Source organism: Planococcus citri, chromosome 1, assembly GCF_950023065.1.
Source record: "Planococcus citri chromosome 1, ihPlaCitr1.1, whole genome shotgun sequence".
Lineage (NCBI taxonomy): Eukaryota > Metazoa > Arthropoda > Insecta > Hemiptera > Pseudococcidae > Planococcus > Planococcus citri.
In genome coordinates this window covers 83584888-83715171 of record NC_088677.1, presented here as the reverse complement: position 1 = coordinate 83715171, position 130284 = coordinate 83584888, and the positions used below count along the sequence as shown (strand labels likewise).

Sequence of the window (130284 nt, the reverse complement as noted above, 5' to 3'; positions counted from 1 at the left end):
TTTATTTTGGGGGGCTAAAATTGATTTTTTCGTTTCTGATATGATTGATCATAAATGGAGAACAGAAATCGCAAATTGATCGATTTTCGGAATTTCCATATCGAAAATCGCAAACGAATCGATTTTTGGAATTCGATAAATCGATTTTAGATCCTGAAGTTTATTTTAGGAGCTAAAATTGTTTCTTCATTTCTGATATGATTGATCACATGGAGAACAAAAATCGCAAATTAATCGATTTTCGGGATTCAATCAATCGATTTTTCATCATGATCGATTTTTGAAGTCACGATGGGAAGGTATATCTTTGAATTTTGAGGCTGAAATTAATTCATAATTATTTTGAACATGTTTGATCATGTGAGATCGAAAATCGCAAACGAATCGATTTCTGGAATTCGATAAATCGATTTTTGATCCTAACGTTTGTTTTGGGGGGTTAAAATTTATTTTTTCGTTTCTAATATCATGATTGATCACACATGGGGGTCAAAAATTGCAAATGAACCGATTTTCGGGGTTCAGCCAATCAATTTTTTCAGTGATTTTTTTTCAATGATTCGATTGGTAAAATGGAAATTTATTCATGGTAAAATTTTTCTATTTTTAACAAAAACGGGAGATTTTAAAGATTGACTGGAAAAAATTGAAAAAATCAGCATTTTTTGCAATTTTGCTTTTAGAAAAAACAAGGCTTTTTTGAAACTTTGAAAAAATACAACTTTTGAGCAATTTTTGAAAAACAGCGAAACTTTTTTCGCAATATTCTATTGGCAAAAAAGACAGTTTAATTCGGATCAAATTCATCAACGTTCATAATTTTAAATAATCCTACAATCAAAAATGAAATTCAAATTAATTTTGAAAAAAAATCAGCTTTCTATACCGTCTCATTTCAAATCTCAAGAGTCTTCCACGAGTCCCATTTCAGAGCAGTTTCAATAATCTAAGCATAGAAAAAAAAAATTAGTGAAAGTTTGCATCAAACTTACAACTCTTTCAACTCATTCGTTCTAATTGATCCGAGAAAAGCTCCCAGTTCAAACACTCGTCTCATAAATTGGTAATAATAATTACCGGTAACAAAAAACCATTTACCACAAAATCTATGTACAACCAACCATCCAGCTGATACTCTCGATGGAACCCATATAACCAGTAACAAACAAAAATGAAACTTACAAAATGACATCTTAATAGTCTCCCGCTGGTGTTAATTACTTAAAACACAACACGTTATCACTCTCTTTATACTCTGTGTACTTATCCATTATCCAAATAATAATTAAAACTCATTCAACCATTCGTTGGATCATTTAGCAAACTTGGTAGGTAAGTACCTATGTAGGAAAACACCAATCTTTCGAACCGATTGTAGACCTCTATATAGTTATACTCGTATTTTAAACCATCTTTAATACCGCAATTACCAGCTTATATTTAATTTTCATCTCAATTCGCAGTCTACGAATAACGGATATGAATCGTCCTTCGAGTTCGGGTGCACGTTGTTTGAGGTACTTGTATTCTTTTCATTTGAACAGTGTCCCAACTCCCAAGTATCTGTTGTGTGGTGCCTTCCTTATATACTACTTACGTTAAAGTAAATGGCAAACAGCACGTCCACGTCCGTCACACCATCGTAACCCATCAATACGACTTTATTATCGTTATTATTGTAACAGTAAATCTTGGCCATCGTAGAGATGTCTGCCATTATGTTACGCCGTATGTCATCATATTGTATAAATCGATCAACCAGACCATACAAATAGATCGTGAGAAATAGTAACCTAATTTATTATAAGAACAAAAGATCGTTATTAATTTTTAGAAATATTTTTACGACTACCTCCAAATAAAAACTCGACCTATCATCATCGATCGCAATCAAAATCCAACTATGGGTATTAATTATCCTGTGTAGGTTACAAACTCGTATACTACAGCAAATCAAATGTTTACTTCGATCGATCTCCAGTACCAGTACCTACCTAATGATGCCAATCACGTAACTCGTGATCATTAATCATTGCAACTTATTCGATTTAAAAAAAAAAAAATCACCCAAGAAAGTACAATACGAACACCTAAATACATATTAGATGCAACAATGCATCTTTGCAAAAATGCATTTATGCAATTCTGCGCACTTTTGAGTTTTTAAACGAGCATGTAATCTAATTTTTATCGTCGTCTCGTTATCGTAATACGAAAAGATGAAATGATAACACGTAGCAATAATGTGTTGAAAACACGGAAGCATAACGCGTGAAAATAATCAACACTCGAGGTGCGTTGCATTTTCTATACATTGTCCTTGCACTTGAATATTCTATCTAAAATGTAATCGCTCGAAATTTAAAGTACATAGGTACCTAATTCAAAAAGAAAAAAAATACACTCGAATCGATCGGTCTACTATTCGTAGATGGTCAGATACGATAATACGAGCGAGCTTCTATATGGTCAGAGCTCTATTAGGTTGTAAATTTAACGCTAATAGTTTACATTACTGTTTATTTTTACGGTTCACTGAATCGAATTCCCATATTTTTTGCGTAGATAACGTGAAAATTACTCGTCGATGATGTCGATTTAACGATTAACCTACGAATACGTAATCTTATTCATTCCGGACTGAAAGGTTACATCGATGTAGATTCTTTATAGTTGTTTTCAAGTATGATTTTTCGGCTGAAATTATCGTTTGAAAAAGAAAAACCGAATCCGAGTAAAATTGAAGGGATATCGACTTGTTATAGAGGCTTCAGAATGATTTGAAATACTCATCGATCCATAATGGGAGCCGGAAGGTTGAAACAGATGAAAGAAAAAGAGTGGCTTCAGGTGTCTAATAGTCCTACTTATCCGGCTCTCTCAGTTTTGTCCTGTTTTTTGCAAAAATTGCTGAGCAAGACAAGCTTCTTTTTCAAAGCATTCAAAAAGTAGGCTTATCGATTTTCGTCTTTACTTTTTTGCCAGAATTCTCTAAAAGGTCCCGTCATTTGCCCAAAATATCAAAAACATCTTTTTTTTTACTCGAGTGTCAAAAATCCTGTTTTTTGCCAAAATTCCAACAAAAAAAAACAGAATTGTGTTCAGCAAAATTGCCAAAAAAATTCAAATGGCCCTGTTTTTTGTCAGAATGACATAAACGTTTCACTTTTTGGTAAAATTGCCAAAAATTTTGAAATTGCTGAAAAATTCCCGATTTTTAGTGAAAACTTTCCCAAAGCATTGATTTTTTTCCCCTTACTTGTTTAAAAATCCTGGTTTTTTCACCAAAATTGTAAATAAGAAAGCCCTGGTTTTTTTTTTGCAAAATTGCTAAAAAGTCGTGATTTTTGGCGGAAAAAAAATGTTTCTTGTCCAAAAAAAGTACTGCTTTTTTGTCAGAATTGTCAAAAAGTCTCATTTCTAGCCAAAATTAGAAAAAAATTTTGATTTTTGCTTTAGCTGTCTGAGAAGTTTTGTTTTTTTCCCCAAAATTTTCATATAAGTCTCATTTGAATTGTCAAAATGAAAGCCCTGTTTCCAAGATTGCCAAAAAGCCTTAATTTTTAACAAAACCGTGCAATTGGTTGAACCCCAAACATGGATCAATTAGCGATTTCTGACCCCATGTGATCAATCATAATCGAACCGAAAAATCAATTTCAACCCCCAAAATAAACTTCAGCATCAAAAATCGATTAGTTTGCGATTTTCGATCTCTTGTGATCAAACATGTTCAAAATTAAGAGTAAATTTCAGCCTCAAAATTAGACCTTCCCATCATGCCTTCAAAAATCGATCATGATGAGAAATCGATTGATTGATAACCGAAAATCGATTAATTTTCGATTTTTGTTCTCCAGGTGATCAATCATATCAGGAATGAAAAAATCAATTTTAGCTTTCAAAATAAACTTCAGGATCAAAAATCGATTTATCGAATTCCAAAAATCGATTTGTTCGCGATTTTCGATATGAAAAATCGATTAGTTGAATCTCGAAAATCGATTAATTTGCGATTTTTGATCTCCAGGTGATCAATCATATCAGAAATGAAAAAATCAAATTTTAGCCCCCAAAACAAACTTCAGGATCAAAAATCGATTCATCGAAATCCAAAAATCGATTTGTTCGCAATTTTCGATATGAAAAATCGATTAGTTGAATCTCAAAAATCGATTAATTTGCGATTTTTGTTCTCCATGTGATCTGATGAGAAAAATCAAATTTTAGCCCCCAAAACAAACTTTAGGATCAAACATCGATTTATCGAATTCCAAAAATCGATTTGTTCGCGATTTTCGATATGAAAAATCGATAAGTTGAATCTCGAAAATCGATTAATTTGCGATTTTTGTTCTCCATGTGATCAATCATATCAGAAATGAAAAAATCAAATTTTAGCCCCCAAAACAAACTTTAGGATCAAACATCGATTTATCGAATTCCAGAAATCGATTTGATTGCAATTTTCGATCTCATAATATGATCAAACATGTTCAAAATTAAGAGTAAATTTCAGCCTCAAAATTCAAAATTAGACCTTCCCATTGTGCCTTTAAAAATAGATCATGTTGAAAAATCGATTGATTGATCCCCGAAAATCGATTAATTTTCGATTTTCGTTCTCCAGGTGATCAATCATGTCAGAAATGAAGAAATCAATTTCAGCTCTCGAAAGTCGAAACAAACTTTTGGATAAAAAAAAATCGATGTATCGAATTCCAAAAATCGATTTATTTTCGATTTTCGATATGAAAAATCGATTAGTTGAACCTCGAAAATCGATTAATTTGCGATTTGTGTTCTCGATGTGATCAAACATATCAGAAATGAAAAAATCAATTTTAGTCTCCATAACATACTTCATGATCAAAAATCGATTAATCGTCTTCCAAAAATCGATTCATTTACGATTTTCGATTTCGTACGATCAAAAATGTTAAAAAACGAAAAACAAATTTCAGCCTCAAAAATCGATCTCCGAATTAAAAATTGATCTCGATAAAAAAATCGATTAGTTGAATGCAGGAAATTGATCAATTTGCGATTTTTGACCCCATGAGATCGATCGTATTTGAAACGAAAAAAATCAATTATAGTCCCCAAAACAAACTTCTAGATCAAAAATCGATTAATCGAATTCCAAAAATCGATTCGTTTACGATTTTTCCATTCGTACGAGTTCAAAAATGAAGAATAAAGTATTTCAGCCTCAAAAATAAACCTCCCGATCAAAATTTGGGTAAGATGAAACATCAATTGACTGAAAGCCAAAATTCGAACCGATCTAAGCCATCGACTCATGGATTCCAAACTGACGAATGAGGCAGATAAGCCAAAAGGGGAGGGGGTGAGTCCTCAAAAACTTAGTTCAGGTTTAACCACCGAAGCATGAAATTAAAGGACCAATTTAAATGATAAAAGAAGGTGAATTTGGGCGAAGCTTCGGCTATCTCCGCCCTAAAGAGTCAAATGAAATCTCAAGTTATTGGATAGGTTTGATGAAAACACTCTCAACTCGTAATAAATCGCCAGACGAGGCCAAAGGCAACTAAAATTACACCAGTGTAAGTGATTTGCAGATCTGGTAATTGAAGGGGAACCAGCAGTAGATAGTACCTTATTTATTAGGAACCACTCACTCACACTAACCATTCACTAACCACCTACAAGTAGAAATTAATATTCAATTATTCATATTTAGAGATTTCAAAGTCGCACAATTGAGTTGAGATTAGAAAAAAAGTAGTTTGTGCATATTTTTCAAACACTGAAAACCCATCAAAACGACATGAAAAATTTCAAATTTCTCCAATGTTCAATTTTTTGATATTTTGACCTTGTATGAGGTCGCTAAAAGGAGAAAGAAGGGGGTCAGAAGGGTCCAATTGATAAAATGAGTCAACATTCGCACTCTGTTCCACTTTACATTGAATTTTGATCAAAATTGAAACCGCTGTTGTGCCTTCAAGAAAATTGTGATTTTAATTTGAAAATGATCAATTTGAAAAAAGAGCTTGAAAAAGTGATTTCGCTACAATTTTTTCATACGAGTATTTTGAAACGTTGAGTATCAACTTTTGTGGTTTTCATGAAAAAAATGAGCTTTCGTGTTGGAAATCCGAATTCGAGATCTTCGAAATTTAATGCTTCTAATTTTCAAATATTTTTTTAAAATTTGTGATTTTGATTTTAAAATGGTCAAGTTATGAAACCATCTCATACAAAAAAAAATTGTTTTCATAATCATGTAAATGTAAAAATTCAATTAAAAACTTTAAAAATGAAATCAATCTTCATAAATCAATATAAACTCGAAAATTCAAACTTATCTGCGAATTCGTAGTTGAAAAAATTCAAAGTTTATACGCAAATAAAAAAAATCATCATAAACCGATTAAAATAAAACTCAAAATCGTGTACCTTAAAACAAAAAAAATTCTAATCAACTCACAAAAAATTATTCAAAAAACACGATCAATCTTCCCACAAAAAAAAAATTCCCACCCATTAAATTATTACAAAACGTTGCAAGAAATTTACTAAAATTAAAACTCAAACACTCGCCAATAAATGAATTAATATAATATATTTGCAGCGTGTTCGCTTATTAACGTAAACATACAGGAACAAAAATAAAAAGTACACTATTGCACCTATTTATAATATTTTAAATTCGTACAAAATTCTTTTTTAAAAATAAAAAGAAGGAAAAAGAAAGAGAAAAAATCGATAAAGCGACACACGGAGATGTAAATTTCGCTAAAATACCCCCGCAATGAAAAAAAAAAAGAAACCTAATCCTACGTAAGAGAAAACAACATAAATCGCTTTGCATTCTTTAACCAATGTAATAAAAAGCGTTAATACAATAATATTCTACACGCGGAGTATAGTGTGATACTAGATAGATAGGGTTTTCATTAAACGATACTAATAAAGAAAAAAAAAAATTACTTTATAGTCACGAATAAGATACGTTGTTAGAGAATAAATTCTTTGTTACTTTTAGTATACTATAGTTCACAGTTCGCGCAGGATACAGAGACTAGAAAGATGTTCCATATCTTATTCGTAAAAAAAAAAAAGAAAATAATATCTAATTTATTTTACTCCGCAATTTAAAAAAAAAAAAAAGGCGAAACAAATTAACGATAATCATTTCAACTGTTTAAATTCGTCCATGATTCAACATAATACATATAATAAAATAAAAAACGAAAAAAAAAAAATTCAAAATTTGTGCAAAATAAACGATATTGTCCAGACTTTTATCGAGTTTAAAGAGCTAAAAATTACGTCGGTTTAAGGTAGGTATACAATACTCATATACTTAATAAATCAATGAAAACCCTCGGTTTTTGTTTTAGAAACACATACATACGTAGGCAATTGTAATACAATTACTCAGAGTCAATGTAGTTCTTCATCGTGGAATAGAAGAAAAATAATGAAGAAAAAGAAGAAAAGAGGAAAAAAAATCAATCCTACTATACAACATTTTTATAATCAAATAACATAAAATTTCCTTCGACAACTCGCAGCATTGATCGTGACGATAACCAGTGAAACCATAATGTTATTTAGGAACGTACCAAGTTATGAATTGATGGCGTAGAAACACCCCTGTTAAGTCTGCTTCGTCCTCTGCACATATATCGAATATTGTTTCAATTAGAAGTCGATTAATAGTGATAATTAAAATAATAATAAGCGAGCAGAGTATCGAAACAGATGAGTAGAGGACGAAATTCTAGAGATATAATTATTTTTACGTCTTAAGACACGATCGAAAGTACATATGTATATAATTTTCAAATCGAAATTTAATCACCATCTTCCCCTCCACCCCCACCATCAATAAGTTGGGAAGAGTCGTGGGATGATTTAGCATTCAGGGAGACACAATTTGAGCTCGAATATTTTGAGACATAGAATAATATTATCGAATCATCGTTTCAATAAATGACGAAATTCGGAAAAAAAAAATACTCGAAGAAAACCAACACGTCGAAAGAGAAGAAATCAACCCCCTCCCCCTTCAATTGGTTTGTTCGTAAATTTTCGTTTCACGTTTGAAATCACGAGATTTTCTCGATACATAAGATAAAATTGAATATCTTTTACGTTTTACTCATCGTTGAAAATTTTTTCCAACATGCTCGTAAAATAATTTATAAGCACATATTTGTGATTAAATTACACAAAATAAATTGCTTATTTCTTACCTGAACGATTCACGCGTATTATCAGCTGGAGACATACGACAACTTGCCAGTTTCGATTCTAACGCCTGAAAAAAAATAAAATTGATTAGAATTAGCTACAAACGACAGATGATTTTTAAATAATCTATCATAATAAGATCAAAAAATGTACAAGCTAAATATTGAACCTCGAATAAGTATACATCGCAGCCAATATCAAATAAAATGAAAAAAAAAATAAGCGAAAATCATAATATAAAAAACGTAAAAGCTTCAATAACTAGAGCAGCTGCGTTCAAAGTAGGTACGTCAGATACTAGTAAGAATGATGAATTTTCAATTTTTAATTTATTTATGTAACAAAATGTAAAAAATGTACATTATGGACGAGCTTAGAAGAGTCATTCCGAGCTAATTTAATAAGTTTTGGTCTCGGGTCTTTTTTTTTCACTCGAAGATGTATTTTTATAACAAGGATGTTGATCAAGAGGCCGATTGGAGCAGATGAGAGTATTCGATGTTCGACTAACGTAAGAAAGGAACTTTACAACCTGTTGACTCTGATCTACCTCAAATTTGGCTGATTACTGAAAGAGCAAGTCAACCACATCTCAGAATCAAATTTTGAGCAGCCAAAATTGAATTTTCGATTTTTGGCCAATTTTAAAAAATGTCAAAAAATAATAATCATTAAAAAAAAAATTTCCAAGTTTTTGAAAATTTGACATGAAAATTTTCAAGAACCTGAAAAAATATCAGAAAATCCTTTTCAAGTTCGATAGCCGGCCCTTCCACCTCCTAAAGAAAGTTCTGCATCATTCACCAAAAAAAAAAAAAAAAAAAAATTGCATCAAGCATGTCCTCTTCGATCTCCTCTTTTCAAAAAAATCGGGGGGGGGGGACCCTAAAAAATGGCCTATGAGTGTAAAATGTTGAAAAATGCATTAATTTCATGGGTCACTTGTCCCATACATAGTGCAAAAATAACCCAAATAGGGTAGGGAGGGAAAGGTAAAAAAAAGCAAAAATTCTCACAAAAATTAATGTGAGCCTCAATTATGGGTTTTCGAGGACGGTAATTCCAATTTTATCGAAAATTCGCCACTTAAGCTAAAAACAACCCCCACTAGGGTGTAGAGGAGAGTGTAGGAAATTAAAAAATCAGCTAGTTTTGAAGTTGTGAGGTCAGAATGGCCTTCAAACATGAATTCAACAACCTTGAAGTCCCAGATTTTGACACCGAAGTGGTAGTCCAGCATATGACAATAGGAGTAATTGCACCCCCCCCCCGCCGATCCTCCGGGACAACTTTTTTCTTAAAGGGGACATCCTAAGGAACATTTTAAAGCAAAGTTGCCAAAAAAAAAGTTGGCCTTACTTACAAAATGGCGGCCATTTTGATTTACAGGTCAGCCGAAATCGCAGATTTTTCGTTTCAACATAGGACTTGCACGAAATTTTTGAAACTTTACAAAGGTAGATCGAAAGATTGTGCAAAAATTCATCACCTGTCAAAATTTCAAGTGCTAAAGTGCGTTTTTCGATTTTTGGTGAATTTTTGAAAATCGAATTATTTAAGCCAAAAATGAGGGGAAAAATCAAAATTTTACCAAATTGACCAAGAAAGCTGAAATTTGGGAAATAGTCTATTTTCGACATGCCAAATCGATTGGAAACGGTTTCGACCCGTTTTGAGCAGTTCTGGAGCCTCCAGCAGATTTTTGAAACTCGAAATTCCCACAAAATTCCATCAAATTGGAGTTGTATAGCTGAAATTTATTCTAAAAACTAATTTCAATACGCTACGAAGTACTGCAGGTGAATTTCAAGTCGTTTTGGAGCCTCCAGCAGATTTTTGAAACTTTAAATTTTCACAAAATTTCATCAAATGGAGATGAAAAGCTGAAATTTACTCTACACTCCAATTTTAACACCCTCTGAAGACGACTTCAGGTGGGTTTAAGTCATTTTAGGGCCTCCAGCGACTTTTTTGAAAATTACTGGAGCCTCCAGTAGATTTTTGAAACTTGAAATTTCCCCAACATTAATTTATCAAATGGAGTTGCCAAGCTGAAATTAACTTCGCAGACTACATGGTGGTTTCAAATGGTTTTAAAGCTTCCAGCTACTTTTAGGAAATTACAATTTTTCAAAAAAACGTCATACAACCTTTCAAAAAGTTGCTGGAGGCTCCAAAACGACTTGAAATTCACCAGGAGTCAACTTCGTAGCGTATTAAAATAAGTTTGCAGAATGAATTTCGACTCTCCATCTTAGTTCGATGAAATTTTGTGGAGATTTCAAGTTTCAAAAATCTACTGGAGGCTCCAGTAAATTTCAAAAAAGTTGTTGGAGGCTCTAAAATGACTTGAAATCCACCAGAAGTCGTTTTCAGAGGGTGTTAAAATTAGAGTGTAGAGTAAATTTCAGCTTTCCATCTCCATTTGATGAAATTTTGTGAAAATTTAAAGTTTCAAAAATCTGCTGGAGGCTTCAGGAATTTTCAAAAAGTCTCTGGAGGCTACAAAACAACTTGAAATTCACCTGCAGTACTTTGTAGCGTACTGAAATTAGTTTTTAGAATAAATTTCAGCTTTACAACTCCAATTTAATGGAATTTTGTGGGAATTTCGAGTTTCAAAAATCTGCTGGAGGCTCCAGAACTGCTCAAAACGGGTTGAAACCGTTTCCAATCGATTTGGCATGTCGAAAATAGAGTATTTCCCAAATTTCAGCTTTCTTGGTCAATTTGGTAAAATTTTGTTTTTTCCCCTCATTTTTGGCCTAAATTCGATTTTCAAAAATTCACCAAAAATCGAAAAACGCACTTCAGCACTTGAAATTTTTGCATGATCTTTCGATCTACCTTTGTAAAGTTTGAAAAAGTTCGTGCAAGTCCTATGTTAAAATGCAAAATCTGCGATTTAGGCTGAACTGTCAATCAAAATGGCCGCCATTTTGTAGGTAAGGCCAACTTTTTTTTGGGCAAGTTTGCTTTAAAATGTTCCTTAGGATGTCCCCGTTAAGAAAAAAGTTGTCCCGGAGGATCGGCGGGGGGGGGGGTTGCAATTACTCCTATTGTCATATGCCGGACTAATAGAAAATGGTTAATTTTGAAATTTCAAAAGCCAAAAATCAAAAGATCAATCTGGGTATAGCTGAAATATTGGTCACGAGGATTTCAAATTATGAAAATTTATGGAAATTTCAAGTTTTAAAAATCTTTTGGATGCTTCAGAACTGCTCGAAACGGTTCAAAACCCAGCGGCTTTTTAGAAATATGTAACTGGAGCCATTTTTTTTTTGGCAATTTTGCTTTAAAATGTGAGAGTTAAAGAGTGGACATTGAGATTAATTTTTGTGAAAGTGAAATTCTTCGAAAATATTGACAAGGCTCGGGATCAATTTTTCCCAAACCAAAAAGTATCCAAAAAAGTCACAAAAAGTGAGCAAAAAAACCCATTTCAATGCAGAAAAAATGACTAAAAAAAAATTGCAAATTGAAATTTTTTGGTTTTTAATTTTTAAAAATTAAACTAAGTACTTGATTTGAAACTTTTTGCAAAAAAGACGAGACTTTTGAGCAATTTTTGCCAAATTTATAGCAAAAAAAAATCAGTTTTTGGCAAAAAACCAAACGTTGACAATTTTGGAAATACTTAAGTAAGTACCTACATAAGATATTTTGGAACACAGAACACTGAAAAAAAAACTAAAAAAACTTTTTTTTAGCAATTTTGTCAAAAAACAAAAATTTTTGAAAAAAAGGAAATTTTTGAAAAAAAAATCAAAAATTTGGGCACTTCTACAAAAATGAGCAATTTTTGAGAATTATTGGCAAAGAAATTACTTTTTCCGCACAGTGAGACTTTTCAATGGTGAAAAAACAAGAATTTTTGGCAATAAATTTTTGAAAAAAAAACAAGAACTTTTGGACAACTTTTGGAAAAAAGCAACATTTTGATAATTTTAGCAGAAAACAGGTTTTTTTGAAAATTATTGCGAAAAAAGTGATACATTTGGGCCATTTCTGACAAAAAGCGAGTCTTTGAGAATTTTTGGGAATATTTTGAAATAAAAAACAATACTTCGCAATTCTGTTAAAAAACGAGAATTTTTTACAATTTCTAACAGAATAACGCAAAACTTTAAAAATTTCGGCAAAAAACAAGTCTTTTTGAAAACTACTGGCAAAAAAAGATAATTCGTGAAAAAAAAGCAAAAATTTTAGCATTTCAGCAAAAACAAGCTATTTTTGAAAATAATTGACAAAGAAATTCTTTTCTTTTGCATTTTTTTTTCTTTTCAAAAAGCGAGATTATTTGCACATTTTTCTCATTTTCAGCACAATTTTGATTTTTAAAAATTCACCAAAAATCAAAAAAGACACTGCAAGAGAGCTAACATTATTGAGGAGGGGGGGGGGGGCAAACGAAAGTTACTTTCTAGAAAATGGGTTTATGAAGCTCATTTTTTTCTTGATTTTCTCAACTTTGGGAGGGAGGGAGGGAGGGAGGGAGGGGGAGTCCTCTCTAGAAGGTCAATATGGTTTGAAGGATCGGGGAAAGTTTTTTCTTAAAAGGAAGATTGTTTAGGAATTTTTAAAAAAATCTGATTTTTTTTTCAATTTGGGGAGGGGGGGCTAACGGCATGACTTTTTTTGCAGATGGGAAAAAATGAAAAATGGGGAATTATTTTCTCACCCGAGGTAACAACTTTGGAGTGATGAGAGGGGGAAAATTTCAACTTTGCAAAATAATAAAAAAAAAAATATTTCATCGAAATTGATCAACTCAGATCGAAATGACGAAGAATGGCTTTTATAGTACTTAAAAATACCAATGCCAATCGCAAAATAATCAAAGCGGACAGAAGCTATAATTCTATGACTGTTCCAAGTATAGCTATCATTTTAGTTTCATTTTAAATTACTAATCAATTATGTATACTTCTATAATTAATTAAAATACCCATACGCATGCATTCTATTCGATATACCCACAATGATATTACGACATGAAACACGAAAAAAATCCCATAAACTTGAAGATCATTCGTATACGAAACAGTAAAACCTCCAAATTAAATCAAATAGGTACCATAAACTACTATTACGAGTAGTCACGATCTTTTTAAAAATTCATACAGCCAAATGCATTATTTCAACAACCCCACGATGAAGAAAATAAAATAGAAGAATAAACAAAAGATACATTAATCGAATGCAGCGACAACAACAGCAGCAGCAGCAGCAGCAGCAACAGCAGCAGTACAACATGCACAATACAACTTTCATTTTCATTCGTCATGCATTATTTGTACTATAATGGTGTAAAAAAATGAACGTATAAACTCCTCATAGGCCTAAAAGCATTCGCCTCAACAAGGCTACCCCGTTCAAAAAAAAAAAAAAATACAAAACAAAGAGAAAGCTATCCCCGAGAAAGAGAAACAACAGTATAGGTAGTTAATTAAATAATCGATCCAGCACCGCAAATAAAAAATAAAAAAATAATAAAAAAAATAGAGAAACAAAATCATCGTAATAGTAATAAAATAAAAATAAACGGACCTTTGGTGTGTCAAAGCGTCTTCGGACAGTATTAAGCCTCCTCCCCACCACTCTCGCCGAAGGATAATACAGCAATTAAGAAGAACGGTTAAAATAAAATTACACATACTTATTAAATAGGTATACCTAATCGTACATCTCTATTCCTAATAAATGTTAACATCAATAATTGCGAGTATCGAGACTTTTGTGTGTGGTAAACAAATCACAAATGCTACAAAAATACTTTCGGATACTTCCTCTATGTTAGGCAAGTCATTAGTAGGTTTGTATACGTACAACATAATCAACATCTCCCATTCGATCAATTTATTATACTGCAAGAACTTTTAAAACTCTTTCTCTCTCTTAGAACATAATCAATCACCGGGCTCACTCCATTACATAAAATATACGTATTATTATTATTATTATTATTATTATTAAGCGATAGCATAAAAATAAGACAAAAAAATATACTCTATCGACTAGTTTAGTAAATCGTACAATTACTATAATATTATTAATTTTATCCTATATATTGTTAAAACGACAATACTACAATACTATATTATACGAACGTGTAAAATAATTAAAAATGCGTTTTAAAACATATTTCAATTTACCTTGAAAAATCATAATGCACATAAAACACGAATATTAAACATGACTAGTAGAATTTTCATTTTAAAAAAATTATAACTTTCACGCTTCGATCAGCGAGCGTTCGTTTCGACAAAAACAACCTCATTTTTCGACTTTTAAAAGTACGAGTAAAAACACATACGATAGGTTATAATAAAGCTTACACGTAAATTAGCGCTTATAAATCTAAGTTTTGATTCGCACGAGAAGATCGAAAAAATACACAAAATAAAATACACAGGTAATTGAAAATGCTAAATCGTTTATCGACAATATGTCACGATTTGTGTTTGAACCAAAGTTTCTCTTTGATGAAGAAAGATTTGTTGAAAAATGCAAAATTTCAGCCGAAAAAAAAATGCTACTCGAAGTGATCTCCTGCGTTAGCGTCGTTTTTTTGGGGGGGGGGGGGGGGGAATTGGAGGAGAGGCGAGGGGAGAGGGGAGGGTTGAGGGCTTAAATTATTTCAAAAGTAAAAAAATTACTCTGTGAGGTTCATTTTTCAGCAATAGGATTGAAAAAAATCGAAGTAGTGAAGAATATGTTCAAAAACGAAGGAAAAATATTGGCTATCAACATTTTAGATACATTCAACACCCTTCTCCACCCCCTCAGACCATTTCAACTTTTCAAAACCCTCGACCCTCGTGAGTTAGACAATGACTAAAATATTATTTCACTTCAACTCTCAGTTTATTAAAAAAAATCCTTCCATTATAGGAAGATGCATTTTACTGCTTTTGGACGGGGCGAGGAGCATATCTAGCTAGACCCCCCTCCCCCTCCCACCAAAACACCCATACGATCAAAGTTATCTTCGAAAGATGGATTTTCATGAATTTTCTCATCTTGAGGTCAATAAATTCGGCCAATGCGATGACAAAACGGTGGGAAAATGAGTAAAACATTCATTTTTCAACATTTTAGTGATATTTAACCCATTCTTATCGTCTCTCAATTTGATCCCAAGACTCAGATAAGTCATAACTTAAACACGATTGAAGAATTTGTAAATAATTTTCGTCGAAAAGATACTTCAAAAATTGGTGGACGAATTTTCACTGTTTTGAAAAAATTCTGAAAGGTTTTTCCACCCTCCCTTTCCCTCTGAAAGAGCTTCCACGAGTCCACAATTATACTCTGAGGTTCATTTATTGAGGATTTTCTCATTCTGGAGCCAAAAAAGTCAGTAAAGGTGATTGCAAAATTTAGAAAAAGAAAAATGATTGAAATACTGAATTTCAGTATTTTTGGCAAGGACGAAAGATTCAAGCCCCCCCCCCCCATTTTCTTCTCTTTTCATCTTGTATCACAATGTGATTTAATTTCAATGTTTTATCAAAAAAACAAAAAATTGAGGCACGCGAGCCTCCCTTCCCTTACAAATTGGTTTCTACGAAGTCAAAATTATTTCTCAATGTTCAACAGGAATTTTCAAGTTCTGATGTCACAGAAATCATTTGAAAAAAAATAGAACTTCCAAATGAATTACTTTTTTTCTATTTTGGTCTCAATTTCAAGGCCCTCAGCTTTCTTCTTTTTCCCCCCAAATGGACCTCTTTTGAAGTCGAAATCGTTCTTCAATCATTAATTTACACGAATTGTCCAAGATTTAGGGTGAAAAAAGTCAAAAAGACTAGAAATTATAAACAGATGATTTTTTTTCAATTTTAGTCCCAATTCGGAGGGCCCAAGGTTTTTCATTTTGATCTGAATTTTGGACCTTTTACCTTCCCCCTTCTCCCTAGATGGGCTTCTGCGTAGTCAAAATTGTTCTTCAATCATCAATTTACAGGATTTTTCAAGATTTAGGTGGAAAAAAGTCAAAAAGACCAGAATTTATACACACATGATTTTTTTTCCACTTTAGTCCCAATTTTGAAGGCCTATGCTTGCCCCTTCTCTTCACAACTGGACGACGTTTATGGCACAACATTTTTTTTCAGCGTTCACAAATTATTTTTTTTTCTATTTTGGTCTGAATTTTAGGGGTCCTAGTTCCCTCCTTTTTTTCACCAAATGGATCTCCTTGAAATGTTCCTTGATCTTCAATTCATACGATTTTTCAGTTTAGTGGTCAAAAAAGTCAACAAAACTAGAATTTACACACAAATGATTTCTTTTTCAATTTCAGTCCCAATTTTTTTTTGGGGGGGGCAAGCTTTTTCCTTAAAATTAATTGTGAATGTTCACTTCACACGAGTTCTTAAATTTTTTGAGCCCAAAAAATTCAACATAAGGTCAGAATTTATGCAAAAAAAATTTTTTCCCATTTTGATTTTTGATCTGAATTTTGGACCCTTTTACCTTCCCCCCCTTCCCCCTAGGTGAGCTTCTGCGTAGTCAAAATTGGTCATTGATGCTCATCTAACACGAGTCTCAAAGTTTTAGGATCAAAAACATCAACGAGGTCAGAGTTTATGCATAAATGATTTTTCTTTTTCATTTTGATCTCAATTTTGCAGACCTTACTTTTCCCCTTGCCTCGTCAACAGGACCAGAATTTCCTCAAAACTGATTTTCTTCCTTTTGTTTGTGATCTCAATTTTGAAACCTTCACCTTCCTCGTTCCACAAAATGGGCTCTATGGAGTCAAAATTGATCCTTGGTGGCCACCTCCCAAGAATTTTCAAATTTTATGGTCAAAAAAGTCAACCAGACCAAAATTTCTGCAAAAAATGATTTTTTTCTAGTCTCAATTTTGGAATCTTAGGCTTCTTTTTCCGTCAAAATTGCCACCAATGGAGTCAAAATTGATCCTCGATGTTCACGTCACCTCAAACCAGTTTGAAATTGGGGTCACAACAGTAAAAAAAATCACATTTCAAGTATTAATCATTTTTTAAAAACTGATTACAACCTCCCCCCCCACCAAAAAAAGAATTAGGCTTCCATGAAGTCAAAATTCATCCTTGATGTTCACTTCACACAAGTTTTCAAATTTTAGAGAAAAAAATCTTGATTTAAATTTTGAGTACCTAAACACCCCTTCCCCCCTCAAAAAATTAGGCTTTCATGAAGTCGAAATTGATCTGGAGCCAAAATTGATCCTCGATGTTCACGTCACCTCAATCCAATTTCAAATTGGGGTCAAAACCATGAAAAAAATCGCAATTTAAGTAAGTATCATTCATTTAAAAAAAATCGATTACAATTTTAGACATCTGAGTATCTCCCCCCCCCCCCTCATAAAAATTAGGCTTCTATGAAGTCAAAATTCACCCTCGACGTTCACTTCACACAAGTTTTCAAACTTTGGAGTTGAAAAAATCACAATTCATCAATAAATCAGTTTTTAAAATCTTGATTTCAATTTCCAGTACATCAGCACCCCCCCCCCCCTTCAAAAAAAATTAGGCTTCTACGAAGTCAAAATTAATCCTCGATGTTCACTGCAAACATAATTTTTCAAATTTTGGAGTCTTTTAAGAAATTTGATTTCAACTTCGAGTACCTAAGCACTCCCCCCCCCCTCTACACCCTTGCCAAAAATAGGCTTCCAAGAAGTCAAATTTGATATTCGGGGGCACCTCAGACTAGTTTCTAAGTCTCCGGGTCAAAATAATAAACAAGGCCAGAACTTCTGCAAAAGTCATTTTTTTTTTTCGTTCTTTTATGGTCTCAATTTTGGGACCCTCATATCAGCTCTCCCCCCCCCCCCCTCAAAACAGGCTTCTACGAGGTCAAAATTATTTTTCCATGTTCACCTCTCACGATTTTTCAAATTTCTTGGGGTCAAAAACGTCAAACGTCATCAAGACCAAAATTTCAGCATAACTTTTTTCTTTCTGTTGCAGTTTGAATTTTGGGACCTTCAGTTTTCTCCTCTTCTCTTCAAATAGGGCTTCTACGAGGACGGTCAAATTTTTTCCTCGATGTTCACCCAAGACGATTTTTCAAATTTTACGTCATTCTGGAAAATCCGACCCCCCCCCCCCGCAGAACCTTCAACTATTCGACTTAGCAGCTCACACAACTGACAACGCCAACGACAGGATTTCTTCGACAAAATGCACTAACTTTCTACAAAAACGCATCCGCATCTTAACGCAGCTCATCGGATCAAATTCCGCGAGTCGAAAATATAATAATACTGAACTCAAAATAATACATAATGGAAGACTCGAATTAAAGAAAAAAAAAAAACAAAAAAACGTACAACTTTCCTCAAAGTTCTACGAACAATAATTAGCCAACAACATTGGCCAATTCGCCAAACCATTAAAAACAAAAAAAAAAAAAAAGGAAAAAAATAAAAAGCTTTTACAATAAAAACAAAAGAACAAAGGAGAGAAAAAAAATACTAACATGCAATATGCATCTTAAAGCACATGAAAAAAAATACCTCGAAGTTACAAAAAGTTATTCGGTAAACGATTAATAAAAAAAAACAACAATAAACAAATAATAAACAAAAAAAAAAAAAAAAAGGAAACATGGAATGTAAACAGTACAACGAAAAATACTGGCAATCAGAATTTTCTTTTAGTTATAGGAGTAGGCAATGGAAATGGTTTTCGAGCGGTGGGGCAAATGCACTTGATTCGGGAACATTCGGAGCACAACCATTTCTCAAGCTGTGTACCAATAAAAACCATTTCGCAAGCGCGTCCGCAGCCAAAAATTGCGTATAAGAGCAAATAAAAAAAAAAAAAAAAAAACTTGATAAAATAACGAAAAAAAAAAAAAATTCAATATAAATACGCCTACAAAGGTAGTACTAGCCTATAATAAAGGTAAAAAAAATAAAGCGAAAGCTTGAAAGCTTTTTGGTATTTATACCTAATCAGTGTTGCTAATTGGAAAATCGTGAATACCGACGATAAACGATTCGAGTGCCTTGAAATGTTTTTTAATTTACTCTTAAGCTTTAAAAATATTACGAAAACCCGCAATAAATAAAAAAATTCTTTTAAAAGCTTTGTTTTCTATAATACATTGCAAAAGTGCTTCGAAATTAACTGTCGTTTACAAAGGTAGAAATTTTCAACACTAAAACATCTCGAGTAATTTTTGCTTTTACTTCTATGAATAGAATTTTTTCGAAACAGAGAGAAAGAAAAGTGAAAAAAAAAGGTGTACTGCAAAGAGGAGATGCTGTCGCTTTACAGCGATTTCTGGTGCACGAGTTTCACAAACACCAATAACGCTATAAGAAGAGTTTTCTGAAAAAGATACATCGTCATCGGTCATAAACGCCATAATAACCAAGTTTCCTACTACCTAAAACTCTAACGAAGCAACTAGCCTATTTTTTTTCATATTTTCTGCCTCCCTCCTCCTCCCACCTTCCATCCCTTTCGGCGACTTTATCATCGAATGTTTGTTAGTATAGAGGTAATAATGACAGATCGTTTTTCAACAAAAAGTAAGATGAGTAATACGATAAATTCACAACACGTTAAAAATTGCATTCCGCACCCGATTAATCCGACAAAAATAGAATAATACGTGAATTACTTACGCCAACTTTCCTCAACAAATCGCCAACGATATTCATTGCTGAAACTCGCGTTGGTGTCGTCAATACCGAGTGTCCACCAGATAAACCTATGGGCAAAATAATACGCTATGTGAGGATTTTCGTTCTCTGGAATATTATAAGAATATAAATCGAATTGAATTTTGATGCACCGAAACCTCGATTAGTAAGTATGCGATGACCCAGAGTGAAAGCTTTTATAATTATTTATTAGAAGCAATCGTGGCTTGTTTGGAGTATTCGTACAGGTTTTTTAGGTCTCAGCCACTAAAAAATTCGTAGGAGGGGAATGGTTTGTAGGTACTGCTGAGTAGTATTTCAATATTCATCTCGAATTTCCCTAAAATTCGTACATACCTTTGCTAGTTTTTAAATTAAAAAAAAAAATCACTGAAAAAATTTCACACCCTCCAACTTGAAATTTCAATTGTATTGGACCCCCCCCACTCATTTCTCAAAAAATTAGGAAAATTGATGTTTTTACACACTAATTCTTGAATTTGGTTCATTTTTATCAAAAAAACATTATTTAATAGTTATGGACCCCCCCCCCCTTCTTGATGGAAAATTGTAGAATTTGAATGAACGTCTTCAGAGAATAAGAAAAAATTGCACTTTTTCCAGTTTTACACTTTTTGGCACACTTTTATCAGGAAGCACAATCATTCGATAGTAATCATTCGGTAGTTTTCGTCCCTCCCCCTCCGCCCGTTTCCAAACTGATGGAAGAAAGGAACCTGAGCTTCCTTAAAAAATAAGAAAAATCCAAAAAAGTATACATTTTCAAGTTTTCAAAGTCTAACCCCAGAATTTGGTCCAATTTTAATGAGAACATTTTTTTTGACCCCCTCCCCCACTATAAAAAGTGTGGAACTTGGGCTTCCTCGGTTTCTTAAAAAATAAGAAAATTCAAAAAATCTGAAATTTTCATATTTCTGCGCTCTAATTATTGACATGGATACAGTTTTATCAAAAAGCACTATTCCATAGTTTTGACGCCCCCCAATCAAATCTCCTAAAATTTGATCCATTTTAGTAAGAAAAAAATCATCTAAAGCCATTCAATAGTTTTGAACCCCCCCCCCCCCACCATTGAAAAGTGTCGAACTTGGGATTCCTTAATTTTTCAAAAAAGGGGAAAAATCAAAAAACACTACTCAATCATTTTGACCATCCTCTCTCCGTCAAATTGATGAAAAAGTGACCTTGTGATTTCTCAGAAAATAAGAAAAATCAAACAGGTAGATGGTAGAAATTTTCAAGTTTTTACAGTCAAATTTTGCCCATTTTCATGAAAAAAAATCATCTAAAAACATTCAATAATTTTTACCTCTCCTCCCTTGATGAAAAAGTGTGGAATTTGGGCTTCCTCCTGCTTTCTCGATTCCTCAGAAAATGAGAAAAATCAAAAAATCAGAATTTTTATGTTTTTATCAATTTTCATTAAAAAGCATTATCAAATAGTTTAAACACTCCCCCCCACCAAAAAAAATTGTAAAAAAGTGGCATTTGAGCTTCTTTTTAAAAAAAAATAAGAAAAATCAATCAAGTTTAAATTTTCAAGTTTTCAAAGTCTAATCCTAGAATTTGATTCATTTTCATGAAAAATTCATCTCAAACCATTCCACTGTTTTGACCACTCCCCTCAGCCCAAAAATTGAAAAGTGTCAAACTTGGAATTCCTCAATTTTCATCAGAAAACACTACTCAATAATTTTGACCATCCTCTCTCCCTCAAATTGATAAAAAAGTGACCCTTGGACTTTTTCAGAAAATAAGAGGAAAAATCAAACAGGTAGAAATTTTCAAGATTTCAGCGTCATTTGGTCCATTTTCATGAAAAAAATTCATCTAAAAACATTCAATAAGTTTTACCTCCCTTCCCTTGATGAAAAAAAAATGGAATTTGGTCTTCCTCCTGCTTCCTCGGTTACTCAGAAAATGAGACAAATCAAAAAATTGAAATTTTTATGTTTTTACACTATAATAATAATTCTTTGATTTCATAAATTTTCATCAAAAAGCATTATTAAATAGTTTAGACACCCCCCTTTTAAAAAAATTGTGAAAAAGTAGAACTTGAGCCTCTTGAAAAAAATAAGAAAAATCAAAAAAGTTGAAATTTTCAAATTTTCAAAGCCTACTCCTAGAATTTGGTTAATTTTCATGAAAAAATTCATCTCAAACCATTCAACAGATGAAAAGTGTGGAACTTGGGCTTTCTCGTTACTCAAAAAAATAATAAAAACTGAAAAAGTTCAAACTTCCATCTTTTTACACTCTAATTCTTGGATTTAATCCATCCCCTCCCCCAAACGGATCAAATTGATGAAAAGTAGAACTTGTGCTTCCTTCAAAAAAAGAAAAAAAAACATCAAACAAACGTGCTCAACTTTGACCAAAAAAATTATTCAGTAGATCCCCCCCCCTCAATCTGAGGGCTTTTAACTTCAGTTCCTCAAACAATGAAAAAAATCAAATGGTTAAAATTTTCATGTTTTCACACTCTTTACTCCTTGGATTCAGGATAATCAAATTACAGAATCTAGAGTGAAGTCGGACTCACGATCAGTAGTCCTGAAACCCCAGTAAGTGATATTTCAAATTGCATTATCATTTTTTTTAAATCTTCATACTAAAAATGCCCATGGAAGGGTTTGGTGAGGTCAGATGAAAAAACCAAGTGGATATTTGAACTCGGCGTCCAAAAAACCAAACAGACGATATGTCACACGGCATCAATATTTTTTTCATCTTCAGGACTGAATTGGGGTTTTTGTGGTAAGAGAGGGGGGGGCAAATCAAAAAACTAAGTTCATTTTCGGATTCAGCACCCTCAAAACCCAAATAAACGATATGTCACACGGTATCATTATTTTTTTCATCATCGAGTCTAAATTGGGTTTCTGTGGTAGGAGGGGGAAGGGGGGGGGGTGGTCAGATCAAAAAACTAAGTTCATTTTCAGATTTAGCACCCTCAAAACCCAAATAAACGATATGCCACACGGTATCATTATTTTTTTTCATCATCAAGTCTAAATTGGGTTTCTGAGGTAGGGGGGGGGGGGGGTCAGATCAAAAAACTAAGTTCATTTTCAGATTTAGCGCCCTCAAAACCCAAATAAACGATATGTCACACGGTATCATTATTTTTTTTCATCACCAATGTCTAAATTGGGTTTCTGTGGTAGGGGGGGGGTCCAGATCAAAAAACTAACTTCATTTTCAGATTTAGCACCCTCAAAACCCAAATAAACGATATGTCACACGGTATCATTATTTTTTTCATCTTCATGACTAAATTGGGATTTCTGGGGTAGCGGGGGGGGGGGCAGATCAGAAAACTAAGTTCATTTTCAGATTAAGCACCCTCAAAACCCAAATAAACGATATGTCACACGACATAACCTGCGATTTTCATTTGTACTCAAAATTCCCTCCCCCACACCTTTTTGGGATAAAGGCCTAATCATTCCATCGACAGTGTTTGCTAATTTTTTTCGAAATACCGGACCCCCCCCCGGCATGAAGCATTGATGATAAAAAAAATATCTTCCTGAACATTTTCGTCATATTTGCTCAATTTGAAAAGTTATGGCTCAAAAACTGAAATTTAGACCCTATGGCCTATGGACTTTCCTAAAGGGCACGAGATAAGCCAGATTTTTGGGAAATTCGGGAATATTGAAATACAAAAACTCTGCTGTACATGAAAATAAAACTTCCCTCTCCTACGAATCTTCCAGAGATTTGCTTTTTAAACCTAAAAACCTTTTGCTAATGATATTTGTATTAATAATTTTATTTCAGTATACAGGGTGTCCAAAGTCAACCCTAGAGTAATTAATTTTGACTGGATGAAGAATTCCTCACAAATTCCTGAAATTTCTCCCATATTTTCATCTCCTCGCTTTCATCCAGTCAAAATTAATCACCACTGGAGACAACTTTCGAGACACACTGTATTATTCGAGTATTTACAACATTATTCGATGATACTTACAACAAGTAATACACAATCCAGAGTCGTTATAAGTAGCAAGACCTGTTATATTTGAAACAATACAAGTATTTTTTTAAAAAAAAAACCTCATATGAATTCGTATCGAACTAAATTCTATACGGAATTCTACAGCAGGAGATTCACAAAAGCTACCAGCTATTTAGCTTCTATCGATAATTATTATCGGTGAAAAATTGAAAAATGAAACCGAATCGTTTAGTTTAGTTAGTATGACGAATGATTTCAGAACTAATTTTAGAGTTATGCAGTTCGAATGTAAGTAATAAATAACAGAATACGTCCTATTATGATGTCACTATACGTAAAAGTAAACGTAAACTAATAGTCATAAAATGATACAAAATTCGTTTCTTTGAAAAATCTAAATTCCTATGAGAATATTTTTTCACGTAAATCGTACTCAGATTTTTTATTTAAAAAAAAAAAAGCTGTTTGTTTTAAAAGCGTTGTTAGTTGTGATGATTGCGATAGTTCAATTACAATAATTCGTTTAAAACGCTCCTCAAAAAAAGGAAACCAACGAGAGAAAAAAAAAAGGACCCAGATTTATCTCAACTAATTACACGAACTACCTATACGCCTACGTAGAATACTAACTACCCAATACCTACGTTAAATTACCACTACTAAAGGAGAGAAAAAAAACCTAAACCGAAAAACGCTATATTTATGAATAATACATTAATTTAAAACAAAGAGGAGACAAAAATACTCGAGGGAAAAGGGCAATACTATATAATGAAGGAACAGCTTAAGCATTCAAAAGAAGAAAAAAACACTACTAAATAAATCATTTAACGAAAAATAATAATTAAAACGTAAGACGAATGGAATGGATTGGCACATGCAAAACTACAAGTGTACTACACGATGGCATTTCGAGGAAATTCATGCATTGGGAAATTATTTTTTATGTGATCCAGATAAGCAATTAAGTGCCAGACGTTTAGTTCTCTTACTTTTGATATGAGTATGAGGCTTAGACGGATCACTACTCAGAGGCGTTCTCTTGCTTGGAATATCGTTCGAAGGAGGCGTAGAACTCGATACGCGAAAACTACTGCATCTTCGAGTGGCCGTGGCTTTATCGTTATCCGGACGGAGTTCCTTTTCTCGTACTTGAATCTCTTGTCTTAAATCTATACGAAAACAATACGGTTTTAAAATCGTTTCGAAGTAATCGAGTAAAAGGTAAAGCTAGGCGTACCTCGAGTTTCATCTTTAAGCCGCTGAACGGTAGCTTTCAAGTTCTCCTTTTCGTCTAGTTCGGATTCTAGTAAAACGTTTCTTTCGATGGCCGAATTGAGTTTCAATTCGAATTCCGCTAATGATTCGTAAGTTACTCTGAAAATAATCGAAAGCTCATTTAGATAAAAAATATTCGGTAAAGGGATCCATTTTCGATGATCTACGGTTAGGTACCTTTGGGAACGTTCTAAATCATCGTTTTTCTGTTCTAAAGAACGTATATATTTAACGTAATCTTCTTCGCGAGAATGACATCTTTTACTTTCTTCTTGTAATTCAGCGATCTGTTTAACGAGTTCTTCGCGTTCTTGATGATAATTTTTCTAACGAAAAAACGTCAACAATTAGATATACTATACCTAATTCGTAAAACTAGAAGTAAACTCTACGAGTGGAAGGCTGGAAGCTCACCTTAAGCGTTTCATTTTCTAATACTAAATGATTATTTCTAGTTTTCAACTCGCGATTAGCTTTTTCCGCTTGTTCCAACGATATTTCTAATTCTTTTTCTAACAAATGCGAGTTTTGTCGAAATTCTTCGTACTCTCGTTCCGTTTCTTCGCATCTGTCCCTCCAGTAATTAACTTCATCTTGCACGGACGCGAATTCCGACCCTGCCATACTTATCGTTTTAATATTCACCACAGAACACCTGAAACAAACCGAGCATTAGTCATAAACACATGTCATCGAATAATAAAACGTCATGCAAGAAAAAATATGTTGCTCGAATTTCTATATACGAGCTACTACGTTAATCCACGTATAATTAGCTACTTTCTCTTATTGTAATGAACCAACTTTACTACGTAATCATCGTAGTCGAATTGTAATTCGCTACCGAAGTCAAATTTGAAATCAGAGTTGCATTTTTAATCGATCGAAGAGCGTTAATTTGGCTAAACGGGGCTTTCGATGCAGATGGCAGGTTGTATTCTGTATGTGTGTTGAAACTATGTCATCGAATGCCAGAATGGGTAACGGAGTATGATCGTAGAAAGAAGTGAGATGGTTTTGAAATCAAATGATGATAATTAACGACGAAATAAACTATCGTACGGGTTTAAGATAAATAAATAATAATCGTATAAGGTCAACACGAAGATTACTTACTGAAATCAAGAACGAACATTCTAAGCCACGAATTACCAACAGTGAAGATGCTATGGCGGGTGGATTGTCTTCCTAGATAATTGAACTAATTAGAATAACGATGAAATAACGCAATGGCGACAAATTTTTAAACAATCGATAAATTCTAACGACGTATACACATTCACACAATTGGTAAATTTCTAAAAACAAATACGAAAATTGCGATTTGCAATCCTTGGTTCATGGTGAGTTCGAACTGCCTGGTGTTTTCATTTTCAATGCAAAGATAGTTACAGATTTTTACGCTAGGAGCGCTGTAAACAATCTCGAATCGCGTAATTACCGGTAAATTTCCAAACAATGGGTAAATTTGGTAAATAAACAACACCACGTGCGAATTTCAGTGATAATGGTTGAGGTTTGATAAAAATAATGCAGAAAAGTTCGAAACTTTGAACATTTTTCCTTTATTAAGTCTTCAGTATGTTCAAATTCCTTCTTTGATCGAATCACATCGTGAACATCCTTGGTAAAGTATAAAACTTACAAGAAATCTTTTTAATGCCTCATAAAGTGATGAACGAAAACACATCCGGTGAGCTTTCTTCAGGTCCGAAGGAATTGCAAAATAATGCCAAATTCAAACGTCGCTGTAAAATCTTCGACGAGAAACACCGTTTGCCAATATACGCAGTCAGAAAGAGGTAATTTTTTTCCCTAAAAGTTTGATTTTTATGTACCCTCATCTCTCACAGACATCTTTTTGTTACCCTAGTTTGATTCAGAAACTCAGAGAACACGATACAGTAATAATACTAGGTGAAACTGGCTGTGGTAAGACCACTCAACTTCCTCAATACATACTGGAGAGTAGTCTGAATAATGGCGGTGGTATTGTTGTTACACAAGTGAGTGTTTTGTACAGATGCTGATACTTTATGATTTTCATCGAAAGTTAACGAATCATTTCTGTTGTAGCCGAGAAGAATTGCTGCTATTTCTATCGCTAATCGAGTCGCCGAGGAAATAAACGAGCAATGTGGTCAACGAGTAGGTTACAAGATACGATTTTACAATAATACCGGACCGAGAACTGTTCTAACTTATGCTACCGATGGTACATTGTTACGTGAAGCTGTCAACGGTTGGTTTAAAATTATGCTCGATAATCTTTTCCTTTAAATTATCAAAGATAAAACCTTATAGTGAAATTTTTACAGATGAATTACTCGCGAAGTATAACGTTGTGATTCTGGACGAAGCTCACGAAAGAACTGTCACTACCGATATACTTTTCGGTATCGTGAAATCTGCTCAGAAGAGTCGTAAGCAAAAAAATATGAAACCTCTCAAAGTAAAAAAATTGTCGTTTGTATAGATTTAATATTGTAGAATGTGTAACTGATTTGGGTATTTTTAAACGCAGATCGTAATTATGTCAGCTGCCTTGAACGTAGATCATTTTCATTCGTATTTCGATAATGCTCCAGTTTTACATATCGAAGGTAGAAATTACCAAGTGGAAATATATTTCACTAAAGAAGATATTGATGATTATTATTTTACTTGTTTAACATCTGTGTTCAATATTCATACCGAAGCTCCTCCAAAGTAATCACGTTTTCTATTCAACGGTCAACTGGTCGAGTTTTAGATGAATTCGTAATACAACGTTAATCGTGGTGTATATTTTTTCAGTGAAGATATTTTAGTTTTTTTGACCGGTCAAGAAGAAATTGAGAAAATGGTCAAAGATATCAAATTAATTTCAAAGGTACGTGCATGAATTTTATATACGTACGATAACGATTCTCAATTAATCGATTTTTTTTTTTACCAGAATCCAGAATGTACCGGACCTCCCATCAGTGTATACTCTTTGTACGCTTCATCAGATGCTAAAAATCACACCGATGTATTCCAACCTTCTGCAAAAGGAACCAGAAAAATAATCGTTAGCACGAATATCGCTGAAACTTCGGTCACTATTCCAGGAATTAAATACGTCATCGATAGTGGTAAAGTAAAAATGAAGTAAGTGTTTCTTGGGCATCTGTGTATCTGTATAACCGACAATATGAGACATTTAATGACGATTTTCAATTATGTAGATTCCATAATCCAGTCACCGGTGTGGATATTTTAAAGGTGGTTAATATTTCTCACGAACAAGCTCTGCAAAGAACCGGTCGAGCAGGCAGAGAATCAAATGGTGTTTGTTACCGAGCATATTCTTCCGATGTAAGAATATTTTAGTTATCTCTAGGGTAGTCCACCTCAAAATTTACTTGTTCCACAGGGGTCCAAAGGTCTCAAAATTTTCATTCTTGGTCCATCCGCTAATAAAAAGTGAAAAATGTGCCTAAAACAGTAGAAATAAAAATTCCTAGGATTAGGGCTCATGAGGTATTTTGTTGGGCCCCAAATACTATTTGAAGAATTGTCCAAAAATGATTTAAAAAATGGAATTGGGCTGCAACAACTTTGAGTGTCGTATTTTCTACGCTCTAGACGAGTTTTCTATGGTCTAAGCACCATTTTGAGACTGCCCATCAAAAAAAGTAATTTTTGGGCCCAAAATTTTCAAAAATGGTTAAAAAATGCAATTAGGGAGTTGAAACTTTGTGAATTCTATTTTCTACTCGCAAATCGAGTTTCTTAGAGGTTGGGCACGATTTCGAGTTTAGGCATCTAAAGGGTATTTTTAGGGCCCAAAATTTTCAAAAAATGGCCCCAAAAATAGTCTAAAAATGTGATTGGATGGTTAAAGCCTTGGGAATTGTCTTTTCTAGAACGAAGGCGATTTTTTTCGGGTTTTTGGCGCAATTTTCAGTATGGGTACTCGAATGGGTATTTTTATGGACCCAAAATTTTCAAAAAAATCCCCCAAAACAGTGGTCGAAAAATGCGATTGGGCCGCTAAAACTTTGGCAATCGTCTTTTTTAGTCGCAAGTCTTGTTTCCTGTGGTTTGGGCGACATTTCGAGTCAGGAAATTCCAAAACGTATTTTTGGGGCCCAAAATTTCAAAAAATGGTCTCAAAAGTTGTCGAAAAATGTGACTGGGAAGCTACAACTTTGGGAATCGTCTTTTCTAGTCTGAAGTAGAATTTTTTAGAGTTTAGGCGCGATTTCGAGTATGGGCATTCGATTGGGCATTTTGAGGGCCCAAAATTTTCAAAAAATGGCCCCAAAAATAGTTGAAAAATGTGATTGGGTGGTCAAAACTTTGGGAATCGTCTTTTCTAGAACGAAGTCGATTTTTTCAGGTTTAGAGCGCAATTTTGAGTACGGGCACTTGAATGGGTATTTTTTGGACCCAAAATTTTTAGAAAAATTCCACCAAAAGTGGTCTAAAAATGTGATTGGGCCGCTACAACTTGGGCAATCGTCTTTTTAAGTCACAAGTGTTGTTTTTTATGGTTCAGGAGACATTTCAAGTCTGGGTATCCAAAAACGTATTTTTGGAGCCCAAAATTTTCAAAAAATGGTCCCAAAAATAGTCGAAAAATGTGATTGGGCAGCTACAACTTTGGGAATCGTCTTTTCTAGTCCCAAGTACAGTTTCTTAGAGTTTTGGCCGCGATTTCGATGATGGCCATTCGAATTGGCATTTTCAGGGCCCAAAATTTTCAATAAAAAATTGACCCAAAAGTGGTCGGAAAAAGGTAATTGGGCAGCTACAACTTTGGGAATCGTCTTTTCTAATCCCAAGTCGAGTCTCTTAGAGTTTTGGGTGCGATTTCGAGTATGAACATTCGAATGGGCATTTTTAGGGCCCAAAATTTTCAAAAATTCGGCCAAAAAGTGGTCGAAAAATGTGATTGGGCCGCTAAAACTTTGGTAATCGTCTTTTTTAGTCACTAGTCTTGTTTCATATGATTTGGGATGCATTTCGAGTCTGGGCATCCAAAAACGTATTTTTGGGGCCCAGATTTTTCAAAACATGGTCCCAAAAATAGTCGTAAAATGTGATTGGGCAGCTACAACTTTGGGAATAGTCTTTTCTAGTCTCAAGTAGAATTTCTTGGAGTTTAGTGCGTGATTTCGAGTATGGGCATTTGATTGGGCATTTTTAGGGCCCAAAATTGTCAAAAAATGGCCCCAAAATAGTCGAAAAATGTGATTAGGTGGTCAAAGCTTTGGGAATCGTCTTTTCTAGAACCAAGACGATGAACATTCGAATGTGCATTTTTAGGGCCTGAAATTTTCAAAAAATTGGCCCAAAAGTAGTCTCAAAAAGTGATTGGGCAGCTACAACTTTGGGAATCGTCTTTTTTAGTCACAAGGTTTGTTTCCTATGGTTTGGGAGACATTTCGAGTCTCGGCATCCAAAAACGTATTTTTGGGGCCCAAAATTTTCAAAAAATGGTCACAAAAATAGTCAAAAGATGTGATTGGGCAGCTACAACTTTGGGAATCGTCTTTTTTAGTCACAAGTCGAGTTTATTAGACTTTTGGGCCCGATTTCAAGTATGGGCCTTCAAATGAGCATTTTTAGGCCCAAAATGTTCAAAAAATTGTCCCAAGAGTGGACGAAAAATGCGATTGAGCTGCTCCATCTGCTGGAATGGTCTAAAACTCGACTTTTGACCAGAAAGGACGATTCCCCAAGTTGTAGCTGACCAATTGCATTTTTCGACCATTTTTGTATATTATTTTTCGAATATTTGAGGCCCTAAAAATACCCCATGGGTCCTATGACTTATCGACACTTTGATAAATCCCGAAAATTACTATTTTACTGTTCAGACACATTTTTTCATTATTCAATTGGTTGAATTGGCCAAAAATCAAAATTTTGAGGCCTTCGAATGGATCAAATCTGTTACTGCACATTCGTAAGGTTCCTTCGTTAGTTGAACCCTAATTTTTTGTGCATTTTGCAGCAATACGAAAAACTCAGCAAGAGTGTTATTCCAGAAATACGTCGATGTAATTTATCAGCAGTTACTCTTAATTTATTAGCCATGGGTAAAAATCCTCGAACTTTTGATTTCATCGATAAACCTGACGAAGCTGTGAGTATTTGAGTCACTTGTTTAACTCGAACATGAGTCAAAATATTGTACAAAAACTCGATTTCAACGAAAATAATTTTCATTTGTAGATTATTGTTGAAGCGATGCAAGATCTGAATGATTTAGGAGCCGTTGTAAAGCAAGAAATCCCTCGATTAACGACCTGTGGTGAAAAAATGGCCGAGTTACCTCTGGATCCGAAGTATTCCAAGATCCTGATAAGTGCTGTCGAATTCAATTGCTTGTAAGATCATTTTTTTTTTAAATACTGGTTCTTTTTTTTTACGTAGGTACCTATAGTAATATTTTATTTTTTATATTTTAGAGATGAAATATTGGATATCATAGCGATGCTGTCGACAGATAATATTTTCATTAGTTCGTCCAACGAAGACGTCTTTGAAACCAGAAAGAAATTTTATTCATCGATGGGCGATCATATCACTCTCTTCAATATTTACAAAGCTTTTAATACTACCAAATGCAAAAAAGTAAACATATATTTTCATCTTCGACAATAATTCTCAATTTTATTCCAATTCATGAAACATTCATTTTTTTTTAAAGGAATGGTGTAAAGAAAACTATTTGAATTTTCGAGCGCTGGAATTCGCTCAGAATGTCAAGAAACAGCTCACAACGTACTGCAGCATCTTTCGTTTCCAAATCACATCTTGCGGTAATGATTTGGATTCTGTGAGGAAATGTTTAATTACTGGTTTATTTAAAAATGTAGCCGTGCTTCAAAGTGATAAAACCTACGTTACAGTGAGTCAAATTGTCTCCTAATCTTACATGATGATCAATAATTTCATTAGTTGGAATTTCAATTATTATTATTCTCATGTTTGTAGGTCGTTTCCAAACAACGAGCGATTATCCATCCATCATCATCATTACATCGAACATTACCGTACTGCGTATTATTCTCAGAATTAATCGAAAGCAACGACTTGTACATGAAGAATGTTACCATGATAAATTCAGAATGGCTACCTCAATGCGTACCGAATTACGTTTCTAAAAAAGACATGTACAATATACCAGAAAATAAACACCACGATACCTGAACACACATACATTTTTATTCGAAAAATATTTTCAAAATATATAACTATAAATTTCAATTCAACAATCTAACTCAAATTTAGCGCTCGGTTTTCTAGACGGTCTAATTACATCTTCGTAATTGGCAGATTTTCGTACACCCCAAACGAACGGTGGTTTACCATATCGTTCCATGTGCTCGTTATAGTAATGCGACGCGATCGGTTCGTTTCGAGCTAATTTACGTCTAACGTTGCTCGTATACGTTGATTTAATCTGCGTATAATCGTGATAACTTTCTGCTTTGGAAAATACACTCGAGCTAGGCGACGGGCATTCGTCTTGTCTGGGTAGATCGACGAACGATTTAGAGTGAGCCATCTCCATCGCTAGTCTGCCTTTCCTCGAACGTTGGCTTTTGGCGAACGAAGTGTTTCTAGCGAAGAAACCACGGTCATCGGGTAATTTAGCGTCGAATTTCAATTCTGTCAAGTTCGGAGACGAGCCGCCAACGGGAATGGAGTTCTTTCGAGCTGATTCGATATCGATCTCGTTACTCGAATGTGCTGGAGTTTTGTCTAGAAACTGAGCGCGTAATTTTTGTATACTTATTGGAAAGTTCATTATGGTAATTTGATATTAAACGTTAGGAGGTTCGACGCGATATGAAGATATTTCTGGAATGTTTTCGAAACGAAGTTGAAATTCAATTGCTTAGTAATTTTTTAAAAACGTACGAATCGAGCAAATATTACTCGTACAAATAAATTGAAAATACACCGAAACTATAACACTTTAATTACAAATAAAACGAGACATGAAATTCTTATATATGCTTATAAACTACCGCTTTCCTATCGTTAACGGTTTGAAGTTCCAGCTTCACAGGACATTGCAACCAATAACTGAGCAATTCTTCGGAGTATCCGATCAAAAAATACATTTTACGTTGGGTTATACCTTGATAAACGATACCAGCTATTCGAATAATATTATGGTGCCTTTTAATTATAACTTCGGAAACGAATAAATTATGCCAAGTTCCTTTCATAAACCTTCTAATGAACTCGTCCTCGACCGTCGTCTCGCTAGTTCTCAATCCGTCAAGCAACGCAGCTGAAATGTAAAAACAATTTCGTCACTCGATTGATAGTAAAGTCGAGTATAAATCGAATAATAATACGTACAAGTATTCAAAGAATTCCATGATTTCTGGTGACCTATGTCTTCAGGAGGATGAGCCATTTCGTACGTTAATGGTGAAGAATGGTTCCTCGTTGGGAAGTATTTACCGGATACCTTCTTGTTTAACAAGGCACTTACGGAGAAACATCTCGTCTGCGTTGGTTGACTCAATTTCCATAAGTTTTTCAAAATCATTATCACTTTTTTGGGTCGCTGAAAACGTCAAGTTGAGATTAGAGATGAGGAAGACGAATACTAATTAGAATAGAACAATGAACGGTAATCTTACCAGTGTTGGTTTGAATTCTCCAAGGATCGATTATTTAGTAAATCATTGGAATAAATCGTTAAAAATGATGCAGCGCGAGGAATTTTGAGAAAATTTCAAAATTTTTTCAAGATGCAAAAAAAATGATAAGATTTTTTATCTATTCCGGTTGATTGGACTTTTAGCCAGGATATTGTTCGAAATTATTGTTTAAAAAAACTTCTCTAGATAGCGTTTTGACGAATTTTGAGACTATTTTGGTTATTTTGAACAGAACGAGTAATTTTTTTTCGTGGTGTGGTGAGAACGAGTAATCTTTTTTCGTGGTGTGGTGAATGAAATGAATAATTGGATTGGAATTTCGGGAATTTCCAATGGAAATGTTTGTTCTCACTTCTCCTAGGAAGTATTTCATCATCTTTTATTGTTTTGAGTAGTATTTATTCATATTGCAGTATTCAGGTAATTAGTTTTCAAATTTTCGATCTAATTAAATTAGTGCTTCGTGTTGAATTCGTCGATTAACGATCAAACTATTCTCTTTTTCGCAGCAGAATGGAACTTCTGTGTTTCGATTCGAGCGGTTCTACCTCCGGATGTACAAAATATTGGAATACGGTCGAGAAATTAGTCAAATCCAACAAATTCGATGCTTTATTATCGTGGAATAGTTATTGTACTCGCGTAAGCAATAGTCTCGGGAAGAGAGGTTCCGGTGGAACTGAACCTAGTACATTTCTGGACTACATCATAAATAATTTTAATAAAGATCACATCGAGCAGAAATTCGGCAAAGATGCCAAACTCACTTTACAGGTGACGACAGATGGTGGAATAGGTGACAGCGATATCGCTCATTGTGCGGAGTATTTATCTAAGCCCAACTTTCCTTCGTTGAAAACAGTCACCATTCATTACATAGGCTATGAAGGTGCAATGAATTTCGGACTAAACGCTATTTTCGGATCAGTTGCCGAGTTATCCTTCAGCATAAACGATACCAGTGTCACTAAAAAGGTGCCATCGGTCGCCGAATTAGAAAATTACGACGATATTTTCACACCGGAATTCGTATCGTTTCTATGCTCACGTGTTACCGATCTGAAGACATCTGATTTCGACGCTTTCGATCGTCTACGTAAGACTTTACAGGCCAAGCTGGATACAAAATACAAACAATTGGACGAAAGTAAACCAATTAATCCGAAAGAGTATTTCGACAAAGGCGATGCCAAGGGTCTCGAAAAAGCCATCAAGGCTAAAATGTTCACCGTCGAGAACACAGAATTTCAAAGCTGGAAGAATAAAATTCTAAGTTGTTTCGATAAATGCGCCTCCATCACGATATCCGATACTCGAGCCAAAGCTAACCTAAAATCCACCGTACTCAAGAAACCGAAAGTCGTCGCCGGGTATAAATTTGACGATGAGACTATCGTCGTCGAAGATAGTATCACTTTCGAGAACATCGACGAAGGTAAAATCTGCGTCTTGGTCAAATTCAACCAACCAGCTTTATTCAAACCGGATTCGAACTTCGTGAAAAATCCCTTCCTCGTGTTTCAAAATGAAAACATTCGTACGCAGATGATTAAACGATTCGAGCTACATCCAATGTCCATCAACACGGTGAAAGAACTGACCAAAGGTAGCGTCACAGAGTCACCTTTTACTCGAGACGAGTGTCGAGCTTTCATTTTGGGTCCTGCCAACATGAACGAGATCGATTTCAACTCTCAAGCTTTAGCCTCGTTCTTCGAAAGTGAAAAACGTAACACGATCTACGGTAACAAGGTGATATGGCAGTTGGTGGTGTTGTATTTGCTCAAAAAACACATCGATTCGACGGTTCAGAAAGACGAAAGCGTAACTTGGCCTCGAGACGAACTCCATCCTTTGATCAACGCCATCCTCAAAGAGTACATTCTGAATGAAACATTACGATATCATCTAACTCTGCACGTCAGAATCGCCCTGCCGGTAGATCGAGTCCCATTGTACGTTGCATTATGGTACATTATTCTGGTATCTTCGATGTACGCTCCGAATTCCACTCGTAATCTTCTACGTTATCCCTACGGTACCGTACTGCTAGATTTATTCAACGATGCCAATCTGCAAGATAAAATTCCCATCGACGACGTCATCAGAAAAAGATTATACTTCAGAATTAAATTATGGAAATTATGGAACACGATGCTGGGCCACAAAAAAGATCTCGAATTGGATCGAACCATCCGAGCCGGGTATCAAAACTACTGCATCGTACAGGATAAAATAGTCCTTCTATCCGGTCATAAACCAACCGAGTTACCAGCTCCAGATCTCGTCTCTGGTATACCTCCTTCGGTAGTCAAAGTCATGTGGGATTCGTTAACTCCCAAGTCGACTCGTTTCCAGAAAATAAATCAAGACGGTAATAATCTACCTCGACCCAAATGGGTAATCTTGAAAAACGATACAACGGAATCGAGAGAAGTCTTCCACATGCAAATCGATCCTGATACTTTACGTCCTTTCGCCAAATGCCCCGTCAGCAATAAACCAATCGCAAAATGCGTCGGTAAATTCGACATCAAATCCGAATCTTACGCCAGGATCTTCTCTCTGTATTGCGCCAAGTACAAAAAATATCCAGAAAACTCGGATCAATTGGTTTTATTGCATAATCGAAAGAGAGCCAAGAATAACGTATCCAGCGTGTTTATCGAAAAATACATGAAACACGTTTTCGATATTTACCAACCGATCGTAGGAACCATGTCTTGCGCCGAATTCGTTAAAAAGTATAATTCCTACGTTGCCGACAAATCGATCAAGAATTCCATCCAGTCAAGTTCGTCTAAAACGAAAACTAAGAAGCCGTCGCCGGCGGGTTGGGTTTCAGTGAAGGGTAAAAAAAGAGCTCCAGGTAGACGTGGAAGGAAAGCTCCACCGAGTTGTGAATCTCGTGCTCCGGTGCGTCGTAAACGGATCGGATTTTCAAGCCTATCGATTACAGACTGATTATTTTTATAAGTTGTAGTACTGATATTTTTTATTTTCCTAATTAATTAACCAGCTGTGATATATTTAATTCGAGAATATTTGCATTTAATTTCGTTATCCTTTCTCCTGTATTTTTATAATCGAGTTTTCCTTAATTTGCCTAATTGTAGCGTTATTGGATGCTATAATAATCCATACGTACGTATTTTTACTATTTATATTTTTTTAAAACTTTCTTATTACCCAATTAGTCACGTATGATAATTAATAAGTACAAATTCGTTTTCGTTTTTTTTGCAACATTTTATATTGCGTGGTTATTTTTGAAAATAAATGCTCACCTTTGTGTTTAATTCAGAAAAAAATCTACCCATAATTTTTTTAGAGTTTAAATTTGTTTCGAAATTTTCATAAATTCTAAAACATGAATCGAAATGATCATGAGTCGATACGATTATTGAATAGAATAAACGGAGCTGGAAAAGTCTGAAATCCTACAAATTTCAAGCAATCGAAAAACATCTGCGTGAAAAAATTTTAGGCATCGTCTGCGCTATTTTTCAAACAATACTTCAAAATTTTGTCTGAGTGCGAAAATGTTGGTGGGTATTGTCTTAGATCTCACTTTTGGAACCAAAACAAAATCGTTTCAAAACCACACACGAGAACCTTTTGGATTTTCAAAGGTACTGAAACTGAAAACCACTACCATTAACAACCAACTCAAATTCAAACGGTTTCAACCCAATTACGAGTACCTACATCATCAAAATTGTGAAAAATCCCTGTTCCTTTTTTCAGTCAAAATTGCTCAAAAGTTTTTTTTTCCTTTTTCTAAAATTGTAGAAAACGTTTTTTTTTTGTTGAAAATTTTCATGAAGGTTTTTTTGTCCCAAAATATCTGCTCTTTGAATTTTCCATAAAAATTGTATAGGTAGAGGTACCTATCCGAATGCAAAAATTTCTTGCAATTCTACTAGCAAAACAAAACTTTTGAACAATTTCGACGTGAAACGAATCTTACCTAAAATTATAATTGAGCTGGATTTTTTTGAAATTTTGGAAAAATATGTGTTTTTGGGATTTTAGCAAAAAAAGTTACCATTTCTAGCAAATTTGACCAAAAAAAAAACAGGCTTTTTTGCTAATTTTTACTGGAAAGTACTCGGACACGTAAGATTTAGGTGTTGGGGTTTTGTTTTAAACTTTTGGTAAAAGCCAGCCTGATGGATATTTTTTTTTTTGCAATTTTGACAAAAAATCATATTTTTTGACCATAAAAAAGCGAGACTTTTTGAAAATTTTGACTAAAAAAAAGTTTTTTTGATTTTTTCTGATTTTGTCAAATACCTACATAAAACAAGATTTTGCAATTTTGAACAAAAAAAATCAGATTTTCTGCAGTTTTGAAAAAAAAGTAGAATATTTTGCAATTTTGATTTTAAAAAAGGAAATTTTTCGCTCCAAATCTTACCAAAAATAGCAATTTTACAAAAAGAGCAGATATTCGGGATAAAAAAACCTTTATAAAAATTTACAAAAAGGAAGTTACTTCTGTAATATTTTAGCAAAACATTCTCATTTTATAAAAAATTATTTTCATTTTTTGTGCAATTTTTACATTTTTATCCTATTTTTTTTCTTTTTATTTTAAATGACAATTTTCTTCTTCCATGAAATATGAAACATTCAAGTTGGAAATATGGGAATAAGTACAAAATGTTGATCCTATTCTTGGAAATCAAATTGTACCTACTACAACTCTACAAGTAGGACTTTCACAAACTTTTTCAAACTTTACAGAGGTAGATCGAAAGATCATGCAAAAATTTATCACCTGTCAAAATTTAAAGTGCTAAAGTGCGTTTTTCAATTTTTGGTGAATTTTTGAAAATCGAATTTAGGCCAAAAATGAGAGAAAAAATCAAAATTTTACCAAATTGACCGAGAAAGCTGAAATTAGGGATATACCTTATTTTCGACATGCCAAATCGATTGGAAACGGTTTCAACCCGTTTTGAGCAGTTCTGGAGCCTCCAGCAGATTTTTGAAACTCGAAATTCCCACAACATTCCATCATAAATTGGAGTTGTAGAGCTAAAATTTATTCTAAAAATTAATTTCAATACGCTACGAAGTACTGCAGGCGAATTTCAAGTCGTTTTGGATCCTCCAGCGACTTTTTGAAAATTTCTGAAACCTCCAGCAGATTTTTGAAACTTTTAAATTTAAATTTAATTTACACAAAATTTCATCAAATGGAGATGGAAAGCTGAAATTTACTCTACACTCCAATATTTTAACACCCTCTGAAGACGACTTCAGGTAGGTTCAAGTAATTTTAGGGTCTCCAGCGACTCTTTTTGAAAATTACTAGAGTCTCCAGCAGATTTTTGGAACTTTAAATTTTCACGAAATTTCATCAAATGGAGATGGAAAGCTGAAATTTTCTCTACACTCCAATTTTAACACCCTCTGAAGACGATTTCAGGTAGGTTCAAGTCATTTTAGAGCCCCCAGCGACTTTTTTGAAAATTACTGGAGCCTACAGTAGATTTTTGAAACTTGAAATTTCATTTCCCCAACATTGATTTATCAATAATGGAGTTGGCAAACTGAAATTTACTTCGCAGACTACATGTTGGTTTCAAATGGTTTTGAAGCTTTCAGCTACTTTTAGGAAATTTCAATTTTCAAAAAAAACGTCATACAATCTTTCAAAAAGTTGCTGGAGGCTCCAAAACGACTTGAAATTCACCAGCAGTCAACTTCGTAGCGTATTGAAATTACAGTAAACTTCGCTTATTATTATAACGGTTAATGTTATAAATCGCTTTATGTTATTAAAATCGTCTGGTCCCGATCTTTTATATACCATTAAATTTCAATCGGTTTATGTTATAAGTCGCTTAATGTTATTAAAATGGGCTGGGACAAACGTTATAACATTAAGCGAAGTTTACTGTAGTTTGCAGAAGCAGAATGAATTTCGACTCTCCATCTTGGTTTGATAAAATTTTGGAAATTTCAAGTTTCAAAAATCTACTGGAGGCTCCAGTAAATTTCAAAAAAGTTGTTGGAGGCTCTAAAATGACTTGAACCCACCTGAAGTCGTCTTCAGAGGGTTTTAAAATTGGAGTGTAGAGTAAATTTCAGCTTTTCATCTCCATTTGATGAAATTTTGTGAAAATTTAAAGTTTCGAACATCTGCTGGAGGCTTCAGGTATTTTCAAAAAATCGCTGGAGGCTCCAAAACGACTTGAAATTCACCTGCAGTACTTCGTAGCGTATTGAAATTAGTTTTTAGAATTAATTCCAGCTATACAACTCCAATTTGATGGAATTTTGTGGGAATTTCGAGTTTCAAAAATTTGCTGAAGGCTCCAGAATTGCTCAAAACGGGTTGAAACCGTTTCCAATCGATTTGGCATGTCGAAAATAGGGTATATCCCAAATTTCAGGTTTCTGGGTCAATTTGGTAAAATTTTGATTTTTCCCCTCATTTGTCATTTTTGGCCTAAATTCGATTTTCAAAAATTCGCCAAAAATCGAAAAACGCACTTTAGCACTTGAAATTTTGACAGATGATGTATTTTTGCATGATCTTTCGATCTATCTTTGTAAAGTTTGAAAAAGTTTGTGCAAGTCCTGTGTTAAAACGCAAAATCTGCGATTTCGGCTGACCTGTCAATCAAAATGGCCGCCATTTTTTAAGTAAGGCCAACTTTTTTTTTGGCAAGATTGCTTTAAAATGTTCCTTAGGATGTTCCCCTTTAAGAAAACAGTTGTCCCGGAGGATCGGTGGGGGGGGGGTGCAATTACTCCTATATTCATATGCCGGACTAAAAATGAAATTGAAATTTTCAAGTTTTTGGGGCTTGGACTTGGACATTCATATCAGGATTCAAGGAGTAATTGATCAGGGCTTTTTCGGGGTTCGGTCCTGGACTCCTGGTCACCTTTCATCCAAGGTCAAAGCCCAAAGGTGTGGAAAATCGGAAATTCAAATTATAATTAATTTGGGCTTGGGCTGCTAAAGCTGCTAAAAGTAAAATAATCAACTCTGAGGCTCTCAACTCCCAAGTATTTGGGTTGATTTTCTGGGCCATTCAGGTCATAGGGTCATAGCCTCATAGGATAGGTGGACATTTGGACAACCATGAACTTACTAAACCAATGGACGAGTGTTTTTTTTTTGTAAAAAAAATTTAACAAGCTAGGTCACAGGTGACCTGGCAACGGGTTCCCCATAAACATGATAAAAAAAATGTTTATTAAAAAAACGCCTTTCTTTCTATAATTCGTCATATTAATTTTAATTACGACTACGAGTACTATTTTTGACAAACACAATGAAATGTCATTCATTTACGACTACGAGTTACTTTACCCGCTGAAAAAACGTTTGATAAAAATGAAAGAATTTTTATTGAAAACCTGCGATTTAGCGATTTAAATGTTGAGAATTTCATCCTGTTCAATTTCAGTTTTTTCCGAAAGCTCTTCTACCTTTCACTGTTCAAAAATTCTCGAAGTTCAAAGCAGCGAAAACAAAGCAAAAACTAACTGGGAATAGGAAGTATTGAACTTCGCACTAAAATTACTCAAGTTTTCAATAAACACATAATTTTATCCTCTTTAAAAATTGATTATTTACCAAAAATTCTACCTTTTATCGTTCAAAACTTTTTGAAGATCAAAGGTAATTAGGTAACTAAAGTGATCACTAATCAACACCATAGTGAAACTGACTGAAAGTGAAAACAGTGGTAACACAATTTAACTACTTTCCGCAACTTGGGCTTTCAGCAAATAATAACCATTTTAAAGAAGATAAAATTACGAACATTTTTCTGTATCAAAATTTCAAAATACATTACGTATAAGTATGTATTCAGTAACGAGATATTAAGATCATTTTTCAATTTCAAGTTCAACCAACTGCAGTAATTTTAGAAACGTCTGCACAGTGCATAATACATAGCGATGACTAATATGTGAGATTGAATTCTCAAAACGCTCATGTACTTCTCATTTTAATACTTAATACAATATTAGAGATGATGCAGGAAATTGACGAGTGCTTTCTGGTGTTATGTGTGAGTCTGTTGTTTATAATTTCTTTATCCTTATTGGCCTTTCATTCTTTTTATCTCCATCGAAATTCACGAAACCGAAAGAAGTACAAACAGCAACTGTATCGAGAGGCAAAACCAAGTAGAAAATTAACGTAAAGGAACTATGCCGTCAATATTCAAACCCATATCTCTGAATTCCTTCAACGACAATAAAACACACAATATGAGCAATTTACATTACGTCGCATTACGTACATTACATTAACAACTGGAATCAAAAAACATAGCATAGGTACGTAATACATTATATTATATCAGTCCCACTGACTTATTCAAATAATAAGAGGGCAACGTTGAGTAATGTACGTAAGAAAGCTAAACATCAATAATTATTGAAAATACAAAATAATCAAAGGTACTGTGATTTTCAAAATTATTATCAGTTATTATCACCATTGTAAAAAAAAAAAAAAACGAGCTTTATTCTTCTTCAAGTATTTCAGTATTTTCAGTCTTCATTCTGATTAAAGTGATAATTCTGATTTTCAAATTAAATTAATTATTATCACTTCAAATTCACTTGTAAATATAACAAAACTATCAAAACATGGCCGTATCTGCGTATCAGTATTATTAATTTTCCTATCTAGGGTTGAAAAGTACTACTTTTCCAACCTCGCGAGAATCGCTCGGATGTAAAAATAAGTACTTTCCACCCTCGTTCAGGAAAAATTACTTCATTAAACTCGGAGAAAAAGTGATTTTGAACTTGATAAAGGAATTTTGTGCTGACACCTTCGACTAGTAATTTAGTTCACTTGACTCGAAATAGTCCAAATAGGTCCCTATCCTATCTAAGCTCGCGAATGATACTCATGAAGACCTATTTACACGTTACCTATCTTCAGATACGCGATATAACGAATAAAAGACAACACGTTTCAGACAGAACTGTTTGTAATTGACATTTATATACGAAATAAAGCACAACAAATTAACATGAACGCGAATTCGCGGAGATAAATACCGTTAGTATATATCGAACAGATTAACATAACCTATAAATTTGGTAACATATTAACGTTCCCAGAACACCCTATACCTAACCGCAATGCTAAGCATATCTTGATGAACTAGACTTCTGGCATGGTTTTCTGGTCCAAAGACACAAATGTTACGTAACTGGTTGTCCCCTCCATGTAATAGATTTCCCTCCTCCTACCTCGGAAGATGGGCCACATTTACTGTATCAAACTCGTGTTGTGAGTTGTTCCCCTCACTTCGTTCGGGTCACAAACCTCACCCTCGTCAAAAATCACTTTTTCGGCCCTCGTTGTGTAATATACTATTTCAACATGAGAACGTCATGAGATGATGAGAAATGAAAAAAAAACATCGGCCAATAAAAACAACGAATAAAATACTTCCACCAATAAGAAAAAAAAATTACATTAAATGACGCTAGAAAGCGTTGTTGTAGAGTTCTGAAAATATCGTCGCCGATTAAAAGGTGTCTTATGCACACCAGAAACACTGTCGTAGATACGAGGCATTCGAGCCACTACGGTATCTCCACGTTGAGTGGATCGCCGCGCTAGCAGTAAGATTATCGACAGTATGATGAAATAAATAATAATAATGACGTTCGCGTAATTATTTCGTTTAATTAATGCGATTAATTAATGATTATTCGATTATATTCCATTCGCTATGGAATAGATGGTAGCAGAGACGATATACGATCCAACGAAGCTATTCGCGAGTGTCCGAAATGAAAAACGTAAGTACCATTTTGAATGTCTCGTGAATCGCGTATCCGCTCAAAAAGTCAACCTGCCGTGAGTGAAAACGTTTCGTACAACGCGTACGCGTCGCGTTTACGCTCATATGATCGCCTGTGCTCGAAAAATGAGCAAAAATCTCCGCAAATTTGTCAACTAAAAATCGCCAACGAATCTCCAATCCAACGCGGATTCAAGGGATTCGAATCCAACGACGAAAATCTGAATTCGCTGAATTCAGATGACGAAATCCTCGAGTTGAATACTAATTCAACAACAATCGCCGGAAATTCAGCTGTCGAACGCCGATCAACTGATTTCCACCCCAATTCGCTGCAAATCGCCGTAGATTCAACAATCCAACGCGGATCGCCGAACTCTACTTTGCAAAATCTAAACTCAACGCCAAGCTCTCCGAAAACGCAAATCAACGAGAGTCCGAGAAAAATAAACCAAGGTACGTCAGTGTTATTTTTCAAAAACGCCGAATCGAACTCCAACGATAAAACGATGCCTGACTCAATCGAAAAGCAGGAGTTTGAGATCTGGTTTGAGAGTCTGAATCTCAACATTTCGAAACTAGAGACGGAGTTATTAAACGAAGTTGTCGATATTGCATCGCTCACCATTATGGTAGAGGATGTAGAAGAAGATGTAACCCAAGTCGAACAGTTCCGAAACCGTCCGGCCGAAGATTACAATTACGCCATCGCTATTCCTGTCAATTTCAAAGCAAGAAATTTGATACGTCGCGCAAATCGTGTTATACGCAGCATCGATAGCGAACCAAAACCAACGCCTACGCCTACGCCATCGAATAACGGTTTTACTCGTCGTGTCCCCGAACTGGATATTGTAAAATTCGACGGTGATATAACGAAATATCGTTCATTTGTCGAGATGTTTAAGCTGAAATTCGACAATTTAACGATTCCAGACCGTGAACGCCTGCAACATCTCAAGCAGAACACAACCGGTGAACCTCACCAACTTATCGAGCAGCTCGAATTATTGGACATAAACTATCCAGCTGCATTCAAAAAACTCGACGATGCGTACCTCGACGCCGAAGACACAATCAGCGAATTGTACGCCCGATTAGAAAAACTTACGCCAGCAACCAGCAACACAGCATCGTTGAAAGATACGTTTATGCAACTCGAAAGTATTATCACCGCGCTGCGCAGTCATGGACAAACGTTAAGCGATTTTCCACCTCTGCGCGACAAAGTTTACAGTAAATACCCAACATTTATTGTACATCAGGTATGCGGCGTAACGAAACTTGGAATTTTAGAATTTCAAGCAGCGGTTGGAAAATTGATCAAAATGCGAGCAAACATCCAAGCCACTCAAGCCGCTTACGCGCCATCGACATCGCCGAAGCCAGCTACGACTTCAGCTCTAATGACTGGTTCGCCGAATGGACCATCTCAAACGCCGAAACAATCGAAAAAACATCCGACGAAAAAGCCCAACGAAGTGCCGACATCGACGGATCCGACAAAAAACAAACGTACGCCGACGTGTGTTTTCTGCGATGCGCTACATTATAGCGCTCAATGTCCGACCTACGCTACGCTTGAAGTGCGTAAAGCGCGCCTCAAGGATCGCTGTTCATTGTGCCTAAACCGAGAGCACAAGAAAGCCCAATGTGAAAAACAAATGCGTTGTTTTTATTGTCGAGTAGAACGCGATCATCATTCCTGCATTTGTCCGAAGCAGTTTACCGCCACAACTAACGGAGAACCGCCGCCACGTACGCCAGAAGGAACACCTGAGACCAATCGCTCAGTTAACTTTGCACAAAAGCATTCCGGAGCTCATACTACAGCGATGGTTACGCTTATCAACCCGAGAACTCAACGTAAATATCTTGTGCGTACGCTATTCGATAACGGTTCCAACGAAACTTATATAGCTGAGTCAGCCGCCAAGCGCATCGGATTGCACTTGTCACCGTTCGTCGCCTTACCAGTGAACGTTTTTCAGGGTGAAAAACCAGTAACTATCGACTCAGCAACGACAACGTTCATCGTTACGAACAATGATGAATTCAAAATCAATATTGTCGCAGACACCGCTCCGAAACTTCCTCAAGCAGTGCAGTTATTCGATTACGACGAGTTTCTAACAACTCAACCCGATCACAGCGCCACCGAGTTCGTCGATCAGGGTACCATATACCCAATTGAGCTTCTCATTGGGTCCGATTACTTCTATGACTTCATTAAACCAGAACGCCGTGAAGTTGTTGCCGAAGGTCTGTACATCATGCGTACTCCGTTTGGTGCCATCTTAGTTGGCAGAAAAGCTGACCAACGTACCGTACAGTCAATTCTATATCGAATGACGCCAGCACGAGCAGTCGCCGAATTGTGTTCAATGGAGGCGATGGGAATCAAAGACATGCCAGTATCCGCCATCGACGAAGAAGAAACCGCTCTTGCGCTGTTTTACGAAAGCATTACAGTTGTCGACGGCCAATACCAAATTCGACTACCTTGGCGCGAATTTCCGCCACCGCTGCGCGACAACTTTGGAATGGCGATTGGACGATTAAAATCGCTTCTTCGTAAGTTCACCGAAAAATCATTCGACCAATATCGCGCAATAATCGACGAGCAGATCGCTTCAGGAATCGTCGAGGAAGTTGACCCGCCAGAACCAGGAGGTAATCGTCACTACCTTCCCCACCACGCCGTGTTTACGCCTGAAAAGTCGACACCGCTGCGTATTGTATTCGACGGCAGCGCAAAAACAAAAACTGAGCCTTCAATCAACGATATGATTTACAAAGGAGTAAATCTGCTTGCAAAAGGCTGCACGCTCCAAATTCGCTTTCGTCTTCACCCAATTGCGCTTGTTAGCGATTTGGAAAAAGCGTTTCACCAGCTCTTATCCGATCCGAAAGACCGCGACTACTTGATGTTTCTGTTCATTCATGACAGATCGAAACCCGCCAGCGGCCGAAACCTACGATTTCTCCGTTTCCTGAGCTACGTGTTTGGAATAATCGCATCTCCATTCACCTTGCAAGCCACAATAAGGTATCACCTTCGAAAGAATCCGATCGAATTCGCAACTCAAATCGAACGAGATACCTACGCTGACAATATTGTTACTGGAGTCAAAAATCGAGAAATTGGAGAATCGTTCTACAACTCGTCAGTTGAAGTATTCCAACGATGTCAAATGAATCTACGCAAATGGGCGAGCAACGATAACGAGCTCCGTCTTCGATTCGAGCAGCCCGACAGATCCGCCGCCATTTCCATACTTGGACTTGTATGGGACCAATACACCGATACTTTGAAAATTCATCCTATCGACGCAACCAACGACGCCATACCGACGCTACGAACAGTGGTCAGCGTGGCAGCGCAATTTTTTGACCCATGCGGTTATTTTTCGCCCATCTCGGTCAACGCGAAAATTTTTCTACGAGAAATTCATCCAAACTACGATTGGGATGACCAGCTGTCCTCAGATCACCGTGAACGTTGGCAGATCATCGAGAACGAGCTGCGCAAAACAACTGAACATTGTCTACCTCGATTTCAATGCGATATAGACGACAACTCCGCTACTCTGGAGTTACACGCTTTCGCCGATGCGTCCCTGAAAGCATGCGCTTGTGTAATATATCTAGTACGCCGAACGAACAAGGAAGTGACAGCTCACTTATTGTTCTCACGCACCAAAATCGCCAAATTGAACGATGTACCGAAACTCGAACTTGTTGCGGTATATCTCGCCATGAAAGCGTTGATTTTCGTCGAAGATGCGCTTCCTATTACCTGTAAACAACTCGTCTTATGGTCCGACAGTTCCTGTGTCATCGCATGGATACATAACACGACAAAAATCTTACCGACCTTCATGCAACGAAGAGTTCAAGAAATTCGAGAAGTTGAACGTTTGCAAGTAAACTTCATCGCCGGCACCGAAAATCCGGCCGATATGCCATCTCGTGGCGTGTCACTCGACCAGCTACTCACCTCACAATGGTTCGCAGGTCCAGTTGAATGGATAGCGAAAATACCCACAAATCCGCCACCAGAATCTTCACCGCACGCCGATGTCTACTTCATCAGCAACGAAGATACTGAACACACATATGTTCCGAAATACCCATTCGATATCGATCCAGCACAGTTCGAAACCAAGAAAAATGCGTATCTCGCTTTATTACGCAAGACGTGTAAGCCGTTACGTGTACTGTTACGTTGGCTTCCAGTATTACGTCGGAACGAGCACTACGATAAACCAGTATCGCTTTATTCCGCTCAAACAATGTGGATAAAGTTTGAACAGCGTTCTTTCTACGCAGAAGTATACTCAGCGCTCGAATCCGGCAGAAAACATCCGCTTATCAAGAAACTGAATTTATTTGTCGACCCTCGCGGCATTATTCGATGCGCTGGACGATTTTGCAACGCGCCGCTCACAAAAAATGAAAAACAGCCGATATTATTACCGCCAGCAAGTGAATCTCCGTTCGTCCGTATGCTTATTCAATACTATCACGAAACGTCGATGCACTCTGGTGTCGGTTACACGCTCTCACTCATCCGCCGCAGATTTTGGATTCCAACGGGCCGCAGAGCAGTCTTTATCGCAATCCAAAACTGTCACAACTGTAAACGATACTCAGCTCGACCATATCGCCAGCCAGACGACTCATCGCTTCCAGAGTTCCGTTTGGATGATAAATCGACGCCGTTTCAACACCTAGCAATCGATACGTTTGGTCCGTTATACGTAAATGGCCAAAAACGATTTTGTCTACTGATTACCGACCTTGTAATTCGAGCTGTCGAGCTGGAGTTACTGGAAAACATGACTGCTGATGTAATTTACCTCGCATTACGTCGAGTCATCGCCCGAAGATCTGTTCCAACGCTAATTGTTAGCGATAATGCGCCGCAATTCGTAGCAGTTAGCCAATCATTCAAAACGACCTATACGCATGATTTCCAGTGGAAATTTATCCTGGAACACTCGCCATGGATGGGCGGAGTGTACGAAAGAATAGTCGGTCTGGCAAAATCAGCGCTTTTCCGAACTTTTCACCATCATTCGCTAGATGAGCCAACACTCCGTACTGTACTCGCCGAAATCGCCGGAATTCTGAATGATCGACCCCTCACCTATGTTGGCGCCGATCAAGAAGAAATCGTTATTACGCCGAATCATTTTCTGCGCACCTACTTCATCGAAGAAGACGACGAAGCAGCGCGCATCGACCGTTACTGGAAAAACGCGCAAGAAATTGTCTCCAAATTCTGGCAAATCTGGAGAACAACGTATTTACAATGGCTTCGTAGTCAGTATCAAGCCACCGACAAACGACGATCAGCACCGACTGAACCGAAACCAGGCGACATCGTGTTAGTCGTCGACAAAATAAAAAAACGAAACCATTGGCCGATAGCGTACATCGATACTCTGATAAAAAGCTCAGACGGAAAGGTACGCGGAGCTCGAATCAAAACGAAGAATGGTTATACTAAACGGCCGTTATGCGAGCTGTGTCCAATGGAAACCAATATTCGAAACCTGAATGAAGCCGAGACGCCGGAAGACTTCGACGACACAGCAGACGACGAAAACCCAACTCAACCTGAGCCAACAGTGACTCAAGATGAACGTGACGAATGGTTAGATCCGGAGATCACGGTCACTGAAATCGAAGATGACACCAGCGAATAATCTCTCTCCGAATTCGCTATCTATCTATATCGTTAAAATTAAGATGTTTTGCGGTATTACTCTCGCTATATTTTTATAACTTTTATATAATTAATTTTTAGAATCTTATTGTAGATTTCTACTTTCTTTTTTTCTATTTTTTCTTTGTTTTTCGCTCCCGAGTGTCGTAGATACGAGGCATTCGAGCCACTACGGTATCTCCACGTTGAGTGGATCGCCGCGCTAGCAGTAAGATTATCGACAGTATGATGAAATAAATAATAATAATGACGTTCGCGTAATTATTTCGTTTAATTAATGCGATTAATTAATGATTATTCGATTATATTCCATTCGCTATGGAATAGAAACACCACACATAAAATACCCAGTGTTGGCGTCCCGTAACGGTAACTGTAACGAAAAACAAAAATAACGAAATTTTTTCCGTTACAGGTGACGGAACTGTAACGAAAACGTTATTTTGATTATGTAATATTGTGTAACTGAAACGTAACGTAACGATATTTTTCTGAAAGTAACGTAACGAAAAACGGAAAAATTTTGTTACCTTTTTCGTTATTTTTTTAGTTACAAATTACAAAAGAAACCCTTAAAAAAACTCTGATTTGTGAGTAATTTTAGCTGAAGCTATGAAAATTTGAAGTGAAGTCAAAAAGATAAGTTTTCAGTGTTTTCATTTGTCTGATTTTGAGTGCTGTAACACTATATTTTTCGTTACACTGGTATTTTTTGAACCTTCTTGTAACGTTATTTTCGTTATTTTTGTCACATTTTTTCCGTTACAAATGCATTTTACATCAAAATATACGTTGAAAAAACACTTCTGTAACGAAAAAATTGTAACGGAAATAACGAAAATAACGTAACAAAAAAATTCAAATACCAGTGTAACAAAAAATATCGTTACAGAATTTTTTTCGTTACAAAAACCATAACGAAAAACGTAACTTTAAAAATATCAATTTTGGAACGTAACGAAATAACGGAACGAAAAGAAATTTCGTTATGGCCAACACTGAAAATACCTTTCTATATCCGACAACAAAAAACCTCCTGAAAATCTCACTCGTCACCAAGAAAAGTGCCTTAACGTACACTACACGTAACACACCTTCCTACACGCGATGCGAAGGCTGAATTTGAAGTACCAGGGACTGGTGTACTGGAGTCAGCGTTTATAGCGAGCTAGGCTTTTGGTACAACCAGTGTTAGCTCAGTCGGAGAGTAGTTAAAATACCAGTACTGCACTCAGAGAGCTACAGATTTCATTCATTTTACCTTTGAGACACAAATAAAACTCAGGGTTGGTTCGTGGGAGATGAAATATAATATACATATAATATCACAAGGAAAATTATATATACAATTTATCTTCGATGGAATTTAATTAAAACAAACATTTCGCTGGTATATAATACAATTTCAACATTTGCCTATAATAGGTCAATTTCGAAGAATTATTTTTATTTATTTTAATTCGATGAATTTATAAGAGAAGTCGAAGACATATAACGTATAAAGAAGCTGTATGTTGAATGAGCTGAGGTGATTTGGATGCTGTGCCACCGAGTATATAAACACTCGGCGACACAGCTAATCTGCGAGTAGCAGAAATAGCTCAGTTTAGCCAACCGAGTCGGAGCACCGGGCGTTACCACTTCATTGCCCCGTCGAAACACAGTGTGGCAACACTGCGAATCGACAAGCACAACTCCGTGGTAGCCCGGTGCCCCTCGGACGAAGCCCAAAAAATTCCAGCACGCTGGCTTTTTTCGACTTCGTTCGATTGGCTGCACTGTCGCTGATCAAAATATTTACTTTTTTGACACGATGGCCGTTTGTGTTTCGACTTCCCTTTTTACAGTAAAAATAATTTAAAAAACTTTAAAAACTTAATACTAATTAAAACTTAATTAAAACCAACAATATAAATAGTTTAAAACTTTAACACCGAAGTGTTTTTCTATACTCTTATCGGGAGAAGCCCGTTGCTTTATGATCGATCACCGACCATTATCTACATTTCAAAGGAACATTTCAAAAACAATACAAGGTAAGAGTATTTAATTACTAACTAGTAGTTTATTTCTAATTAACATATCGAACAACCGCTTCGAATATGAACGCTTTTATTTCGTAGATATTAATAATTTTTCTTCTCTATTTACATTTCAGTTTTCGAAGATCAAACGAAGAATACAAAAGATCAGCCGCCATGTTTTTGTTCGATGATTCACCGGTAATCAATTTCACCACCACTTTCAAATTTGGATTTTGTTTCGATGTAAGTATTTTAATATTGACTAGATCAAATATAATTTCGATGAAACTTGTGTGTTGAATTTGTTTTATTTTTTATTCGTAGATACGATGAGTACCGATTGACTAGATTATCTTGTGTTTTGCCCCGAGGCCTTTCGATTTTACTTGGCGTTGGAAAAAATTGCCATTGCAAGGTGAGTTTCATTTTTGACAATAAACTGGTGTTCGACGTATTAACTTTGTTTTGCCTTTCGTAGGCTGTAGCGATAAATTTTTACATTTTTTACGAGATATATTCCAATATGACGACACCGTTCGCCGCGAGATAACTTTTTCAAAACGTTCGACGAATTTGGATGGCGAAGAGAAACCATCTGCCCGTGCAGCAAAACGTTCGATGCTTTTAGATTCATCAATACGAAACAGGTAATTTGATTTCCTATGATTTTGCTTTTATTCGAAGCGTTTAATTTTGGAATTTTCGTAGTACGAGAATATTCTGCGCTGAAGGCGCTTTTGGATAAGATCACTGGTATATTTGATGTGATGAAATACGAATTTACACGCTACTTTTACTTTGGTTACCGAGATCGTGTTCTGGAAGCTGGATACTTCGATGACAGGTACAGTAAAAGCTCGTTATAACGCTCTTCAAGGGACCGGAGAAAAAGAGCGTTATAAGCCGAAGCGCGTTATAACCGAAAGTCTCATTTTAACGCTGATTAGCGTTATACCGCGAATTCTCGTTTTAAAGTGAAAAAAACGTTATAAAGGAAGTGGAAACGAGAACTTTATTTTGAATTTGAACAACTGTTCCAGTTGGAAATAAAAAAATCTGACATTTTTCTTTGATTTTGAGGTCTGTTATAATTTATAATAATACTTATAACTGATTTTTTGGCAAAATTTTGCCATATAAGTGTGTTTTTGCTTTTTTAAAAATCAAAACTACAAAAATTTCAAAAAAAAACTGTTGTTGCGGGAGAAATTTTCAGAAATTGATGAATTTTTACACATGAGTAAGCTTTTTTTCGCAAAAAATTGGGTTTTTGTTGTTAAAATTATGAAAAAAATGTGACTTTTCCTGAATTTTAGAGCGTTAAAACGCGATTTATAACTGCTCATGAGCGTTATATCGCGATTAATTTTACATTGGTTTAAATGGGGATGTCAAGGGACCGGAAGAAATCAGCGTTATAACGAAATCAGCGTTATATCCGAAAGCGTTATAACGAGCTTTTACTGTAATTATCTCCTCATTTTTCCATCTCCGTTGCGTCATTTTTCATTCTCTCGTTCTACGTAGGTGTTTTATCGCATGGAATTGCTTGTTCGTTGACCGGTGATGACTGTTATTTTTATGGCTGGAATTTTGGAGGCTGTTTGTTCGGCGTTGCTGTTCGGTATCTTCGATGAATCTTCGGTGGTACGTATCTGTGAATTTTTCGAATTCGGATTAATTTTTCGTATTATTTTTCGTTTTATTTTCTCTATTTTGTCGTGTTGATTTCGACTTTTGAATTTTGCACTTGTAATTTTTCTTGAACACTTGCCCCATATTTCTTAACAGATACTGCTGACTTATTTTGAAAGCGTGTCGTTGCTTTCCATCCATTAAATTTTTGTTTTTAATTTTGAAAATTTTTCCTTTTTTCTAGGTGCTGACGGTTTCAAGTGCTCGATGGATTTTCCAAATTTGGGTCGATTTTTATTCGTCGAATTTTTTATTTTGGACTCCAGCATATTTTAAACAGGTATGCTATTTTTCCGAAGTGGGTTTTAAATTTTTCAATTTCAATTTTAGGTTGTTATTTTTTTTCTAAAAAAAAATTCAATGTTTTGTTTTCGTAGGTATGATTGACTTTTCCTTGACTACTTTGGTGACGGTTTATTTCGTAAGATTGGACACACGTTGACGGATTTTTGGACCTGAATATTTGCCCCTTGAATTTACTTGCCTTTATTGCGATGGTAATATTACTTTTGGAATACGCAATTTGGAATTTTACCGACTTTGCCGTGAAACGGAAAAGTAAGGTATTGTATTTGTCATGATGGTTGAGGATTTGGGTGGGGGTGGGTTTTCTTGACGTTTTGGAGTGTGCTGATCACGATAAGACATATGGCGCAAAACGAGATAAGTTTATATATAGATATATATATTTATTTATATATCAATTTATGTATAAATTTGTGTCACGCTGAACTCAAAAGCTCCGAACTTTAAGTCGAAACTGATGGTGGCAAAATATTGCTTTGATACTGAACTAGAGAAATTTTTAATTTGGTCGAAATCGGTTCAGCCGTTTACGAGATATGAACGTTTAAGTGTGTTTCAACGTTAAGGATAAGCAGAAATTTGTGTAAACCCTTATACCTCGCAAACGGCTCACCCCCAACAAACAGACGGGGTGGTTAGGGAGTGTAGGTTGCGGATCGGTGCACCGGAGGTCGGGAGTTCGAATCCCGCGCGAGTCAAGAGGAGAAAATTTTTTGTTGATTTTTTTGTTAATTTTTTTGTTAATTTTATCCGTCCAAAATTTTTTTGCCATAAAAAATCAAAATTTTTCAAAAATTTCTAGTGTAATTTTTGTTTTAACAAAAAACATTAAGTTTTTGGTAAATAGCAAGTAAATTTTGATAATTTTTTTTTTTTTTGGTGAATTAATAGTAATTTTTAGTAAATAAAATGATTAGTTATTTTTGGTGAATTACTCGCAATTAAAGTTGGTCAAAAATTTTGGTAAATTGCTTGGGTAATTTTTGGTAAATTGGTAAAGTTTGGTAAATTGATAAAAACGTTTGGCAGTAAATTACTGGGGTATTTATAATTCGGTAAAAAATTGGTAAATTAGTGAGGAAATGTCTGGTAAATTACTGAGGTGAATGTTGGTAAATTGCTGAGGTAATTTTTGGTAAAATGTAAAAAGTCGGTAAAATTGGTAAATTAGTGGGCAATGTCTGGTAAATTACTGATGTAAATGTTAGTAAATTGCTGGGGTAATTTTTGGTAAGTTCGTGAATTTTGGTAAATTGGTAAATTTTGGTAAATTGTTAAATCTTTGGTAAATTTTGGTAAATTGGTAAATTTTGGTAAATTGGTAAATTTTGTTAAATTGGTAAATTTTGGTAAATTGATAAATTTTGGTAAATCAGTAAATTTGGGTAAATCGGTAAATTTTGGTAAATTGGTAAATTTCGGTGAATTGGTAAATTTCGGTAAATTGGTAAATTTCGGTAAATTGGTAAATTTTGATGAATTAGTAAATTTTGGTAAATTGGTAAATTTCGGTAAATTGGTAAATTTCGGTAAATTGGTAAATTTCGGTAAATAGCTAAATTTTGGTAAATTAGTAAATTTCAGTAAATTGGTAAATTTTGGTAAATTGGTAAATTTTGGTAAATTGGTAAATTTTGGTAAATTGGTAAATTTCGGTAAATTGGTAAATTTTGATGAATTAGTAAATTTTGGTAAATTGGTAAATTTTGGTAAATTGGTAAATTTTGGTAAATTGGTAAATTTTGGTAAATCCGTAAATTTGGTAAATTTTGGTAAATTGGTAAATTTTGGTAAATTGGTAAATTTTGGTAAATTGGTAAATTTTGATGAATTAGTAAATTTTGGTAAATTGGTAAATTTTGGTAAATTGGTAAATTTTGGTAAATTGGTAAATTTTGGTAAATCCGTAAATTTTGGTAAATTTGTTTATTTTCCTGTATAACAGAGCAAAGTCGGTTAATCTTGCCTACTGCGCAAGATGTTTTTTAATTTGTTTTGACGACACCACTGGCATTCATTGCCTCTACCACTACGAATTTGCTGAATGCGCTCTGGCTGCTGGAATTTGCCAGTTTTATTTCGACGAATGTATGTGGCCTTTGATTTTTCGTAGGGCTTATCCTCGATAAAATTATCGAGCCGACAATTTATCGAGTCGATAACGTCCATTTTTTCGTCGTATCGTGGTCGACAAATTTATCGACTATCGACTCGATAATCGATAATCGATACTCGTTGTCCCTACGTTTCGGAGGTACTTTCGTGGTTTCGCGTGTTTTTTATATTTCGACGATTTTTTACGCATTTTGACGAAATTTTTCTTGTTCGATGAATTGCTTTTTTCGAGAGTGAATTTTAATAGGCTGGAGGGGTGGTAAATTTTCCAAAATTTCGGTAAACTAAATAGTGGTATACACCAATTCAACAACGACGTTTTATTTTTTAAAAATCGATTTTTTGACGATAACAAATTTTTGAAAAATATTTTCTGGACTAATTTTTCGCGACAAATCCGAATTTTTTGTCAGCTTTTTGTTTTGTTCGATGGTTTTAAAATTATTATTGGTTTCGCGTTCTTTTTTGATGTTGCTTTCGATGACAAATTTTAACATTACTCTTACCTTTAATTAGGGCTGTCTGGTGACCAATTTTTATCGGCCTCGAGTTTCTGTACGATGTACGTAATATACTCGAATTCCGGTACCAGCTTCCCATCATTTTGGACGAAGTATGGTCTTCGAGGTCCATACATTTCCGTGAGTCTTCTAATTTGATTTGATACGCGGATTCGTTTGGTCTCGTCGCGTTCCGAGAGGTACTTAAAGTAATGGTTGATTTCCGAGATTCGTCCGTCGACCTTTGGCTTCTTGGTATCAGCTAAATACGAAAAAATCACCGTCGTTCTTTCGTCGTCTGTTAGTATCGCGACGAGCTTGTCTATTTCTTTTTTTATGTCGAATACTGGAATCGATAAATTTTGCGAGTCCTCCATACCGACTTCGATGTAAAGGTACTCGTCTCGAGGATGGATGAGTTTCTTTCTGTATTTGTCCAGATACTGTTTCGGTGTCGCGGCGGTCGATAGGTTTTTCAACAGGCGTCGATTGATAGCCCCAAACAGGCCGGTGCCCATTAACGTTGTTGTCTTATAGTAGACATATTGGTATGGCGCATCATCCGAAGCGATTAAAAATACTCGAGCAGAGTCGTGTTGAGGTGCTCTTAATAGTTGGGCTTGTAAGTTGGAGATTGTGTTCGTCTGATTATTGATCGTCGTGGCCTGTTCGTTGACCCGCTCGCTTAGGCGTTGAATTTGAACTAAGTTTTCGTCGATCGTCCGGTTTTTTTCGGTGATTCGTCTATTAAGGTTTTGAATTTGTCGCCTGTCGTCTTCCCTTAGTGTTGGCCTGAGAATATTCTCAATGCGCATAATCTAAGAATATTCGCGAATATTCGCGAATATTCTCAAATGCTTGGAGAATATTCTCTCAAAAAAATAAAAATCATGACTTTTTTCAAAAAATTTGAAGATTTTTCTACAATTTTCCACAATTTACAAGTTTTACATCAACTTTTCTTTATAAATTTCCAATTTTCCTTAATAATTTGAAACCTTTTCAATGGAAATTTGGAAAGTTTCCGATTATCTCTAAACTAAGCAATAATTTTCTAATTTTTTGAAAAGAATCTGCGGAATATGCGCAAGAATCTGCGCATATTCTTGCGCATGCGCAAGCAAAAAAAGAATATTCGCGAATTTGCCCAACACTATCTTCCCTACGCCTTTTTTCGTCGAGAACTGCTTCTTCGAAGCTACGTATTTCGTTCTTTTTGGTTTTCAATTGCGAGCGTAGGTCGGTTATTAGGATTTTATTTCCTCTAATCTCTTTCCTCAAGTGTTCCTCAGTAGATGGATTGGAAATACGTTCGAAAACCGATCGACGAGGAGACGGCGATTTAGCTTTACGTGGCGAACGGCTCGGCGATCTGCTGCTACGTTTTGGTACATTATTCGACGACGATGACGACGACGTATATGACGACGATGACGTGGATGCAGACGACGACGAGAACGACGACGACGACGACAACGACGAATTTGAGCTCTTGAACGTAACTGACTTTTTCGGAGACTGGGGTTTATACGTTGCTTTTTTCGTAGGTGATTTATGTTTCGGTGATTTTATCAACGGTTTTAACGCTTTTTTATTCTGATTATTCGACGCACTGTTATCGACTGGTTTGATAATCGAACTTACTTTGCTCGATGGTGAGGACTTTCGGGCTCTTGTACGATCAATTGTTACTTTTGTTGGTTGAGTTTGTTTTCGACCTTGTTTGGGTGGCTTGTAATTGGAACCTGATGGTCTTGGCTCAACATTTCTTGTCGGAGATAAAACCGCTTCGGCGATTTCGCCTACTACTTTATCGATCCGTTGCTTCGTCGAGTTTGGGGATTTGCTAGGCGACTTCGAAGATTTGGATGGCGACTTTGGCGGTGGAGTCTTTCGAGGAGATCTAGGTTTCGGCGAATTTTTTCGAGGAGATTTAGGTTTCGGCGATGACATTGGTTCGTAGTCCAGATCATCTGGACTGTCTGGAAATTCCATTGATTCGCCTCGTTCAGCGAGCAACAACATTTCTTCTTGTTCCTCGGTGGGTTCGAAGAATGGTTCGCTGCTTTCAGCTCTCAAAAAAGTCTCGAGTTCGTCGGCCATGTTTTCACAACTATTTCGAAGAAAATTCGGCGATATATTTCGAAGATTGTATTTTTTCGACGATTCAGCAGGGAAAAATTGACACTTTATTTCGAAGATAGATTCACACAGCAATAGCGAAATTAATTCGAAGATATATTTTAAAAAAAATTTTTTCAAATCTTAAGCACTTTGCTACACGATGCTATACGCGCTAGGAGGTAGTATGACCATACACAACCGAGAAACGTTAAACGAATGATGCGTTGCCGCATCTCGATACCATACGCGGCTCGTTCGTTTGCTCGACCATTGTTCAACCAGGTCGTTGTTGGGGGAAACTCTCGTTAGATAGGTACCTAGCTGGTAAATTTTTGCAGCGTTTTTCTTTTGTCTAATTTATTTCTACCTTCGCTATCAATTATTTTATCGATATTTTTAGGTAATAGAATGGAATATTTTATGGTACTCTTCGCTGGTGAGCTCTTGCTCTTCGATTTTTCGTAGCAAGTCGCCGGTGGGTTTTTTCGACGATGCTATTACTCCGAAGGCCATATCAGATAATTTTTCTTCGCCTATTTTCTCTGCTACGAGTTGGAATTGAGCTATTTTTTCGGCTGATTTTACGTGTAGGGCGATGCATACCATTTGTACTTGCTTTGAAATTTTTTTCTTTTTGTTTTCCTCTGCAATTTTTGCTTTTTCTTGCTGCCTCTGCTTTCTCACTAATTTTCTTGCTTCCCTCAGCCTATTTAATTGATCTTGGAGCCATTCATCGTTCTGTTTAGTAGGTAGTCTCTTTGTAAATTTACCAGTCTTAAGAAATTCTTGTCTTTGTTTCAGTTCTTGGTTCTCTAATTCGCTGTATCTTTCGCTTGTCTCTTTTAATCTCCTTTCTTCGTTTTCTAGCATTTTGTATACTGCCTCTTCGTCGCCTTTCTTTTTCTTTTCCTCCAATATTTCTCTTTGGGCTGTAATACGTTCGTGGAACGGTCTGTCGTCCCATGGGGATTTATACCTAGCTTCGTCCTGAAGAATTCTGAGTTGGTCCTTTGATAGGTATGGTGTCATCTGTCTTATGTTCGATATAGGCTTATCATCTGAATTTAAATTTTTATAATCTGCTAGCCTGTAGCAGTTCGTCTCGATTTGCTTCGTTATTATATAGGGACCTTTTCTTTTTGGAAATAACTTTTTATTTAGATATTTTGGTCCAGATGATTGATTGTGATTTTGAATCATGACTAGGTCCCCAACTTGGACCCTTTTTTCTGGGTCGTCATTTTTATTAAATTCTTTTTTGTCGTGGACTATTTTTTCAAAATTTTTTAACCGAATGAATTTATTGATTTTTTCCATTTTTTCTTCAGGCTCTTCAATTAGTATATCGACCAATTCATCGTCATACACAGCTGCCTTGGCTAATCTGTCTGCTAGAAAATTTGCATAATCGTAGCCATGCCCCTCCACGTACTTGATTTCTATTTCCTCGAATTCTTTCTTAAGAGAATATATCATTTGAAGCAATTCTTTGTTGGCTATTTCTTTTCCAGCCACTTTCCAGTTTTTTTCTTTATATTTTTTGACTCTGCTTATCGTTTCGATGGCATACTTAGAGTCTGTATATATTTCAAGTCGACGATACTTTGTTTTTGACAAAATTAAATCCATTGTTTTTTGAATTGCTACCAATTCAGCAATATTGTTGGTATATTTAGGCATATTTTGTAATTTTTGACTAATATTTTTCTTTCCATAGGGTCGTAGAATTATTCCAATGCCTGCTACAGCATCATCTTCACCATTTCTGGTGCATGCCCCATCCACGTACACTGTTACCAACTCCTTATCGAGCAATAAATCTTTGTGAGATATTTCTGATTTTTCTGCCTCTTCCAAAGTCATGTAATCTTTATCTTTAATTAATTTATTCCTTATTTTACTTAATTCGTCGTCTATATTTATTTCATTTATGGGAAAGAGGGCTGATGGAGGCTCATCATTTTTGAGGCCCATAATTTCGTTCGGTGAAAATTTGAACTCTGTTGGTCGATTATTCATTGCTCGTTCGGCATCAGCCACGTATTGGTGCCATCCTTCATGGGTATAGGTACCTTCTTTTTCTGGATGGTTCAATGCTAGGCGTAGCAGGGTACCTAGTTCTCTCATTGTCCTTTCACACGAATTTGCAGGAGCATTATATGGTGCAATATGCGTTGCCCGAACACCATATTTTTTACAGGCGGTTTTCCATTCGTCGGATCCAAATTGGGGTCCATTATCCATTGTTATGGTTTCTAATTTATGTCCCCATTTTTCCAAATCTGCTTTTATTCGCATAAGTAGGTCTACGCATCGTTGGGTTGTCGAATCGTCGGCTATATGGAACCAGGTGTAATGAGAAAAGATTTCTTTTCCAACGATAATGGATTTGGGACCATTTTCTTTACTAGGCAGAGGCCCAAAAATGTCCATGGTCACCAATTGACCTATTTCTTTCGCAGTTATTTTATTGTAGGTAGGGTGTTTTTTATACCCATATACTTTATTTTGTTTGCATAATATGCAGGCGTTCGTGATATTTTGAATATGTTTCGCAGAATTTGGGTAGTAATATGTTCGATTAAAAATGGTTTCCAATCTTTTTGCACCAAGATGTCCATAAAATTCGTGTAGGTAGGTAGTAATTTCGAAAAGTAGGTCGTCAGGAAGCCTAATTAAATTTAAATTTTTTAGTTTTCGATATAAGATGCCATTTTCTACGATGTATCTTGATTTTAAATTTTCAATTTTTTTCTTTATTGCTTTTGGTCCTCTTAATTTTATTTTTTCGTCGACTTCTCCATGTACAATCATTCTCTTAATTTTTCTAAGCTGGTCGTCTTTGTCTTGCATCGTCTCCATATTTAAAATTGCATTTGTCAATTGCTCACTTGGGTCTTTTCTTGTGAATTGTTTGTGTTCGATGAAATTTACGTCCATTTTTATTTCAGGGGGCATAGCTTCAAAATATTTCTTTTTATCTTTTTTTATTTCATAAAAAATATTAAACGAGTTCAAAATTGTAATCCAATAGGCAGCTTTCAAATGGATTTGGGCTACATCTCGCAATTTTGCGATAGGAGTTTTTATCGACTCTGGAACCATCAATTTTTTTCCAATTAACCACATTTGGGCTTTTTTCAACACTGTAACTAGGGCCAAAACCCTTTTTTCGATGTAGGTATAATTTTTTTGGTGTTTTTTAAGCGTAGCACTTATGAATAAGATTACATTATCGTTTTTATCGTCGTCTTGTTGATAAATTACACCATTTACAGTATCCATGTCACTTGTAATTTCGATGAAAAATTCTCTTTTGGGGTCTGGGGACACCAATTCAAATTCTTTGCAGTATTCTTCATACAAAATATTAAATGTATCGATGTGTTCTTGAGTCCATTCGAAATTCTTTCCTCCATCGAGCAATAGTTTAGTAAATGGTCGAATAATTGTTTGAAAATTTTTAATAAATTTTGAGTATAGGATGGTCAAACCTATCAACTGCTGTACTTGTCGAATATTTTTCAATACGATTCCGTTTTTCTTCTTCTGCCAGTGTTTGTTTTTGAATTTTTCCAATTTTTTTAATTTATCTTGCTGTTTTCCAATTTTATTTTTATTTAATACGTGACCTAAATGGTCAATTTTTGTTTGAAATAATTTCGTTTTCTTGGCATTTAGGGTCAATCCAGCTTTATCGATCTGTTCTAAAAATTGTACTATTGATTTCAGATGGTCTTCGAAAGTTTTACTCTTTATTTTGGCATCATCTACGTATATATCAAGTCCCAAAATTCCCTGGATAGCTGTCCTTAGCATACGTATGAAGCAGGCTGCTGCTGTTTTGACCCCGAAGGGCATTACAGTCCATTCGTAGACACGTCCTTCATATTTGAAAGCTGTATACTTCCAAAAATCGGGGTGTAAAAGCATTTGGTGGTATCCTGCTGCAAAATCAAAAACAGATACCCATTGCACTCCATGATTATCGTGCACTATTCGCTCCATGGTGGAGGCTTCTTCTTGATCGTCGACTAATATTTTATTTAAATGAGGGGGGTCTAAACAGATACGTAGGCTTCCATCTGATTTTTCTCTGGCCAGCATATTATTCAAATATTTGGACTCTGATGGTCTGACATGTCCAAGTTTAATTAATTTTTCGAATTCTTTGTCCAGTTGTTCTTTTTGGTGCTGGCTAGGTTTGTAATTTCTAGCTGTCCATTCTTCAGCATCAGGATCGATAGAAAATTCAAATTTATATTCTTTGCCATTGTATTGGCCAATTTGACTTCGCCAAAGGTGTTTAAATGGAATTATTTCGTCGATAACTTTCCATTGTTGCTCTGGTTCTAAATTTGTTTTTCGTAGGTTATTTAAAATAATTGAAAAATTTTCGTCGATGGATTTATCTTCAAAAGTTTTATTGTAAAATACATTTAATTCTTTAATTTGAGTTTCAATTTTACAAACACGTACATGGTGAATAAAATGGAGGTTTTCTGACAGGAAATTTAAATATTCTTTTTGACCAGGAATTTTTGTACATTTTGCTCGTTGTTTCCAAAATTGCAGATCGATGTGTTCTTCCATGATGGTGTCTCTTCCCACCAAAAATCCACAAGGCAGTCTTCGAACGATATAAAATGGAATTTCCATATCCACTTTTCCAAATTTCATTTTGATTTTCACAATATATGGGAGGGTCCCTTCGCTCATCCCATTGGCAACTCGAACAATAATTTTATTTTTTGGTGTCGCGTAGGTGACTGAGTTTTTATGTCTTTTTTCAATTTTTTTCAATAATCTTTCGCTGATTAAATTAATTTCAGCACCACTGTCCAATAATCCGTAATAATCTTCTTTTTCAATCCCAAAATTAACACAAGATGTATTTTTCTTTTTTACAGGTGGCGGCAGTGGTATCACCGGATGGACATCTTTTTGGATTTCTGGTTTTGGCCAACGTTTTGCTGGATACTCTATGGCGAAGATTTGCTTGAAAATTGGAGGTGAGACATTTTCTTTATCGTTCCTTTCGATATTTTGATGTTTTGCTATAGGCTTTTCTTCTTTTTTCAGGTGCGGATCGAGTGAATTCATCCATTCAGAAAAAGAAAATTTTGGTTCTGCAGATTCTGCCGATTTACTGCTCGATGGTATACTATTTTTGTAAAAATTTTCGTTGTTATTTTTATTGTTTTTCGCTTGTACTTTTGCATCCCTGTTTCGCTTTGCTTGTCTTTCGTATAATCGTAGTTTCGCATACCAATTTGACCAAAAGTCAGTGACCTTTGGGTCAATTTTATCGATGCATTTGTTTTTATCGTTTTCTAAGTCTTTTTTATCGATCTGCATCGCCGTTTTCATCGTGTCTCGATCGCTCGCGATTTGCTTATCTTTTTCATCGATAGCATTTTTTATTCGATCTTGAGAATCTGCCAGGCTGGTTTCATTGCTGGCGATTTCTTCTCTTTTTTTCTCCATCCAGGCCGTTTTCCATTTTATTTTGCGTAATTTTGGGTTGGTACGCGTGTCTAGATTTGTGGTAGGTAGGGTTTTTGGATCTTGCTTATCATTCGTGTCGAACCGATTTTCTATGTACCGAGTAGAAGTAGGTGAAAAATCGTTTTGTTCTTTCGATGTTCTGTTTTTGTTGTTGTTTTTTGCAGACTTTTTCAATTCATATACTTCTTCAAATATCCAACGGCCGGTATCTCCCGAATTAAGCCGTTGAACTGCGCTTGTAAGCATTCGGAGAGCGGTTTTATGGAAACTAGGGATTAGTGGGGGGTTTCTAGTCTTGTGGTATCGTTGAAAACGGTCATAATGGACCCGAACATTCCCTCTGTCTGTTAAAATTTGTCGATATTTCGTTTTGTCTATAAATAGGTCTGCAATTCTGGTTATTAAGTAGGTACCAGTCTGTTTTGTAATTTTTTTATAAAATTCGACGAATGATAAGTATCTCCTTAAGCTTTTTGCGTTTTTTCGACCTCTCACATAGGGTAGGAGGGTCGGGAAAATTACACAAATTTGCTCAGCTCCATTATTTTTGATATGTTCGATGGTTTTTCGAAGATAATACTCGACATACTTGAAATCGATGTCTCTTTCGTTGAGTTCATTTTCGCCAATCGCTAAAATTACATTATTTCTAAAATTTTTCATTTTTTTAATTTCCTCAAAATGTTCGGTGATCGATCTATTATTATATAAACGCCCATTAACTAGGCCTTCTCCCAATATGTCATAAATTTTTTTATCAATTTTTATCGTCCGGATTTCCCCCCTCGTTGCAGATACCTCTGCACACATCGTCACTTGGCGTTTTTTGGGTCGTTTTTCTGTCCCTCTGACTTTTCATCTCGGGGTGGCGGGGGGTTTCCTTGATGTTCGCGCTGATCATACTGTCTGTAACGATTTCTTCGATAGTTAGGATCGTAATTTCTGCCCAGATATCTTGGATTTCTATCTTCATCTTGCTTTTGCTGTCTATCTTCTTGGTGGTCATAATTTCTATTTTTATCTTCATAATTTCTGCTTCTATCTTCCCTATTGTCTTGGTATCTACGGTCTCTATTGTACGGTTCTTCTCGACGATAATCTCTTCTCTCATAATTATTTCGTCGATAATTATCCCTATCGTGATATCGGTAATTAATATTTATTTTAGACTGGTCTTCTTCCTCGTCCCAAACTATGGTCATGTCATCTGTGTCCATGTTTTTGACCGTTTCCAATTTAGCCATGAGCGACTCTTTATTGGTCAGTCCTTCACCGTTGGTTTGTTGTTTAATGCACTTCGGGAATTTTTTATAGACCTTGGAGATGATCACTTTTTCTCTAGTGTCAGTTTTTAATAAGGTGTCGTACCAATTCGATGTGTATTCGATAAAGTCGATGATTTTCGTGATGTGTTTTGGGATTTCTTTTTCAAAAGCGGCGACAGCTGCAGTTTTCACGTTATCGTCCCAAAATATATCCAAGAAGTATTCCTGTAATTCTTCAAAAGTCTTTGCTTTTTGGACTTTTTCATTCCAGGCAGTCGATTCAATTTTCACACACGAAGCTAGAAGCATTCTTCGATTATCCGGATCGATATTTTGGATCACTGACGGTGTTGTAAATTGAGCCAAGAACTTATGCGGGAAAAACCTATTTTTTGTCTCAAAATTGACCACATTTTTATAAAATAAGTCGATGAAAATTTTATCTGATCCGCTAGCTGGAACTGTAGCAACCTGTACGTTTTTCATCGTGTTATTTAGAGCCATTTTAGCTCCATCAACCACTGATTTAATGTTTTCCTCGACTATGCCCATAAATTTGTCGTGTGCATCTGATTCAATTTTATCCAGGCTATCTTCCATATTCAATTTTAACTGGTCGAAGTAGATTTTGATGTCTTTTTTAATATCTACGTTTAACAGGGCAATTATTTCGGTTTTAATTTCTTCTTTTAGTGCCTCCTTAAGTTCTTCCTTTACTTGAGTTTTTAATTCATCTTTTAATTCGGTTTTGATATCGTTTTTTAATTCGGACTTTGCTAAACTTAGATCATTTTGTAATTTATTTTCTAATTCGTTGAGATTTTGCTGAGTAACCATTTTGATCTTTCTTTTTGTTTTAGGTACTCTTGGTGTTGGAGGTGGAGCAATTCGATTACGGAGTTCGATACCTGGAGGAAATGCTCGAGCAGGTGATGAAGCTTTTACTGTTGTTTTAGGTATTTTGAAGATTTTTTGTAATTTTATTTTTTGAAAAAATACAACTGTGAATTCGTGGATTTATTTTTTACTTTATTTTGATTCGTAGTAGCGGCTGACGAGTCGCATTTATTTTTTATTTTAATGCTGGATTCGTAGGTTTTATTTTTTGAACACTTTTTTAGAAAAAATAATGCTCAAATTTTTCGAAGATAAATTTTTTAAAGCACGAGTCAGGCGCCAATGAAGTACCAGGGACTGGTGTACTGGAGTCAGCGTTTATAGCGAGCTAGGCTTTTGGTACAACCAGTGTTAGCTCAGTCGGAGAGTAGTTAAAATACCAGTACTGCACTCAGAGAGCTACAGATTTCATTCATTTTACCTTTGAGACACAAATAAAACTCAGGGTTGGTTCGTGGGAGATGAAATATAATATACATATAATATCACAAGGAAAATTATATATACAATTTATCTTCGATGGAATTTAATTAAAACAAACATTTCGCTGGTATATAATACAATTTCAACATTTGCCTATAATAGGTCAATTTCGAAGAATTATTTTTATTTATTTTAATTCGATGAATTTATAAGAGAAGTCGAAGACATATAACGTATAAAGAAGCTGTATGTTGAATGAGCTGAGGTGATTTGGATGCTGTGCCACCGAGTATATAAACACTCGGCGACACAGCTAATCTGCGAGTAGCAGAAATAGCTCAGTTTAGCCAACCGAGTCGGAGCACCGGGCGTTACCACTTCAAATTCTCCGTGGCGATTTTAATAGGGCGGTTCATGGCAGGGATCGCGGAGGGGGGGGTCTAGTGCCTCCACCTCCAGCTCCGGCTCCCAAAATTTTTAAAAAAATACCTCCGGCTCCGGCTCCAGCTCCGAAGATTTTTCATGAGTACCTCCACCTCCACCTCCGGCTCCACTTGAAAAATTTCAAGTACCTCTTGCTCCGGCTCCGGCTCCCGGAGCAAGGCCCAAAAAAGCCTAAAAAGCCGCCTCCGGAGGTCAAGGAGGGGGGGTTTTGAGCCTTCCCCTCCGGCTATTTGAAAAAAAATACCTCCCGCTCCAGCTCCGGTTTTTTTTTGTAAGTGCCTCTGCCTCCACCTCCGGCTCCAGTAAAAAATTTCAAGTACCTCTTGCTCCGGCTCCTGCTCCCGGAGCAAGGCAAAAAAAGGGTACCCTCCGGGGGCCTCCGGGCCTCCACCTCCGCTCCGCTCCGCGATCCCTGGTTCATGGTGACTTATTCAGTTATGCGATCGGCTTTCCGGAAGATGGCTGATGACGTCAGTAGAACGGTTGATAAGATATCGTTTTTCTCGAAAAGTTCGCATTTTGAAATACAATTTACTACAACTTCTAGGACGTATTTTTAAATAAATAGATGATATTTCGAAAGATGAAACTTCAAGCTTCAAAATGATACAAATATTATTATTATTCATCGAGTATCTCTAGATGAAATATTCAACTGAAGTTTGCCAATTTTCACACAAGAGGTGAGTCGCTAAAAAAGCCTGTATTTCGAAAATCAAGCAAAATTCAGCTATGGGGGCTTCATTTTCGAAAAGTACAGGCTTTTACGATTATTTTAAGCTATCCGCGAATGAAATTTGCTGAAAACTGTTGATTTCCGAGTGGTTTGAAATCGTTGTTTACAATATTTGCAATTCTTTTCAACGTCAGTTTTCGCTTAATTTCAGTGATGCATGGAAACTTACCGCGGTAACTTACCCGAGAACTTACCGGTAACTTACCGGTAAGTTACCATGACATAAATTACCATAAGTTACCGCGGTAATTTATAAATTTTCAACAGAAATGTTGACAAGGGTAATTTTGGACATTTGCATGTGCTCCTATAGCTGTCTAGATACAACAAGTTACAATTTTTCAATGTGTAAATAAATAGGTAGGTACCAAGGTACCTATTAAAATCTTCAAAAGTTGTGTTTTTTTTCTTTTTGAATGCTGTGTCTTTGTGGTTTGAACTTGAACTTGAGAGACAATTGATGTTGAGAAAATTTGATTTCATTCTTTGCCGTACCTATAATTTTGTTTTTGAATTTGGCTGTTTAGGTTTTCCTGGTGAGGAGTTCCTGAAAAACTGTGGTTTGAATTTGAAATTCAAATTTCAGTATCTCACAATCTCACATCATGATTCATGACTGATTTTAGTTTATTTTTAAATTGAAAAGTTTCCTCATCCACAGGACCACAGCTATCAAATTTTCCTAGGTTTTTTAAGATGAAAAAATTGCTAAACTAAAAAAGAACTCAAAGAAGTGAAGGAATTCCAGAAATTGAGCAAAATCAATAATCAAAAATCAAGCATTATTTTATTATTTTACTTGTTTTTTTTTTAATTCATTTTTATTTTTTCATTTTTTTCATTTTTAAATGTGAAGGAATTTTCATTTTGAAAAAAATTTGAGAAATCATCAATAATTATATTTTTTTTTTGAAAATTATTGTTGGGGTGCGTTGTGACTTGTGATTGGGAATTTTTTGAAAAATGAGTGGGACGGGCAGAATGCAGAAATTTTTGTTCTGCCCTAGCCCAAATGAGCAGAATTGGGAAATCGGGAAATCTGCCCAAGTCCCTAGCCAATTCTGTCAGTTGTTGGGAGTTTTGGATGATTTTAAGGTAACCATCATCTCAATTCTGATCATCTGAACCATTTTGGTAAAATTTTATAAGTTACTTAAATTACCGGTAACTTACCGGTAAGTTACCAGTAAGTTACCCAATTATAAATTACCGGTAACTTAGCATCACTGCTTAATTTAAAGTAAATTATGGTCAAAAATATCTTAAAATCATCGAAAACACTTCTACTTTCCAAAAATCACGCCCTCGTAGCTTAATTCCGCTTAATTTGCAAAATTTGAGTTTTTCAGAAAGATGACTAGAGTTTGCTCATTCCTATGTAAGAGATGACCACATATAAATGCCAATATTACAAAAACAAAGCAGAAATGAGCTACGGATGTTAAATTTTTGAAAAATAGAAGCTTTTACGATCATTTTAAGCTATTTGTGATCGAAATCTGCTCAAAACTGATGATTTGCGGAAGAGTTGAATAGTGAAATATGAATACCAACATTGCAATGAAAATTTGTAAACAAAGATTTCCGATCATTCTCAAGTAATCAGTTTTGAGAGGATTTCGATCACAAATAGCTTAAAATGATCGTAAAAGCTTCTATTTTTCAAAAATTTAACATCCGTAGCTCATTTCTGCTTTGTTTTTGTAATATTGGCATTTATATGTGGTCATCTCTTACATAGGAATGAGCAAACTCTAGTCATCTTTCTGAAAAACTCAAATTTTGCAAATTAAGCGGAATTAAGCTACGAGGGCGTGATTTTTGGAAAGTAGAAGTGTTTTCGATGATTTTAAGATATTTTTGACCATAATTTACTTTAAATTAAGCGAAAACTGACGTTGAAAAGAATTGCAAATATTGTAAACAACGATTTCAAACCACTCGGAAATCAACAGTTTTCAGCAAATTTCATTCGCGGATAGCTTAAAATAATCGTAAAAGCCTGTACTTTTCGAAAATGAAGCCCCCATAGCTGAATTTTGCTTGATTTTCGAAATACAGGCTTTTTTAGCGACTCACCTCTTGTGTGAAAATTGGCAAACTTCAGTTGAATATTTCATCTAGAGATACTCGATGAATAATAATAATATTTGTATCATTTTGAAGCTTGAAGTTTCATCTTTTGAAATATCATCTATTTATTTAAAAATACGTCCTAGAAGTTGTAGTAAATTGTATTTCAAAATGCGAACTTTTTGAGAAAAACGATATCTTATCAACCGTTCTACTGACGTCATCAGCCATCTTCCGGAAAGCCGATCGCATAACTGAATAAGTCACCATGAACCGCCCTATAGGGTTTCCCGAGGCGGGGCTCGGGGAACCCTAAAAATTTTGTGAAAATCCTCAAAACGCCATCCACGCTATCTGAAGGATTTTTTTATAACAATAATTTCAAATAATAACCTGGTTAAAGTTCAATCAGCTGTTAATCAGCAGGACCGGACAGGAATGATAACAAATTTTTTAATCATGTTTTTTATTGAAATTTTGAAGGGAACTGGGAAAGACGAAAGTAAAAATTTGTCACTATTCACTATTGCGTTTATTTCATCATAATTTTAATTGGTTCAGTGAAGACAATTGACCAGCCATAACATCTTCACTCTTGGTATTTCGTTTTCGTGGCTTAGAGTGTTCGTTTTTGATTTCAGTAAGTATAATCCTCGTGTTGACTTCATAACATTTATATTTAGCATAGCATAGTTCATTTCATCGTTAATATCATCGTTTGATTTCCAAATCATTTCACTGTCTTCTTTCTACGAACATAATCCGTTACTCATTCTGGCATTCGATGACATAGTTTCAACACTCATACAGAATACAACCTGCCATCTGCATCGAAAGCACCGTTTAGCCAAATTAACGTGCTTCGATCGATTAAAAATGCAACTCTGATTTCAAATTCGACTTCAGTAGCGAATTACAATTTGACTACGATGATTACGTAGTAAAGTTGGTTCATTACAATAAGATAAAGTAGCTAATTATACGTGGATTAACGTTAGTAGCTCGTAGAAATTCGATTATTCGATGACATGTGTTTATGACTAATGCTCGGTTTGTTTCAGGTGTTCTGTGCTGAACTATTGTTTTCTATAAAATCATGTTACGAATCTTTGTCCCGAATGTACGACGTGTTATGCTGAACAGCAGAATTCGTTTTAAGGTGGGTAATTATAAACACTCATTACCTACATTGATTCCATATCTGTGTTCAATTAAATATTATTTGTACTCTTAGTCAACGACTGTAATCCCGGAAGCAGAGAAGGCCCTCTCGAATACGATTAAAGAATTGACCAGAAAGCTGGAACTGGCCGAAGCCGAAGCAAAAAAAAATAAAGCTTACGCAGAAGCAAGTAAAGTTTACGCAGAAGGTGTTTACAATGAGTTCATCGGAAACAATGGTATGTAAATTATGAACGTAATTTTTTTATAAAATCCATTTTTTTCCCATCAATTTCAGGAAGTAGTTTTTTATTTAGTTGAATATACTGTCGAAGATTATATTTAGACTTTCAAGAATGCATTGTACCTAATCATTTCTTTTATTTTGTGCAGGGGCGTACAGCGAAACCGAGAAATTACGTATAGCCAAGAAACTGGAAGAAGTTCGCAATTTATATTTAGAAAACCCACGTTTGTGAGTAAAATTACGTTTAGTGTAACATAATTACCTTATTATAGTGTAAGTAATTGTAGTTGTTTTTGTTGTTTTTTCACCAATTAATATTATAGACTGTTAAAAGTAAAAAGTGGTGTACACGTCAATCGATTTGACGTGTTGAGCTGTTATTTCCCTGCGAACATCGACTCAAAACCGTTTGGGAAATTCCAGCTTGCGTTGGCATGGACCGTGAAAGATGACATGGATAGGTATTCTGTTATACCGATCTCACGAACTGCTTCGAGCTCAGATGACCGCTATGTCTTCGCTAAAAAATTTGATTCCATCCCATATTACGTTTTGGTTGACCAGTTCACACCGATGGATGATGCGTTTGTGCTCGGTAAAACGACATATAAAATGGAAGTCGACGAAATCGAACAAATTTATATTCTGTTGAAGAAATTATTAAATCTATAGAATGTCAATGTTTAATTTTCTACGATTTAATTTCATTTTCGATTTTGATTTTACATTCGCGCATGTATGTTATTTAACAGATGGAATTATGTCTCGTTATGCACCTATTTGTGTTTATCTTATTTTGAGAGTTGGAAGAACGCTTGAATAAACCATCAAAGAGATTGGTATAGTTTGAATTTTGAAACGAAAGTCGAAAGGTTAACGAAAAGTCACAGATTACAGACTGATTATTTTTATAAAATTCCTAGTACTGATAGTTTTTATTTTCCTAATTAATTAACCAGCTGTGATGTATTATTTAATTCGAGAATATTTGCAATTTAATTTCGTTATCCTTTATCCTGTATTTTTATAATCGAGGTTTCCTTAATTTGCCTAATTGTAGCGTTATTGGATGCTGTAATAATCCACATGTAGTTTCATTACCTTTATATTTTTTTAAAACTTTCTTATTACCCAATTAGTCAAGTATGATTAATAAGTACAAATTCGTTTTTGTTTTTGTTTTCAACATTTTATACTTATTGCGTGGTGGTTTTTGAAAATAAATCCTCGCCTTTGTGTTTAATTCATTGAACATTATGCACTTAATTGTATATTTTAAAAAGTCAAATATCCACACAATGAAAACGTCTGCTCTTTGAATTTCCCACAAAAATTGTACATATAAGTACTTATCCGAATGTAAGGATTTCTTGCAATTATTCTATTAGCAAAACAAAACTTTTGATAATAATTTCGAAATGAAACGAGTCTTACCTGAAAGAATGATTGACCTGGATTTTCTTGAAATTTTGGCAAAACATGTCTTTTTGGGATTTTGCCAAAAAAAGTTACCATTTTCACCAAATTTGATAAAAAAAAACAAGGATTTTTTTTTGCCAATAATAATTTTGACTGGAAAGTACTTGGAAGCATAAGATTTAGGTGTTGGGGTTTTGTTTTGATAAAAGTCTGATACAAGTAGGTACTTTTTTTGCCAATTTTGACAAAACAGCATTTTTTTACCATAAAAAAAGCGAGATTTTCTGAAAATGTTGACCTCGAAAAAGTTTTTTTTCTGATTTTGTCAAATAAAACAAGTCTTGGCAATTTTGAATGAGAAAAATCGAAAAGTAGAATATTTTGCAATTTTGATTTAAAAAAAGGAAATTTTTTGCTTCAAATTTTACCAAAAAGAGCATTTTTTAAAAAGAGCATATCTATCTATATTTTGGGACAAAAAAACCTTTATAAAAATTTTTAACAAAAAGGAAGTTTTCTGCAATTTTAGCAAAACAAAACAAAAACCCAAACTTTCTAGCAGTTTTGACAAAAAAAAACCATCGATTTTCCACAATTTGAACAGAACAGCAGTGGTTTCTTTGCAATCTTTACAAAATAGGTAGTGAATTTTTTTTTGATAATTTTGGTGAAAAAAGAAAAACAGGTGACCTACCTTTTGGCTTTTACAATTTTGACCAAAAAAAAAATTCGTGTACGACAACAAATGAGATTATCTGGTAGGTAATTTTATTCAAAAAGACAGGAATTTTTTGATACTTTGATGAAAAATTCATTTAAAATGCATACAAAAGACTAAAACAGTAGAATTTTTCACAATTTTGAAAAAAAAAGTTGAAACTTTTGAATTTGATAAATTTGATGAAAAACAAAACTGTTGTTTTTTTTTGCAATTTTGGCTGCAAAAAAAGTAAGACTTTATGACGATTTTCACCAAAAAGAAGAAGTTTTCTACAGTTTTGGCAGAAAAAACACAATTTTTTGGTAATTTTGATTTTGATATTCCAACAGCAATCAGATTGTTCTAGGCAATGTAGGATTTTTTCAATTTTGAAAAAAAAACAAAAAACTTTTTTGGAAGTTTGGCCATAAAACTAGTCTTTTTAGTTTTTTCTGCAACTTTATTTGTGGCAAAAGGCAAAAACATTCAACTTTCGCGTCTTTCGCTCACGTTTATTCATTCGAATAGTCTGCCTGGCTTCGCGATTTTCGGAAAGAGCAGTGTGTAGAACTGTAGAACCCTCAAAATCGAAATTTCAACAGCCCAAATCAAATTCTCGATTTTTAGAAATGTTTTTTTAAAAAAAAAAAAAAAACAAAATATCTAAACTTGATGGGGGAAAATCAAAAAATTCAACTTTTTTCTGATCAGTTCACAGTTCGTAGGAAAATTTTTGAAATTTGCAGTTGTTAATTTGCACGAATGGCAGTGGCTGTGTTACACAAGCCCCGAAAACTCCGAAAAGTCCTGATCTCGTGATGGTCCTGATGAATTGGATTTTGAATCTCACGATTCGGATTAGGGCATTTGGGCATTTTTTAAAAATAGGGCTTGGTTTTCGGAGAAAGAGGTTTTGGGTTTTGACCTTTGGGCAAGGGCAACTGGCAACTCAGGCAAGGCTTTGTAGATTTGTAGATTACACTTTTTGAGATTTTGGGGCTTGGACATTCAGATCAGGAATCAGGATTCAAGGATTATTGATCACTGTATCACTGATCAGCGATCAGCCTAGATCAGGGCATCAGGGCTTTTTCCAGTTTTCGGTCCTGGCCTCCATGGTTCTGTTCTGGTCGAGGCTTCATCCTCAACCTCACCTCAAGCCCGGTCAAAGGTGTGGAAAATTGGAATTGGAATTGGAAATGGAAAATGGAAAATGGAAATTAATTTGAGGTGGGCTGGGCCGCTGGGGGCTGCTGCTATAAAATTTTTGAAATTCTTCAAAACGCCATCTACGCTGTCTGAAGGATTTTTTTATAACAATAATTTCAAATAATAACCTGGCTTTTATTCATGGTTTTGCTAGACCTGCAAAATGTTTTCCTAGTATCATCTATTCTCTATTGCGTTTATTTCATCATAATCAATCATAATTTTAATTAGGTAGTCAGAATTTGATGTCAACATGCTGAGAAGATTGTTCAGTCGAGTTCGTTTCCAGGTTGATGATTACATTTTATTTTATTGATTCCACTCGACATTTTTGTGTATTTATGATTTGTTAATGTTTGTTTTTTCCAACACATTATAGTCGTCCAATACTTTCCCAGACGGAGAGGTTCCCTTGAAGAAAATTGATGTATTGACTAGAGAGCTAGAAAAATTCAAAGCCATTGCAACCCAAGCCCGAGCCGATGCCAAAATAGCCAGAGATGACGCAGATCTTGTATACGAGGTACATCACTGTTGTGAAAGATCACGCCCTGGGTAGCTATTCCTCAAATTTCGGTAAGCGTGATAAGCCAGTTATGATGGTTAAGTTCCGCAAATAACGTTCAGCATTAATATTTTCTATCACTATACTATCACTCTTATCGATAGACGTTAACTGATGAGTAGCCACATCTGAACGGATCGATACGACGAATTCATCGGATACTTTGGTATGATTGAGAACCACGAATGTTACTTATAGCTTTAGCTCATAAATTGCATTGTACGAATTGCTTTGTCGTATTGTTTGCAGAGGATTTCGACGACAATGAGAAAGCAGAGAGACGGAAAAAACTAAGACAATTGACGAAAAGGTACATCCACAATCTTAAATCAGCTGGTATTCATGTGTAATGTTGTTGTTGTTTTTCCCCCAATAAATCTTTTGTCTAAAAGTAAAGATTTTTTAGTTACAAATGGTGAATTTTTAGAACAGATTACCTACCTACCTTTTGGTTTTTACAATTTTGAAAAAAAATATATATATATTCGTTTGCGACAAGAAATTAGATTTTCTGGCAATTTTATTGTTTTATTCGAAAAAACAGGAATTTTTCGATATTATATTTTGATAACAAAAATTCAATAAAATGCATACAAAAGACTAAGAGAGTAGAATTTTTCACAATTTTGAAAAAAAAGTTGAAACTTTTAATAAATTTGATGAAAATGAAACTGTTGTTTTTTTTTTGCAATTTTGGCTGCAAGCTGCAAAAAAAGGAAGTCTTTTTGACGATTTTCACCGAAAGGAAGGAGTGGAGTTTTTTGCAGTTTTGGCAGAAAAAAAACACAATACAATTTTTTGGTAATTTTGAAATTCCAACAACAATCAAATTTCAAATTGTTCAAGGCAATGTAGGATTTTTTCAATTTTGAATTTTTTTATTTTTTCAAAATTTAATTTTTCAAAACGCCATCTACGCTCTCTGGCGGATTTTTTTATAACAATAATTTCAAATAATAACCTGGCTAAAAGTCCAATTAGCTGTCATAACCGACGCATTTTTTTGAAATTTTGAGCGGGAAGAAAAAATTTGTCACTATTGCATTTATTTCATCATAATTTTAATTAGTTCAATGAAGACAATCGTCCTGCCATAACATCTTCGCTCTTGGTATTTCGTTCCTTGAAGTGTTCGTTCTTGATTTCAGTAAGTAATCGTTGTATTGACTTTATAGCATTATTATACTGACAAGAACCAATAAAAGCTGTCCGCCATGTTTTCCTAGTATCGTTAACTTAACTCTTGGTGTTTCGTGGCTTGGAGTGTTCTTTCTTGATTTCAGTAAGTAATCGTCATCATTTGATTTCAAAATCATCTCACTTCGTTCTACCAACATACTCGGTTTTACCCATTCTGGCACTCGACGACTAGTTTCTTCAGACATACAGAATACAACCTGTTTTTAAGCAGCATAAATTTTTATTGCATGACATTCGATGATAATAATATGTGCTTATGAGTAGGTAATGCTTGGTTTGTTTCAGGTGTTCCGTAGTCAACATTTCGTATTTGCCATCAACATGTTGAGAAGATTGGTCAGTCGAGTTCATTTTCAGTTAGGTGGATCACAATCATTGATTCCACGTGTACCTGTAACTGTATTTTATGACGTTAAGTTATCGAGTAATGTTCCAATTCCAATAGAAGATGCTTTCTTAAATCAAGTAAACCGAGTAAACGAATTGACCAGAGACCTAGAACGAGCAAAAGCCGAAATACTGGAACGGCTGGAAACCGAACGGGCACGACTCGAAACCGAACTAGTACCAGCCCAAGCTAAACTGCTACGGGCCCATGCTGAACTTCTACTGACCAAAGCCGAACTGCTACCAGACCAAGCTGAACTGCTGATGGCCCAAGCCGAATCCGAACTGCTACCGGACCAAGCTGAACTGCTACGGGTCGAAGCCGAACTGCTACCGGTCCAAGTAGAAGTGCTACAGGCCGAAGCCGAACTGCTAGAGGCTCAAGATGAATTAAAAAATGCCAGAGCCGAAAGGGATGCCGCTTACATGGAGTTTATTGGAAACAATGGTAAGAAGAATCATAAATACAATATTCTATATAGCTAGTAATGTTTTTCATCAAAATTCTCATGAAAGTAGTATTTTGATGGAATAGTGTTGAATTTACTTCTGCAATAAATGATTTCGTTGTAGATTAGGTATATTATAGACTTCATTACTGTATTGTATCAACTTCCTTGTTGTATTTTTTGTAGAGGAGATCGATGAAGATGAAAAACAAGGAATGACAATGATGCTTGCAGAACGCAGTGAATATTTTCGTAAATACCTGAAGTAAATCGGCATAAATTACATAGAATGTAGGTACACGTCTTGTAATTTGTATCATAATTATTATCAATGGTGTTATCATAGTTGTTGTTTTTTTATTCATTAATATTATACATTTTAAATACGGAAAATGTTTTAATCATCAATCGTTTCGACATTACCAGCATCTATTTTCCTGATTGAAAATTTGTCTTCTGTCATAAAACATCATTTTTCGATGATTTGCATCATCAGATTTGAAATTCATATTAACTTCGTAGAAACGTTGGCCAAAAAACGAATTTTACTGCAATTGTTTTTTTTTTTTTTTTTTATTTATTTGATGCTTTTTTGCAAATAGATTTTAGTGTCATAAAAATCAAAAACACTTATCATTAAAAAGAGGCCCATTTTACGAAGTAGGATCATTATTCATGGCGGCTCATTCGGCTACTGACCTTTTCGCCTTTTATATTCACATTTTGAGCTCAAGTTTGATTCTGAATTTGTAAAATTGAAGCACAATTTTCTTCTAACGAAAGAATAGGATTTTGACCCCTCGTTTTTTTTCACCAGCTGGATGTGTTCGATAAATGGTAATTTTCTACGCTTTTTTTCTCAACAATAATCCGATTTTTTATTAAAAATGAAAACTTCTTATAAGGCTGCGCAACGTCGCAAGTACCATATTGTAGCTTAATGTACGTTATAGATTGAAATAAAGCTACTATACGCACATTATGATATACGATGAGTATTAGCTCGTTAATGGTATCAAATAATCGTTATCCAATTAGCTTTGAATGGGAATATGATCGTAGAATGCGTGTTATTGGCCTCGGCTTTCTACAAACATATTTTATGAAACGCCTAAAATGTTACAAATGATAGGTAAAGTAACCCTCACGGAAAAAAAATAGTACTTTCTGAGTAGTAGTTTTTTAACGGAGTAAAAACTACTACTTTTTAAGACCTTCATGGAGAAATATTAGTAGTTTTACATGAAAACTACTACTTTTGTCTAAAAACTAGTTCAAATTACTACTTCGTAAGTAGTAGTTTTGAAGTAGTAATTTTAACTAGTTTTTTGACAAAAGTAGTAGTTTTTATGTAAAACTACTAATATTTCTCCATGAAGGTCTTAAAAAGTAGTAGTTTTTACTCCGTTAAAAAACTACTACTCAGAAAGTACTATTTTTTTTCCGTAAGGGAACTTACCTTTGATAATATTTGAACAAGCAAAATTATGATTTAATGCAGAAGTTTGGTGATATTATTTCAAGATATGTTCTCAAGTAATTATACTAAATGAATACCATTTAAGGTACCAATAAGTTATCAAAAATGGTTCGAAAATGAACAAAGATCATTTAATAATTTTTTTACCAGATATAATCTTTAAAATATACCAACTTGAATATCAACAAAAAATTCATACAGCTGAATACCTAACTTTAAAATGTTCCAAACAGTAAATACAAATTAAACTCGACTGAATCACTTTCTATATCATCTGCCAACGTTGCTCAGAAGTAACAATCAGCCACCAACTTGTCAAAAATCTTCGACCACGTTGAAAATGTCCACAATTTCATATAAATCCATTATCAAGTCCATTGGCAGGATTCTGAGACGAATCGTGTCGCTCATAAGGTCTCAAAATACGAACCCAAGGAAGAAATATACAAAGAGCCATGTAAAGTATAGTTGCGAACGCGGATACAACCAACAGAATCACGCCCAACCAACTAAATATCTCCGGAAATAAAAAAATATAGTATTTAGGTTGCGATGGAGAATTGTCCGATTCTAGGATTCCTTCAGAGGCAGCAGTGCTAGTGGTAGTTCCGTTGGTGGTAGTTTGATGGCATTTATGAATTGATAGTAAGATTGCATGAACGTATACGAGTAAAAAATACAATTTTACACAATACATGTCAATTTTAAACACAAATAGGTAACGTGTGATACCGACGATTTCATCAGCAGCGTAAAATTCGTGTAATTTTGATCATCGATCGAATAAGCTTTTTCACATTTCGATGTAAAGTTCTCCATTTTGGCGCATTTCTCGTATTTTAGTATTAAAAAATCATAATTTTTATCACACTCGGTTCAAATGTACTCGTTTTATTCGAGTTTTTAATCAACGTCATTACTTTTTGCAATTCGTTGGTACGCACTTGTTATTAATTACATCGTTTTACGTATGAATTTAAATTTACAAAAAAATTACTAAAAAATTGATCGCAAAAAATATAGTTAAATTATCCACGAAATTAATTTTTTGATAGCGAAATCAAAATCAAAACAAATGATTTTTTTTTTTTGATAAAGGTGATATTTTCAAGTTTTTGGTTTGCAGCTGCATATTATTGGAGGAATTTTCAATAAATTTTTATCCATCTTTTTTACGAATAGAGAGAGTTGGAGTACTTGTATGCATATTGAATCAAAGAAATGCTTGAGTTGCAAAATTATCACCAGAGACCTGCCTTTCGAAAGAAACCTTATATTAAGAAGGTATAATACCCCTTTATAATTATTTCTCTTATACATTAGATACCTATTCTTAGAAGTTGGTGAAATGACTGAAAAAAACATACCGGTTTAACGTTACAAATCTTACTCGAAGGAAAACTTACAAATAATTTACTCGTATGTAGGTACGCGGAATGGTTAAAAATGCCTACCTGCTTGCTTATTGTATGTACATACAGTGCTTTAATACATTCATCAATTCGCTTCGGTTATTATTCAGTTATAAATACCTACATAAATGTACGGTCTATTTAGAGTAGGTACTAATACTTATGAGTAAACTTGAAACGAGCATTGTGCTCTGAGGAGGTTTTGAAACAATTTTTGCTTAATATTCCATTCAAATGTGTAGCTCATAAAAAAAATTTAAAAATAAAAAAAAACAATTTTCCAACATTTAAAAAAAAAAAATATTTTAAAATCATGGCTTGTTTTGGTAAATAAAATTAACAAAAAACTAATTCTAGGAGTGATTTCTACTTCTCCAATCAAATTTCTAGAATTTCCAGTTATTTGACGTCTGAAATATGATTGTTGATTTTTTTTAAATAAGTAAGTTGGTATTCGAATTACTACGTAGTACGTACCTACTTCAAGAGAAGTGGAAATTGACTTGGGCTTCCAAAAATTCAAGCTAAAGTCTCCTCCAAAAGTAAATGTGAACTCGTTAAACAGGTCGAGAATAAGCCAGAACTCACTTTTTAATCACTCTAATTAATTTTTGTTCCTTTTTGGAGAAATTATGAAATTCTGGAAAAATTGAAAAACGTGTCGGAGGCTCGAGATTTTTTTTCTGTGTTTTGTATCATTTTACAAGTACACGTTTAAAAGACTTTTTAAACCCAATTTTCGTCAAGTGTTACTGTAATTTCATTATTTTTGCAATTTTCGTTGATTTTAATGTTTTTTTTTTTTTTTTGGTTCCTAAATGCAACGTGTTTTCCACATTTTTTCATATAATTTTACGATATTAAAACTTGAAAAAAATCATTTTTTTCCTGAAGATACATATTCACAGTGATTCCAAAATATGTCAAGTGGATTTTTCGATTTTTGGCGAATTTTTGAAAATCAGACATAGGTAAGCCAAAAATGAAAAAAAAATCAAAATTTCACCAAATTGACCTAGAAAGCTAAATTTTATAACATACTCTATTTTCGACCTGCCAAATCGATTGGACGTAGTTTCAAACCGTTTTGATCAGCTCTGGAGCCTCCAGCAGATTTTTGGAACTTGAAATTTTCTCAAAATTTCGTCAAATAAATTTGAAAATCCAAAATTCACAATTCCATTCGATAAAAATTTCAAGTTTCAAAAATTTACAGGAAGCTTTAAGAATTTCCAAAGAGTCGCTTACTAAAGTGCATTTTTCGATTTATGGTGAATTTTAAAAAATCAATAGACCAAAAATGAAAAAAAATCAAAATTTTACCAAATTGACCGAGAAAGCTGAAATTTTGAATGTACCCAATTTTCGACCAACCAAATCGATTGGAAACTGATTCAAGTCGTTTTGGGCAGTTCTGGAGTCTCCAGCAGATTTTTGAAACTCGAAATTACCACAAAATTTTATCAATGAACTTGGAAATCCGAAATTCACGCTGTATTACAACTTGAACCCGGTATTAATTCAACTTCTGGAGGGTTTAAGCCGTTTTGGAGCCTCCAGCGACATTTTGGAAATAATTGGAGCCTTTTGCAGATTTTCAATACTCGAAATTTCTATCAAGTTCTACCAAATGGAGTTGGAAATTCGCAATTTCCTTTGAACATCAATTTAAACATGTATCAAGTTTACTTCCGGTGGGTTCAAGTCATTTTGGAGCCTCCAGCAATTTTTTGAAAATTGCTAAAGCCTTCAGCAGATTTTTAAAACTTGAAATTTGAGTGAATTTCGGCTTTACAACTCCACTTGATGAAATTCTGTAGAAATTTCGAATTTCAAAAATGTACTGGAGGATCCAATATTTTTCGAAAAATCGCTGGAGGCTCAAAAACGACTTGAAATCCACGTGCAGTCGACGTCATAGCATATTAAAAATAGTTTACAGAATTAATTTCGTCTTTTGAACTGCATTTGATGACATTTTATTGAAATTCCAAGCTTCAAGAATCCGCTGAAGGCGCCAAGAATTTTCAAAAAGTCGCTGGAGGCTCCAAAAGTACTTGAACCCATTGGCAGTAACTTGACAGCATGTTGAAATTGAAGTTCAGAGTAAATTTCGGATTTCCTCTACTCTGTTTCATAGAATTTAATGGATATTTCGAGCATTGAAAATCTGCTGGGGGCTCCAGTTATTTCCAAGAAGTCGCTGGAGGCTCCAAAACGACTCGAAATCCAACTGCAGTCGACATCATAACGTATGGAAATTAGTTAACAGAATATTTCGGGTTTCCAACTGCATTTGATGAAATTTTGTGGAAATTTCAAGTTTCAAAACTCTGCTGGAGGTTTTAGGAATTTCCAAAAAGTCGTTGGAGGCTCCAAAATGACTTAAATCCTCCAGCAGTCCACTTGGCACCGTGTTCAAGTTGAAGTGAACCGTGAATTTCCGATTTCCAACTTTATTTGATGAAATTATGTAGGAATTTCAAGTTCCAAAAAACTGCTGGAGGCTCCAGAACTGCTCGCAATAGTTTCAAACCGTTTCTAGCAGATTTTTGAAACTTGAAATTTCCACAGATTTTCATCAAATGCAAATGGAAATACGAAAATGAGCATTGAAAAATATACTGGAGACTCCAGTAATTTACAAAAAGTCGCTGGAGGCTCCAGAATGACTTGAACTCTCCAGCGGTCTACTTTATAGCGTATTTAAGTGGCAGTGCGGCGTGAATTTCGGATTTCCGTCTTCATTTGATAAAATTTGATGGAAAATTCAAGTTCCAAAAAGTCGCTGGAGGCTCCAGAATGACTTGAACTTACCAGCAGTCTACTTAATAGCGTATTCTAATTGCAGTGCAGCGTAAATTTCGGATTTCCAACTTCATTTGATAAAATGTTGTGGGAATTTCAAGTTCCATAAAACTGCTGGAGGCTCCAGAACTGCTCACAATAGTTTCAAACCGTTTCCAGGAGATTTTTGGAACTTGAAATTTCCACAAAATTTTATCAAATGCAAATGAAAAGACGGAAATGAGTATTGAAAAATATACGGGACACTCCAGTGATTTACAAAAAGTTGCTGGAGGCTCCAGAACGACTTGAACTCTGTAGCAGGCTACTTAATACCTTATTCAAGTTGCAGTGCAGCGTTAATTTCGGATTTCCAACTTCGTTTGATAAAATGTTGCGGAAATTTCAAGTTTCAGAAATTTGCTGGAGGCTCCAGAACTGCTCACAATAGTTTCAAACCGTTTCTAGCAGATTTTTGGAACTTGAAATTTTCACAAAATTTTATCAAATCCAAATGGAAAACCGAAAATGAGCATTGAAAAATATAATGGAAACTTCAGTAATTTCCTAAAACTGGCTGGAGGCTCCAGAATGACTTGAACTCTGTAGCAGTCTACTTAATATCTTATTCAAGTTGCAGTGCAGCGTTAATTTCGGATTTTCAGCTTCGTTTGATAAAATTTTAAGGAAATTTCAAGTTTCAGAAATCTGCTGGAGGCTCCAGAACTGCTCGCAATAGTTTGAAACCGTTTCTAGCAGATTTTTGGAACCTGAAATTTCCACATAATTTCATTAAATCCATATAGAAAGCCGAAAATGAGCATTGAAAAATATTATGGAGACTCCAGTAATTTACAAAAAGTCACTGGAGGGTCCAGAATGACTTGAACTCTCTAGCAGTCTACTTAATAGCTTATTCAAGTTGCAGTGCAGCGTGAATTTCGGATTTCCATCTTCATTCAACTTTCAAAAATCTGCTGGAGGCTCCAGAACTGCTCACAACAGTTACAAACCGTTTCTACCCGATTTTTGGGTCACGAAATTTCCTCAAAATTTCATCAAATTCGAATGAAAGCCGAAAATGAGCACTGAAAAATCTACTGGAGGCTCCAGTATTTTACAAAAAAATCACTGGAGGCTCCAGAATAACTTGAACTCAGCAGCAGTTTACTTAATAGCGTATTTAAGTTGCAGTCCACGTGAATTTCGGATATCCAACTTCGTTTGATAAAATTTCCACAAAATTTCCTCAAATGCAAATGGAAATCCGGAAATGAGCATTGAAAAAGATACTGGAGACTCCAGTAATTCACAAAAAGTCACTGGAGGCTCCAAAACGTCTCAAACTCACCAGCAGTCGACTTGATAGCGTATTGAAATTGGAGTACAAAGTATATGTCGGATTTCTATAACTTTGTTTGATAAAATTTTGTGGAAATTTCAAGTTTCAAAAATCTGCTGGAGGCTCCAGAACTGCTCAAAACGGTTTGAAACCGGTTCCAATCGATTTGGCAGGTCGAAAATATGGTATATTCCAAATTTCAGATTTCTAGGACCATTTAATAAAATTTTGATTTCCCCCCTTCATTTTTGGCTGAAAACTTGATTTTCAAAAATTCACCAAAAATCGAAAAATGCCCATTGGCATTTGAAATTTCGACTGGTTATAAATTTTCGCATTCTCTTTCAATTTAGCTTTGTCCAGTTGAATGAATTTTGTGCGAATGCTGCTGTGTTGGAAAGCAAAATCTGCGATTTCGGTCGAATTGTCAATCAAAATGGCCGCCAATTTGTAACTAAAGCCAATTTTTTTTGGCAAGTTTGCTTCAAAATGTTCCTTAAGATGTTCCCTTTGAGAAAAAAGTTGTCCCAGAGGATCAGTTGGCGAGGAGGGGGGGGGTCAATTATTTCTATTGTCATATGGCTGACTAATAATTGTCTTTAAAAAAATCGAAAATACATTTTCTCCAAGTTGCACAAGTCTGGAGCAATCAGGCTCCAATAGTTCGTTTAAAAAAAAAGCAAAGTTCACCCCACCTGCTTCGAGTGAATGGGGAGGAGGGAGGGAGGGAGGGAGGGAGGGAGCGAGGGAGCGAGATGGCAATTTTCCTTTTGATACTTTGAAAAACCCCTACAACATTTTTTTGACGAAAATCGAATTCGCAAATTTTTGAAAATCATGAGCCTCTCCCTTCATTTAGGTTAAATGGAGAAAATGACGATGGAACTATGGAACTAGACCCTCAAAAGAAATAGAAAAATCTCAGAACTTCAACTTCATTTTTTAGTCCGAGTTAATACGGAAGTCGAAATCCTACGCCGCATCATAACGTACATGGTGGGGTGCCAGGGGTGTTATTAAAATTGCATACTCGGTTCGCCGTAAATACGTGCCCATACAAAACCAGTTACTCGTATAGTTATTCCATATAGCCTATTTTTTTTTTTTCAATTCACAATCAGAGTGAGCCAGCTTGTGTTTCGAAAAAACATCGGTTAAATTTTCGCATCGTTTAATAAATGAATAACGTTCGATCAAATACCCACTTATAAGTACGTTTCATTAGCGACGTTCAAGGCGACCCGACGAAGACGAAGAGTGAAAAAAATTCTTCTCAGCGAAACTATGTACATAAATAATATAAAACTCGAACTAAATTTCAAATCAGTTCCGTTCGAACTGTTCGAAGAATTGGAACGATGAAACGAAAAAAATTTCAATTCAACTGTGATTAGTATATTGTGGACTCCTTCATCGAGGAGAAAATTTCTATCGGAAATGGCTCAAGTTTTATGGAACGGAACACACTGCACGGACATGAAAATACAAATACAATAATCTGCACCGATGCTGGAATCGAAGAAAGAAAATATTACGTAACATGGCACACACGATGAAGTTCAGGTCGAAAAATTCTTCGAACAAGCTACCTGTTCGGTAGGTTGGAGATTTATATTAAATTGTGTGACCCAACTCGACCAACCAACACGATACGTACTCCGAATCCTATTGTTGGGGAAATTATACTTAATAACGTGGCCACAGAAACAAGCTCGGTAATTACCATATAAAAAAAAAAAGAGGAACAAGCTCGCGGAATTACTATCGGAAGAAAGACTCTGATGAAGGTTGGCGGTGAAAAAACACACTCTGAAAAAAGAAGTCAATCTCGAGCAAAAATTCATCGAAAGGGGAGACGTGGATTTAGAGTAGGTTAGATTCGGGGTACGTGGTACCACAACACTCTTATTGGCAGAGAGTGAAACGGGCATCCGAATGAAGTAAACGACAATTGAATCCAACGATGAATTACTTCCTTGTCTGGTGGAATTTCTACGGAACGGCGATGAAGGCGATGTAGATGGATGAAGGTGGAAGAGAGTGCGCAACGTCGTCGTCGTCGTAGTCGTAATTTCACTTTACGATAATTATCACTCGAACGACGACGAGTAGTGGTACATACTCGTATACTACACACATAGACGTTTGTAAAGAGTGAGAGTGGTTTGAATTTCCGACTACGTACACAGCTGAGCTGCTAATGTGGTGGTTGGGGGGACGTACGGGAAGTACCTACAACCAACAGAGTACTGGAGAGGTAGAGTACCTGGCCATAGCTAAGCATCTGTACCTATCTGTCGAGCTCGAGGAAGGTCGTAAGGTAGAGAGGAGCGTGGTCGATCGTCGAAAATCACGCGGTTCTGTCGGTCGGGTTTTCTTTCTGCCTCCGCGAGTCTCCACTGGCGCTCTCGGATGCATTTCAGTGTGTCACTAGGCATTACACTATTCAGGCAGTAAGGTGTCGAGCGTTTCGAGTAAAAAAATTCTCCCTTCGCGTAATTATTTGAAGCGAATTTCGATCTAGTGTGATTCCAGAGTTCGCGCTGGGAATCTAAATAGTAGATTGGTTGACACCTCGTCATCGTCTCATCGTCGTCTTCGTTGATTATCGCGTTACCATGAAAAATTTCGACTACCCGAGGCCTTAATATTAAAAATAAATGTGATCGAAAAAACGCACTTGGGACGAAAACGTATCCGTCGTTTGTTTAAAGATAGTTACCTATTCGTATCTTTTAGCTTCGATTTACTTACCGGTTCGTGGTGTGTTTTTTCATTTCTCATTTCTCGAATTTATTATTATTATTGTTGTTGTTGTTGTTGTTGGGTGCGCACGTGTATGTTTGTGTGCGTGTGTATGTGCGATAATAGCTCATCTCGAATACATACTACCGCCCTTTGACCAAAATGTACGAAGCCAAGTGTTTGGTTATGGATTACCAGCAGACCAACTCGGTGCATCAACAGCATCTGCATCAGTTGCACTCGTTCGCACCGGCCGCCGCGGCCGCAGCGGCGGACGCGTCCAATAGATGGTCTCAGTATCAGCAGCTTTGGAGACAGCATCAGATGTTTATAAATGGTAAGGATTTGGTGGTTTTTTTGACAGTTTCAGGTGCCCTCTTACTCGTAGATCGAGATAAGGTCAATTTGAGTATACCGAGTAGATGATTTTTGAGCTTATTTGTCGTTTTGGATCAGATATATTTTCATTAGAAATAATATTTAGGGGTGGAAAATGAATGAAAATGATCGAAAAATCGAAGGTTTTTACTCGGGGTGCAATTTCACCCCATCCTGTACTTTTAAATGGCAAATTTTGCCAATTTTTTCCAATTTAATCGACAGATTTTTCAGTTCTTCTGAAGAACGTACCCTATTTTTGGAAAATTTCCAATTCGAAGTAAATTTCTGTAATTTGAAAATCAATGTTGCCAACTAAGTTAAAGAACCGGTTAACCCTTTTATGCAATTAAAAAAAGATCCTGGAAAAAATGTCATCTTGAAAATCAGTGCTGCCAACTCTTGCTGGAATAATATGGACATTCCATCTGCAGCTTATAATTACATTCTGTTCTGTCCACTTTCTAATTCGAAAAGTGACAAAAGTCTTCTCCATGCAAAAGACTTATCATTGATTTTGAGAATTTCTTTCCCTCGTCAAAATTCTGGATTTAGTGATGACCGATGAGGATGATGAGGTGGATTAATCAGAGCTTCGTCATTATTTCTGATATCAGATGACCTGTGATTCGACCACCATCACCTTTATTCATTTCGATCAACTATTTCATCATTTTGGCAGCTCGAACCTTAACACGAAAGGATTATTGCCTCATGCACACACTCACTATATGTATACATAAATAAAACATCGGTCAATTAGGTACTTACAAATATATATTAATTAATTACATAGGAATGCCAAATTCCACCACTATACATCTACCTATTATTATATGTAGATAGGTACTTGCTCATTAACAGAATAGAAACTCTAATCACCAATTGATTGACATTCATCCAAGTGCCTGTACATGCAGTCCCTACAAATATGAGCTAGGCATACGAGCATTTGAAATTATGAATTTAAATATTACAAATATTTTGGAAAACCCCAACGTATGTACGAGGAGAAAATGAAGAAAGCTTTTCTGATTTCGAAACAGCTTCGCCTATTATGTGAGATCATTTTTGAAGAGATCGACAAAGTGCCATAAAATGGTCGAATGAATGGGCCAAAAAAAGAGAACTCTTTATTGTTTCTTTTTTGAAGGATGAAACATGAAAAGATTACATACATGGATTTCGAATGAAAATTCAATTCCGAATATTTCTCAGTTTCAAGCGACCCCCCCCCTCCACCCTTCTCCTCATCTTTCTCCAGAAATGTACCTATTATATTTATGGTAGGAACCTATTGACGAGTAAGTATCAAAATTTAACATTCTCGAGAATTCTGTTCTAAAATTTCGACATTTCTGGATATTTTCCAAAAAAAAAAACATTTTTTTTGTCATTTTTTTCAAAAAAGATGTGATTAAAAAAATGGCAATGTTTTTTTTTTCAAAAAAGGTCATGCTTTTGAAAAAAAAAGTCTTGTTGTGGGTACCTAAAGAAAAAGTAATGTATAAAGAAAATTAAACATGCTTTCAAAAATAGAAGTTCATGTTTTTCAGAAAAAAGGACACGTTTTTGAAAAAAATTGTGTTTTTGTGAAAAATGTCATTTTTTTTTTGCTTTAAAGAAATGAGTTTTCAAGAACACTGGATTTTTAAAAAAATAATCATGTCATTGGGAAAAAAGTCGTATTCTCTGAGAGAAATCAAATTTTCAAGGAGAGTCACTCTTTGAGGAAATGTAGCAGTTTTTTCAAGAAAAGAGAGTCATGTTTTGAAGGGCACACAGTTATTCTTTCAAGAATACGTCGAGTTTTCATGAAAAAAAGTCACGTTTTTTAAGGGAAAATGTCTCATTTTTACAATGAAAAAAGTCATTCATTTTCTTCAAAAGCAAGTCGTTTAGAAAAAAAAAATCGTACCCACCTATTTACAAGAAAACGATTTTATTTTTAAAAACATTATTTTTCTACGATAAAAGCCATGTTTTAAAAGAAGAAGAATTTCTTCAAGAAATAATTCATTTTTTCAAGGACGCAGTCAATTTTTTAAAAATGAGTCAGGTTTTTAAGAAAATGGGAATTTTTTTCAAAAAAATCCTTTTATTAGGGGAGAACGTTGCATTAAAAAAAAAAAAAAAACATAAGTACATACCTATTTTAAGAGAAGAGTTTTTTTTTTAGAAAAATTTCATTAAAAAAAAATTATCAAGCACAGTCATTTTTTTCTAGAAATTTTTTTTGTCCAAAAAAATGTCATTTCTTAGACAACTCTTCTGAAATCCAAAAATTCATAACCCTACCAAAAAACACCAACCTAATAGCCAATAGGTAAGTTAAACCAAATCCAAATCCCTTACTTCACAGGTGTAATAATCCTGCAATTATAAACACCCCCCCCGGCCCCCCCCCCCAAAAAAAGGATTAAAACAGTCGTTTTAGTAAATTTTTATATTTTTTCAAAAAAAAAGTAACGTTTCTGATGGAAAAAGTCGTTTTTGAGAAAGCAGTATTTTTTCAAGGACCCAACCATTTTTTCAGAAATTGTCATTTCATAAAGAAAATACTTTTTTTTTGAAAAAATTTATGTTTTGAAGAGAAAAAAAAAATTTTTTAAAAGAAATGATCCATATTTTCAAGAAAAAAAGTCATATTCTCACAAAAAGTATCTATGTTTTTAAAAAAAATGTCATGTTTTCAAGAAAGTTCTATTTCTCTGTTTTTCAAGAAAAAAGTAAGTAATTTTTTCAAGGAGAATCGTGCTTTTTTTGGAAAAAGATCATGTTTTTTTAGGGGGGGGGGGATCATGTTTTTCTTTTGAAAAAAAATCACAAGGGCATTGTCATTTTTTTTCAAAGTGTCGAGCAAATTTTTTCATTTTGGTTTATCATTCTCTAAAAAATTTTGATTTTATGTTGTTTTTCCACGAGTTGGTGGGGGGGGGGGGTGGGGGAGGAGTGCAAAATTACATTTGATCTAAATCCATTTTGGCTTCAGGCGGTTCTCCTTTTATAACTTTCTTCAAAAAGTGAAGAAGATACTCGTATTCATTATTCAAAATTCATCATAAGACATTAAAATCATAAAACGTATCAGATGACACTCAAAATTACTCATTTTGTATGTATCTTGAAGAAAAATGCATTTGCTAATCTTCCAATGGTGTACGAATTATGCCTCATGATTTTGTTCAGGGTCGTGAAAAAAGTGACGAAGAGGAAGGCAAAAGAGGTAATTTGCTCCTAGCTGTGATTTCCTTGAAAGCTCAAAAAATTATGAGATAGGTATCGATGAGTAGTGAAATTATTGATTATTACATTTGTTTGAAAAATGTTGACTTTATAGGTAGAGTTTTCTTTCTTTCTAGGTGAACAATGAACATTCTTCAATATGAGGAGAGAGAGAGGAGAGAGAGGTGGAGGGGGGAGGTCAAAATGACATTTGCTCTGGGCACATTTCAACCAGCAGAACCTAGTTCTGTTCTCATATTTTTCTTTAAAAAAGAAAGTAGATGCTTGTGCTCAATCTAAAATCCTCAACAATTAAAATTTTGAAAAATTATCAAGTGGTACTTAAAAATATGGATTCATAAAACCATTCGAGGCTTATTCGAAAAAAAAAAATTATTAGGAGAAGGAAACAACTTTCGTACCCATACTATTACTCAATTTTTGGGAATTTTCAGAAAAGAACAAGTGGTTATTATACTGGAATTTTTTTCCCACAGGTAATTTATTTTTTTTAGAACCAAAATTTTATTCTTCAACTTTGGAAATTGGACGAAAAGGTCGACTGAACTCAAAGTTGACAAATTGACGTGATCGTTGTAAGATTTTCTCTAATCAAAAAATGCTGACATCAGCTCAATTGAAACAGAATTACTAAAATTAGGCAATTCATCGAGGTTTTAAAGACGTTTCAATTTGGTAAATTGTCAATTTTTTCAAATCTTATTGAAAATTTTTCAACCAGAATCTATGTCGATCCTTGAGGTAAATAAATCGCTGAAAAATTGCGATTTTGGCACAAAATTGGTGAAATTTAATTTGCTCAAAAAGAATTAGGTAGGTAGTTAAATTTTTTAAAAATAAGTAGATAGGTACCTAAAATTTGTTTCTAAAAAGTTGATTACATTTGATTTGAAAAATGAGCGAAATCTGCTTTAAAAATGATGAAATTTGTTTTAAAAAATTGATAAAACATACTAACAAGAGTACCTCATCACCTCAAATTTGGCTCAAAGAAAGTTTATGTCACTCACACCAAAGAACGAAGTTTTCAGCTACCGAAGTTGATTTTTCGATGTTTGACGAATTTTTGTAAATTATTGCTCTACATCCCATTTACTAACACAGTTTTCCTAAAAAATGGCAAACCACTACATAAAAAAAATTTGAAATTGGTTTGGATACTAAAGTCGACCTCCTGAATAGATTGCGACTATTTTTGAGACGATCTGGAGCCTCCAGCAGAAATTAGGATTTCTCCAGCACACTGAAATCGCTCCAGAATGCTCTAAGATTAACTTCGGCTCCTGAAAATTTGGTTCTATGGTGTTGGTGACATACTTAGATGGACTGCCAGTGTGCCAAATTTTAGCCAAATCGGTGGTGACGAGTTGACAAGGTTCCCTTGTAAAATGGTTGATGAAATTTTCTGTTAAAAAATTAGTGTCTTTTGCCAAAAATCAGTTGAACGTGCCACAAAAAATTAAATCAAGTTCGCTGCTTAAAAAAATACCTGAATAAAATTTGCTAAAAGTTGATAAAATACAATTTTTTTTAAACGAGTAAAATTTTCTGAAAAGAATTCGCCACTTTGACTAAAAATGAGTGAAATTTGTTTCAGAAAAAAATCAGCGAAATGCGCTTCTAGAAAATCAAATAAATTTACTTCTCAAAAATCACAAAAATTGGTTAAAAAATGTTTTCAATATTCCTCGTAAAATTAGCTAAAAATTGGTAAAATTTCGAAAAGAATAAAAATATTGATAAAATTTTCTAAAATTAGTGAAATCGACTAAAAAAGTTAGTGAAATTTGCTTGAAAAGAATTAAAGTTGGTGATATTTTGCTGAAAAAGAGTTAAATGTGCTTTAAAAAAAAGGTGAAGTTGAAAAGTTGATGAAATTCTATTTTTTTTCATGTGTAAAATTTGCTTTAAAAAAGAAACTTACTAAAAATAAATTGGTGAAATAAAAATTAGCAAATGATACTAAAAGTATTGAAATTTATCACAAATGAGCAACATTAAATGAAAATTATCAAAGTTGTCTAAAAAGTAGAGAAATTCAGTAACTTTTTTCTAGTGAAAAAAACTAATTTTCAATGATTTTCTGGTGACATTTGCAGCTAATTTTCTCTTGATAAAATTTCAAACTGAATTTTGGTTTTGCTGAATTGAAGATGGAGGGGGGGGGAGGGAAGAGGTGATAAAACAATTTGCAATTCATGAAATTTTTCAAATCTAGGGTATTTAGACCACCACAATAATTTTTTTTTTAGATTGTTACTCAACAAAATATAATGACTTTGACCTCAAATTCATTAACAAGAAACATTATTGAGTAATCACACCACCTCATCAAACATACCTCTATATCTGCAGCTCTTTTACAAGCCTATATCTTTTCGTGGAAAAAATGACTCTTTTATTCGAATATTTATAGGTTTGAAAACTATGTCTCAATAACCCCATAGGATAAGTTATATTACATTTCCTTCTACTTAAAACGCACATTGAGCTCAACAATTTATTACTCATCCATGAATCAATCTATATGCCATGTCATCTGATGTAATATCTAGGCCTGAGAAACAAACACCTAAAATTATACAAATATTCGCGTGTATCCAACTATACTACATAAAAACTGGCCAGATATCTAATTAGATATACTAGCCTAAGTACACAATTCAACTGTATCCGAATGTCTGCAAAGTTTTTATGCGGGAAACCCCCTCACACACATAAAAAAAAAACAAGACGAAATAAAAAGGAGAAATGGAAACGAAAGAAGGAAAAAAAAAGAAAAGAAAGAAAGATATAGAAGTCTGTATAGTCAGACGACAAAACGAAAGAAGAAGAGGAGAGAAGAGAGGCACAGACAAGACGAATGTTACTAAAAGCAGTCAGTACCTATCGTATACCTACCTACTGAGAAAATAACAAGTTACCACCACCATTTCAGGAAGTAATGCTCACGAACAAAGTGAAAGTGATTTTTTTCCTTAATTTATCACTACCTGGGTTGCTAATATAGGTACTCGTAATTCGTTTTGTTGCTTATACTTTTGTTCATCTTGCATTTCGCATCTTTTTTTCTCTTTCTCTCTTTCTCTCTCTGTCTCTGTTCGCAGCTCAGCTCAGCATTACTTTGCTAAATCATCGGCTTTTTGCATGTGACTATTGATATGGCAAATTAAACGTGACTTTTCCAATAATACGGGTATTATTGGCAACGTGGGTTTCGTCTGCTGCAGTACGGATTGTGGATAGCCTATAGATATTTCTAGTTATGGATATTAAGGCGTAATATCGCTCATTTCAATTCAAATGTACGTTTTTTGAGGTTTAAGAAGGGTTAGTGGGAATTTTCCAGACTGAACGGGGGGGGGAGGGGTGGAAAATTCGTGTATGATTCATAAAAAATGATTACCTTTTTAAAGCAAATTTCATCATTTTTAGTAAGTTTCATTAATTTTTAAGAAGTTTTATCAATTTGTATCAAGTTTCACTTATGTTAAGATGAATTCACTAATTTTCGGAAAATGTCACTGAACAAATTTTAATGTCACGTATAATTTTTTTTTGAGAAAATATCATTGACTTTTAGTAAGTTTATCCAATTTTTTACAACAAATCATAATTTTCAACGTTTTTGCTGATCTTGAGCACGTTCAATTTCTTGATTTTTCAAAAGCAAATCTAATTAAGTAATTCTTATGGGCAAGTTTCACTAATTTTCAAGAAGTTTCATCAATTTTCAGTAAATTTTGACAACTTTTAAGAAATGTCACTATAATTTTTAGAAGGCAACATTTCACAAATTTTTTTAAACCATTTTCACTCATTTTTTTTCAAAAAACAAATTCACCAATTTTTGATGCACATTCGAACTCATTTTTGGCAAATTTCGTCAATTTATTTCAATAAAAACCAAATTTCACCTATTTTTAGACAATTTGTCACTAATTTTTTTTAATTTCGCAAATTTTTACCAAGTTTTATTGAATTTTCGCAAATTCAACTTATTCTTTTAGCAAGTTTTACTACCTACTTAATTTCTTTGCTAATTTTGCTGATTTTTAGCTTACTTTGTTTATTTCTAAAAACAAATTTCATTCATTCCCAAAACTTTTCACCAATTTTTTTCAAAGGCTAATTCAACTCACCAATTCAGTAAAGCGAATTTAAAATTTTTTTTCAGAGAAAATTTCACAATATATTATATATTTTTTTTACCGAATTAATTTATTCTTTTCTAGCAAATTTCACTCATTTTTATCAAATTTTAAAATTTTTAAAAAATTTTACCAATTTTTTGTAAATTTGACCAATTATTAGCTAATTTTTAGCAAGTTTTGCCAACTTTTTACAGCAAATTTCACCATTTTTTCAGCAAAATGTTTTTTTTTTTAATATGCAATTTTCACTCACCTTTTTCGCTTATTTCTAGCAGATTTTATCCTGCTAATTTTTTTAATGGCAAATTCAACCAAGTTATTAACTTTCCTATTAAAGCAAATTTTGCTCTTCTTTCAAAAAAATTTTACCTAGTTAGATAGGTACAATTTTCATTTACAAAATTTTACTTCACAAGCTTTTAAAATATGCTACCCCATTTTGAACGAATTTGTCCATTTTTAATAGTAGATTTTACTTGTCTCTTTGCTCATTTTATCTACTAATTTTTTTAAAGTAAATGTCGACAATTTTGCTGATTTTTAAAATCAAACACAAATTTTTAGCAAATTCTAAGGAAAAAATATCGGATCTGATCAAGTCTGAACAGATCTGATCCTTTCAAAACTCTGCAGATCTGATAATTAGATTTACTTAGTTGAAGCAATAAAATTGTATCTAAAAAATGTTAAGATGTGATCATATTTGAATCGATCTAATCCTATTAAAATTTTGATCGGATCAGATCTCTGGTTTGATGTGGATAGATCGGTGAATTGCCTCATTTTTTTTGAAAAGAATTGTGGCTGCAATTTTCAGCATGTTCAACTGGAATTTCCTTTCAATTTTATTACCCATACTTTCAATGAGTTGTAATTCTCACCAAATTGTATCAAGCTCAACCCTTACTATGCACACAGGGTAAAATTCACCATCCTTGTAGTTTTTAGAGCAGAGCTGCAAAAATGACAAGCAGTAGGTTTTTTGGTTTTGGACTTCAAAAAAAAAAAATTCACGGGATCCTAAATAAGTACTTCGAAGGCGGCTGAGTGAAAATCAGAGCCGGCGAAGTAAATTTTTCTGATGTGTCGCAAAAAAATTACATATGAGAAGCGTAGCCAAGACCCTCCCCCTCCATAACCGTAACTAGACCTTTCAGTAGGGTGTGCCAGTTTTTCATGTAAGAAAAGAAGGTGGAGGGTTCAAATTTTAAAAATATTGAATTCGACATTTCTTTATTGATTTTTTGTGAACAATTTAACATACTTGGGAGTGGGGGGGGGGTATATCACGTCATTTTGCCGGCGATAATCAAATTTTGAACGTAACGTGTTAAAAAAAATTGAAAAACTAATGAATCTGTTCAGAAAAAATAATAAATTTGCATTTTTCATGTGCTTTGAGTATTATGAGTTCCCATTTCTAGAATTTTTCTATTTGGTTTTCATACTTATTCTTAAAATTTTTGAAATCAGTATATCTCGAATTCCAGACTAAAGCGAGGGCAAAAGCTTTGGAAAATTTGTGGATTGAAAAATAGAACAACATTGGCCCGAGCCAAGCGAGGGCTAAAGCTATCAAAAACTTGAAGTTTCAAGAAGCAAAACAGCTGAAATTTTGATGTGAAAAGTCAGTTTTCCACTACTGACATTTTTAAAAGTCTAAATAAAAATACTTTCCAAGCACAATCATGCAGAATTTGAGAAGTAGAAAATATTAATGTAGCCCGAGCGAAGCGAGGGCAAAAGCTTTTGAAAAAAATGAGAATTTTGAGGCCAGATCGGTGATTTTGTCGGCAAATTAACAATTTTGCTACCAAATTGACGTTTTTTTTCAATTTTTCAAATTTTCTCCAATTTGGCGACAGATTTCTGATGTGTCGCAATGCGACACATCAGAAATCTGATATGTCGCACTTTGCGACATATGCGACAGTGCTAACGCCGGCCCTGGTGAAAATCAAATAAATTTAATAATACATAATTATGAAAAATTTCAAAAAATTGTAGTTTTTTGCATCATTGAAGTTTGACCCGGTGAGCTGTTCAGCCCATCTGGGAAATTGTAGAAGAATTGCTCGTTGATGTGTCACCAAGTTTTTTCTTCAGTCTTCCTCGGCTCGTCCTACCAGTAGGAACTTGACATAGGTGCGCCGCGCTAGTGTCGCCTTGTAACTGATTGGCTGATGAAAGGTCCCAGTATAAACATTGGAATGTAATGTTGTCAAAATTGCTAAAAATTGCTGATAACAACGGGACCTATCATTAGTTCCAGCGTTTTTGACCACGATTTCCTAGAACGCAACAGTTGTCTGGTCAAATCCCTGTTGTAGTGTATATTCTTTGAATTTTCAAGGGGACTGTTCGTCAGGCATTCTATCAACGTGTCTTCGCCATTTCTTTCTGTAATCTTTCAGTTCTTTCACCTGTCCAATGATTGGCTCTGCTCCTAGCTCCTTCAGGACGTCTCAATGTCTCATTCCTTTTCCTATCGTGTCTCATATATACTGCCGTGGCTTGCATGAATCTCATTTCTGCTGTGGTAACTATATGCTTTTTATATCCTTTCTCATTGTCAGAGCTGTGGGACTGAAACAGTTTTGGGATTGGATTTTGGTTTCTGGCTTGACATTTCTATTTTCTTCATTTTGGGATTGGATTCGTTTCAGGAGTCGTTCTTCTAAATTTTCATTTCGGTTTCAGGATTCGTTTTGGGATTGAAAAAATTGTTTTGGTTCTGGGTTGAATCAGTTTCGGTTTTGGGATTTCCATTTTAACCAATTTTAAGCCCAAATTGACTAATGAACCATGCAATGGTTTAAAAAATGGGGGGGGGGTGATGTGAAAAATCCAATGGTGTAATTAGTTTAATGTTTTAAGTGTATATTATTTTGCTAAATTTGTCGAGTAATGTTTATTATAATCTGAATGATTGATGATAAATGATATAAAATGACCATTTGCCAAAATAAAATCGCGGAAAACAGGCAAAAATTGAAATCCCAAAACTGAAACAATTTTGTTTTAGCTCTGGGATTGTTTTGGGTTCAAAATTATATCGGTTCCGGGATTTTTTTGGTTTTGGGATCAAGAAAAATAACGATTTTGGTTTCAGGATTGGATTTGAATCGGGATTTAATCGGTTCCAGTTTTGGGATCATTTTGGTCCCACAGCTCTGCTCATCATCCATGTTTTGCATTCATATACAGCAGCATTGGTCTTACCAGCATTTTGTAAATTATTATTAGAGTTTCTGCTCTGACTTCTTGGAGGGATGGCTCGGTTTATTGCCCCGCTTACTCTCAGGAATTTGTTGATCTTAAGTTGTGCATCGGCCTCTCCTTCATAAGATAGCTCACACCTAACTGCATATTCGCTCATATCACCTTTGTTTTTGATGGTGAGATTTTCATTCCATATTTATCTGCTACTTTCTGAAGGTTGTACTATACATTGCTCTCTGCAAGTCATCTTTGTTGTCAGCAAAGACCACCTGATCACTCATTGTTTTGTTTAAAAACTTTATTAGCGGGTATTAAGCCGGATTACAAAAATAAATTTTGCTAATATTTTGCAAGAATTACATCTAGCTTCTTCAGAGCAGTGTTCACCACTGAGGGTTCCTTCTTGATTGAGATCTAGTTAATGGTCCAAGTTGGGTGTGGTCTCTCTCCTGATTGGTCCCAGCACTAAGGGTGTGGCCTGTCACATGGGTGTGGCTTCTTCCCTCATTGTGTATGGTATGGTCCTCTGAGTGAGCTGCTCAGGAAACATAACATAAAACCAGTGTTCAAACCTCTCAAAACCATCAAAGACACAATCCTCTCAACAAAGGACAAAGTCCCCTTGGAAACAGAAGGAGTATACAAGATAACCTGTGGATGTTGAAAACACTATGTTGGGCAAACTGGAAGGCAGATAAAAACAAGAATAAAGGAACATGAAAGTGACATAAGACATGCAAGGGTGAAGAAGTCAGCTGTGGCCAAACATTCAGCAGAATGCTAGAACTAGAAGTCAGTGGACTTCACCAAAGCCAAAGTATTGTCAAGAGAAACAAGGTGGACTGGCCGAATGGTAAGAGAAAGCATCGAAATCTACAAGCATGGCAACAATTTCAACAGAGATGGGTTCACTCTACTAAGAGCATGGAAGCCTATACTCCAAAAAAGACAAATCTCAAAAAGCCCCCAGGCTGAGAATTGGGAAGAAAACCTCAATTAAGGACACACCCAGGAAATGGGACAAAGACAGGACAACACACCAGACTCTCACTCAGAGGACCACACCCAACACAACGAGGGAAGAAGCCACACCCTTAGTGCTGGGACCAATCAGGAGAGAGACCACACCCAACTTGGACCTATAACTAGATCTCAATCAAGAAGGAACCCTCAGTGGTGAACACTGCTCTGAAGAAGCTAGATGTAATGCTTACAAAATATTAGCAACATTTATTTTTGTAATCCGGCTTGATACCAGCTAATAAAGCTTTTAAACAAAATTCTTTAATCATGTTGTTGAAGTAGATGTTGAACAGGCTACATGACATTGGGCATCCTTGTCTTACTCCTCATCCTATCTTCTTTGCTTCCAACTAGTAGTGCAAACTTGCAAAGTTATAGATATATGTGACCATTCGCGATAAAACTGACCATCCGTCGCAAAAATCAAAAAATGTTTTTTCACCTATTTTTGGCCCCTAAATGGTTTAGGGGACAAAAATTGGCAAAAACAAATTTCAATTTTTTGCGACCTATGGTCAGGTTTATTGCGGATGGTCACATATATTGAAATTGATGTACATCGATTTAAGAAGATTTTGGTGTGCATCGATGCAACATTTCAATCATCAATGCACATCAAAATTGCAAAAATTTGTTGAAAATCCTGTTTTTTGAACTGCAATTTGGACTTGATTTTATAAAAACCAGAATGCTTTGTAGAAAAATTGTACTTGACTCATGAAAACAGCAAGAAAAATGCAGTTTTGCATCATCTGTCCAAGATTTTTCCTCTAAAAAAAACGTCACTTTTGAATTTCAATGTACACATCTTTTATTTATTTATTTAAACAATTTAGGTCTCTCCAACAGCCAGAAGCCAATTACAGGAGAGACCGATCATAACTAAGGGAGAATAAAAACTAAATATCACTTTATAAACTGAAAAGAAAAAGAAACAAAAAATACAAAAGATAAGGAGGTAAAATGAGAAATTATCAGAAACAAAAGAAAAAGCGATACTAACAATGAAAGATAAGTAAGACCATTAATAAGTGGTGATTCATAAAGAGAAGAAAAAACAAAAAAAGAGAGGGAAAAAAAACATTAAAACAAAAAAAGAAAGAAAAACTAAACCAACCAAAAAATAAAGCAAGACAAAAAAACCAAAAAAAAAATAATAATAATAATGATAATAATAACAGGGTAATAACAAGGTGGCCCTCAAGTTGTAAGAGGGTAAAATGACTTAAAGCATGACTTAAAGCATGACTCAGAGTAGGACTTCAAGGGTACCTAATGATGGGGGAGATATGCCTAAGCACACTGTCGTGTTGTTTCCTAGAAATATCCCTTAAAGCATTTCTTATAAATACTTACCAGAATACCTCACATGCTCGGCTAGGGCGTGGGTAGGAAAAGTTGCATTTACACTCTTAACAGATGTTCACACACACCATAAATAACAACATGGAAGACATACATGAAGAAATATATAATGCGCATGAGATTAACAACACTTTACATGACTTATTCAATTACACACGTTGGTGTACATGAAAGGGGTTAACATGACAAATGGTTCATACAATCACACTCGTTGATGTACTCGTATGTGTTAACTAATGCACCTTTCGCACAATGGCGAGGTTTCATTCACTCATTGGTGAGGGGTTGGCACTGGGTACCTCTCGACGGAGGTGTCCCGATAGAGTTCGATGACATCTTCTGGCTGATTTGCGTGAGTAGATCATCACTCCTTCTCACTAATTGTCCTTAAATAATAAGTAACGTAATTAAAACTAAATGAAACTTATACACTAACACTTAACACGCGCGAGTAAAACTTATATACTAAATGACTGCATTAACCGATTAACAATGAATAACCTATCCGTTTCGAACCGAACAAGCTACTGACGTTCTGTACTCTCGTCGCTTGGCTCGTATGGCTAGCTGACGAGAATACAACGCAGTGTTGCCGACGCGATGCAGTGTTACCATGTGGGCGCGCCCTAAACATACCACGTACGGCATAGTAGTACATCACAAAGTAACTCCCAATGCACCCATGCCCCTACTGGCCTACCCCCATGCCCCCCTCACCAAACGCTGGAACGCTTCAGCATCTGCACATCTACTGAGAAAAGTATCTGAGATGCCCATGACGTTATTCATAGGAGACACCTTCATCCTAGATGTATGGTAATTATTGCTCAAGGAGAATGTTTTTCTTTGTCTAGAATGGATTTTGGGGGCCCAGAAATTAATTTTTCCCAAAAGGTTGCTATCATTTATATTACCATGGATAACATCATATAAGAACATCAGTGCTATTATTTCTCTCCTTTCTTCTAATGAGTTGATTTCAAATCCTTTTAACAGTTCCTTTTGAGTTAGGTCATGAGGATAATATTCGAAGGTCTTTAAATATATGTATTTTAGAAATCTGTTTTGAATTTTTTCAAGTTCTTTTTATGAATTTTTTGGTATGAGGAAACCAGACTAGTATTCCAAACTGAAGGATAGATCTTATTTGTATGAGAAATATAAAATTTTAAACGTGCTTATCCTCCTGAAATGTGCAGAATTTCTGACCACAAAATACGCTATCCATATCAATATAATATAAGCTTACATTGTTAACTTTGCACCACTACTTCCGACATGTTTCCGGATCTTACTCTTATTACATTATCTGTGTATATTTCTTCAATTAAGCGTGTTCTATTTGTTCGTTCACTTCGATTTTACTCAGGATTTTGAACAACTTCTTCCTTCTTACTAGATCATACTCACGCCTTCTCCAGATCAACGAAGCACATGCCAAAAAACGAGTTCTCCTAGAAAAAAAACTAATTACATACTCTAATAAGTACCATTAGAAATCTAATTCTCTACAATTTTTATCGACTTGCTTTTGCAAAAAAAAAGTTTAAGTATTTTTTTTTTTGTAGTAAGAAAAACTCTTCCAAGTCCTAATTGGCAGAGAATGTTTATGGAAACGGATTCTACATCGTTTTTCAAATAAAAAGTGAAAGTTTTGAAAATTTCACAACTAAGTAGGTACCTATATTTTACCCGTGAACCGAATTACTTGAAATTAACATAATGTTTACAAATAGAAAAAGGGCTGAGATCTGAAAATTTTCAATTTTTTGAAAAGAATTATAATCACACATTCCATTTTTTTTCTACAGCATGAATTCATCTCTTTAAATACCTACTCGAGGAAATTTCTGCAGAAATGAGGAGTTTTGCCTGAAATCTCGAAAATAACACATTTTTGTAAAAAAAATGAAAAGAACCAAAATTGTAGAAAATTAAATTTTAAATCAGAGTCATTAGATTTTCAATTTTAGACGAATTTTCCAAGTTAATGCGAATGCATCATTCGACCGTGTTTTGTAAAAAGGGCCAATCTGCATTTTTCATGTTTTTTTTTTCACTCTGAGCAAAACTGTTCTTACAGCCATGAATTGAAAAGGTTAAAAGAACCAAACTGCATCATTCAGTTTGGCCCTTCTGTTAAAGCAGTTTTGCCCAGAGTGAAAAACCCCATGAAAAATGCAGGTTGGCCCTTTTTACGAAACACTGTCGAATGTATTCAAGACCAAATCAGATACATCTACACTATCATCGATACCTAGGATGAATGTGTCATCGAAAACGAAAGGAAAATTCTACAACTATTCACACCTATATTTTGCCACCATTCTGGTAATATTACATAACACTCTGCCAGCTCATCATCTTTGAAATTGACCCTATAAAAAAATGGGTAAATTTCTACTACCATTGGACTACTTTTAAGAACCTCTCTACTCTCATCCTATAGGTAATTAAATCCATCACCTATTATCTACTTTTTAGTATAAATTTCAAGTCAACGACAATACTAAACAGTACTACTATGACGTAAAAGAAAACAACTCATCGAATTTAAACTGGTAATGAAAACTAAACAAAATAGACTCATTGAACATACAAAAGAGCAAGCATCGCATCAGCAATATACCTACGAGTAGATAGGTATCAAACTCCAGCGGCTATTACAACCACAAAATATGGCATGGCATGGCATCCATGTACATAGGTACATACAATTGTACCATAAATAAAAAAATAAATATCGATGGCTATGTTAAGAGCAGTCGAGTTATACATTACAGAATGTCGATTCACGTTTCAAGAGTCGACGACGAGACGAAGAGCGATTATTTTCGGTGGAACAGGAACTGATATTATTCGTTTCTTTTTCTACTTTCGTAAGAATTAACGAAGCGAATTCGTTACAAGACTCCAATCCCGGAAGGAAGGTTCGTATTATACAAGCGAAAGTGGTAACAACTTTCACTTACTTTTAAACCTTATAAAAAAGAGGAAGGAAAACAGACGTGTATCCCGTCATAAAAGATCAACACGTATATGAACGACTGACCTACTTTAGAACAGACGGACCGACGCGGGCTGGGGCTGCGGAGTGAGGAGCAGACGAGCAGTGAATTTTTTTCTCATGTAATTTACCATGTATAATGTAAGACTGTGTGACGTACCACCTTTTTATAACTGTGTACGTGAAGTATGCATCGTACCTTTCCTATATACGAGTACGTCTTACCTATGGTCTTATGCTGGCTGATGTCATATTTTCTTGGATTTTTTTATACTACCAGGTCTATTCTATTATCTATAGATCTACTATAGACGAGTCACAAGTGCTCACTTTATGGTTGATTCTGGGTATACGTATACGATGAGATTGTTGGAACTGGTTTTTAGCGCATTTGAGTTATTTATCGACGAGTTTTGAGAGAAATATGAGCGAAGACTGACATTTTGTAGGTACATTTTGCATTGATTTTTTTCCTCCTTTGGCAAGGAGTGGTTTTTTATGGTTCAATTTGAGAATCAATTTTTGTCCACCGCTAGATATTTTTTTTGATACATTTTGAGGCAGCTTTTGTGGCACACTTTGGAGGGAAAAAAATTCGAGATGTAATTTTAAAAATTGCACCTTTTATGCTGTTTTTTTTCAGTGATTGATTTTGGCTGCTTTGAGAACAAATACTGTCAAAAATTATGCGACTGATGTTTTGAATCGAAAATGGACCTTTTCAAAACTGAGCTGAGTTCATTTATGGCTCCTAGTGATATTTCCTAGATTAAGAAAAAAATTTGTCAGTCATTTTTCTGAGTGAAAATCAAATTGCCATGTTGGAAATATCGATTTCAGCACCTCTCCCCTCCCCCTCACCACCCCTCCACTTACTTACCTATCCAAATGATTGGAGGAAGATGATGCCATAATAAATATCTGAATAGGTACCTACATTGATCAGAGTTGACGGTGTTGCCAAATTGGCAAAAGTTCTGCTATGAAATTCAAGCTGAATTTTTCAACAAAAAAAAATTGATTTTTGATATAAACTGAGGGCCATGTGAAAAAATGAAGGAAAACTAAATTTTAGAGCAGAAAATTTTTCATCAGTAAAATAGGATTTTTCTTCTGGAAAAATTGTCCAATATTTGATATACCTACTTTGATATGAAAATTGAGAATTCAGCTTAATTTGTTCAACAAGATGGAAAAAATTTAGATTTTTCTCAATTTTGAGCAGAAAAAGGATCCTATGAAAAAAAAATAGAGTGGAATAAAATTTTAGAGCGTAAAATTCTCCATCAGCAGGTATAGAGTGTATTTGATTTCTTCTAAGTGAGATTTTGTATTCAAGATATTTTGAGCTGAAGCTGGAAAGTTCAACTTGAATTATTTGAGTGGAAAGAATTGAATTTGTCCTCTGAAATTTCTACGAAAAAAAAAATGAAAAGAAGTGAAATTTTGGAGCATAAAATGCTCTACCAATGCAGTGAAATTGTTTTTTTCTACAAGACTTTGTGATTGAAATTTTTGAGGTGAAGCTTAAAAATTCAATCTTGAATTGCCCGAGATGAAAAATTTGAATTTTTCTCAATTTTAATTAATAAAATAATAGGGTTTGAGATGAATTGAGGATCCTGCAAAAATGCAAAAAAAAAAAAAAAGAATGAAGAGCGAGAAAATGTTAAGAGCTGATAAGGGATTTTTTTCTAGTAATATAGGAGACTCTGTACTTGAGATGTTTTGAGTGAAGTTCAAAAATTCAATTTGAATTCTTGAGATGAAAAATATGAATTTTTTTCAATTTTAATCGAGAAAAAAAATTGATTTTTATAATAAAATGAGGGTCGTGTGAGAAAAAAATAAAGAGAAATGATGTTTTAAAGGGTAAACTTCTCCATCATCGGTGAAGTGGAATTATTTTTTTTTCCTAGGAGACTTTGTATTTGACATATTTTGACTTGAAGTTGGAAAATTTAAAATTGAATTGTTTATAAATTTAATGAAAATGTTTGAATTTTTCTCAGTTTCAATCATTAAAAATATATCTAGATTTTTCAAATGAATTCAAAATTTCAGGGGATAAAATTTTCTATCAGTAGAATGGGATTTATTCTTTTACTGGAAACTGTACCTGCTTGGGGTAAAATTTAAATTGTACTTCAGAAATTCGTGAATTGCTCGAAATGGAAAAAAATTGATTGAAAAAAAATGATAATTTTTTCAATTTCCAAATTTTCATTAAACTGAAAATTTTTGTTCCCCCTACCCCCCCCCCCTCCTTCCATGAAAAAAAAACAATTTCTCTGATTTTTAGTGAAGTTCTTTTATTTGTTTAAAATAAATTTTTCCTGTTCTTTTTTTTTTTTGAATTTGCATAATTTTTTTGAATTTTTCTGATTTATTTCAATAGTGATGTATTTCTGATGTCTAGTTGAAAAACCTTTCTGATACTTTAAGTGAATTTTTCTGGATTTTTTACTAAACTTTTTCCAATTTTTTTCATTTTTAATGAAGTTTTCTCATTTTTGGTTGTTAATTTGTCTGATTTTTTCTGTGAATTTTTCTGGTGTCTTCTGCATGTGCAAACTTCTTTAATATTTTGGTGAATTTTTCTGTTTTTTTTTTTTAAATTTTTTTTTAGGAGAATTTTTTCCCAAGTTCTTTGCAGTTAATTCTTCTGATTTTTTGTTAAGAATTTTCTGATGTCTTTTTGGAAAACTTTTCTGATATTTCAAGTGAGTTTTTCCGATTTCTTAGGTTCGTATTCTTATACGAGTGAAGTTTTCTCATTTTTTGTGGTATATTTGATCGATTTTTTTTATGAATTCTTGTGATTTTTTTTCTGATTTCTTATTTGCTAGCTTTTCTGATATTTTAGTAAGAACTTGTGCTTACCCACAGTAAATTTTTCTGAACTTTTTTTTAGTGAATTTCACCAAATTTTTTTAATAGCTTTTATAGTGAAAATTTCCGATTTGGTTCTGAATTTTTTGATTTTTTTGTGTGAATTTTTTCAATTTTCGTAGTGGATTCTTCTGTTTTTTTCCTTTGAATTTTCCTGTTTTCTTTTGGGCTAATTTTTCTGATATTTCGGTTACCTACCTAATTTTTTTTATTTGTTAGCGAATTTTTTCGAGTTTTTTTTTTACTGAATTCTGATTCTTTTTTAGGATTTTTCTGATGTCTTTTTAAAACTGTTATTTTGAATAAATTTTTTTCGGATTTTGTGTTTTTTTTTCTCATTTTCTGGTTTTTAATCTTTTGGCGATGTTTTCTTATTGTTTTGTAGAATAAGTAAATTCATCTAAATTTTTTTTTATGATTTCAGTAAATTCTTCGGATTTTTTCTATGAATTTTTCTGATATTTTAGTGAATTTTTCCGATTTTTTAGCGAGAAATTGCTGAAAAAAAAGACCATTATGCTTACCTGCTAAAAACACGAATTCCACTCACTTCTAGCGAATTTTTCTCGTTTTTTTCGCGTCTTTTAGTGAAAATTTCTGATTTTACTCTGAATTCTTTTGAGTTTTGTAGTCAACTTTTTTGATTTTTTATTGAAATTTCTTGGGAAAACTTTTCTGATATTTTAAAAATGAATTTCAGTTGCTGATTCATTAGTGAAAAATCACCGAAAAACGAGAAGTAAAATTTTGTGTAACACTTACCTACTAAAAACACAAATTTTTCTCACTTTGAGTGAATTTTCCCGACCTTTTTAGTGAATTACCTAATTTTTCAACATTTTAAAAAACACGAGGTTGCTCTCACTTATTGAGTGAGTTTTTCTGATTTCCCCCCCCCCCAATTTTTGGTGAAATTTGAAGTTTTTTTTGCAAAGAATTTTTCTAATTTTTTTACAATTCTTACTGTTTTTCAGTGATCTGAATTACTCATCACTATTTTGTCCAAATTTTTTAATTCAAAAATCCAGAATTTGAACTCACGTGCCAAAAATACTTTTACTCCCCTCCCCCCCGAAAACCTCTGAAATTCGCCACGAATCGCAGCAAAAGAAAAAATTTGTAAAAAAAAATCACAAAAATTGATAAATTTTTATGCAAATTGGCAAAATTTTCTCCTTCAATTCAATGATTCTCATCTCAGGTCTACAGTGATTTTTCTTTCATCACTGTTGATAATGTTGCTGTTGACGTAAGATTTTTTGGAGGGGAGTGGGGTGGTGATATGTTGCGAAAAATCATCTAAAAAAAGGGAGGAATTTCAACTCGAGGGTGCAAAAACGTACAGAAAATGGAATCAAATATCTCAACTACCCATCAGTATACTCTCATACGTGCAATGTACGTTTTATAAAATTGAATTTATTCTCAATTCCAGTTTTTTAATCTTTAATAACCTGGTTATCTAAAACATCGAGTTGTAAATTTTTTTTTTCATTTTTTTTTTTTTACACAAGAGAAAATATCTACCAGACTAAAAAGTCATCTCGTACACGTAGGTACCACACACACTCGATAACGCCTCGCCCATACCTGTTGAAGTGCCATGTACTCGTAAAACATACACAGTCTCTCTATCTCTTCAGTGGTAGTACTATTTTAGGTGGTATGGTGGCTTTGGATGGATATGTTTCTGGTACTCGTGTAACTAATTTTTCGATCAGTCTAGTGTAAGTCTCGACGAGAACGTCCAACACACGAACGCCCGTTCAAATACACAAAATGTGAAAGTGAAAACAGTTTTTGCTGTACAGACTGTAGTCTGTTTAGAGTATACTACCTGTTGCCACTTTCTTTTTTGACTAGCTACCTTGGACGTATATTCGATTACGAATAGTAACCACTGCCTACTTAAATAATACTTAATAGGTACGCGTTATTATATTATTCAAAGCGTTACCCTTGGGAATTATACGTATACGTATTCGTAGTGTTACAAAATGATACCAATACACTACGTCATCACAAGCCGAATTTTTGTCTATGGAAAAATTTCTCCTCACACGAAGGCAAATTTCTGTCCCTAAAATTTTCCTTTTTTTTTCTCTCTATACGTGTGACGCATCCTTGAGAGCTTATGGTCGTGCAGATGCCGTGATAAAGGTACACACTTTGTCACGGAAATGTGTTTTAATATTTTCACAATCACAACATTACTCGGTTCAGTTATCAAGGTCTTTTCTAATATATCTGTAATGTGGATCGTTCATTTCCTACTTATATACAGGTTTTTTTATTTTTTTATTATTACGACGCCATTCGAAGTGTGGGCATTGTAGAATTTGAAATTTGAAAATACCGAAGAGTGAAACTCTCATCACGTCAAAAGCCAACGAATAGTGCATTTATTTTTACCAAAGATCAATTTTGAATTTTTATGATTTTTTTTGGTTTTGTTTTCGAGAACTAAGAAATTATTATTTTATGATCTTCGAATTCAATTCATTGGTTTGGTTTTTGGTTTTAGATAAATTTTAATCTGATTTATACGTATGAAGAACGAAAGTGGTTCTGTTCTTCCTACTAGTCCCAATACTTACTTAGCAAATTATTCAAATGAAAGAGTTCTGCTCATTTATAGGTACATTGTTATTCGCCTACGTTTTTCAAAGCCCCCATTGCTAATATTTAGATGAGCTCAGCATGAGAGAGCTGATTGTACTCAGTTTTCTGTCTTTGGCATGCCACTTTTTATCGATAAAAATTTATAGATACGAAAAAAACTCCGCAGGATGAAAGCCACATAAGTATCAAGTTGTAATGATACTCGTGCCATTATTTTTTTATTACTCAAATTTTTCATTAAAATTTTATAATAGAGTATTTTATTATTAAAACTTGATTTTTTTTTTGTTCGCAGGAAAGTCCTATGGTAAAGATAGTCCAGAGAAGAAAGATGAAAATGAGTTACTGTGGTCAAATGTAGAAGCTCAAGCAGCTTTTTTAGGACCTAATATATGGGATAGTAAAAATTTACCTTATGAAGCTGATTTAAAAGTAAGTTGAACGAAAAATTTCATGTGTTAGGTACCTATTTAATTTAATAAGTACCTAAGTGTAATATGTAGTAGAGGTATTCATTTTATTGGATCAGCAACTTGCTTTGCATGAAAAAAAACAGCGAAATGAAAGTGAAAATGTGTTGCTAAAAATAATACTTACATTTTCTGAAAAGCAATCATACTTAAGGGTATAGAAGCACCAAATATGGACCACTTTTTTTGGAGGATTGCCACTTGAAAATTATAGGGGCTAGAAACAGCTCCAGAAATGCTTAAAATGAAGTTCCATCCTTCCACTAACACTGTACAAAACTTCAGGGGTGAAGGTCAACTTCAAGTATGTTTCTTTTATTGTTGAGGTGACGAGTGTCAAAATGACAGTTAGAAATTTTGGACGCCTAATATGGACCACCTATAAAATTTTAAAATAAACATACTTTCACATTTTTCAAAACGTCATATTTATTTGTAGAAATGAACAAAAAAACGTATTCTAAGCAGTGCAGGTTAATTTTGAATATTTTTTTGTAAATTGTTGAATGACCAGTGTCAAAATGACAGTTAAAAATTTTGGACACCTAATATGGACCACCTAAAGAATTTCAAAATAAACATATTTTTACATTTCAAAACATCATATTCATCTGTAGAAATGAACAAAAAAAGTATTTCAAGCATTTCCCTTTTCAGCGGCTGTAAGAAATGATGAAAATGAGCGAAAAAAAATCAATATCACAGGTGGTCCATATTAGCGTACCCCATTAAAAAAAGCTTTGCAGCAAAAGTTTCTGTTCATGTCCTCATTTTTAGCAAAAACTGATCACTCCAGCAGAAACTACGTCTTTTTTTGATATCATAAACATCAATAACATTCAGAAAAATACACCACATATATATTTTAATAAAAGTTGAAAAACACACTAAAAAAATTTTTTTTAGTGTCTCAAAACCATTTATTGTAAATTTCTCAGCAAGTTTTGACTTTACAGTTGTAATTTTTGTCTCATTCGTTTTTTTGGTGAAAAATACATCGGAAAACATTTTTTCCTGACAGATTGCGCTAATTGCCGACAAGAACGGGTGCTGGTCCATATTGCAGACTGGTCCATAATTGGATAAGAAAATTCAGTTAATTTTTTTGTCGTAATTTTCATGATTTCTAAGAGTTCTGACATATAATTCACAACATGGGGGAGAATAATCGGAGGGATTCTAACCTTTGAAGTGTCTTTTGAAGTCGACAAATTCGCTTCGGGTTCTTCCACTGCAATGGAATTGAATTTGTTTTTCATAGAGATGTTGGGTGGACCAACATTCCCGTACAACAATGACCATGCTAATTTCGATGTGAATGTCGACCCATCCACATCCGTCACTTTTGGATGCCACATGTCGATGTGAATTTCGACTCTGTGTTGAGCCAATTGTTGATGTAATTGTTGACCAATGTTGATCAGCATTTATGTCGACAATTGGCTCAACACAGGGTCGAAATTTACATCGACATGTGGAGTCCAAATGTGACGGATGTGGATGGATCGACATTGGCATCAAAATTTACGTCGACCTCCAGCTACGCAAAATTGTTAAATTTTAGTTTCAAAATTGAAATTTTTTTCCAAAAATCATTTTCTTTTACACACTTAGGTGGCCATTGCTCATGCTGAAAGCAAAAGCAGCATTGATGCGGAGGCCACCTCCGAGAAGTACAGACAGAAAGTCCATATTCACTATTCAGTATAGTTGAACATTAAACTCCTTATACTTATACTGAAAGGTGCAATAGGTTATCTAAGAGTACTAAACTAATACATTTTAATGTCGACGACATGTTGATGTTAATGTTGATGTGAAATTTGACATCGACAAATACATCCACAATACCTATCAACTTAATTTTTCAAATTTGAGAAATCTTTGAAAATTTGGTCAATGTTAGTGTCAATGTATTTGTGGATGATCGACTTTCACATTGACATAACATCGACAACTCCAAACTATGGAAAAGTGAATAATTTTATCAAGTCCATTAAACAATTTTTCTCCCTTCAAACAAAGATCATCTTTTCAAATGTTTACTGAGCTTTTAAACACTGAAACAGAAATTTTAATTCTGAAAAATTGGTCGACATAGTTGTGGATGTAAATTTTGAGCATCAAATCAAATTTTACATCAACATGTCGACATCGCATGTCGAGGTATCAGAAATAATGAGAAAATTTCGAACATTCACATTAACCTGGCTTCTTTACAGACAGAAGATTCCTATTAAATAACTTATTTGTCACTTTTCCATCATCATGTTGGAAAAAAACATAGTCAATGTAAATGTCGACGTTGACAATTGTTGTATGGGTTTGTTGGATGTTTAACAGCTTTTTTAGGTAATTGGAATTCACCATTGTTTGGAACTCGAGGTTGGACATTTTTCAATTCCAATTCGGCTACTAAGGCCCCCTTGTTATCAATCGATTTCTTCAATATTGGATCAGTAATATTACTAGGCATTTTGATACATTGTATGAGTGTACTGAGATGTTCACTCCACAAAGGTTCAATGATGAATGAAAAAAATGTGAAAATTACTATTAAAAAAAAGTAGAGATTTCAGATTTAAGAAAGGAATGTTGCAAAATTGTCTACAAGAAGTTGAAGTTACTAAAAAGTAGGAAATAAATATTTTAAAACCTGAAAAATCATAAACTTCATAACAATAAGTACCTACCTACCTACTAATAAAATTTTCATTTTCTGAGATTTGGCGATATTCACTAAACTGCTGTAAAATTCACTAAAAAGTAGTTTAAATCACTAAAAGCGGTAAATGTTATTAAAAAGTGGTAAAAAAACTAAAAAGTAGTACATAACGCTGAAAAGTTGAAAATCATTTAAAAAAATAGTGAAAATCGCTTAAAAGTATCTAGTGAAAGTTGCAAAAAAGTAGTAAAAATTACTAAAAGTAATAAAAATCACAAAAAAGGATTAAACATTGCAGAAAAGTGGCAGAAAAGTAGTGAAAATTGTTTTAAAAAAGTAAATATAATTGCTAAAAAGTAGTAAAAATCACTTAAAAGCAGTGAAAGTCACCAAAAAGCAGTAATAATTACTAAAATAAGTAATCAAAATCACAAAAAAAGAGTGAACATTTCTTTAAAAAAGTAGTTCAAATTGCTGAAAAGTAGTGAAAATTGGTGATAATTGCTATAAAAAAAGTGAAAGTAGTAAAAGCCACAAAAAAGTAGTAAAAAAAAGTGAAAATCACTAGAAAGGGGTGAAAATTTCTTTAAAGAAGTACATAGTAAAATTCATTTGAAATTGAAAAAAGTTAAAGCCTAGAAGAAGTGATGGAAACATTAGGTACTAAAAGTAGTGAAAATTACCTTTAAAAAGTAGTAGAATTCACTTGAAAATAATGAAAGTCACTAAAAAGTAGTGAAAGTCATTAAAAGAAGTAGTGAAAATTACTTTAAAAAAGTTGCTTAAAAATAGTGAAAATTGCTTTAAAATGTAGGTAGGTAGTAAAATTTATTTAAAAATAGTTATAAAGTCACTAAAAAGTAGTGAAAATCATTAAAAAGTAGTGAAAATTTCTTTTAAAAAAATTAGGTAGTAAAATTTACTTGAAAATAGTGAAAGTCACTAAAAAGCAGTGAAAATTACTAAGAAAGTAGGTATAATGAAAATCACTAAAAAAAAGCTGCTTAAAAACAGTGAAAATTGCTTTTAAAAAGTAGGTAGTAAAATTCAATTGAAAATAGTGAAAGTCACTAAAAGAAAGTAGTAGTGAAAATTACTAAAAAAAATAGCTGCAGTGAAAATCACTAAAAAAAATAGTGTTTTCTGGTGGAAAAAATTCTTTAAAAAGAGTGAAATTTAATTTTTTTTAAAAAACTAAAAAGCAAAAAAATCAGTAAAGTGAGATGAGTTAATTTATAAAAGTAGTAAAAATCATAAAAAAATAAGTAAAAATCATTAAAAAGATTAAAATTTACTCTTCAAAAAATTGCAAAAAACACATTAAAAACAGTCAAATTTACCGAAAAGCAATATAAATGACTAAAAATCAGTGAAATTTTTTCTCAAAAAAGGTAGTAAAATTAACTAAAAATGATAAAGTTTAATTGAAGGAAGCAAAATTTGCCAAAAAGTGAGCAAGCTAACAAAAAAAAATGGTTAAAACTTAAGTAGTGAAAATTAGCGAAATTTAACAAAACAAAAAAAATCTGTAAAATTCATAAAATTGTGTTCAAAGTTTCTAAATAAAGTCAGTAATAATAATGTTGCTAAAAAGCAGTAAAAATCACTCAACAGTGGTAAAATTTGTTCTTGAACATATAATACCTGGTAAAATGTATTCAAGAATAGTAAAATTTGCTGAAAAGAAAAAAAATTCACAAAAAAATCAGTAATAAAATTCACTAAAAACAGTCAACTTCACTCTAAAAAAAAGAAGTAAAATTTGTCAAAAAGCTACACAATTCACAAAAATCATGGTACTTAAAACCGAATGAAAAGCTGCAAAATTTACCAAAAAAAAAAAGGCAAAGAATCAATGAAAAATGAAATAATTAACTGAAAATTTTGTAAAATTTAGGGAAAGAGCGAAAAAATGTTCAATGTTTATTGATAAAAGTTGAAAAAAGTAGTAAAAACTACCAAAAAGCTGGAAAAAATAGGTTAAAATGCACTTAAATTTGCTAGAAGGCAGATAACTCACCAAAAAGTGAAAAATCTTCCTAAAAATAACAAAATTCAGTAAAAAAAAAAACAAAAAAAAAACAGCGAAGCTCTAAAAGTTAGTGTAGAATAAATCAACATCAGAAACAATTGAAAATTAATAATATTAAAAAATAAAAAAAACAGCGAAATAACTTTTTAAAAAAATTGTAAAAGTTACTAGAAAAAAATTTGTCGAATAAGCGTTAAGATTGAAAATCAACAAAATTTACAAAAAAAAAAAAAAAAAAAAAAAAACAGCAGAAGTTACTAAAAAATGATTGAATTTACTAAAATGTTGTGAAAACGAGTGAAAATGATTGAATCTATTATTTTAGGTCTGACCAGTGGACCAATTTTTGACCTGACCCGATTCGACTTCGGGTCAAATAATTGTTTTAATTTAGCTGGAAAATGGCGGAATTTTTTTTCAAAATTTATAAAAACTTTGTTAGAAAAATTTACTAAAAAGCAATGAAATATACCAGCAAAAAAATCAGCAACAACAACAACATTGGAATTAAATAAAACTAGCTGTGGAATTCACTAAAGAAGCTGCAAAAAGAATTGAAAAATACCGAGTAAAATTTATTTTCAAAAAACTAAAAATTGGTGAAATTGACTGATTTTTGACATTTTTTTTTACACGTTTTCAAGGTTTTTGGATTCTGATTTTTGGCGCAGGGGGGGGGTTAAATGTTACTCCGACTTATCCTCTCCCTGTAATCATCACTGAATTTCTAGTGAACTTCATGTAAACTTCTTTTCGATGATATTTTGGTGATTTTAGAGTTCTGTTTAGTACCCAATTTCATGCTTCCTATTCATTTCCCACCAATTTCTTCCAATGCTGCAATCCTCACTGAATTCCATTCGTTTTCATTGATTCACTGCATACAGCCGAAAAAGGACATCGACTCAACACCCTCGAACTCTTGGAAATAAAACGCCATGAAAATTCAACCACAGCATTATCGATTCTCTGCTTTCTATTTTAAATCAACCCCTACCCAACCTACCTCGATCATAATTTACGTCGCATTTTCGTCTTGTTCTTGTTATCGCCCCCCCCCCCCTACCTCCCTTAGATAATTTCCCAACGCATCTACACATCTTCTACAATGTATCTCGCAGTTTTCATCTCATTCGTGATTGATAATGGTCGCTACGACGACCGAAACGCGTCTCATTTTATAAAATTTAATGTATTTGTAATTTTAATATTTCGTGAATAAAAAAGTGTTCGTGTTGTAAAAGGTGAAATTTATTGATTCATTGATTCAGTTTAGCATCATGTCATCGGTGACAAAGTTTACACTAAAAATTCACTCTATGCGATGCTCGATATCTCCCCTCCTCCCTTCACTTCATACCTACCTGTAGATATCATTAAAACAAACCAGAGGTGGAGGCAGACGAGAGAAATCGTGCACTCGATTAATCTACACGTATCAAGAAAATTATTCTCGAATTTTTTTTCTTCAAGAAGCAGCCTTTTTTGAAACCAGTTTTTCGTCATTTAGTAACCTTGGAAAATTCACCCCAGTCGATCTTCTATGTACATCTCGGTCTTAGATCTACATAAAGCAGAACATTGTAGAGAAATTTACATTTGCATAGTTTCTCGTTCAACTTCCATCTTCATCGTGTAACTACATATTTGGTGAAAAAATTTTCGTTTTCGGATAAATTCGGAAATCATTTTTAAAAACCAGGCCCCTATATGTGGTCTATGTAGAATTTCCCCTTGCCTAAGTTCTTCTTACCTATGGTGTGTAATAAATACGTGGAGTTGACGAAAAAGAGAAAGTGTGCTCATCCCAACCCAAAGGTGTACCTATACAGAATATGCAGAAGGGTTAACCCGTCTCTCTGGTACATTGTCAGCCACTCGTCATCACTATTACCTATATTATGGTGGCGGGTGGGTACCACAGCTCGAATAAAACAGTTATATGAACGATGAACGGAGTACGATGAGAACTTGCATACGTACGTACGAGTACGAGTATATGATACAGATGATATAGGTAGGATATAGGTATAGCTAGGTACAGTGAGTGGCTTCGAAATCGTATTCGAATATTCTAACGCGCGAAGACAGAAAGTTGTCTGCCTTGAGAGTCACGTAAATGATTGTCAAGGTAATGAAACATACCATTGCTTCAACTTGTACCGGATATCAATTGCGGTAGCGATGTAAAATTTCAATCACTACTACAATATTCTCATTCCATATCCATGGTGCAAGTATATCTGCCATCATATATTGACTTACACATGGAAATATATTACATATTAGATTTAGTGTGAGTGAGTAGTGAGTACCATAGCCATGTGTAATAAATTCTGTACCATAATATCCAGTTTAACGTCGACACAGTTGGGCAAAAAAATTGATGCGAAGTTTATCTTCCAGTCGAGTATTCTGTTTAGAAGAGGATCGTGGGTTGTGGAGGTGTCTGCAGAACGCTAAGTTTCCTGATGAACAGCCCTACCTATTTGCAAATTGGGTTGGTGAGCAATGAGCAATGAGTACTGGTTGATGGTTGCTTAATATGTATTAGGTATCTGCCTCTTCAAATTTGTGTGAAAGTTCCCTATGTTCGAGTGACAGTGATTGGTTGTTTGGTATTGGAGATATCTGATGGTCATTTAGATGCTTTCTTTCATATTTCGGCATATCACGATAATAGGAATAATTTACCCCCCCCTTCTCCTCACCCCTGCTCCTCCCAGACACATGTTTTCTTAAATAGGGGACATCCTGAGGAACATTTTAAAGCAAACAGTTGGCCTTACGAATAAAATGGTGGCCATTTCCCAAAAGGGTATGCAAAAATTTATCATCAGCCAAAATTTCAAGTGATGAAGTGCATTTTTTTAGATTTTTGGTGAGATTTTGATAATAAAAATTTAGGCCAAAATGAGGGGAAAAAATCAAAATTTTACCAAATTGATCAAGAAAGCTGAAATTTGGGATATACTCTATTTCCGACCTGTGAAATCGATTGGAAACGGGTTCAAGCCGTTTTGAGCAGTTCTGGAGTCTCCAGCAGATTTTTGAAACTTGAAATTTCCACAAAATTTCATGAAATGAAGTTGGAAATCTGAAATTCACGTAGCACTGCGACTCAAATACGCTATTAAGTAGATTTCGGGCGAATATAAGTCATTTTGGAGCTTCCAGCGACTTTTTGGAAATTACTGGAGCCTCCAGTACATTTTTCAATGCTCATTTTCGGCGTTCCCTTTGCATTTGATGAAATTTTATGGTTCCAAAAATCTGCTAGAAAGGGTTTGAAACTGTTGTGTGCAGTTCTGGAGCCTCCAGCAGTTTTTTGGAATTTGAAATTCCCACAAAATTTCATCAAATGAAGTTGGAAATTGGAAATTCAAGGTTCACTCCAACTTAAACACGCTATTAAATCGACTGCTGGTGAGTTTGTGTCATTTTGGAGCCTCCAGTAACTTTGAAAATTCTTGGCGTCTCCAGTAGATTTTTGAAGCTGGAAATTTCCACAATATTTCTTCAATTGCAGTTCAAAGTCCGAAATTCATTCTGAAAAATAATTTCAATATGATATGAAGTCGACTGCAGGTGGATTTTAAGTCGTTTTGGAGCCTCCAGTGACTTTTTGGAAATTACTGGAGCCTGCAGTAGATTTTTGAAACTTGAAATTTCTTCAAAATTTCATCAAATGAAATTGGACAGCCGAAATTCACCCTGAAGTCCAACTTGAACACGCCATTACGTCGACAGCTGGCGAGTTTAAGTCATTTTGGAGCCTCCAGCGACTTCTTGAAAATTCTTGGAGCCTCCAGTAGATTTTTGAAACTTGAAATTTCCACAAAATTTCATCAAATGCAGTTGTAAAGCCGAAATTTATTCTGTAAACTAATTTCAATACGCTATGAAGTCGACTTCAGGTGGATTTTAAATCGTTTTGGAGCCTCCAGCGACTTTTTGAAAATTCTTGGCGCCTCCAGTAGATTTTCGAAGCTTGAAATTTCAATAAAATGTCATCAAATATTTACAGTTAAAAGCCGAAATTCATTCGGTAAACTAATTTCAATCGGCTATGAAGTCGACTGCAGGTGGATTTCAAGTCGTTTTGGAGCCTCCAGCAACTTTTCCAATACTACTGGAGCCTCCAGCACATTTTTGAAACTTGAAATTTCATCAAATGAAGTTGGAAAGTCGAAATTCACTCTGAACTCTAACCTGAACACGTCATTACGTCAACTGCTGGCGAGTTTAAGTCATTTTGGAGCCCCCAGCGACTTTTTGAAAATTCGTGGAGCCTCCAGTAGATTTTTGAAACTTGAAATTTCCACAAAATTTCATCAATGCAGTTGTAAAGCCGAAATTCGTTCTGTAAACTAATTTCAATACGCTATGAAGTCGACTTCAGGTGGATTTTAAGTCGTTTTGGAGTCTCCAGCGACTTTTTGAAAAAAAAATGGAGCCTTTCGCAGATTTCCAACACTCGAAATTTCCATTAAATTCTACCAAATGGAGTAGAAAATCCGAAATTTTCTCTGAACTTCAATTTCAACATGCTGTCAAGTTACTGCCGATGGGTTCAAGTAATTTTGGAGCCTCCAGTAGATTTTTCAAACTCGAAATTTTCACAAAAATTCATCAAATGTAGTTGTAAAACCAAAATTCATTCTGTAAACTAATTTCAATAAACTATAACGTCGACTGCAGGTGGATTTCAAGTCATTTTGGAGCCTCTAGCGACGTTTTTGGAAATTACTGGAGCCTCCAGCAGATTTTTCAATACTCGAAATTTCCATTAAAATGTGCCAAACAGAGCTGGAAATCCAAAATTCACTCTGCACTCTAATTTCAACTATGAAGGAGTTGGACTGCAGGTGGGTTCATGTCATTTTGGAGCCTCCAGTGACTTTTTGAAAATTCCCAAAGTCTTCAGTAGATTTTTGAAACTTGAAATTTCCACAAAATTTCATCAAATGCAGTTGTAAAGCCGAAATTTATTCTGTAAACTAATTTCTATACGCTATGAAGTCGACTTGAGATGGATTTCAATTCGTTTTGGAGCCTCCAGTAAATTTTTGAAACTTGAAATTTCCACAAAATTTCACCAAATGAAGTTGGAAATCCGAAATTTACGCTGCACTTCAACTTAAACACGCTATTAAGTCGAGAGCTGGCGAGTTTAAGTCATTTTGGAGCCTCCAGTAGATTTTTCAAACTCAAAATTTTCACAAAAATTCGTCACATGCAGTTGTAAAGCCAAAATTCATTCTGGAAAGTAATTTCAATAAGCTAATGAAGTCGACTGCAGGTGGATTTCAAGTCATTCTGGAGTCTCTAGCGATTTTTTGGAAATTACTGGAGCCTCCAGCAGATTTCTGAAACTTGAAATTTCCACAAAATTTCATCAAATGCTGTTCAAAAGCTAAAATTCATTCGGTAAACTAATTTAAATAGCCTATGAAGTCGACTTCAGGTGGGTTTCAAGCCGTTTTGGAATCTCCAGTGACGTTTCGGAAACTGCTGGAGCCTCCAGTACATTTTTGAAACTTGAAATTTCTACAAAATGTCATCAAGTGGAGTTGTAGAGCCGAAATTCACTCAAATTTCAAGATTCAAAAATCTGCTGGAGGCTTTAGGAATTTTCAAAAACTCGCTGGAGGCTCCAAAATAACTTAACTCACCGGCAGTAACTTAATAGCATGTTGACATTGAAGTTCAGAGTAAATTTCGGATGTCCAACTCCATTTGGTAGAACTTAATGGAAATTTCGAGTATTGAAAATCTGACAAATGGCTCCAGTTATTTCTATAATGCCGCTGGAGGCTCCAAAACGACTGGAAATCCACCTGCAGTTGACTTCATAGTGTATTGAATTTAGTTGAAAGAATGAATTTCGATCCAACTGCATTTGATGAAGTTTTGTGGAAATTTCCAGTTTTACAAGTCTACTGGAGGCTCCAAGAATTTTCGAAATGTCAATGGAGGCTCCGAAATGACTTGATCCTTCCAGCAATTAAATTAATACCAGGTTCAAGTTGGAATACAGCGTGAATTTCGGATTTCCAACTTCATTGATAAAATTTTGTGGTAATTTCAAGTTTCAAAAATCTGCTGGAGGCTCCAGAACTGCTCTAAACGGCTTGAACCCGTTTCTAATCGATTTGGCAGGTCAAAAATAGGGTATATCCCAAATTTCAGCTTTCTAGGTCAATTTGGTAAAATTTCGATTTTTTCCTCATTTTTGGTCTAAATTTGATTTTCAAAAATTCACCAAAAATCGAAAAATGCACTTCAGCACTTGAAATTTTGGCTGATGATAAATTTTTGCATGCTCTTTCAATCTAGTCTTGTCCAGTTCAAAAAATTTTGTACGAGCTCTATGCTGGAAAGCAAAATTTTTGATTTTGATTGACCTCTTAATCAAAATGGCATCCATTTTTTTTTGGAAAGGCCAATTTTTTTAGCAAATTCAAAATGTTCTTTAGGATGTCTCCTTTAATAAAAAAGGTTATCCCAGAGGATGGGGGGGGGGGATTGCAATTATTCCTATTGTCATATTAAACGATATTATTGGTGACTGATGAATTGATGCCAATTTTTGCACTAATAAGACGTGTGCTCCTAAAGCACAACAACAGGCAACTTGCATAACGTATTCTTTCCAATGTCCTCTTATCTTTATTTATCTTTAATACATATTATAACTTGAGAATAACAACGTTGATGTTTTTTTATTTACAGTACTGTGATTTAGATGAGTTCCTTTCTGACAATGGCATCCCTTTGGAAAGTCAGCCAGCCGTTGGTGGAGCCATGGTACCAACCCAGCAAGCTAAATTAGATACCACATGTTTAACATCACCGTGCGCTGTTACGCAATCTCAAACAAATGGAACAACTAATGGCATTATTCCTAAAAGAGAACCAAGTCCGAGTCCTAGTGAGCCTTTGAGTCCTCTGGGCATCAATCCACCATCGCCTGCAGATTCGAGTAAGTTCAAAGTTGATAAATTTACCATCTACCGTATAAAAGTACAAACCTATTTGTATACTCTTAGGTACCTACCTACTTTATTCGTAATTATAGAAATTGCTACATATAAGAACCAGCTGAAAAATTTCAAATGGAGATAACAAAAATTGAAAACAAATCTAAAAAAAATTCTCACTTGTAATTTTTTTCGATTTTTTTCAATTTTAATTCATATTTTTTTTTTTTAATTCAACCCTGAAAGATTGAAAAATTCTCAAAGTGGTCAAAAAGTCTTCAAGATATACTTTCAAAATATCATTTTGTTTATTCCAAATTTTAAATTTTAACAAAAAATATTGTAAACGAGAATGTGAAGAAAAAAGTAAAACAAATTACAAATATTTATCATTTTCCACGAAAAATTAAAGTTTTGGAAGAAGTCAAAAGCTACAGTCTACTAAACAAAAATTTCTCAAAAACAGTGGTCACCAAAATTAAACCTAGCTCTATTTTTCTCTCTAACTTTCAGTAACTGAATTCACTTAATACCTACCTATCTGTATTCGCGCTTTTCCATCCAAGCGTACAACGATTCGGTTAATTAAACCTGCACAACGTTGTAATTATAAAGATTTTGATTAAAACCAAATAGCATTTTACGATTGCTTGAACATCTCGTTCTTCTACATTATAGTCTGCTTTGGTAGCCATAGCCAACGTATTAGCTATAGCTACCGCATTGGCGAGTTTGATACGCTTCCACCTTTCGAGCTAAACTAATCAAGTGCAAGGTTTTTTTATTTTTTGGACCAAATCATCTCTTTCTCATCAGTCATCATTGATCCTAAACCCTTGGCGAAAATTTAAATAAATTATAAAACTCGTAATTCGAGCACTGGACTTTTTTTTACCTCAATTTTTTCGGTTCGAATTCTACAAAATAAATACCCACGAAAAAGAATCTATCATAATGCAGAATTGGAAAGTAAAAAATACCTACAATCTTTAAACTACCTATCTCTATGCCTGATATTAACACATTTGGAGCAATTTATTCCCATGAAACATACTTAGCATCTTTATAATTACAAATTAATTGTATTACGTAATATTAAACCGTATTAGATATTTTAGTATTCTATATGTACTTTTTATACCTATTATGGTACTTATGTTAGTATTCTTCATTTTTTATTATACGAACGTATATCTAATAAAATCATTAATCTATTTTATAGCGTTATCGTTCGCATCGTCAAGCAGAGATTTCGATCCACGTTCACGACCATTCTCCGATGAAGAATTAAAACCACAACCCATGGTAAAAAAATCAAGGAAACAGGTGAGATATCCCTGTTTACCTGGTGCAGTTTATTATGTATTTACTATGTAATGATATGATGGAAATTTTTTCACTATTTAGAAAATTAAAAAAAACATATTCCATCTACTGCAAAAAAATAATTTTAAAAAGTCATATCCATCATCTTTTTTCATTTTAAATTATAAGATCAGGTTAATTCCTGTGTGTCGAATTGCATCACAATATATATAAATGGTACATAAATTTTGATATTTTGGAAGATTAATAAAATCATAATGAGATCGACTTTTGGCCCAAGAATTAACGAATTTGTCTATTGCAATCTTATACTATTTAAAATATGAGTTATGCAATTCGACTTGCAGGAATGAACCTGAGAATAACGTTAATACTTTGAATATAATTCTTAGAGAAACGAGGAAGAGAAGAAGAAGTGCACTCGAAACGATCAACTAAAAATAACAAAGACCAATTAATCGATAGAAGGTTTCGACCTGTATTAATAATTTTTAAGTACCTAATAAAAAGATTACAAAATGAACGAAAAAATTTTCAAAACAAAAAAAAAATCTATGAAAGTAAAACAGAGTCTTCAAAAAAAAAAATAAAAAAATAAATAAGCAGAAGGAGATATGAAAATAGGTATGATGGTTGAACATGTGTAATCAATATTTACCTATACTTTATGGTATAGTGATTGTTATTTTATTCGAAGTTGGTAGGTACAAGTTGATAAAATGTAGACGTGTGATACTAAACCGAGTAAGTAAAAGGCATATCTATACCTTAAAACCTATTAAATACCTATCATTAAATCGGCGAATATACAAAATACTACACTAAAATTGGAACGCACCATAAATACACATTTTTATAGTATCTCAGGCAGCAACAATTTGGCGTTCAAGTTGCTTATGTAGGTACTTAATTTCGTAGGTAGCGTTTATAGGTACATATTTAAAAAATTATAATGTAAGTACACTGATCGAGTGTGACTTTTGGATTTTAACCAAGTAAAAATTTCAGTTTGTTCCCGACGGATTAAAAGATGAAAAATATTGGGCTCGTAGAAGAAAAAACAACATGGCCGCGAAGAGGTCGAGAGATGCGAGAAGAATGAAAGAAAATCAAATCGCTCTCCGAGCTGGATTTTTAGAAAAAGAAGTAAGATTTTAGTTTTAATAATTTTTTTTCTTTCATCGACAAGTATTGGTAAGTGGATAGGTAGGTATACCTGATACGAGTGTAAAGTATATACGATGAGTTTGCTCTCTGAACTTGAATTTATGCTCGGGCCCTCGTCATTTAGTTCCTTCAGTCGCTCACGTTGACAGAATGGGACTGGGAGGATGGGAAGAGAAGTGCAGGTTCATATTATTTTCAATTTTTAAAAAGGATGACTATTGAAATTTTCATTTATGTTACTCAATCATTTTGAATTCGTTACCTCTCTTTTCTTAAAAGCTCCCCTCCCCCTCTTCCCCCCAATAGAGTTCAGAGTTGCTCCAAGTCTAAGCAGTGCAGTTTCTCTTTTTGTTTGGTCATTTTTTGCCATTTTTTTTGTTTTTTGTTATTTCTAAAGGATTTAAACTGATGAAAACAATTGAAAGAATTTGAGTTCTTTCACTTCATTATTTTTTTGTTCTTTCAGTTTTAATTTTTCAAGTTTCAATTTTCAAGTCGCTTCAGTTACTATTAAGTTTTGTCTCTTTTTTTTTTAAAACTTGAAACTCAGGAACGTAATACGAGGTTTGGGGGCTCTTATCGAAAAACCGAGGTGAAATTCGAATTCAGCACCTTTAAAAACCCTACAAACGATAGGTCACACGATTTTTCAAGTTTAAAAAAAAATCAAAGTGCTCAATGTGGGCTTTGGAAAGCTCGTATCAAAAAAATAAGTCAAAATTCGCAATCAGCACCATCGAGAATGTAACAATCGATATGTCACATGATTTTTGATTTTTTTTATCATAATTTGATCACAGAGAGGGAGGGGGAGGGGGTTCAAATTTTTAAAAAAATGAAAAATCATGTGACATATCGTTTGTTACATTCTCGATAGTGCTGATGACGAATATCGACTTATTTTTTTGATACGAGCCCTTCAAGACCCACATTGGGCCCTTCAATTTTAAAAAAAATCGAAAAATCGTGTGACCTATCGTTTGTAAGGGTTTCAGAGGTGCTGAATTCGAATTTCAACTCAGTTTTTTGATACGAGCCCCCCTAACCTCACATTACGTCCAAATTGAAAAAAAAAGTTGGAAAATTCGAGCGAGTCTCTGTTTTTTTAAAAAAGTTTTTTTTCTATTTTTTTCTTTCTTTCTGCGAAGGAATTGGTAAATTAGAAAAAAAGACTTAAAACTTGAAAAAATCATATTTTGTTTAAATTCGTCAATTTTCAAATGTTTAAAATTTACAGTTTTATTTTTTCTTTCAATTTAGGTTCTTTTTCAGTTCAACAATTTTTATAGTTTCGTCGTTTTCTGATGAGTTTTTTCCCCTGCAAATGCAAAAGATAAAACTTAAAAAAAAAAAAAAATGAAAAAACTCTGTAACAATTTCAATTTTAATTTTACTTCTGTCATTTTTTGTCGCCTCAGTTTTCTTTTTAAAAGAATGAAATTGAAAATATTCAAGTTGTAATATGCATCTTAAAATTTTCAATTGTTTCAGTTTCAGTTTTTCGTCAAGTTCGTTTTTTTTTCAGTTTCAGTTCCTGGTCGGTCATTTTTTTGGTTTAAAAAATTTCCTTTTCAGTTTCATTTCGTTTCGTTTTTGTTTCACTTTCACTATCTAGTTTCACTCGCGCTTTTTTCCTTCAAAGAAATTAAAGGTGAAAAATTTTTAGTACAATTCATTTTTTTCAGATCCTTCAGTTTTAGTTTTGTTATTTTTTGTCACTTTGTTTTTTTTTCAACAAAATTAAACAGAAAAAAATGAAAATTCTGTTTTAGTTTTCAATGTTTTTATTTCTCAATTTTACCTATTTTTCAATATTCTTCCAGTTCAGTTTTTTTTCCAATTTTGTTACTTTTGTTGTTGTTTCTCAGAAATTAAAACTAAAAAAAAAAAACAGAAATGAAAAATTTCAGTTCTGTTTTTTCTTTTTCAAGTTGTTTAGATTTAATTTCTTTTCAATTTCGTTTTTTTTTGTTTTTTGTTGAGCTTTTTTCCTTTATAAAGATTAAAGAATAAAACTGAAAAATTCAAGTTTTATTTTTTTTTCAATTCTTTCAGTTTTAGCTTGTGGTTTTTTTTTCACAAAATAGTGAAATACCTAAATCTAAAGAATTTTCTGTTTTAGTTTTCATTTTCTCAATTTTCCCATTTTTCAATTATTTCACTTCAGATTTTCAAGTTTTGTTGCTTCTGTTGTTGCTGTTGTTGTTGTTGTTGTTGTTGTTGTTATTTCTTTCAGAGATTGAAACTGAGAAAAATCGAAAATTTTTAGTTTTAGTTTTCAATTTTCAACGTGTTTTAGGTTGTTTTTTTTTAGTTTCATTTTGTTCATTTTCATTTCACTTTTCTCGTTTTTTTTTGCTGAGCTTTTTTTCCCTTTAAGGAACTTAAATTTTTTTCAGTTCTATTCAGTTTCAGTTTTGTCATTTTTTGTCGAGTTTTTTTTTTTTTTTTAACTGAAAAAATGTTGGTTTTGGTTTTCATTTTTCTATTTTTCTATTTTTCAATGCTTTCACTTCAGTTTTTTCAGTTTTGTTATACTCGTAGGTATTTAGTTGTTGTTGTTTTTATTAGAGACTAAAGCTGAAAAAATTGAAAAATTTTCAGTTTTAGTTTCCATTTTTTCAATTTTTGCATCCAGTTTTTTCGTCGTTTGTTGAGTTTTTTCCCCTCTAAAGAATAGAATAATTGAAAAAAAAAACTGAGAAATTTCGGTTTCAGTTTTAACTTTTTCATTTCTATTTTTTTCATTCCTTTTTTTGGCTTTAATTTTAATTTTAATTTTTTTCAAGTTTTTCATTTTCAATTTCGTCTTTTCCTGTTTAGTTTTTGTTCTTTTTTTTTCGAAAAACAAAATGGAATAAATTTTAGTTTTTTTTTGTCAGTAGTTTCTACTACTTTTTCAGTTTCAATTTATTTTTCAGTTTCTTTTTCAATTTTGTCATTTTTCGATCTTTAGATCAATTTCAACAATTTTCAGGTATCTTTTTTTTATAACGAACTTTTTAGAAATTTGTTTGGACAGACTTTTAGTGTTTTTTTTTACCAAGCTAGAAATAAAAAAAAAAGGAAAATCATCAAAGTAGGTAATTTTCATGTGAAAAAATGCAACGAAGAAGTCACAAGGGCTTTCAATTTTATGTAGCTTCGTGCTTGAAACCGAAACCAATCCAAAATCATATTGGTTTTGAAGCCTTGTTCGTCAGTAAGTAAGTATAGGTAAAGTATTAAGAATCCAGCGATTCTTACGCATTATAGACACAGGTATTCTGACGAGTAAAGGATCAAAAAATCCAATTGAATTGGTACGGCTTCCATTATTATTAAAACTTAAAAGTGTTTCAGCCGCCTCATCGTGTTTCTTTACATCGTTACTTATGCCTAATTGCCTACCTACCTATCCATTTACTTAATTTACCATTATAATCTACATGTACCTATACGTATACTTACATATATACCATACCTATACTAATAAATTTCCATTATGTTCGCAGAATATGGGATTAAGGCAGGAAATGGAACGATTAAAAAGAGAGAATTTAGCTTTACGAGACAGACTTTCAAAATTTACTGACGTATGACCCGGTGTTCAAACTGAAACTTCTTCTACTATTTATGATCGTGTAAAGCACAAATCGAAAAGAAAGCGAGCAGAGAAACCAATAAGATGGCGGTTAAAAAGACCAAAAAAACCGAGCAAAAAGGTATAAAATGAACGTGCCTCAGAACCTTCTGTAAATATCTACGTACCTAGAGCTTTTAAGAAGATACCTAACGAACAAATACGTAGGTCGATATATGTATAGATGATAATGCTGCCTGCCAACGAAAAAAAACACCAAAAATTTTCAAAATCATTTAATTTATAAGCATCTGTCAAGTGTGTGGCTCGTATTACCATTAAATTAATACCTATAATATGTAGTATAAGTACCTTATAGATCGTATTTATCAATGTTACCCAGTGTTTTGATTTTTCATCGTGAATGAATCTCGATTTTTTCAATTCGATGTAAAAAAAAAAGAAACGCTACACACCTTAAGAGGTATTTATGCTATTGAAATATTATGAAATTTTTAATGGATATATTGTAAGCATTATTTGTGTACAAATACCTACTCTTTATTTGTCAGGGTATCGTTTGTACGTAGGTATTTTGAATTTCTCTACCTTCAGATATACGTATATAACTTATTATTTTACGTACTATATTAACATCTTGTATGTACGACGATTGTATCGATGAAAAAAGAAAAAAAAATCACGTTCTTTAATGATCTCAAAGTATTACGTAATTATTACTATCTAGATAATATTTACCTGTTAAATGTGTATCCGAATAGTTACCTTTTGTCAAGTTTAATTAAGACTCGAATTACTTACAACCTTTTTACAAGTTTATAAAAATTTACCAACGCGCGTTTCTCGTATCACGATAGGTATATAAATTTCGCGAGAGTTAAGGCTGATAGATTAATATTCACTACCTACTTTACCATTACCTATCAAACTCCTACTACTCGAACTCGTGTATCTTATCGATCATACCCTAGGCTACTTATTTATTATTCTATAAACAACCTTATGCATCTCATATTTTCAACATCTCAACGTGGAATGCACAATCGAGTCTGTTTACCTGAATTTTCTTCCTCACTAGACTTTCTTTTTGGGTATTTTTCGAATGCTTATGTACTTAAAGTGGTCAGTTCAGTTGAAATAGGGATCAGACTAGGTTTTATTTTTCATCTTGGGGTGAATTGATTGCATAAAATATTCCAGTTGTGAATTTACCTACTTAATAACCTACCTATTTAAGATAACTAATCGTGAATTTTCAAACAGAATCGATTTTATCTTTGATTATTAGTTTTTAAATTTGTTACCAAAAAGAGTGTACAAATGTTCATAAAATAATTTAAAAAAAAAAAAAAAAAAAACTCAAATTTTGCTATCACTTTAATATAATTGATTTGTTTTCAAAAACTGTCCAATTGCCTTCATCAATACTGCTCATTAAAAAAAAAAAAAATAGACCTATATAACCATCGTGATGCGTAGTTTTCCGATCAGGGAGTAAGGGGAGGAGAGAATACCCCGTTTATTTGTCGTGTAAAGTTGATACTCCTACGTCTCTATTAAATCTTGTTCTCTTCCTTCGACGTCGTTCTTATTATGGGTATGTAATGTACAAAAACTCTCGTTTGATTTTTCTTGTGCACTTGTCAATGATATTTTTATTTTTGTAAATTGTACTTCGTGTAGTAATTTTTTGTATCCTGCCAAAATTCATGATAATCACATATCTGGATTTGTTTAATAATTACCTATTTCTCAAAAAAATAGAGTAACGTGTGTAAATAAGGAACTGTGTTTTTCTGTTGTTGTTTTTCTTTCTTTTTTTTTCTCTTTTTTTTTTGAATTATAGGCATAATAGATATTTTAAAAAAGAAACTTGTAATTTTCATTTATAAATTTTTAAGAGTACCTACATTTTTCTTTTTCTTTTTTAATATTTGTATCTATGTTGTTTTTACATGTATTTTTTAAGTTTTGTACTAAATAAATAAGTTAGTTACCAATTTTAAAAATATAAAAGCGTAGTAATGAATAAAATTTCTTTCAAGAATGTGTAGAGTTTTTTTCAGGGTTGGAAAATAGTTTGTGATTTATTTTGGGTGGGGGGGGGGGGGGGGGGGTTGGGAAGAGCTACAGGTTTCAGATTGGCTGGCTGGAAAATGGTAGTAATCTATTTCAGGAGAGGAGAGAGAGGGTTGAATTGAAGAGATGGAGGAAAGCTGAGTATAATTTTTATTGAGGAGGGATGCAATTTTGTATTTTTGAAAGAAATTAGGTACCTAATTTAGATTTTCAATTCATAAAAAAAACCTCATTTTATTATGATCAAAATCGAAAATTGAAAAATCCATTTTTGAGAAGAAAAATGCAATGTTTGTCAATTTTTACCGAAAAAAATAGGTACCTACTTAACTTAGCAAGAAATGAGATGAAACAATGCAAAACAAATGATAATTTCGAACATCATCAATGAAATGAATCGATTTGCAATGCCTGGATTTTATGTATATCATAACCGATTTTTGATCGATTGGTTTACTTTTGAAGCTAAAATTTATATTCGTTTCACAAAAACTATTCGACATGAGAGATCCAAAATCGCAAATAAATCGATTACTTAGTTGGAATCAGGGTTGAGAGAACAACAAAATTTTGTTCCCGTTCTCGGTTCTCGACATTCCTGATGCCAAATAAACCATATGATCTTTCCTTCGTTCTCACAATTGTGTGTGGAATTTGTTCTTTCGTTCCCATTATCGTTCTCCGCTGACATTTTCGTTCTTTGTTCTCGTTCCTGTCGTTCGTTCCCACTTTTTTTTATTGCAATGCAAGGTGAAAAATACATAATTTTTTTTTAAAAAGGTAAACAAAACATGCATATGCTTTCAATTGCAATTTTTTTACAATATACATCATAAAACGAACGTCAAATAGGCATTATCAATTTGCCTTTGCTAAAAAATTCAGCATTTACAAAATTATAATAACGTTCAAGACAGTTTTTTGACAGATTTACACTCAAAAAGTCGCCTGAAACAAAAAATGAGGCGGGAACGAGAACGCCATTCAAAACAACTAAGAGAACAGTTCTCGTTCTTCTGTTCCAAAAAAAATTCATTCTTTGTTCGTTCTTTTGTCCTCTGTTCTTTTCAAAAAAGTTTCAAAACGTTTGTTCTTTCGTTCCTTCTCAGGAAAAAAATAGCCGTTCTGTTGTTCTTCGTTCTCGTTCTCTGTTCGTTCTCTCAACCCTGGTTGGAATCCAATAATTGATTTTCGATCGTGATCGATTTTTTCCCCCAGAAATAATTCTTTAGGGAAAAATAATGATACATTTTTGATCATATACGATTGAAAATCGCAAATGAATCGATTTTTGGGGTTCGATTAATCGATTTTTGAACTCGATTGATTTTCAATCGAGGGGTTTGTGTTTGAGGCAAGAATTGATATTTTATTATTTCAAACTTGTTCGATCGGGTAAGGTTTAAAAGCGCAAAATAAATAAATCGATTTTTGTGTTCGATTAATCCATTTTTGATCACAATCGATTCCAAATCGAGAGATTTGTGCTTGAGGCTGAAATTG

At 34.2% G+C, this 130284-nt stretch overlaps 7 protein-coding genes across 16 annotated transcripts; 5 read left to right on the top strand and 2 right to left on the bottom strand.

The window, feature by feature from the left end:
* Nucleotides 1-6574: 6574 nt before the first annotated feature.
* Nucleotides 6575-26495, bottom strand: nudE (Nuclear distribution protein nudE). Of its 4 annotated transcripts, XR_010557427.1 has the most exons (10): nucleotides 26271-26495; nucleotides 25569-25809; nucleotides 25332-25480; nucleotides 25117-25253; nucleotides 24869-25048; nucleotides 23889-23930; nucleotides 19868-19953; nucleotides 13780-18980; nucleotides 8229-8293; nucleotides 7489-7647 (listed from the first exon to the last, which is right to left on the bottom strand). XR_010557427.1 is itself a non-coding variant. In XM_065354198.1 (9 exons), the coding sequence occupies exons 2-9, from the start codon at nucleotides 25776-25778 to the stop codon at nucleotides 7584-7586; spliced, it is 933 nt and encodes a 310-aa protein (XP_065210270.1). In that variant the 5' UTR covers nucleotides 25779-25809; nucleotides 26271-26494; the 3' UTR covers nucleotides 6575-7583. The 4 variants fall into 4 exon arrangements, 2 of the variants coding, with proteins under 2 accessions (XP_065210270.1, XP_065210282.1); XM_065354198.1 differs by lacking the exon at nucleotides 13780-18980 and having other exon boundaries at nucleotides 6575-7647; nucleotides 26271-26494; XR_010557429.1 differs by lacking the exon at nucleotides 23889-23930 and having other exon boundaries at nucleotides 26271-26494.
* Nucleotides 26496-26645: 150 nt separating this feature from the next.
* LOC135838516 (ATP-dependent RNA helicase DHX33-like) lies at nucleotides 26646-32343 on the top strand. Its single transcript, XM_065354185.1, has 13 exons — nucleotides 26646-26956; nucleotides 27028-27160; nucleotides 27231-27396; nucleotides 27473-27606; nucleotides 27679-27863; nucleotides 27951-28026; nucleotides 28093-28286; nucleotides 28364-28493; nucleotides 31141-31272; nucleotides 31362-31516; nucleotides 31598-31763; nucleotides 31840-32040; nucleotides 32127-32343. Exons 1-13 carry the CDS (start codon nucleotides 26814-26816, stop codon nucleotides 32340-32342), a joined length of 2031 nt encoding a protein of 676 aa, XP_065210257.1. The 5' UTR covers nucleotides 26646-26813; the 3' UTR covers nucleotide 32343.
* A 751-nt stretch (nucleotides 32344-33094) lies between these two features.
* mRpS24 (mitochondrial ribosomal protein S24) lies at nucleotides 33095-33949 on the bottom strand. The gene is made up of 3 exons (XM_065354225.1): nucleotides 33794-33949; nucleotides 33507-33717; nucleotides 33095-33435 (listed from the first exon to the last, which is right to left on the bottom strand). Exons 2-3 carry the CDS (start codon nucleotides 33697-33699, stop codon nucleotides 33146-33148), a joined length of 483 nt encoding a protein of 160 aa, XP_065210297.1. The 5' UTR covers nucleotides 33700-33717; nucleotides 33794-33949; the 3' UTR covers nucleotides 33095-33145.
* A 144-nt stretch (nucleotides 33950-34093) lies between these two features.
* LOC135838502 (uncharacterized) lies at nucleotides 34094-36926 on the top strand. 2 transcript variants are annotated; one of them, XM_065354176.1, is made up of 2 exons: nucleotides 34094-34234; nucleotides 34327-36926. In XM_065354176.1, the coding sequence occupies exon 2, from the start codon at nucleotides 34328-34330 to the stop codon at nucleotides 36776-36778; it is 2451 nt and encodes an 816-aa protein (XP_065210248.1). In that variant the 5' UTR covers nucleotides 34094-34234; nucleotide 34327; the 3' UTR covers nucleotides 36779-36926. The 2 variants fall into 2 exon arrangements, with proteins under 2 accessions (XP_065210248.1, XP_065210239.1); XM_065354167.1 differs by having other exon boundaries at nucleotides 34099-34234; nucleotides 34324-36926.
* Nucleotides 36927-43634: 6708 nt separating this feature from the next.
* LOC135836923 (uncharacterized) lies at nucleotides 43635-49334 on the top strand. The gene has a single exon (XM_065352002.1). The coding sequence runs from the start codon at nucleotides 43635-43637 to the stop codon at nucleotides 49332-49334; it is 5700 nt and encodes a 1899-aa protein (XP_065208074.1).
* A 20490-nt stretch (nucleotides 49335-69824) lies between these two features.
* Nucleotides 69825-77194, top strand: LOC135838476 (uncharacterized). 5 transcript variants are annotated; one of them, XM_065354148.1, is made up of 10 exons: nucleotides 69826-70104; nucleotides 70526-70623; nucleotides 70699-70864; nucleotides 71019-71100; nucleotides 71196-74489; nucleotides 74580-74776; nucleotides 74870-74931; nucleotides 75015-76047; nucleotides 76251-76800; nucleotides 76988-77194. In XM_065354148.1, the coding sequence occupies exons 9-10, from the start codon at nucleotides 76287-76289 to the stop codon at nucleotides 77068-77070; spliced, it is 597 nt and encodes a 198-aa protein (XP_065210220.1). In that variant the 5' UTR covers nucleotides 69826-70104; nucleotides 70526-70623; nucleotides 70699-70864; nucleotides 71019-71100; nucleotides 71196-74489; nucleotides 74580-74776; nucleotides 74870-74931; nucleotides 75015-76047; nucleotides 76251-76286; the 3' UTR covers nucleotides 77071-77194. The 5 variants fall into 5 exon arrangements, with proteins under 5 accessions (XP_065210211.1, XP_065210220.1, XP_065210229.1 ...); XM_065354157.1 differs by having other exon boundaries at nucleotides 69827-70104; nucleotides 75015-75912; XM_065354139.1 differs by having other exon boundaries at nucleotides 69825-70104; nucleotides 75015-76800.
* An 8911-nt stretch (nucleotides 77195-86105) lies between these two features.
* LOC135838462 (thyrotroph embryonic factor-like) lies at nucleotides 86106-128749 on the top strand. Of its 2 annotated transcripts, none has more exons than XM_065354110.1 (6): nucleotides 86106-86904; nucleotides 108772-108908; nucleotides 120379-120628; nucleotides 121849-121931; nucleotides 122961-123098; nucleotides 126614-128749. In XM_065354110.1, the coding sequence occupies exons 1-6, from the start codon at nucleotides 86730-86732 to the stop codon at nucleotides 126698-126700; spliced, it is 870 nt and encodes a 289-aa protein (XP_065210182.1). In that variant the 5' UTR covers nucleotides 86106-86729; the 3' UTR covers nucleotides 126701-128749. The 2 variants fall into 2 exon arrangements, with proteins under 2 accessions (XP_065210182.1, XP_065210174.1); XM_065354102.1 differs by having other exon boundaries at nucleotides 121849-121952.
* The last annotated feature ends 1535 nt before the right edge of the window (nucleotides 128750-130284 follow it).

Bases quoted from the DNA above. Each gene is read 5' to 3' on its own strand.
- nudE (XM_065354198.1), bottom strand. From the start codon at position 25,778: ATGGCAGGGTCGGAATTCGCGTCCGTGCAAGATGAAGTTAATTACTGG. The intron at 23,931-24,868 runs GTAAGAGAACTA...CAAATATAACAG, and splicing joins GCCTCATACTCATATCAAAA to GTCTTGCTACTTATAACGAC. The intron at 7,648-8,228 runs GTAAGAAATAAG...ATATATGTGCAG, and splicing joins AATACGCGTGAATCGTTCAG to AGGACGAAGCAGACTTAACA.
- LOC135838516 (XM_065354185.1), top strand. From the start codon at position 26,814: ATGCCTCATAAAGTGATGAACGAAAACACATCCGGTGAGCTTTCTTCA. The intron at 27,864-27,950 runs GTAATCACGTTT...ATATTTTTTCAG, and splicing joins CATACCGAAGCTCCTCCAAA to TGAAGATATTTTAGTTTTTT. The intron at 28,027-28,092 runs GTACGTGCATGA...TTTTTTTACCAG, and splicing joins ATATCAAATTAATTTCAAAG to AATCCAGAATGTACCGGACC.
- mRpS24 (XM_065354225.1), bottom strand. From the start codon at position 33,699: ATGATTTTGAAAAACTTATGGAAATTGAGTCAACCAACGCAGACGAGA. The intron at 33,436-33,506 runs GTACGTATTATT...TTTACATTTCAG, and splicing joins ATGGAATTCTTTGAATACTT to CTGCGTTGCTTGACGGATTG.
- LOC135838502 (XM_065354176.1), top strand. From the start codon at position 34,328: ATGGAACTTCTGTGTTTCGATTCGAGCGGTTCTACCTCCGGATGTACA.
- LOC135836923 (XM_065352002.1), top strand. From the start codon at position 43,635: ATGTCTCGTGAATCGCGTATCCGCTCAAAAAGTCAACCTGCCGTGAGT.
- LOC135838476 (XM_065354122.1), top strand. From the start codon at position 70,561: ATGTTACGAATCTTTGTCCCGAATGTACGACGTGTTATGCTGAACAGC. The intron at 70,865-71,018 runs GTATGTAAATTA...TATTTTGTGCAG, and splicing joins TGAGTTCATCGGAAACAATG to GGGCGTACAGCGAAACCGAG. The intron at 71,101-71,195 runs GTGAGTAAAATT...TTAATATTATAG, and splicing joins TATTTAGAAAACCCACGTTT to ACTGTTAAAAGTAAAAAGTG.
- LOC135838462 (XM_065354102.1), top strand. From the start codon at position 86,730: ATGTACGAAGCCAAGTGTTTGGTTATGGATTACCAGCAGACCAACTCG. The intron at 120,629-121,848 runs GTAAGTTCAAAG...TCTATTTTATAG, and splicing joins ACCATCGCCTGCAGATTCGA to CGTTATCGTTCGCATCGTCA. The intron at 123,099-126,613 runs GTAAGATTTTAG...TTATGTTCGCAG, and splicing joins CTGGATTTTTAGAAAAAGAA to AATATGGGATTAAGGCAGGA.